The sequence below is a fragment of the Lissotriton helveticus genome, chromosome 1_2, assembly GCF_964261635.1.
Source record: "Lissotriton helveticus chromosome 1_2, aLisHel1.1, whole genome shotgun sequence".
Taxonomy (NCBI): Eukaryota; Metazoa; Chordata; class Amphibia; order Caudata; family Salamandridae; genus Lissotriton; species Lissotriton helveticus.
Window position 1 is genome coordinate 362,520,315 of NC_136058.1, and position 144,179 is coordinate 362,664,493.

Consider the following 144,179-nt stretch of genomic DNA (forward strand, 5'->3'; position numbering starts at 1 on the left):
CTTAGGAAAGTGAGAAAAATGTAACCAGGCACCATACGCCCTCCACGACTTAAATTAAGCAGATAAATGTTGCATAATTGCCACCATCACCCATGTGAACTTTATAATCTAGACATTTTGAGAAAAAATTGGACCATGCAGTCTATGCATCCCCGTCAATAAAACAAGCCTGAACTATGCAAAAAGCAACGGGCACCTTATTTTCAAAAACCAATATTGGACGTGCAAAGTATACTTTTCAATAATTAACAGTGTATAGGCCTGCATACCAATCTCCACCTACATTGTGAGCCTCCTTTAGATTACGGTGCAAAGTCTAAAAATGTAGTGCAAGTGGTTGTTGACACTATATCTCACATACATACACGTATCACTGCCGCTAAACCCTGGCTGACCACCACAAGTCTGTGCACACAGATACACAACTCATCAGACAGCACACCTCACATACATCCACACAAGTGTGTCATCCGACCTGTAAGGGTGTTCGGAGCTGTCCACCATCAACTTTCAGAGACACAACAGAGCATATCAGATCACCTCACATACACCCAGCACAGCTGTTTCACCCTGTCTGTGTACAACACGTTTCTGCATAAACACAACAGACCAGTTTTGGGTAGAACAACTCACACATATTTAACACAGCACCATGCTGGGCACCGCGTTCTTCACACAGAACTGGCCACTGAAATACACCCCCGAGAAACACACCAGTGGGCAAGAGGCAGCTCGCCCGCCTAAGATGTTCACTCAACCACCAAACATGGCATATTACCCCTGGTGATACATAGGGGCAGATTTATGTTAACTGGCGCATCCCCAGGGATCCGCCAGTTAATGTGCGCCACAGTGCGCCACTGCTCCGCCACCCATGGTCCGCCGCATTTACAATGCGGCGCACCATGGTGCAAGACAGTGAAGATGCGTGACGCATCTCTCGGCGTACGGGCGGCGCATTGCAGGAGTCATGTCGCAAGTGCGACATGACTCCTTCAATGCACAGGGGCCACCTCTTCAATGCATGGTGCGTCACCCTTACGCCTGCTTCAAGCAGGCGTAAGGAATTGACGTAGAAAGTGACTGAGTGAAATCTCATAGATTTCACTCAGCCACTTTTAGGAGGCGTTCCTGCGCAGGAACACCCCCCCCCCTGCGCAGGAACGCCTCCTTATGGCGCAGGGCTTTCCAACGTGACGCATCTCCTAGATGCGTCACGTTGTAAATAGGGCGCATTGTTTGCACCGCCGTTGCGTCACATTAAGTGACGCAATTGCGGCGCAAGGAGGCGCAAGGGCCACATAAATCTGCCCCTGAGTTCATAACACCACACTCAATGCTACTCGTGTTATCGACTTCGGGAAGATGAGAGGCTGAGCAGTGACTGTCGAGACTTGCACTTGTGACCTGGAGGTTACATGCATGGGGTCCAGCCCACTGGCTTCTCATAGAAAGATTGGGTCCAAGCCTGCCCCCAGCCCTCTCCCGTCTACTCTCAGGTCCCACCTTCAGGGCATTCCCGAGTTTATCTATGCAGTGCCTGGGTCCTCAGTGAAGAGCATATGTCCAAAACCCCCCTCGTCAGACTGGTGTGGGGGCCGGGCCTGGGTCCCAGGGTAGGGCACATGGGGGCTTCTGTGCTCCAGCGCTCCCCGTCATGGGTCGATTCACTTCCCTGCGCTGCTTCAAAGAGAGTTTCTGCCACTAATGAGGGAGCGGGGAGTCTTATCAGGGGACTCTCGGTGCTGTATGGCCCTTTAGCAATGCACACCGCCTAACAAAGCTGTGCTGGCCAAGAGTTGAGGTCGATATAAACCCAATTAGGCTTGGGTTGAGATCAAACCTTTCCAAACTTTTAGTAAATAGAGCATGGGGCGACTGTCTGCAGGCCCCAGAATTTTAAGAAATCTCTCAATACTCTGACGTGACTGACTCCTCACCAATCCAAGCAGGCAGTCTTGGCCGGCAAGACGGGGGGGGGATAGGGGAGCAGCGAGACGAGCTTTGGGACAGTATTTTATTGCAATAATAAAACAGCCGTGGCTCGCGGGGGGAACGGAGGGATGTCGCGCGGGGGGATGTTGCGCCGGGGGATGTAGCACGGGGAGGGGTGAATTAAAAATCTAAAACAAAACTTACCTCAGTCACCGCCGGTCCAGGTCTGCGCCACCTCTCTGCTCCCCTTGGCACCTACACGTCACGAATGGCAATGGTCGTGACTTGCAGCCATTCTCAGCCAATCCTGTTGCTGCTGCAGTCCCGCGATTGGCTTGGGGCACAGGTTACTCTTCGCCCCCAGCACGCCCATTAGAAGACCGAAGGGCTCCTAATGGGAATGCACAAAAAACTGCAAACACAAGTGCGCATGAGTGGGCATGGGTACAAAATTCACCCTCCGTCCCTACTCATGCGCACTTGTGTTGCTGCCTGTTGCAATCATGTCAGTCAACATGACGCCAGACCGCCCAGCCCCTTCAGACTCTGAAGGGGGTGGGCGGTCTGACGTCATGCTGAATGACATGATAATGATTGTCAGTCAGTTCTCCCTCTGCGGCGTCTCTGAACTTAAGTAAACTGATTCAGTTTACTTAACTTCAGACACGCCAAGGCTGAGGGAGCTGCGGGCGGGGGGGCTATGCCCCCTCACCCCAATGGACGCACCGCGCCTGGAAGGGACAGGCCCTGATGTTCTCAGTCCTCGCCATCCTTGGGTCCAGGAGACAGGAACAGCAGCAGGTGGTGATGAAGAGTGTCAGTCAGCAGTGTCTGGAAGCAGTGGAAATATGTGGCTTTTTCCCACACATATATAGCCCACCCTGGGATAGTTTCAGTGTTACAAAGCTGTTGCAATTGGTGCTCCGGGCCTGCTTTTTTGAAATGCGACCAATGACCGGCCCGCGATAGTGGAACATGCCTACCGTGATTTTCAATATTGCATTGGTCTACCGCGATTGCTGTTCTCATTGGCTGGAAGGGCATGGGCATTGACGGTGACACACCACAGTGCTAGTGTAACATTTAGCCCACTAATAACAACACATGCCATGTCAGTGCACAGGATTACATGCATGGGCATGTACTCCCTCACATGTCACTTATGATATAGTTGTGCATGTACACAGATCTGTGGTGTGTAGTACTCACAAATATGCAAACATTTTAATGTGTGAGATGGCTAAGCAACCCACAGTAATAAAGGTCTGACCACATAATATGCCTATTTCACTGTGTAGATTGCTCAACTCATGTTAATACTTGCTCTTTATCCATACATTGTGCACATTGTGTTGTTAAAATGTGCCCTGTCCGACTTACGCAAGGAGATGTGGCAGGTACAGCAGCTACGTAGAAGCTAGCAGTGGTGCTGTCTCATACATGTGCTGTGTCGACTACTCTCAGGGCTGGTGACACAAGATGTTGAAATGTACCTTTTGGCATTCACATAGTCTGAATCTGTTTTGGGGGTACTCACTAACTGTGTGAATACTGGACAAGTGTATGACTAGTTTAGACCTACATGTAAGTTGTGCTGTAAGCTGAAGTTTGATGCCAGTCATTGTTGGCGATGTGTCAGTCAAAACTTAAGATGCTGGACACATCTCATAGGCGAATTGAATTGACATGTGTCCCTTTTCATCTCACCCAGGAGGCGACCAAATGTGGATCGTCTGGATCGACCTACCCTTACAGACCTGTGTGCTCTATTGGAGACCCAACGGAGGCCTCGCTTAACCTATCCGACTGCTTTCACACCAACGTGTAAGTTGATGGCGGCCCTACATTTCTTTGCTACTGGTTCATTCCAGTACACAGTATCCAGTGCAGGTGGGTTGTCGCAATCTATGTTCAGCTTGGTGCTACGTGATGTCCTGTCCGCTATGAAGACCTACAAGGACAGATAGGCGGCTGTGAAGGGTAATTTTTATGACCTTGGCCATATCCCTAATGTTGTTGGTACCATTGACTGCACACGTTGGCCTGGTTCACCTGAGCACATCTACAGGAATAGGAAGCATTTCCAGTCCATCAATGTGCAAGTGTTATGCCAGGCGGATATGATAATCGCATATGTCTGTGCCAAATACCTGGGATCAACCCACGACTCCTATATCCTTCGTAACAGCATTGTACCACAGCTGATGGCAAATCTGCATCCAGAGCGTGTGTGGATTGTGGGTTAGTACGCTGAGTCAAGTAATGTGCTGTATGTGTGACATGCTGTCCTCTGCCACAGTCATTGTACAAAATTGCTCTGTATATCTCACACCTAGGTGACTCTATGAATCCCAACCGGCCTTGGTTGCTGAGCCCAGTGCGGAATCCCACGACCCCGGGTGAATTCTGCTACAATGATACCCATGGGAGGTCATGTTGTGTGGTGGAGCGTACTTTTGGTCTACTTAAGTCATGATTTCGCTGCCTGGACACGACCTGAGGTGCACTGATGTACTCTTCCCAAAAGGTGTGTCAGATCGTAGTTGCATGCTGCATGCTCCACAACCTGGCCTTGCACAAAGAGATCCTCCTGATCCTGGATGATGATGAGGAGCCGAGGCCCTCACCTGCAAACCCACACATGTCCAGTGACGAGGATAGTGGAGAGGAGAAATGTGTCGACCTGCGTCAACAGCTCATCAACCACTACTTCCCTTGAAGGTGAGTAAAAACGTACAACGGTGCCATTGTCTGCTGATTCTGTTGTTGGTGAAAAGGCCTAGGGGAGCCTTGTGACTGCTGCCTGTTGTTGGCTCTGTGCTGGCTGCTTATGTTTCTGGGACAGGGTAGTTATGCAGAGCTACAGGATGTCTATGTCGGTACTGTTGCTCATTGTAATGTGTGCAGATTTGAGTACCTTGATGACAAGTGTTGTATAATGGCTGTGATGCCATCACCTGACTAGTGAATATTGTTCTCTTGTGTTTTCCTAGGTCCTCTCAGCCTCTCAATGCCTCCCAACAATCCCTGCTCCTGGTACATTGTAATCAGAGTCAACATTGTACATTCCGTGATAAACATGGAGCTGACACATAAACATGGGTGTGTAAGGAGTGCTTATTTACAATGAGTATATTTGACAGGGAAGTGAATATTTACAAAAAGGTGAAAAGGGAATCAATGAGTCATCAGTGGTGGTAGATGAGGCAATCGAGTAGTCCAACATACGGTGGGGAGCGACATTTTCGTTCCAAGCCCAGTCGCACAGCCACAATAGCGTGTTTGCAAATCTACTCCAGTTTTATCATTGCTTTTGCTTCATGTACTCAATGCTTTGATCCAGTATGTGTGTGTGCTTGACCATCTTGAATCCCCATGCAAAGTATCATACAATTACATCAGCTTCTAATGTTCAAGATGTGCCCATCAGGACCTCATTCAAGAACACAATCGAAATGCATGATTCGTCCATTGCAGTAATCTTTATTTGAACCCAATGCATTTTGGGTTTCACAGAGCACTTCATCAGGGGTAACTGCAATTTACAATTAAAAAAGTCACCATTACTGCACTGTCCTTCTTAGGTGTGTAAGGAGTGTTTTTTACAATGGGTATATGTGACAGGGAAGTGAATATTTACAAAAAGGTGAAAAGGAAATCAATGAGTTGTCAGTGATGGTAGATGAGACAATCGAGTAGTCACCACATTGATGTGGTGACACAGTCCATCAGACGCCTGCCATCAACATGGCAGTGTGGATAAGGGCAGTCAACAAAGTCAATGGCAAGGTGTAGAGGTGTGCCATCATGGCTGGCTCCTTGACTGGCATTTGGCTGGTGTTTGTTTTGCCGTGTGATCCTCTATTGGTTTTCCTTGGACGGCCCTTTGAGCATTTGGCAGAGGGGGGCCTCTGCTGCGGGCTTAGTGGTATCTGAAGATTCACCCCTCTCTGTAGCCACAGGGAAGTTGAAGGGACTGTCATCCTGCGGGCCTCTAGAAGTAGGTTGATGTTGTTTGGGCCACAGGCCTGTCTCTCAGAACACCCACAAGCTGGCTGGCCCAAGAAGTCCATCATTTGTCCCATACATGTGTCTATGGACCTCAGCAGCAGGTGGAGCTCATGTGATTCTTCCAGGGTCTGGCCACTGTGTCCCTGGGCTTGTTCATATGCCCCAAGGACTCTGGCGATGTTGGCCACGGCTTCAGTCCCAGTGTCCTGTTGAATTTTCAGACCTGTGGCATCACCACTCTACGTACCCCTGTACTCTCCCTGATTGTGGGGTGGTGTGGGCATCCTCTGAGGGAGAGACAGTGTTGCAGGCAGCACTGCTGGTGGTGGTGGAGGCCGCACAGGTCGTTAGAGCAGGGATCAGTATAGTTGTTGTTGCTGAGGTGTTGGCAGTGGGGACAGTGGGGTCCTGGGACCTGTTGCACCCTGGCATGCCTGATGGGCCAGCTTTTGGGTCCGCATTAAAGGAATCTAGGGAGTATGCATCAGAGTCCATGTTCGGGGGAGAATGGCTCTGCAGGTTGGTGTTGTCATCAGCAGTTGTCAGTTCTTGGTCACCTGTGGAACAGATGGGAAATGGTAATTAAAGTGCTCCCCACATGCTTGGTGTTAGATGTTTAGATGTTACATGTTATACACCACACAGTTTACATAGACATAACTTTGTATGGCTGCACGGTTCTGAGCAGCATGATGTGGAGGTACATACATTACTTGTCCATGGTGTGATATGTCAATAGATACCATGCACCACGTACAGATTATGTGATTATAAGGACATGTCATCAGCTAACGACTAGCAGCACAACAATTTTACGTGAATCATCTTTGTTGTTTACTCTGCATGGAAGACATAGCATCTGAACATGATCTAGGGATGTATGACATTACAACGCATGCTTTTACCACGCATGCCTTTACAACGCGGTTTTTACAACGCAAACCTTTACAACGCATAGCGCTTTGGGGTGCTGGATAGTGAATAGTTTAATTTACTATTCGAACTCCAGTCCCCGTGGACACTAGGGAAGGTGTTGGATAGTAAATTAAACTTATTCCCTATCCTAGAGCGCCCCCCCCAGCGCAATGCGTTGTAATGGTTTGCGTTGTAAAAGTTGTGTCGTAAAGGCACTGCGTGGTAAAAGTTGTGTTGTAAAGGATGTTTCCCATAATCTAGCCATTCTAATCTCATGCATACCTTTGTCATATCATGTGCGTTGCTTTCTTTTTACTACTGACCGTACCTGTTTTGTTTTCATATGGGCCTTGATTCTCTGCCCCCATGGTATCTCACAGATAGCATTCCGTGCTGTGCATGATTGTGCCCTGAATTTCTTAAACATGTGATTTGATGAGTCACACTTTGGTTTCTGTGACAGTTACATTCGCTTAGCTGTCTGCTCACTGGAAGTGGCAGATCAGATCAAAATCTTTATTCGGCAAAAAATTAGCCATAAAAGAACAAAATAAGACATTATTTTACAGAGAAGAATAAGCATAATAAAATTTTAGCCAACATAATCAGTGCAAAGGGATTGACTTTCCAACAGTATTACGAAGCCGGACTGCTGTGGAGATATACTTATAAATCATAAAACAAGTAAATTCATCATTTAAAAGAAGTAGATGACATAATCAATGTTAACTCTTTTTTTCCTCTGTGTGCGGCAGTGGACGGTCTCTGTGCACTGCAACCAGGGCTACGTGCGCCAGGAACCAGACAACGTGCGTTTGCAGTGCCAAATGTCACTCCAAACGTTTACTTAAAAAAGTTCGATGGTGCATTTTCACACATACAGCGCCATGTTAAGGGTCTTAAGCTTTGTTTCTTTCTTTTTTGAAACCATGACTGGTTTTAAGGTTTATGTATGGTCATGTGCATTGTAATGTTTTCTCATCAACTGTGGATGAGATATTAGGCAAGAATAGCTGACTGTATGCACTTATGGTTATAATTTACACATAGTGTACTATTTGTGTGTGTGAGTTCCATGGTATGCAAACCTCACACAGCCGCATGATAAGCAGATGCATGCTTTAATTCAATTATGCATATGCAATTTTAGGCACTGCCATCACATGTGTAGTAATGGAGAGCATTCTTGCACTGTGCAGATTAGCATGGCTATATTCGTCCCAGACAGGAAGTTGTTTTGGGACTCCAAGCCCATTGTGCTGCATGTCATGATTTATGCATACAACACTTTATCCAAAAAACTGTGCATGTTTATGATAATGTAGGGATGCAAATAGCATCTCATCTTTTCTGCCAAGGGCAGTATCATTCATGCCCATGGAAAGGCTTCTCAGCTCGACACGCTGACGTGGATCATCATGGCGTCACGGCTCAAGCCCTCTGAGTGCCTACATTATCCACCACCAGCCATGTGCAACCAACCTAGCAGGCAACTGGCCCAGCAGTGCTGGCACACATTTCACAGTCAGTGCACAAGCCTCTGCCTTGTTCCAGTCACTCCCTCCGTGATAAATGCCTCCAGGACCACTATCCCCATATTTGTTTTTATTTGTTTTTATTTGAAAGGTTTTATGTAGCGCTAGCTAGACCCGGAGGTATCAGAGCGCTTTACAGGGTTATCAGGTCAGTCGCAGGTTACATTGTTACAAAGGTTATACATTTAAAGGACAGAATTGCTCTATTTCACCTCGTTTTCAAAGAAGTCCATTATAGCCGTCTAACAGCAGGTAGTGAAGTCACCTCACATACCAATAAGGTTTCACTTCAGTGCACTCCAATCCCCACAATCCCTAGGGTGTTCCCCTGGCGCCAGCATTGCTGTCAGGGAAACACCTGGAGTAAACCAAGCTTTTAACAGAGCCAGGAGAGGGCATGCAGGAATTATTTTATTTATTTATAAAGTTTTATATAGCACAAACTTGATCCCGAAGGATATCAGAGCGCTTTACAGTTTGAGGGAAATGAAGGTAACAGATCAGTACATTAGTCAAATAGGGACTATGCATAGGCATTGAATCAAATAGCGCACACATAAGGTGAACATTCTACTGGGCATACCAGAGAACACTCTAGTTTCTGCTGAGAATAGGGACCACAACTGCAGCTCCGGGAGAACCAAAAACCAGACCAGGGGTATCATTTGCTTAGACTGGCATTGGTCCTGATTCGTTACCCGTGTTAACCATGTATTCTTAAAGAAACTGTGCATTCTAATTTCTGTTCTCTGTGTACTCCCTCTCCTCCATATTCCGCAGGTTATGGGTTATTGAATTTAATAATTTGAATGGAGGTCAAAACTTGAGGGAGTAAAATGAGTCAACAGATGTATGAACTGTGGTGTGCATGTTAGTGTCTTCTGTTCAATTGATGGCAACTTGTTATTACCCAACCTTGTGGCGGGTATGCAAGTATCCCATCTGTTTCTGTGCATGTGTGACAGTGTGCCAGGTGTTTTCAATAATACCCTGCAGTGCAGTGCAAGCCTCTTTTATGGCACCAGCTACTAGTCTCTGACTGCAGTCCCTCTCTCATCAATGACACTCGCTGTAACCCCTGCCCCTCACTGCTGCCTTTAAACATTTGCTCCTTAATGCAGCCTCTTATGCCCTGCTGTCCCTTTAGCCCCGCTGAAGTCTCTCAGATCTGACTCTCGTGCATGCTTCCGAAATACTCATTTCAGGCGTTTTGAAAGAGCAGAATACTGGTCACATTTTGCACTCTGGGTACAGTGGGAGACTTTTGGGTGCGTGCTAAAATGAAAGTAAACTCGTACACGTTAGGGAATCCGTCGCCAGAGCAGACCGTCACATGTGCTGCGAATTAAAACCTGACATAAATACGAACATATGCAAGGGCACCTACATGGCAAGCAGTGTTGCTGTCTCCTTTATCTTTAAAGAAGGGCACGGATTTATTTCACCAACCACTCGCAGACTTGCTGTATTGGTTTGGTAGTAAAGTGAGGCTTCGGGGAGATTATGTGCTTGTTTTTAAATATCCATGTTAATTGCAACCCCTTCACGAGCTGCGCTTAACATGAATTCTTAAATAAAACCACTCAATCTGCGCGCAGCCTCACTTTACTACCAAACCAATACAGCAAGTCTGCGAACAAGGCAGATTAGCCTACAAAACACACGCTGTGTTTTGAAACTTGCTGTATTGTTCTGATAGTAAAGCGAGGCTGCGGGGGAGATTGAGTGCTTTTGTTTAAATATCCATGTTAATCGCAGCTCGTGAAGGGGCTGCAATTAACATGGATACCTAAATAAAGGCAGACAGTCTCCCCCACAGCCTTGCGCTACTAAGCAAACATTGCAGCAAACATTGAGTGCGTTTCAGGGCAATAGATAAAGTACACGCAAGTGGCCACATCAAAAAACTTAACGTCCGCAATTTGGAAATTACCGTTTTTCATGCCGCGCGCCTTTTAAAAGCGGCGGAGTGAATACTTTCACGGGATGTGCCCTCTGTGCGCGCGCCACACATGGCACTGCGCGCTCGGGGGTAGTGAAGTGCGCGGCCGCGCGGCTTACTGGGAACAGTGGACATAATGCAGGTTGATACTTTCTAATATGTAAAAATCTTAATAGAGGTTTTAAAAAGGTACGTCTCGGTTTAAGATAAAGTTTACAAAAAAACATAAAGTGCAGAGTGCTCTGTACTGAAATTGAGTTACATGGATACAGATCAATTTTGGCGGTACAGTATACATTACTTCGATACAAAACCAACAGATGAGCAATGCCCATCCTGAACCTAATCAAGTAAAACATCTTGGCATGATTAAAGTAGAAGAAAAAATAAGATTCTATTTGTGGGGAGCTAACTAATAACGAGTGCTCTGCAACCCTTTTTTAACCATCTCCTTGCTATCTTTTACATTGCTCAGATATAATAAAAAATAATTTTTACGTTTATCTTTTGGGTTTGCAGATATATTTCCCTGTCTATTAAAATAATCCTGCAATCCCAGCTTCTTTAATTGATCTTGCAAGTAAGAGAGCCAGGGGATTTTTTTTGCGCAATCCAATTTCAGACAATCCAAGATTATATCACGGTTCAGGGCTGGTTCCTCTTTGACCCAGATGCTGCACCAAAGAATCAGAGGTGCTAATTGCGTGCGATGTGACAACGGTAGTACGCCCAGTTCCTTATGACAGATGATGGCAGGGGTACTTTTAGGTAGCGTCAAAACACGTTTTCGCACCAAATTCTTAACTCTCTGAAGGCCCTGAGTGTTGGTGTAGCCCCATACTCCAGCACCATATGAATTAGCGGAGCAAGTACGTGCTTTGTATATATCTGATTGCTTTTACGGAACGAGAGCCTAATTTTTTTGTAAACCTAAAAATGGTCTCCACATTTTTATTGAATCCCCAGATTTTTGCATGCACTAAGTGGGACCAGGTATTTTTTTCATTAAAAAGAATACCTAAATACTCATTGTCAGTGAATTTGGACATTTTCTTCTGTGCAATGGTGTGTGATGTGCAAATGTGTTAAAGGTGTAGGTGTGAGGATGGTGGTGGTGATATAAGTGGTGTGTGTGTTTGTGTGTTGTTGTGCTGGTAAGATGTGTGGCGGTTTTCCTCTCCTTTGTGCTGTAGGGTTGGTCCCTTCAGGGGTGGAGTATTACAAAGGATTCTGGTCAGGGAAGGGGATGGTTTTATACTCAGCTATGTGGGTGTGTCAAAATGGAGTATTGCTGTCAGGTGCATTGTGTGGGTTGTCCAGGGATTTGTATTTGTTTATTTACCATGGGGATGTGTCATTGGGGTGTGGTAGGTGTTTTTGGGGCTGAATTAGATTGATGTGTACACTTGGTGGCCTTGTTGTGGTTTTTTTTGTCGACCGCCGTAATTGTCCCTGAGCAGCTGCGGCGGTGGGTATGCAACAGCCTTACCACCGACTGTCCCATTCATCACTATTTGCGATCGCGGTGGTCAGAAACAGCGAATCGTTCCCCTGTCACCTCAATGGTATCCTAACTGTACAGGCGTTCAATCCGCTGGCCTTGCGGCGGGTTTGTATTTTCCTGCCGCAAATCTGACTGCGCGGATGGATTTTTACCTGATTCGCCCGCTACCAGCGGTCTTTTGTGGCTTCTTTCTGCCACGGTTGAATTTTTCTGGCAGTTGATCCTAATCGGATCGCAGGATTTGCTGCGGTACGTGCGGACGGTTAATTTCAGCTACCACAGTGGTAGAGATGGTTTTTCCGACCGCCATCATAATCGACCCCTAAGTCACAGGTTAAGGCCAACCATGATGGAGCTCAGGTCAGATACACTTCAGACTTAGAAAAAAATCTGAAGATTTTGTGGAGGAGGTAGAGTCCTCATTGGGCCCAGGCAGCAGTCTGTAGCCAAGAAGAGGCCGTAGACGACAGGCAGCCACTGGGCAAAGTGGCAGTGAAGCCGTTAAAGGTGCAAGGGAACAGCAAAGAGTGGGAAAAGCTAGATTTACTGGTCAAACAGGTTGTTGCAGTTGATGGCATGGGCGTAAAATCCGTTCCGTTTGCGGAATTTGTGGATTTTCTGCAATTTCGCGGTCCGCGAATCTCGCGAAATTGCAAAAAAATCCGCGAAATCGCGAGCGGGACGGATTTTCAAAAACTGAAGTAGATGAAGCACTTACAGGGTTACAGTAGGTGCCCAAGTTGAAGCTAATTTCTTTGTAACCATTTACAAAATGGTTACAAAGAAATTAACTTCAACTTGGGCACCTGCTGTAACCCTGTAAGTGCTTCCTGAGCGGCGCCTCCAGAGTAGTTGCCTACTTGCAACTATTCTCTGACCCTGCTCTGACCCTCGAAGCAGGGTCAGAGAATAGTTACAAGTATGACATAATGCTCCAGGCTGTCACAAAAATTAAACCACAACAGGAAGCACTTATAGATAAGGAAACAGGTGCCGGACTTGAAGCTCAAATTCAGTAACACATTAACCAGCCCCCGATTGAGGCTGGGCAGGTGTTCATTCTCCCCATAATCTACAGTGGTGAACCAGAGGGTGCTGTGATGTACCAGAAGGTGCAGTTGTGAACCAGAGGGTGCTGTAATGAACCAGAGGGTGGCAGTGGTGAACCAGAGGGTGGCAGTGGTGAACCGGAGGGTACTGTGATGAACCAGAGGGTGTCAGTGATGAACCAGAGGGTGTCAGTGATGAACCAGAGGGTGACAGTGATGAATCAGAGGGTGGCAGTGGTGAACCAGAGGGTGGCAGTGATGAACCAGAGGGTATCAGTGGTGAATCAGAGGGTGTCAGTGGTGAACCAGAGGGTGGCAGTGGTGATCCAGAGGGTGCTGTGATGAACGAGAGGGTGGCAGTGATGAACCAGAGGGTGACAGTGATGAACCAGAGGGTGGCAGTGGTGAACCAGAGGGTGTTGTGATGAAACCAAATGGTGGTAGGGGTGACCTGGAGGGTGGCAGTGGTGAAGTAGAGGGTGCTGTAATGAACCAGAGGGTAGCAGTGGTGAACCAGAGGGTGGCAGTGATGAACCAGAGGGTGGCAGTGATGAACCAGAGGATGGCAGGGGTGAACCAGAGGGTGCTGTGATGAACCAGAGGGTGGAAGTGATGAACCAGAGGGTGGCAGTGGTGAACCAGAGGGTGGTAGCGATGAACCAGAGGGTGACAGTGATGATCCAGAGGGTGGCAGTGATGAACCAGAGGGTGGCAGTGGTGAACCAGAGGGTGCTGTGATGACCCAAAGGGTGGCAGTGATGAACCAGAGGGTGGCAGTGGTGAACCAGAGGGAGCTGTGATGAACCAGAGGGGGGCAGTGATGAACCAGAGGGTGGCAGTGGTGAACCCCAGGGGGGGTGGCAGTGGCCACGCCCCCTGGTTTTCCTGAAATGACTATCACCGCGCACGTCACGCTGACGTCATTTCAGTGAAACCGAAACTGAAATGTCCCAAGAGGCTCATTTCAGTTTCAGTTTCTACGTGCTCAGGGGGCTATCTCTGCCCCCTGAGCCCGTAGAAATTCAGGAGAGGTATCGTTGGAAAGGGGTGAATCTCCCCTTTCCAATGGTACCCCTTCCTAGTGGATCTCTGCTCCAGGAGGGCGATCCCCAAGCAGGGATCCACCCACTAGGGACCAGGGAGGGGGGAGCGGCCCCTTGGGCAAGGGCCTTTGCTCCCCCATCACATTTTTGGCATCATTAGTCTTTCTGCCCCCTCTGGGGGGTAGATGGAGCAGTAGCCCCCAATCTGCCCCCTGGGGGGGTAAAAAGCCCACTAGACACCAGGGATTTTTAATGTGTTATTTATTAGGGCAGGGGCTGCCCAAAACGGGCATGCCGATGCCCCCACCCTCCCGGCCACAAAATTAATCCGCCCCCAATCTAACACCCCCAGGGGGCAGAAAGACCACTAAACGCCAGGGATTTTGTTTTTGCATCATTTGTTAAGGGTGGGGGCTGCTCGAAATGAGCATGCCAATGCCCCCAGCCCGCCACTATTACAGCCTTTATGCCCCCCCTGGGGGGCAGATGGGGGAAGTAGCCTCCAATCTGCCCCACCTGGGGGGGTAGAAAGCCCACTAGACACCAGGGATTTTTTCTGGGATATTTATAAGGGGTGGGGGCTGCCCAAAACGGGCATGCCGATGGCCCCACCCACCGGCCACAAAATTACAGTCTTTCTGCCCCCTTGGGGGACAGATGGGGCAGTAGCCCCCAATCTGCCCCTCCAGGGGGCAGAAAGCCCACTAAACGCCAGGGATTTTGTTTTTGCACAATTTTTTATTTAGTATGGGGTCTGCCCGAAATGGGCATGCCAATGCCCCCACCCCACCACCATTTCAGCCTTTCTGCCCACCCTTCGGGGGCAGATGGGGGCAGTAGCCCCCAATCTCCCCCCTTGGGAGGCAGAAAGCCCAATTGACGCCAGGGATTTTTTTGCGCAATTTTGTTTAGGGTGGGGCTGCCCGAAATGGGCACGCCAATGCCCCCAGCCCCCGCCACCATTACAGCCTTTCTGCCCATTCTGGGAGGCAGATGGGGGCAGTAGCCCCCAATCTGCCCCCCGGGGGGGGGGTTAAAAGCCCACTAGACGCCAGGGTTATTTTGGGGCAAATTTAAATTAGGGTGGCAGCTGCCCAAAATGGGCATGCCCTAGCCCCCATCCCCTCCCCCACAAAAATTACAGCCTTCCTGCCCCCTCTGGGGGCAGATGGGGCAGTAGCTCCCAATCTGCCCACCCGGGGGGGGGCAAAAAGCCCACTAGACAGCAGGGATTTCTTTGGGGACATTTTTATTAGGGTGGGGGCATTGGCATGCCCGTTTTGGCAACCCACACTCTATGTAAAAGGTGCTCAAAAAAATCCCTGGTGTCTACTTGGCTTTCCGCCCCCCCCCTGGGGGCATATGGGGGTATTATCCCCCAATCTGCCCCGCCGGGGGGGCAAAAAGCCCACTTGATGCCAGGTTTTTTCGGGGGGCAAATTTGAATTAGAGTGGGGCAGCCCAAAACGGGCATGCCCATTTTCCCACCCCCTCCCCCGCAAAATTACAGCCTTTCTGCCCCCCCTGGGGGGCAGATGGGAGCATCAGCCCCAATCTGCCCCCGGAGGGCAAAAAGCCCAGTAGACACCAGGGATTTTTTCTGGGATATTTATAAGGGGTGGGGGCTGCCCAAAACGGGCATGACGATGGCTCCACCCAAAGGCCACAAAATTACAGTCTTTCTGCCCCCCTGGGGGACAGATGGGGCAGTAGCCCCCAATCTGCCCCTCCAGGGGGCAGAAAGCCCACTAAACACCAGGGATTTTGTTTTTGCACCATTGGACAACCCCAAGTCTGGCACATGTAAAACACAGACTATTGGGGTAATCGAGCTGGGAAGGAAAGGATAGGGACTGCGGGGAGGGAGATCTGTGGAAGACACAAAAAGCACGATATAAGCACAGTGTCTGACTTCAATAGATTCCTGAAACAGTCTAAGGGTAATGATCACCAAACACTATGTCTCCCACATCTCATTTGTAAAACAAAGAAGGCGGAACCTAACAGGTAGAAGAGAGCAGAGGGCAGTGGCAGGTTCACTTCAAGCAACTAATGTTTTTTAGACAGGAAACAAAAGCACATATATGTTTGGTATACACTTCAGGGATCATAACATACAAGAATAATACATACTTTAGTCTTTCCCTTCATTCACCTACCAACTTGTGCTCGAGGTGAGGCAATAATGCCTAGCCTATGTGGCACCAACCGTCTCTAAAGGCTCTCTCCTATAGTAGGTATGGAAAAATCATAAGAAACTAGAGAACATTTGTGAAGGTTTGCTTCTGAATTTCTGGAGCAATAACTGCTTGCTTAAGTCAGAAAGCTGTCTGCTAGCGTTTGTTATATCCACAATGTCACCAATATAACAATGCAAACAATCGAGGTACAATAGTTTCTGCTCCCCTAGTATCCCTGCTGTATGTAGCCAGAAATATAGTGGAGTATGCAATACCAATAGAGGTTCCTCTGCAAGACACCGGGTTCCACAGGTCTCACCGTACCAGAGGAATACAGGGTTAGAATAACTAAGAAACAAAGACTCCTTTGCACGAGACCGGAAGACGGGTCTCCGCCAACAGAGGAGTGCTATATTTGCTGAAGAACGAAACAAGGACTCCTCTGCAAGAGACAAAAAGACAGGTCTCTGCTAACAGAGGCGTTCGGGAAAAAGGCAAGACAAGGAAACACAGGCTCCTCCACAAGAGATCGGGTAACTGGATCTCGGCCAACAGAGGAGTCTGAGGAAGTAGCAACAAGCGTCTCCTTCCTCCAACCAGAGGCGAACAACCAGAGGTGCTTAACACCCTCTTACCGCCTTTAACGGAGATTCCATGGAGATCTTCGTCCGGCACTTCCAAAATGAATTATCGGCAGGGAGCACTCCTTCAGCGGTCCTTTACTTCCGCGAATGACGTAGCGCGAATCACGTCTAACGTGATTCGCAATGCCTGCAGGGAAATGTAGTTTCTTTTGGTATGACGCTGCCATAAGGTCCGCTCTACCAAATGCAAGGCAGCGGAATCATGACATAGGGTGGGGGCAGTGGCATGCCCGTTTTGGGCAGACTCCACCCTAATTAAAAGTTGCCCAAAAAACTCCATGGCGTCTAGTGAACTTTCAGCCCCCCCGGGGGGCAGATGGGGGCATTAGCCCCCTGTCTGCCCCACCGGGGGTGAAAAAAAGCCCTGTAGATGCCAGTTTTTTGGGGGGGGCAAATTTGAATAAGAGTGAGAGAGCCCAAAACGGGCATGCCCCCACCCCTTCCCCCGCAAAAATTACAGCCTTCCTGCCCCCCTGGGGGGCAGTAGCCCTCAATCTTAAACCCACTAAATGCCAGGGATTTTTTTGGGGCAAATTTTTATTAGGGTGTGGGCATTGGGATGCCTGATTTTGGTGACCCCCACCCTAATTAAAATTTGCTAAAAAAAAACCCTGGTGTCTAGTAGGCTTTTGGCACCCCTGGGGGGGGCTGATGGGGGCATTAGCCCTAATCTGCACCCCTTGGGGGAAAAAAGCCCACTAGTTGCCAGGGATTTCTTTGGGGGCAAATTTGAATTAGGGTGGGGGTTGCCCAAAACAGGAATGCCCATGCCCCCACCCACTTCCCCATAAAAATTGCAGCCTTCCTGTCCCCCCTGGGGAGCAAATGGGGCAGTAGCCCCCAATCTGCCCCCCTGGGGGCAAAAAGCCCATTAGACACCAGGGGTTTTGGGGGAACATTTTTATTAGAGTGGGGGCATTGGCATGCCCGTTTTTGGCAACCCTAATTAATATTTGCCCAAAAAACTCCCTGGTGTCTATTGGACTGTCAGACCCCCATGGGGGACAGATGGGGGCATTAGCCCCCAATGTGCCCTGCCGGGGGGGCAAAAAGCCCACTACATGCCAGGGTTTTTTGGGGACAAATTTGAATTAGAGTGGGGCTGCCCAAAACGTGCATTCCCATGCCCCCAACCCGTCCCCACCAAAAATTACAGCCTTCCTACCCCCCATGGGGGGCAGATGGGGCACTAGCCCACAATCTGCTCCCGGAGGGTCTAAAAGCCCACTAGACACCAGGGAATTTTAATTTTAATTAGGGTGGGGCTGCCCAAAACAATGCCCTCACCTCACCTCCACTCTCAACATTACAGCCTTTCTGCCCCCGTTGGGAGGAAGATGGGGGCAGTAGCTCCCAATCAGCCCCCCCAGGGGGGCAAAAAGCCCACTAGACGCCAACTATTACTCTGGCTTTTTCATGTGTGGGGGTGGGGGCTGCCCAGAATGGGCATACCAATGCCCCCACCCACCAAACAAATAGCCACAGTGTTTCTGACCCCCTTGGGGGCATATCAGGGCAACCCCCACCCCAATATTCCCCCCCAGGGTGTCAGAAAGCAGACTAGGCATGGATTTCTTTTTAGCAATATGCCTACTTGTCGATTTTGGGGTCTAGTGCAGCCGGCACATAGGGAAACCTAGCAAGCCTGTACATTTTTACAGACGAGACACCCAGGGGAATCCAGGATGGGGTAACTTGACTGGCTCTCTCCAGGTTCTTTACCCAGAATCCCTTGCAAACCTAAAAATGTGTCCAAAAAAACACATTTTCCTCACATTTATGTGGTTGAAAGTTCTGGAATCTGCGTGGATCCACACAATTCCACCTAGCCCGCATTCTCCAAAGTCTTCAAAACATATTGAGGTGACATAAAAATTTCCTATCACCAAACAACCTGGTTTTGCAGGGGGGTCCATCTGGGTTTTTGGCCCCATGCTCGGCGGCCATCTAGGGAAACCTACCAAACCGACTAATTTCTGAAAACTAGACACCCGGGGGATTCCAGGGATGTATGGCTTGTGTGGATCCCCAACGTTTCCTTAACCAGAATCCCCTGCAAACCTCAATTTTAGCTGAAAAAAATCACTTTTTTCACACATTTTTGTGAGGGAAAGTTGTGGCATCAATGGGCCAACACAAATTTCCTACCACCCAGTGTTTCCCCGGGTCTCCCGAGAAAAATGGTGTCTCACTCATGTGAGAGGCCCAAGTACCGGCAACAGGTAGGTGCCCAAAACATAATGAGGCAACATCAAAATTGCCTATCACCAAACAACCTGGTTTTGCAAGGGCAGTCACCTGGGTTTTTGGCCCCGTGCTCGGCGGCCATCTAGGGAAACCTACCAAACCCACACATTTCTGAAAACTAAACATCGAGGGCTTCTAGGGAGGTATGGCTTGCGTGGATCCCTCAACATTTCCTTACCCATAATCCCTTGCAAACCTTAATTTTAGTTGAAAAAAATCACTTTTTTTCACACATTTTTGTGTGGGGAAAGTTGTGGCATCACGGGCTGACACAAATTTCATTCCACCCAGCGTTGACCCAGGTCTCCCGATAAAAATGGTGCCTCAATTGTTTGGGAGGCCCAAGTACACGCGACAGGCAAGGACACAAAACTTTTGAGGAAACATCAACATTGCCTATCAAAAATATTTATTGGACCCTTTCCTGTCGTGGTTACTTGGTCATCCCACACAAGTGAGGCACCATTTTTATTGGGAGATGTGGGGGACCACTGGGTGGTAGGAAATTTGTGTGAGCCTGGTGATGCGACACTTTACCACACAAAAATGTCTGAAAAAAGTGATTTTTTTCAGCAAAAATTGAGGTTTGCAGGTTAATCTGGGTAAGGAAACGTTGGGAGATCCGCGCAAGCCATACCTCCCTGAAAGCCCCCGGGTGTCTACTTTTCAGAAATGTGTGAGTTTGGTAGTTTTCCTAGATGACCGCCAAGCTCGGGACAAAAACCCAGGTGACCCCCCTTGCAGAACCAGGTGGTAGTGCGATAGGCAATTTTGATGTCACCTTACTACATTTTGGGCCCATCCCTGTCGCGGGTACTTGGGCCTCCCACATAAGTGAGGCACCATTTTTATCAGGAGACCTTGGTGAACCCTGGGTGGTAAGAAATTTGTATGAGCCCTGTGATGCCACACTTTCCCACACAAAAATGTCTGAAAAAAGGGATTTGTTTCAGCTAAAATTGAGGTTTGCAGGGGATTCTGGGTAAGGAAACGTTGAGGGATCAACACAAGCCATACCTCCCTGGAAGCCCCCGGGTGTCTAGTTCTCAGAAATGTGTAAGCTTGGTAGGTTTCCCTAGGTGCCAGCAGAGGTAGGGTTCACAAACTACAGCTAGGCATTTTTCATTGCGAAATTGAGGTATGACCACGTTGCGTTTTGCACCGTTTCCTGTAGTAGGCACTAGGCCGAACTACATAAGTAAAGTACCATTTTTCTCAGAAGACTTTGGGAAATGCGGGGTGGGTGGAAATTTGTAGATCCACGCAGATTCCAGAACTTTCCACCACAGAAATGTGGGGAAAATGTGTTTTTTGGGCAATTTTGTTAGGTTTGCAAGGAATTCTGGGTAACAGAACCTGGTGGGAAGCAGTCAAGTCACCCCATCCTGGATTCCCCTGGGTGTCTAGCTTTCAAAAATGTATAGGTTTACCAGGTTTCCCTGGGTGCCGGCAGAGCTAGTGTTAAAAAACTACTGCTAGGCCCTTTGCCAAAAAAAGGTCGTTTTTCACTGCGAAATTGAGGTGTGACCACGTTGCGTTTTGCACCGTTTCCCGTCACAGGCAATAGGCAGACCCACACAAGTGAGGTACCATTTTTCTTGTAAGACTTTGTGAAACGCGGGGTGGGTGGAAAATTGTGGATCCACGCAGATTCCAGAACTTTCCACCACAGAAATGTGGGGAAAATGTGTTTTTTTGACAAATCTTTAGCTTTGCAAGGGATTCTGGGTGACAGAACCTGGTGAGAGGCAGTCAAGTCATACCAGCTTGAATTTCCCTGGGTGTCTAGTTTTCAAAAGTGTATGGGTTTGTTAGGTTTCTCTATGTGCCGGCAGAGCTAGGGTTCAAAAACTACTGCTAGGCACTTGGCAAAAAGGGTCATTTTTCGCTGCGAAATTGAGGTGTGACCACATTGTGTTTTGTGCAGATTTCAGTACCATTTTTCTCGTAAGACTCTGGGTAACCCGGTTTGAGTGGAAAACTGTGGATCCATGCAGATTCCAGAACTTTCAACCAAGGAAATGTGGGGAAAATCTGTTTTTTTGTCACTTTTTTAGGCTTGCAAGGGATTCTGGGTAACAGAACCTGGTGGGAGGCAGTCAAATCACCTCATTCTGATTCCCCTGGGAGTCTAGTTTTTAAAAATTGTATAGGTTTGCTAAGTTTCCCTAGGAGCTGGCAGAGCTAGGGTTAAAAAACTACAGCTATGCACTTTGGCAAAACAGCGTAATTTTTCACTGGGAAATTGAGGTGTGACCACGTAGCGTTTTGCACCGTTTACTGTCACAGGCACTGGGCAGACCCACACAAGTGAGGTACCATTTTTCTCGTAAGACTTTGTGCAATACGGGGAGGATGGAGAATTGTGGATCCATGCAGATTCCAGACCTTTCCACCACAGAAATGTGGGGAAAATGTGTTTTGTTGGACAATTTATTAGGTTTGCGAGGGATGCTGGGTAACAGGACCTGGTGGGAGGCAGTCAAGCCACCCCATCTTGAATTTCCTTGGGTGTCTAGTTTTCAAAAATGTATGGGTTTGTTAGGTTTCTTTAGGTGCCGGCAGGGCTAGGGTTCAAAAACTACTACTAGGCACTTTGCCAAAAAAGGGTAATTTTTCACTGCGAAATTGAGGTGTCACCACGTTGTGTTTTGTGCCGTTTTCTGTCGCAGGCACTAGGCCGACCCACACTAGTGAGGTACCATTTTTCTCCTAAGACATTGGGGAACGCAAGTTGAGTGGAAAATTGTGGATCCACGCAGATTCCAGAACTAGCTACCACAGAAATGTGGGGAAAATTTGTTTTTTTTGACAATTGTTTAGCTTTGCAAGGGGTTCTGGGTAACAGAACGTGGTGGGAGGAAGTCAAGTCACCCCATCCTGGATTCCCCTGGGTGTCTAGTTTAAAAAAAATTATAGGTTTGCTAGTTTCCCTGGTGCCAGCAGAGCTAGGGTTAAAAAACTACAGCTAGGCACTTTGCAAAAAAAAGGGTCATTTTTCACTGCGAAATTGCGGTGTGACCACGTTGCGTTTTGCACCGTTTCCTGTCACAGGCACTAGGCAGACCCACACAAGTGAGGTACCATTTTTCTCGTAGGACTTTGTGCAACACGGGGTGGGTAGAGAATTGTAGATCCACGCAGATCCCAGAACTTTCCACAACAGAAATGTGGGGAAAATGTGGGGTTTTTTTGGACAATTTTTTAGGTTTGCAAGGGATTCTGGGTAACAGGACCTGGTGGGATGCAGTCAAGTCACCCCATATTAAATTTCCTTGGGTGTCTAGTTGTAAAAAATGTATGGGTTTAGTTAGGTTTCTCTAGGTGCCGGCAGGGCTAGGGTTAAAAATAAGACTGCTAGGCACTTTGCCAAAAATGGGTCATTTTTCACTGCAAAATTAAGGTATGATCACGTTGTGTTTTGTGCCGTTTCGTGTCGCAGGCACTAGGCTGACCCACACAAGTGAGGTACCATTTTTCTCTGAAGACTTTTGGAAACGCGGGGTGCATTTAAATTTGTGGATCCACGCAGATTCCTGAACTTTCCACCATAGAAATGTGGGGAAATGTGTTTTTTTGACACTTTTTTAGGTTTGCAAGGGATTCTGGGTTACATAACCTGGTGGGAGGCAGTCAAGAGACCCCATTCTGGATTTCCCTGGGTGTCTAGTTTTTATAAATGTATAGGTTTGCTAGGTTTTCCTAGGTGCCGGCAGAGGTAGGGTTAAAAAACTACAGCTAGGCACTTTGCAAAAAAAGGGTCATTTTTCACTGCGAAATTGAGGTGTGACCATGTTGCGTTTTGCACCGTTTCCTGTCACGGGCACTGGGCAGACCCACACAGGGGAGGTACCATTTTTTCGTAAGACTTTGTGCAACGCGGGGTGGGTGGAGCATGGTGGATCCACGCAGATTCCAGAACTTTCCACCACAGAAATGTGGGGAAATTTTGTTTTTTGGACAATTATTGAGGTTTGCAAGGGATTCTGGGTAACAGGACCTGGTGGAAGGCAGTCAAGTCACCCCATCTTAAATTTCCTTGGGTGTCTAGTTTTCAAAAATGTATGGGTTTGTTAAATTTCTATAGTTGCTGGCAGGGCTAGGATTCAAAAACTACTGCTAGGCACTTTGCCAAAAAAGGGTCATTTTTCACTGCGAAATTGAGGTGTGACCACGTTGTGTTTTGTGCCGTTTTCTGTCACAGGCACTAGGCTGACCCACACTAGTGAGGTACCATTTTTCTCGTGAGACTTTGGGGAACGCAGGTTGTGTGGAAAATTGTGGCCCCACGCAGATTCCAGAACTATCCACCACAGAAATGTGGGGAAAATGTGTTTTTGTTGACAATTCTTTAGCTTTGCAAGGGCTTCTGGGTAACAGAACCTGGTGGAAGGCAGTCGAGTCACCCCATCCTGTATTCCCATGGGTGTCTAGTTTTAAAAAATGTATAGGTTTGCTAGTTTCCCTGGTGCCGGCAGGGCTAGGGTTAAAAAAGTACAGCTAGGCACTTTGCAAAAAAAAGGGGTCATTTTTCACTGCGAAATTGAGGTGTGACCACGTTGCCTTTTGTGCCGTTTCCTGTCGCAGGCATTAGGCCGACCCACACAATTGATGTACCATTGTTTCCCGTAAGACTTCTGGGAACGCGGGGTGGGTCGAAATTTGTGGATCCACGCAGATTCCAGGACTTTCCACCACAGAAATCTGGGGAAAATGTAGGTTTTTTGACAATTTTTCAAGTGTGCAAAGGATTCTGGGTAACAGAACCTGGTGGGAGGCAGTCAAGTCACCACATTCTAGATTCCCCTGGGTGTCTAGTTTTTAAAAATGTACAGGTTTGCTAGGTTTCTCTAGGTTCCGGCAGAGCTAGTGTTCAAAAACTACAGCTAGATACTGCGCAAAAAGAGGGTACATTTTCATTGTGAAAATGTGGTGTGTTCACGTTGGGTTTTGAGCCATTTCCTGTCATGGGCGCTATGCCTACCGACACAAATGAGGTACCATTTTTATCGGGAGACGTAGGGTAATTCAGATTTGTAAGGCAACTGTTATTACCTATTGATTTTTGATGCATTTCTGCCTTCCAAATGAAAGACATTGTGTAAAAAATAAAGTCATTTTTAAAAATGACCAATAATTCTCATGCTAGTATGAGTATTCCCAATTTCGGAAATGTGCAAATATGTACTGTTTCTAAACTCTATAATTTGTTCCCATTTCAGAAATACATAGGTGTCTTTCATAGAGATTTTTCCATGTATACATTTTCCCACAATAATTGCTATAGACCCGGTACATCATAAAAAGCCATTGAAAATTGCTGCTCAGTTTTTGACTCTGGGTACGTCTGGTTCTTGGTGAACCTACAAGTCCTATATATCCCCACAACCAGAAAGGTCCAGCGGATGTAACGGTATAGTTCTTTCAAAGAGCTGTCATAATTACAAGAAGTAACAGGTGAAAACATTGACACAAAAGGCTGTTTTTTTCAACAAATTTTCCATTTTTCCTACATTTACCTGTTAGTTTCTATAAAGAAACCTTCATGGATCTACCCAAATGATCCCTTGATAAATTCAGAATTTTTTCTACTTTTCTAAAATGTATAGCTTTCCAGGATCCATTATTGCTTTCGCACCCATTTCTACTATTAACAGTAAAGAGGTTGAAAGCACAACAAATAGCAAAAATAGGCTATGTCCCAGACAAATGCCAAAACTGTGTAAAAAATGTTGGTTGTCTGACGAAAGTCTGTTTTTGCTGTATTTTAGCTAATATCTGGGACCCCTCCAGGAGAATCCACAAACCCTGGGTACCTTTCAAATCCCCATGATGTTGGAATATGAGGACGCAAATTTGGCATGGATACCTTATGTGGTACCCCAAAGAACCAAAAATAGGCCTAGCAGAGAAGGGGTTAATTTTAATAAAAAATGTAATATTTTTTACTATATATTTATTTAAAGTTATTTTATAGTGTTAATTGTGTGAACTAATGTATTAGTGATAGTTTTTAATTTGCTTGTTAATTGCATTAGATAATTAATTGTTAATTAATTATGTTAATTGTGTAATGTTTTACAATATTGGCGTTGTCGTTTAAAGGGGAATATGGTGAGAGGGAAATTATGTTTTGAGTAGTCAATTATTTGTTAATTAAGGTTAATTATTTTGCTGGAGTGGGAATACTAAATCATTCCCCTCCGCTATCCAACACTTTCCCTACTGTTGCATTTGCTGGAGTGGGAATAGTAAATCATTCCTCTACGTTATCCAACACTTTCCCTACTTTTACACTTGGTGGAGTGGGAATAGTAAACATTCCCACGCGCTACCAAACACTTTCCCTACTGTTGCACTCACTGGAGTGTGGGAATATAAATGTTTACCCCCGCTATCTAACACTTTCCCTACTGATGCACTCGCTGAAGTGGGAATAGTAATTTTTACCCCCCACTTTCCAACACTTTCCCTAGTGTTGCACTTACAGGAGTGGCAATAGTAATTTTTACTCCTCCACTATCCAACATTTTCCCTACTGTTACACTCGTGTGAGTGGGAATATACATTTTTACCCCCCAACCCCGCTATCCAACACTTTTCCTACTGTTGTACCCCCAGGAGTGCGAATAGTAATTTTTACTCCTCCACTATCCAACACTCTCCCTACTGTTACACTTGTTGGAGTGGGAATATACATTTTTTCACTCCACCCCCGCTATCCAACACTTTCCCTACTGTTGCACTCACAGGAGTGGGAATAGTAATTTTTACTCCTCCACTATCCAACACTTTCCCTACTGTTACACTTGTTGGAGTGGGAATATACATTTTTAGCTCCCAGCCCCGCTATCCAACACTTTCCCTACTGTTGCACTCACAGGAATGGGAATAGTAATTGTTACCCACCCGCTATCTAACACTTTCCCTACTGTTACACTCGTTGGAGTGGGAATATACATTTTTACCTCCCCGCTAACCAACACTTTCCCTACCGTTGCACTCACAGGAGAGGGAATAGTAATTTTACCCACCCGTTATCCAACACTTCCCTACTAGCTGAAGTGGGAATAGTCATTTTTACCCCCGCTATCCAACACTTTCCCGGCTGTAGCACTCGTTGGAGTGGGAATATTAATTTCTACCTCCACGCTATATAACAATTTCCCCACTGCTGCACTCACCACAGTGGGAATAGTAATTTCTACCCCTCCGCTATCCAACACTTTCCCTACTGTTGCATTTGCTGGAGTGGGAATAGTAATTTTAACCCCATCTGCTATCCAACACTTTCCCTACTGTTGCACTTACTGGAGTGGGAATAGTAATTTTAACCCCTCTGCTATCCAACAATTTCCCTACTGTTTCACTCATTGGAGTGGGAATAGTAATTTTTACCTACCCGCTAGCCAATACTATCCCTACTATTGCACTCACTGGAGTGGGAATAGTCATTTTTACTCCTCCACTTTTCAACACTTTCCCTACTGTTGCACTCACCAGAGTGGGAATAGTAATTTCTACCCCTCCGCTATCCAACACTTTCCCTACTGTTGCACTTGCTGAAGTGGGAATATACATTTTTACCCTCTCCCCCCGCTATCCAACTCTTTCCCTACTGTTGCACTCACAGGAGTGGGAATAGTAATTTTAACCCCCTTCTCTATCCAACAATTTCCCTACTATTTCACTCGTTAGAGTGGGAATAGTAATTTTTACCTATCCGCTAGCCAATACTTTCCCTACTATTGCACTCACTGGAGTGGGAATAGTAGTTTTTACCCCTACGCTATCCAACACTTTCCCTACTTTTGTACAAAATTAGTATTTTAAATATAATTAATATTTTATATATTTAAATTAAAATATATTGTTTTAATATAATATTTATGTTACAGGTCTATGGGTATATATATATTTAATTGCAATTTTTCACACATTTCTAATCTGTTATAATTAAATAAAAATGTTATTTATTAATTATTTTAAAGTATATATATATATATATATTAAATTGTAAATATGAATGTATATTTTTTAACTTAAAGTTTACATTTATAATTGTATACATTTACAATTTAAAATACATTAGTTTTAAGTTAATAGTATTTTTTCTTTATTTTGCAATACTTTTGTTTCTATTTTTTTTTAATGGTCTCATTTCACCTTAAGCATCTGCAATTTCGCATAGGAGACCCACTTCCAAACTGGGCGCCCTGGGTCCATGCTCTTGCATCCGCTTTTAGGCCGACCAGGCCAGCTTCATTTGTGCGAGGCTTGGTGTAATCATTGGACCGCGCGTACTTAGACTAGCCTCATTTCTGTGCCCCAGGTGGTTAACGGTGTCCAGGTACTCCCTTCCCCTTGGTCCAATCTCGCCATGCTCAATACTGCTCTCAACCAGTTCTCATATTGCGGAGGCTCAGGATCTTTCCAGAGCCTACAGATATCTCTACGGGCTGCTATTATCAAGCAGAGGAGTAAACCAGTCGATTTGTTGGGTAATTGGTTTATAAGGTTGTTCTCAATACCGAAAACAACTACTGACAGATTAAGATTAATCTTAACTGTAAAAACTCCCTCCAAAACCCTCTCCACATTGCCCCAAAAGGTTCTTAGGGATCCACAATCAAAAAACATGTAGATCGTCAGCCTCAACTAAGCCACACCTAGGACATTTCGGAGCTAAGTTTAAAACAAACCTAGCGATTTTTTTAGGGGTTTAGTACAGTCTATTTAGCACAAAGAAATTATTTTTCTTTAGAGAAGCTGATTTTATGTACTTATATAAATTATGGAGGGAGAGAAAGAAAAATCAACAGAAACATCATCCAAAGATGATAAACTCCACACTCTATGGGGAGGAGGAAGATCAATATCCTCTGCATCAACTAACGCCCTGTACCATATCCCTACCTCCTTTTTTGGGGGTTTACATTTTGGAGAGTATTCTCAATCTCCCAGTTTCCACCAAAAAGGTCTTTCTCAGCGGCGAACCAAGAACATATTTCCAAGTACTTAAACCGGGAAAAAGAGTCCCCTATTTTAGCCTCTAACACCTCCCATGGGTAAACTTCGTCCTGTAATATTAAATCGGACCAAATGAAAATCTCCCCCCTCCTAATAGGGATAGCCAGGATATCATTTAGGCAGGCGGGGAGCCCTGGAGAGTCCCAAATAGGGGCAAAATCTGAATATCTTGTTCCCCACTTCAATTTCAAATTTTGCCACACTCTGAGGGCTGACCTCATTACTTTTAACCTTACCTTTTTGGAAAATCTGGGAGCACCAAATTTGTATAAAAACCCAGTACTACCACCCTCAAATTGAACCATGGCATCTCGGATCAACCCCCACTTAGAACCCGGAGGAGTAGAGAGTAGACAACGAATGTTTTTAGACAAAAAAGCAAAATAATATTAAGAAACATCTGGGAGAGCAAGGCCACCTTTGATCAGCCTCCGTTTTAGCTTCTTCCAAGATAGCCTCGAGTTCTTGTTAGCCCATATAAAGCTCCCTATCTTGCTTTGGATGTTTCCCAGTAGCTTCCCAGGGAACTCGAGTGGAATAGCCCCAAACAGATATATCAGCTTTGGGCAGGATAACCATTTTGACCAGGTTTACTCTCCCATAGATGGTAAGGGGAAGATTCTGCCATTTCAGGAAAAGATGATCAATTTCTTTAGACACTTTCTTCAAATTTGTCGTGGGGATATCCTCTATATTATGGGTTATACTAATACCCAAATACCTAAACTCCCCACAGTGCCTCCCACTATAATTCTCAACTCCCCAGTACATAACCTCGGTCTTGGAGGAATTGACCGAGTAGCCAGAGAGCGGACCAAACTCCTCCAGAATGCTTTCAACCCTGGGAAACACCTCTGCTGGGTTGCTGGTATACACCAGCAGGTCATCCGTGTAAAGGGCTAACTTACACTTATACTCAGAGACCTGAAATGGGGTTATCTGCTCGTTGAGTCTCAAAGCTTGAGCCAAGGGTTCAATATATATATATCAAACAACAGGGGCGAAATAGGACACCCCTGTCGTGTGCCCCTTTGTATACTAAAACTTGGTGTCAGTATTCCATTAAGAAGAATAGCAGCAGAGGCTCCTTCATAGCATCTTGTTAATACATTAATGAACGGAAGGCCAAACCCCATTATTTTTAAGGTCTCCCTGAGATATACCCACCTCACACGATCGAACGTCTTGGTGGCATCATAGACAGCTCCCGCCAAGGGTTCCGACCGTGCCACCGCCAGGTCGATGCATCCTATTACTTGCAAAGTTTGATCCTGAATGTATCTTCCCGGCAGGAAACCCTTTTGTTCCTCGTTAATCAATTGAGGAGCTACCCTCCCCAATCTCCCTGAAGATCAAAAATAATAAAGCGGCAGAGACAGACGCGCTCCCAGGGGAGGTATATAAAATCTTGGAAGAAGCTATTGTGCCCAGAATCAGGGAATTGTTTAATTTTATCTTTAGCCCAGCAGGCAGAATTCCCCCCTCGTGGAAGGAAGCAATAATTTTTTTGATTTTGAAACCTGGAAAAGACCCCCTCAGACCTGACTCATATAGACCAATCTCCCTCCTGAATGCAGACTATAAGATCTTCACTAGCAATATTTTTTAAACAATAAAAAAACGATATATTTAATGTCTATATTTAAAACAACTATATTTTTATTTCGATACTTTTGCACTTACCATGTTGTAGATAGGATGTTCTAATTCTGTCCATCGATTTTCTAGACACAATATTCTGGTAGGTCGATATTGATGTTGTCGATATTATGTCAGTGATCCATGCCTATAGCTCATACAGAAGGCCAGCTAGCCCTTGGAGTCTCTCTGGTGGTCCTGGGTTCATGGAGCAGGTCAAGTCTGTTTTCCTCAGGCAGCAGGGCATTCCTATCAGCAGCAGGGTAGCAGGGCAGCACGGCAGTCCTTCCTCTGAATATTCAACAGGTCCAAAAGTGATCTGATTTAGGGGCTGAAACTGCCTCCTTTTAACTACTGTGCTCTGCCCTTCTTGAGTTTGGGTCTTTTGAGTATGCTGTAGGCAAGTACTTTGAAGTGTAAATCAGTGCTGAGTACAAATCCTCCTCTAGTCATCTTGCCAGGATGGCCCATCCTTTCACACCTAAGCCCCTTTTGACCCATGTCTGGGAGGAATACACAACCCATCACTGAAGAGACAGCCACAGTCATGTGACCTTATTTACAGGCAGAAAGGCACCTTAGGTTTGGGCACAGAAATGCCAACTTTCTAAAACTTTCTAAAAGTGGCCAAGAAGTATTTTCCTACCTGTTTCCAATCTGAAGTGATGGTGAATGCGAGCGGTAGCAAGGCAACAGTGAAAAGCAACTTTGAGTTTTTCCCTGTTAGGACATATAAAACTAAAATCTATGGGCCCGATTCACAGAACTAACTTAAGACAAAATCCTAAACTTACTACCATTTTGGTATTCACAGAAGGCACTTACTCATTTCGGTATTCACAGAAGTTAGGAGTCCTAACTTTTGGACTCCTAAATGCCTTCTGTGAATACCGAAAGTCTTAAAGTTAGGATTTTTCTCAATTTAGTAGTAGTAAAGTTAGGACTCCTAACTTTAGGACTCCTAAATGCCTTCTGTGAATACCGAAAGTCTTAAAATCAGGATTTTTCTCAGTTCAGTAGTAGTAAAGATAGGACTCCTAACTTTAGGACTCCTAAATGCCTTCTGTGAATACCGAAAGTCTTAAAGTTAGGATTTTTCTCAGTTTAGTAGTAGTAAAGTTAGGACTCCAAACGTTAGGACTCCTAAATGCCTTTTGTGAATACCGAAAGTCTTAAAATTAGGATCTTTCTCAACATTACTACTACTAAACTGAGAAAAATCCTAATTTTAAGAATTTTGGTATTCACGGAAGGCATTTAGGAGACCTAAAGTTAGGACTCCTAACTTTACTACTACTAAATAGAGAAAATCCTAATTTTAAGACGTTGGGTATTCACAGAAGGCATTTAGGAGTCCTAAAGTTAGGAGTCCTAACTTTACTACTACTAAATTGAGAAAAATCCTAATTTTAAGACTTTCGGTATTCACAGAAGGCATTTAGGAGTCCTAAAGTTAGGACTCCTAACTTCTGTGAATACCGAAATGAGTAAGTGTCTTCTGTGAATACCAAAATGAGTAAGTGCCTTCTGTGAATACGAAAATGGTAGTAAGTTTAGGATTTTGTCTTAAGTTAGTTCTGTGAATCGGGCCCTACATGTCATACTTTTTAAATATCAGCACCCAGGCCTATTTTAGGGGTAACTTTTAAATTAAAAAAAAGCAAATGTAGGCGCACTACAAGCTGTAGCTGTAGTGGCCTAAGACATATTTAAAAGTGCTACTTTAGTGGGTGGGAGGTAGATCAAATGCTATGGGCCATCTAGTAGAATTTAATATACAGACTCTGGTGGCATGTGGTACCAATTACAAGGAACTTACCACTAAATAACTAAATAAAATGTTACAATTAGTTATAGGCCAATTTTTCCATGTTTTAAAAAGAGGTCCTAGGCACTTTAGCACTGGTTAGCGGTGGTAAAGTGCACAGCAACAAATTCAGCAAAAAGGAGGGGTGAAGGCAACATTTTTGGTGGTGACCCCTCTAAGAGGGTCAGATCTAACTAGTGTACTATGGTGACCCTAGTGTTCTCCCACATCTAACACTAAAATCCAGTTTTAGGTAGTATCTGCACCTCCAAAGAACTCAGAGACAGATGTCTGGTAGGAAAAAACTAAGTTAATCAGCAAGCAGGCAGCGGATACACAAGAAGCGATTTATCATCCTGCCTTCGACCTTTGAAATGTACCCCAAATGTTATACGTAAACCCAGAAGACCTGTAAAACAGGCTGTGACACTGTAATGTCAAAGACAGTCCTGCTATGAATGAGGCCTGACTAGCATGGGGAGTAATAGAAGTTCAGCTAACATTTGGCTGTGCCAGGGGAGGCCTCAGTGAAGTGAGTCCCAAGCGTCAGATGCAAAACCCAAGCAGATCTGTCAAATAGGACGTGACATTCAAACAGGAATTGACACTTTAATGTGAAAGAGGTTCCACCCCTGCATATTCTATTAGGTTCATAAGAGTCACCTCTGCCTATTTGCTGCTCATAGGCCAAGTTCACACTTTTCCAAAATATGTATTCCAATTTTGAGTTCACCCTTTAAATTGGCTTCGTGAAGTATTTCAAAAAGACCAAAAATTAAACTTTTAGATGTTTCTTAGGTGGAGATAATATTTATTCAACTTAACATTGTATCCCAATGCTTGCCAATGGAACAGCCCGTCTTGCCACAGTGAAAAACAAGTATAGATATTTTTCACTGCCATACATGTTAAACACTAAATATACATGTCCTACTTTTAAATATCATCCACCATGCCCTTTGGGCATATTAAAGCTACCCTAGTGGTGGATTATAAGTAGTCATATGAAGGTTTAGGCCTGTCAAAAGGAGTATTTTGATATGTTGGAGTGGGAGTTTAAAACTACACACCCAGCCTGCAGTTGCTGGAGAGATGTTTTACTGTGCTATTTTAGTGGGTGGCACAATGATTGCTGTATCCCACTGGTAGCATTTTATTTACAGGCCTTGGGTAAATGTAGTACCATATAAGAGTTACTTACAAATACATTAATTGTGCAAATCAGGTATATACAAATATTAACATGTTTAAAAAGGAGAGGACTAGCATTTTCTCACTGATTAGAAGGCGTAATATGCACAGAGTCCTATGGCCAACGAAAATAGATACAGCAAAAAACATCTGGGGTTCCACCCATGTGAGAAAGTGCCATCTTTCTTGCATGGTTTGCCCCCACTTTTTGCTGAATTGCTGATGTGCTTTGACTGAGTATGCCCTGAGCCACTGCCAATCAGGTGCCAGGGCCTGTGTTCCTTCACTAAAACTGTATTGAAGCTGAAACCCAATTGACATCTCTGGCCACATGTCAGCCCCTGGTAAATTGCACCCTAGGTACCCAGGGCCTTGTGACCAGAGAAGAGCTCCAAGGGTTGCAGCTTTTAGTGTGCCACCCTTGGGGGCCCTGAACCCTGCCTTGGCAGACTGAGTGTCCTGGGGCAGACCTAAACAAAGAGTCGACATGGCACACATCCCTGTGTGCCATGCCCACAAACCCACTCCCCTGGCATCCATCAGTCACCCTTCTAGCTGGGTGCCCTATGCCAGTGTTGTGGGCACAGGTGCATGAGCCCTGTGCCCCTACAATGCCCATGGCCATTCCTGGGCACTGTAAGTGCAGTGATGCCATTAACAGTATATGGTGCTGGGAGGTTGTCATTACGAACTCCACAGCACCATAATGGCTACACTGAAGACTGACAAGTTTGATATCAAACTTCTGAGCACATTAAACCCACACTGATGCCAGTGTGGGATTTAATGTAAAATGCACTACAGAGGGCATTTTAGAGAAGCCTCCTGAAACCTAACCTACAATCCACGTCTGGTCTGAGAGGCTGCCTTGGCTGCCACACAGCAGACATGTTGCTGGACCCTTGGTGGAGAGTCCTCGCTCTCCTGGGCCGCAACAATGCACATCCTGGGCGAGGTGCCAGGCCTCCTCTCCCAGGACGGGCAGGGAGAAGCTTCAAAGGCATACCGCCTTTGTTAGCTTCTACAGACCACTTGCTGTACTCAGCAACTGGCCCCCACCCGTTCTCACCCCCACTCTGGCGGGAAGACTGGTGGGAAAATATACGCTAGGGAAGGGGGTGTGCCAGCCTGTGCCAACTCCACCACTCAGGTGGGAGAGGTGAGGTGAAGCACAACTCCGGGCTCCTGCCATCTTGAAGATGGGGAGCCCTGCCCAATTAGAGATAGTCTCCTGCCCCCCTCCCACAGGAGAGGAGTAGGATAGGGGGTGTGCTCACCCTAGGACAGGGACCTGCCCTTCCCCTACCTGTAACGCCCCTGAATGTAGTATTTGTGGGCACCCTGAACCTTCCTTCCTCAAATCCCGATTTTGAAACAAGAAAGTAGATCAAAAAGAAGAAGACCTGCTGTGCAGCTGCTAACAAGAGGACAACACCAACTGACTGGCCCCAGCCCTATAGGCCTGTTGATCCTTGAACCTGCTCCTGCTAAATCCCAGCATCTCCTGCGGACAGCAACCTCGAGAACCCCGGAGGACCTGCCTGCCTTGACCCTCTTAGAGACTGGGACTCCCACGAGCAGTGGCTCTGCTCAAACAGCAATACCCCTGGTGCCAGCCAGGAACCGCAAATCCAGCCCACTCTACACCCGCCGAGCCCAGCCAGTGCCCAAGTGGACAAAGACCCTGAGGACATCCCCATGGCAATTCTGACCTGGAATCCAGTGCTCAAGGACCCTCCTCGACAAGCCAGACAAGGCCTGCCAACTCAGAACCAGGGACCCCTCCTACCGTGACCAGCAGAGTTTAAGATGTCCCGACGTCCAAAGACACCCCTGCACCCGGGGCCCCCGGCCTCCTGTGCCCAACTTCGGTGTGCATACCTACCCTCCAAGATCCCAACTTACCCCTCGAAGTGTTGGTCGCTCCAGAAGATCCACCGTCCCCGGGTCTGCAGCCTTTGTTCCCTTTTCAAGATCTCCATTGAATAACATTGAGCGCCGACGTCTCAAAAGCACCCTGCACCCAGCTGCCCGAGTGCTCCAGGCAGTGCAACCTGTGTCCTATCCTACTTCCCCATTTGCCCTGAGCAAGTGACCAGGAGCCCAGCTCCCACAGTCGCATGGACTGCTAGCCAGCAGCCACCAACCGAAGGCCCCCTGCCTCTCCTTGGATAACATTGGGCCTAACTACCTCTGCACCCGGCTGCCCCTGTGCCCCTGAGGGTGTACCAACTGTACCTACCTGACCCTGGGAGCCCGCTGAATCTATGCCCAGAACCTTAACTCTGCCAGTTGAGTACTTACCTAAAAGCCGATAACTCACTTGTCTTCCATAGGCTGACCTTGACTGGTTTCACTCAAAAACTCTGAGTTTTGGAACTTTAAAATATTCACCTAAAATCAGCCAAACCATGAATTCCGACCTCCGTGCTGCACCTTCTAGCCCAGCACAAACCCTGAAAAGTAATTTTAACCGTACTTACCAGTAACCTGAATTTTCTTCCATAGGAAACCATTGACTGTTTTTCTGTGAAATTTCTTCTAAGTTTCAATTTTTGCAAACTACAAATATTCTTTAAAAATCGTACCAAATACCAAAATGTAATTACTTACCTGACTTAGGTAGAGGTCCCAGTGCTGAACTTAGGAGTACAGTATTGGATTACAAAAGTAACGTGAACATACTATACCTGCAACTTGAATTTCCTTCCATAGGATAACATTGGTAATTTCAGCTGAAAAAGTTTCTGTCAACTTTTTAAAATACAATTATGTTCTTTAAAAATCACTAGTGTAACCAAAACGCTTTTATTTAACTGTTTACAGCTCCTGTCCCGGGACTGAATCTAGGATCCAGTCCTGTGGTTAGAAAAGTAATCCATAAAGTAATCAATTGTATTTATCTAGAAAAACCCATTGAGCTCAATGTTTAATTGCAACCACTGTAGCTATTGTACTTGCAAAAATCTATTGCCTATTTGCAAAGCAATTACCTAAAGTCAATCATATTGGGAAAAGTATATTTTGATACCTATTGGTTCTAAAATAAAACAACTATATCTTTGGATATAAAACACTTGGCCTAGAGTTCAGTTTGTGAGTGTGCGAGACCATTTGTTGACTGTGTACAACAAATGCTTTACACTGTCCTCTGATACTGCCTTACTGCTTGACCAAGCTACCACTTTAGAGAGTAAGGTTATATCTAACTTTAACCTCTGCCATACCTCTTGAGACTGGGGACTCTGTACACACTGTACCTTACATTGGTCCAGTATATATAGAGCCAATTTCTTACAACCCAAGAACAGGAACATTTTCAATAGCTACGATTCCGAGTTGGGCCTTAATTACACAAGTGTTACGGTCCCCATTGGGATTTCTAGTCCTACAGTACCTCTGCTGTCCCACGTGAATCACTGAAAAAAATTCAGAATTGCTGTGGATTCGAGTACTGTACTCCCAATTCGCTAGTAATTCCTGATTTGTAGTGCATTCTCAGGGTCCAAGGGCCCGATTCACAGAACTAACTTAAGACAAAATCCTAAACTTACTACCATTTTCGTATTCACAGAAGGCACTTACTTATTTTGGTATTCACAGAAGACACTTACTCATTTCGGTATTCACAGAAGTTATGACTCCTCACTTTAGGACTCCTAAAAGCATTCTTTGAATACCGAAAGTCTTAAAATTAGGATTTTTCGCAGTTTAGGAGTCCTAAAGTTAGGAGTCCTAACTTTACTACTACTAAATTGAGAAAAATCCTAATTTTAAGACTTTCGGTATTCACAGAAGGCATTTAGGAGTCCTAAAATTAGGAGTCCTAACATTACTACTACTAAATTGAGAAAAATCCTAATTTTAAGACTTTCGGTATTCACAGAAGGCATTTAGGAGTCCTAAAGTTAGGACTCCTAACTTTACTACAACTAAATTGAGAAAAATCCAGATTTTAAGACTTTCGGTATTCACAGAACACATTTAGGAGTCCTAAAGTTAGGACTCCTAACTTCTGTGAATACCGAAATGAGTAAGTGCCTTCTGTGAATACCAAAATGGTAGTAAGTTTGGGATTTTGTCTTAAGTTAGTTCTGTGAATCGGGCCCCAACTTTTTAACACCCAGTAATTTAACCCACCCCAGAGTTAGCAACTCAGCACGGAATCGCCAGCCCCAATTACTGTGTACTCAGACGGTGACTCAAAATATTGTCCCGGAATCGACACCCAGGCAGCTTCTTCTGAAGTCCACAGTCAATAAAAGGGCTTCCTCGAAGCCCAGGTCACATAGGCAGGCATCTTTGAAACCCTTGCCGGCTGCGGTCACTCATGAACCCATTAAACTGGGGTATATTTTCACTTGTGGCCTATAAAAGGAGGTCACTACAAAAACTGTAACTTGTTTAAGGACTCAATGATGCTGGCCTACAAACACAACCCTCTGGCTCCAGCATTGATTACCCCTGTACAGTGCTTTGTTGCTAGCTTACTAGGCTCTGGCTTCGGAAATACCAAAACATACATTTAAACATGCAAAAACTGGGAGCTCTGGCCAGAGAGCAGAGCCAATATGAAGGTTCACCGCCCTCTAAACTCATGCCTGGCCTCTGTTTCTAGGCGGCTCCCAGCACAAGTCGAGAGAACAGCTCATTGGCACACGGATGTTTATTGCAACAGGCACTGACCATACCCGCAGCAGGGGTTAATCAGTACCTGGGCAGGATTTCCCATCAACCAAAAATCTGGAGTCGAAAGAAAGAATCAATGAAGGACCCAGGAAATTGGAATGATGCCATGGAATGTTATCAAGAGTAAATTCTGTGGAAGACGCGCCCTGTCTCCCGGGGGATGCTTAGCTCATGACAGCGGTGTATATAAATCCAGAGACAGAGCAAGAGAGAAGGGGAGATTGAAATATCTTACAGCGAAGCACTGTCCGCCATGGGCTCCTGGGTGATTTTTACCCTATTCCTTACTTGGGGTCGGGTTGTTAATGCTAAAGTAGTTGTCGATTTCAGCGAGTGTGATGGCTTTTTCTATAAAAGCACAGCCCCTGCTGGGATCCCGACTGTAACGCCCGATAAACTGTGCCAACAATGGAGGAAATTCTTCTCAGTCCATAACACGGCATCGACCTGCTTCGCGACGCTTTACGACAGATTCTACCGTATCCCCGTCTGGTCGGCGTACACTCTGATACATGACAGCAAAGGACGTCATCAAACTATACCAGACAAATGGTACATTGAGCCACAGGTATGGCGTTTCTCTACTCATCCGCGCGCTATCTATCGCTGCCTCCGCGCGCTATCTATCGCTGCCTCTGTGGGTCTGAGAACACCACCTAATTCCGTGCTCTGCATAGTCGAGTAGTGTTCCCTTTACAGTTCTGCGGGTCTTCAGTGCTGTAAAGTTATGTCGGATCAGGGTGGCATCTCGGCAGGGGTCTTCCATTCATTAAGGCTGGGACTGTCAGCTCACTGATACTAAACACCTATCAGGATTTCGAGACATCCTCAATGAATATGCATACGGATAATTTACATGGCATGAATTTGACTTGAAGAATGCTTGCATTTGTTTGGGTCTCTCTGATACTCGTTATTTTTGGTGAGTGTGAGAGTCAGTCCTGGAATAAATGGAATGGAAGTTTGTGTGACTGAAGCCAGGGGTCATGGCTAGCCTCTCGAACCTGGCCATCAGCCTTCTCTGGCTTTCTTTCAATCATGACTCCATCCGTGTTGATGTGTGGTTCAGGGCTCTGTTGATGCATAGGTGAAACCTCCAGGCAGAACACCCACGGGCTGGGCTTGCAGTGTTCCCGACTAGTGTTGAATTATTATTATTTTATTATTTAGCAGCTTATAAAGTGCGATGGTTACTCCATTCCAGTCCCAGCAAAATACATACTAATCTGTGGGATTACTACTTCTCTGCACACCAGAGGGATAAGTGAAGAGCGACATCCTTCCACTAGAAATACTATCATCTTGCACCAAGGAGGCATCCTTAGATGACTGGTTTAATGGAAGGAAGCCTTGACCAGCATATGAAGACATTGGTCCATTGAAGAGTAGAGTAAGTTGACTCAATGAGTCTCCAAGTCAGACATACCTGAAGGAACAGTGCGCCGGTCGCACAAATGATTTGCGAGTTAGGAAATACTCGCCTCTTAAAAGTACCCGTCATGACCTGGCTCCATTATACCAAGATGTTGGCTCTCATAATGAAACACCAAGACATTCTTCTTGTGCCTGCTGGTGCCAGATACAGAGGTGCCTTCTGCATGCCCCCACCTACCCCTGTTGTCAGATGAGGCTGTGAGGGACTGCCTTGGATTGTTCTCTCTGTACCTCCTTCTTCATCCAAGATTTTGGGCATGTCAAGTCTGGGGAGCCTGACCCTCCACTGGTAGACACCCTCTCTTGCACTCCAGTGGCTAAGACTTCTATTATTGGGGAAGTGGTGGCAGTGCACAGGCATGGTGTGTGCATAATGGGAATGTGTGCTCGAAACTATTATATCATAGGAATCCCTTTGTCACATATCCATGTCTCAGCCTCACCAAGATTATCGTCAATCCGTACTTTGCTTGGGAGCCCGTTACCTCCATCTCCTCCAGGGGTGGCCATAAAATACCACATCTACGCAGATTCCTCGGGGTTTGCCTAGCTCCTCTGAAATACAGAGTCTCTATGCTCCCTGTGCTGTGAACTGTTGTCCCTTTGCTTCTGCTTTGAACTGTGTTCCTGCTGTCGGTGGCCTCCATGGCTCTTGCTCGGTTTTCAGCCTAGACAACAGTGCAGGAGGTCACCCGCAGCTACCACATATACATGAATGGAGGATGACCAGCGACAGAATTAATATTCTTCCCACTAACCATGGCTTAGTTTTCAGGTAAGAGGAGGGAACACCATCTAGAAGAACTAGAAGCAGCCTGGAGCACTGAAATGACAGCTCTCGGTCTTCCCCCTAGCAGCTCCCATGAGAGTCCACCTTCATTTTTAGGTTTCGCCTGCACAGCACTTCTATTGTTTTTAATATAAACGTAAAAGGGGCTTACATCCCGCCCCTTCTCTTTCCTGGCTTTTCATTGGTTCCTGTACGTGTCACTTACCTGCCCTCCATTTCTATTGGCTGTAGCATATTATCCTGTATTTGCCAATGCTTTTTCCTCCCCTGCTTCTCTTTTCAGTTTCACATAGCCGAAATACTGTTAAAATCCGCTTTGGTGGAAATATTTTTTCATAAAGTTTTTTTTTTTTTTTTTTGCATGTGGCATATTTATAGAGCAATTAACACTGGGAGAGATTAAGTGATTTACCCAGAATCACAGAATGTTTCACCACAGAGACTTGAAACTGGATTCCCAGCTCCTACGTCAGCAGCTCTTGCTGCGCCTCTTAACTTCCGTGTTGCTTTTTATAGAAGGCAGTGTCTGCTGTCTGAAGTAGGTGCTGCCTACTCAACTAAAAATGTAAGTAATACCCCATAGGTTACTGTATCACCCGATGTTCAATCAACATGCAAGGTAGAAAAAGCTTCAATGTAGCATACAATGGAAACCTAGGCAGAACACACTACTTTGACATAAAGCACCACTAGGGCTTTCATTAAATATGGATTTCGGGAAGGTGGTGCCCTTTGTCTTAGCACTCTCGCTCCTTTGTTGAACAGCTTCTGAGATATATGCGTTATTTCCTTGTCTTGTATCCGCTTCTGTGCCTCCGACAACCTGCTGCTCTTGATGGTGGCTGTGTGCTGCTGGCTCCAGTGTGTTTCCTGTCCTGTCTAACTCACTGATGCTCATGGTAATGGGATTGTGGTTTTGGAAGGGATGCTTTCCCAGTGCTCCATGCTGGTACTGCTCCATCTCTCATGCCCTTTCCCCTTCCGCCCCAATCCCCTCTTTTACCCGTTTGGCTCTCTCGTTTGGTCCCCATTACCTCTTCCCTACATACAACCCCCTCTCCCAATCCTCCATTCCCCCGGACATGCAGACCTGCTAAGGAACAAGACAGCTCCCCCCCCACGCCGAGATGTTCACCCCAGATCCATCAGCCTCATCTTTTACCTCTTTTATAATGACGCCACTCACACTCTCATCAACGCATGGGTGTATCACTGGCAGCTGGGATGGAGGGCCTCCCTTCTCATTTCTTTTTCTGGATTCTCTTCTCATTTCTTTTTCTGGATTCCTGCCACAACCCTGGCCCATACACCACCAATTGCCGTCTGCACTATCTGACCCCAGGCGCCATACTTACTTGCCCCAGCACCTACTAACACAGGTGATGCCTTATATCCAGGTGCTTACCCCAACATACCCCCACCAGAAAGACCTAGATTAACAGACCTTGCACATACGGCATATGGGGACCAGACCAACATCAGGGAAACAGATCTCTTTCACTCTTCCCTTTCCGGAGTACCACTACTGAACTTTAGTATTTCTTTGAGGTTTTGTTATTTCCTCTCAGCAGTCCTCTGATACTATCTCTTACCCTATCCCCTGCGACTATCCTCCTACCCCCCCTTCTCCCTCTTAGTACTATATGTCAAATCATCCAGTTTATTACTGTACAGAGTTATCACATCCAGCTGTTGGACTAATGTGCATACAGTGAAAAAGGGTTACAGACTCACAATCACAATAACTATAGGAAAGTTGGATCTGTATTCATGGTTACCCTCACTTTTTGCTTGTTGTCAGTATCTTTTGATCAAGTCTGACTGTGATCCTTCTAATCAGGACCGCAGTCACTGTGTTTTCTCTCTAAATTGACCATGGTAAGTATGTTTGTACATCCACAATTGGCTGTTGGTGTACTCTTGTAAGTTCTTAGTATTTGTTACCAAGGTACCCAGGACATAAGTACACCAGGGGTCTCCCATGGGCTGCAGCATGCATTGTGCCACCCATGGGACTCCACTTAAACTGTGTCTATAGGCCTGCAGTTGCAGCCTGTGTGATTTGGTGCTTGGACCTCTCACAACAGATATAAGCTTCCTTATGTCAGGGGAAGGTAGAACAATAGGTATCTTGTCGCAGGGAGGTGTGACCACCTCCCAGACAGGACATAGTGCATTGGTCAGGGGTGGGGGCACTGGCCAGTGCCACCAGACTGCTTTGAAGAGCACATTTGGTGCCCTCCTTGCATACTCTAGTTTGAGCCAGTTTAGGGTGCCCTTGGCTCCCGCTTTGGCGGGAAACTGGAAAAAGATATGGGAGTATCTTCCCCTCTGTCTAGCCCCTCCTCTGGGAGGGACCCCATAGTTGTTCCAACCCTTTCCTTATGGTACTTAAGGGCTTACCTGTTGGTGGTTCCTTAGATTAGTCGTGGGACAAGATTCAACCCTGAAACCACTTCACCTTTTGACTGGTTAGGCACTTGGACTTTGTTGGAGTTCGACTGGAAAAAGACTGCACCAAGAAAGACTCCTGCTGCTCCTGGTCTCGCTGTTCTTCAAGCCTACCTTGTCATCTGTGTCTGTGCTTCTTCCAGGACCTTCAACAGACCTGTGGCCATCAAGGGCACCTGAAGTATTCTCCCATGAAGTGAAGGATTCACTCCCCTGCATCTGCAGGCACCAAAACAAAGCTGACCGGTCTGCTACTCCTTTAGTCTTACTGACTTCCCGAGGCTCAGCAACACAGGTGGTAGTTCTGCAACTCCCTAGATGCCAGACCTGTCCTCTCTACAATTCTGATGCCAGTATCCCTCGTCAGAACTTCTGGGACTGAACCCCTGTGCACAGAATTGATTTGCCATTGCCATTGCTTGTGGCCTCTGCAATCCAGAGATCTCTGGGCTACAAGAAGCTCCTACCTCCAATATCTCGTCCCTCCAAGATCAGTGTCCTCACTGCATCATTCTCGACTCCTGTGGCTTCGGCCTATGGGTCTTCCTGAGGGGCTTCTACTGCTTCAGTGGGCTCTCCTGCTTGCTCGGGGGCTGCTCTGACTCTCCTGCTGTTGTTAAGTACCTTGGACCTTGCTGGTCCCAACGTTTCTCCTTCTTTATTTTCCATGCCAGTGTGTCTACCATTCGTTGTTGGTGCTCCCATCAACAAACTAGTCAACAACATCCTACGTGGGACAGCTTGTGCACAGGTCCTGGTCTTCCTCAGTGTTGCCTGGTCCTCATAAAAGCAGCGACAAGGTCACTGCCAACTCTTCTGAACCTCCCGATATCGGTGGGCAATATGTCTTTGTGCCCCCTGGTCACGTCCGAGAGGCATAGACTCTGCAGGTTCTTCACTTTCAGAATCCACCCTTGGATTCCACCTGATTCCTTCCTGAACTTCTCCAGAGGCCCTTTCTTTCCAGTTTTCTGCAGTCGTATATGAAGATTTCAGACGTCTCTTCACACCTATGCACCTGGCTTCCCTCATGTAGGTAACCTGGTTTTCCGGGGCATCCACGGGTGGGGTGGCTCTCCAACCTTCCGTCCTCCAAGGAAATTTTTAGGGGTCCTCAGGGAAGGGTCCTTCTTCTGCAAAACTGCAACCATGACTTATCTATTGACTCTGCTTACAGCCTCTGTGGGGTTCCTGGGTACTTACCTTGGGTGGTTCCCTGTGTCCCTAACTCCTCTGGGTATTCTTGTCCAAGTCCTGTCCTCCTTTGCATTTCGCATTCCACCTGCATTTTGTGCATTTTGTGCGCTGAATTTGTGCTGCGCCTAGATAGTTGGGCTTTTAAAATTTCCTCTTACCCTCATTGTAAATTGTGTCCCCCACCGCCGATTGGCGGGCTTGGTTCCTGGGGTGGGTGCCATAGTTGAGAGGGGCAGAGCAGCTTCATTACGCCAGCGCTTGACTGCGCATGTGTGAGCAAGGGGACGCCTACTAAATGCTCCTCCCTTCCGTAGCGGGATCGCGGAGCGGGCGCGTCCTCGCGTGGCCGGAGTCGTGCCAGAGTCCTGCCCGTCTGCGCCCGTCCGCGACAGGACGTGCAGGACGTGGCTGGACTCTGACCCTCCTCCTGGCCGTATTCCTGGCCATCATGCGGTGCTATACCAGAGATAGTCTGGCGGCCATCAACCGGTCCTGGGCGACCTGCACTGCACCTCGGGTAGACCCCTTATGCGGTCCGTTCTCGTGTGGCTGCGGATGTTTTATCCTGTCTGCCCCCCTAAGTAGGAACTGTAGGGAGACCATTCGTGCGGCCACTAGCCTACAACCGTATATCAGCCTATGGAATCCAGGTCGCTCGTTAGACACCATCTAGATATTCGCGATCTGCTAGATGAGGAGTTGCCTGATCTATTCTGTGTCACGGAGACCTGGCTGCAGGATGCAGATACAGCCGTTGTTAATCTGGCCTTCCCACCGGAATACTCGGTATTCACTTTAAACCGAGCTTCTAGAGGCGGAGGAATAGCTCTCGCTGTCAAATCTTGCTATTCTTGTATCTGGCAGGGTCAAAAAATTCCGGGCTGCGAAAGTGCTATGTTTAAGGTAGCGATTACACCTAACTTCACCCTGTCGGGGCTATTGATTTATCGGCCACCGGGGAGTGAAGTGGCATTTAGAGCGGCGCTACCCGACGCCATTAGTGAACTGGCGGCGGGGTGCTCCAATTTCTCCATCATTGGAGATTTAAATCTGCACTTTGACAACTCAGTCAGCCACTCGGTGTCCAGTTTTGTGGCAGATCTTGAGGCGCTCCAGCTGATTCAGCTGGTGGCACAGCCCACCCACTCAGGGGGTCATACCCTTGATCCGTTTTTTACTAATCTTACGGAAGCCTGCATTACCAGCTACACACCTCTAGCATGGACTGATCATTACTTGATACAGATCCAGTGCCCTTCTCCGGCTATTCAACCCAAGCCAGTGGTGTGTTCAATTCCAAGACGACGCTGGAACAAACTTAAGCTGGATGAGTTTTTCCATCTCCGATCGGCTGACCCATTTGCCATCGTGGGGTCGCCGGATCAGGTTTATGACAGGTTTTGTAATTGGGTATCTAGGGCTTTGGACACTCTCATCCCCTTGGTCGGCTGCAAAACTGGGACCGGTAAAGCCAGCCCCTGGTATGACGACTCACTGCGTGCTTTGAAGGTCTCCTGTAGGCGTGCAGAGCGGGCATGGCGTAAAGCCTACAACAGCACGAAGAAAGTTCTCTACCTGTCTACTGTCAAAGTGTATCATCGGGCGGTATGTAGAACTCGTGCCGCATTTTATGCTGCACAATTCAGGACTAGTTCGAACCCGTCTAAGGCTATTTTCAAGGTATTAAAAGACCTCACTGCCAAAAAGGTAACAACGACGTTCCAGAGCTCCGTCGAGCACTGTGAAAAATTGGCAGAGTTCTTCCTGGAAAAGGTGAATGCTATTTATCGGGCCTTTCCTTTGGCCACTCCCTCGGCTAATCCATCTGTTAAGCCTCTACCATCTGAGGGATTGCATTCCTTTCCTGTTTTAACATCTGATAGCCTAGACGCATTGGCCCGTCAAGTGAAGTCTGGGTCCCCAGAGGATCCACTTTGCCCAGATGTGTTCAAAGACCTAGCGGTACATGATATCTCGCCGCTATGCTCTCTGATCAATTCGTCATTAACATCTGGCGAGGTTCCACTGAAGTGGAAGCGAGCCATGATTCGGCCTATCCTCAAGAAACCCAGCCTGGACGGTAGCAAGCCGGAGAGCTATCGGCCGATTTCACTCTTGCTGTGGCCGGCTAAGGTTACGGAGGCACACGTAAACGCTGTCCTCTCGGAACATCTCCGCCGTGCAGATATCCTCGACGCAACGCAGAATGGGTTTAGGGCTGGTCATAGCACGGAGACGGCTCTGCTTTATATGGTGGAGCACCTTCGCTCCGTGCTTGACGCGGGACAAACGGCAGCGCTTGTGCTATTAGATCTGAGCGCTGCCTTTGACACCGTCTCGCACCCGATCCTTCTGCTGCGCCTAGAGGAGGCTGGTGTGACCGGCATCGCCCTCCAGTGGTTCCGGTCGTTTTTAGCCAACCGGGCCTTTAGCGTGACCGTCCCACCTTACCAGTCCAAATTCCATCCGTTGAACCTGGGGGTTCCCCAAGGCTCCTCGCTGAGTCCTACGTTGTTTAATCTGTACGTAAGGCCGCTAGCTGAGGTTGTCAGGCAATGGGGTATGACGATGGTGTCATATGCCGATGCCACCCAGCTAGCGGTTACGATCAGCGGGGATGCCGAAGTCGATGCCCCCAGGTTTGAACAAGGACTGCGGGCGGTCGCCAGCTGGATGACGTCCAACTGTCTCCAGCTGAACGCCAGTAAGACCGAGGTCATGGTTTTTGGCAGACAGCCGGATCTCTGGGGAGAGAGATGGTGGCCGGGGGAGCTGGGTCCTGTTCCCATCCCAGTCGCCGAGCTTAAGAACCTCGGGGTCTGGCTGGACCCGTCCCTTACGTTTGTGTGTCATACCAAACGCACGGCGGCTTGCTGCTTTGGCATCCTGCGCGGGCTCCGTCCAGTGCTTAAGTTCTTCGATGCCCCTACCAGGCAACTCATGATCCAAGCCACAGTCATCTCGAGGCTGGATTATGCGAGTTCCTTACTGGTTGGTCTGAATCAGGCAGAGATTGGGCGCTTACAACGGATTCAGAACGCCGCTGCAAGAGCGGTGGTAGGCCTCCCAAGATTCTGTCCTACCTCTAGCACCCTGCGGTCATTGCATTGGCTGCCGGTGGCCCAGCGGATCCAGTTTAAGGTCCTCTGTGTCGCCTACAAAATTCTGAAGGGGTCCCCAGCAACGATCCTTATGGCCCTTCTCGCCCATTACACCCCAGCCCGACTCTTAAGATCTGCGGACCTAGAACTAGCTGTCGTGCCGCGCTTCAAGCGGAGTCGAGCTGGAGGACGCTCGTTTCGAGTGCGTGCGGCGGTCTTATGGAACTCCCTGCCCCCGGCGATCCGCGCTATGAGGGATTTGCTTTCCTTTCGCCGTGCGGTGAAAACCTTTTTATTCCCTTAGTTTGTTTACACTGTCTGTTTATTGTTTAGTTGTGTTGTGCAGCTGCCTTGTCGGGCGCCAGGACGCTCCTTAGCTGGAGCATCTGTGCGCCAAATAAAAACGCATAACATAACAAACATAACATAACATAACTTTATTAGTATATGGTTTGGTCTCACCCTGGAGACTACTGTATTTTGTGCTACTTACCTAATGCATTTAAAGTGTTCTTGTGTATTGTGTTGATATCTTCGGGTAGGAGATATATCAATGTGTTAGTGAGTGTTGTCTCACACAAGAAAGGGGAGAGGGTCAAACCACAACTCTACCACTCGAACCCCCTGGAGTCTACTCATACACACATAAAGGGGTGGAGAGGAAACGACCACAAGTAAGGATGAAAACAAGCAGTGGCACACTTATATGTTTTGAAAAACTGCCCTCACTCACACACAAAAGTGTGTGACATGCTTCATCATCGGATCTGCTTACAAAGCGCCCTGGCGTAGCCACGCACAGGGCGGAGCATAGGGAGGGGGAAACATAAAACACAAAGACGGAAACAAAATTAGAAGTGAACACAGTGTTCACAATAGAAAAGTTGTTAACCCAAGACTGGGTACAGTGATAGAACAAAGTGCAGTCAAGCTAGTGAAGTTAAAACTGGCTCATGGATACCTACTATACCTTTTTTCTTAGGTACCAAGGTCAGGATTAAAAATTGAATGAAGGATGGTGGTAATAAGGCAGGAAATCAGGATCCTGTAACACCCCTTCTTAAACTGCTAAAGTCAACATGTTTCGACCTAATAGTGCCCCCATTCAACAGGTCACGTCGATCTTCTTCAGGACGTCTATCAGTTCCAGTCTCTTAAAACCCCCTTACCTTAGTCAGGCGCTAAAGAGGTAACAAATTATCAAATCGATCTGGCCCATGTGGAGGGAATTCCGCCAACACGGAATCAACATACTGTGGAGAGATAAACATAATTCTAGAAGCATGATCCAAGAAATATCATACCAATATTAGAACGTTGAATCAGTGTACCCTCCATCCACGTGTAGTTTCCATACATTGAACCATATTCTAGTATCCCCAGAGGCATCTAATTAATTAATCAGTATGCCCCCTAACTATAATGTGGTTCCAGCTATTAAAAAAAGATGTGTTTCCTTAATCTCATTACTACTGCTAGAGTATATTCTGCGTAACTACAGCAGACATACATGGCGTTAGACACGTGCAAAATTCATAGTTTAAAATACATATTCAAATTTACATGTAGAACTGACATACCAGCCCCTTATCATCATCCATCAAAAAACTCACCAAGTTTATTGGGAGATTAAACTTGAAATGGCGTCAGGCGGGATGAGCTCCAAGGAACACAACCTGTGTTCAAAAGTACAAGATGAAAGGTAGGGAAACCAGTGTAAACAAAGGCACATCCTCGAGGAATATGACTGCGCATTAAATCCTTTACCGAGTATCCCATCGGTACAACTCGCATGTCCCTTCTCAATGATAAAAGGACATGCCCTATAATATTAGCCCCATCGTGAGTCATGCACATCGGGCAATCAGCCCCTGTTTTTTATATAGCAAAGCGGAGTTTCTAAGTCAGCCAAACCAGACACACACACTTTCCCAATCCTTTCTTATGATCAAATATGGCCTCTGACACTTCTCATGATCTTTTTATGAGCGTCGAGCGGGTGGATGCGGGGCCCGAGCGTACTCGTTTCAGCCCTGATACAAATGCGTAATTAAAACGAAAAGGAAAGAAACTCCTGCACTCAAACTTTCACACAGACTTCTTACTGCTCTGGTGGAGACTACGGCACTTCTTGTGCCTGTTACCGTGATGCATGAGTAATAAAGGAGTGTGCCCTCGTAACTCGTGGACCTGGGTCGATAGGTAGATACAAAGGTGAAGTGGTCCGAGTGGAATATATGTTTTACAATTATCCTGTATTGGTATATAATATAATCTTACACACCACAGTAGTCTTTAGTTAAATATATTCAGCACAATCAAAGCGTAGTATGCAATATTCAAAGGAATTACGTTTTATTCCATATTCATGCAGTACTTCTGCTTATAACTGCATAACATAATTTATAAATCATCAGCATTTCATTTATGTAATTGTTACATTCATTACACAATAGTTGCTCTCAGTGAGGGTAGGAAAGGGGAGTGAAAGGTAAGTGTGGGACGTGGTAACGGTGGTGTGACAGTGTATCATCACGTGAAAATGATAACGCCTTTACAATTAAGGTATTAGGAATGTTCCCAATGTACATCACACATAGGTTATAAAAAATTGTTCATTTGTTCCTATGGCGTGTAGGGTTCGGCGTAGTCTACGTTTCGACGCCGAATAAAAATGGGTTATTCTTCCCTCATGTTGGGGTCTTCATCAGGACAAGATGGAGAGCATGGTGTGGGGCGGACGGCATGTCTGGCGTCACGTCTTGGGCTGGAATTTGCTCCTATTGGTTTCGAAATTTTAGTCCGGTGTCTTGAGTACATTAAATGGGGTCTTCATGTGGTTAGCTTCAACATGTGCTGCATATCGTTCTGTGTGGAACCTCGTCTCACAGTGGGCTGCAGCGACCGGCACGCCTTGGCTGGACCGTGACGCGGCGAAGATTATCATGGAATGTCTGAGTTTCCTTTTCAAGCCCTGGGCCCAGCCGCGGCTTATCTGAGTGACGTCCCAGGCGTGTCTACGTAACGGCGCACCTGCGTGGCAGCAGTGATTCTAGCAGGAAGCATGGGACATGTAGTCCCGAAAGTTTGCCCGAACTCGGCATATTTTTAAAAAAAACAAAGACTCCGATACTGCAGCCACGAATGTACAACAAATATGTGCGGCAGTATACTGGCCCCCATTATGATCACTCACCAAGAAGCCCAAAATATGATTCAAAACAGCTATTAAAATGTGCATGTATACATAGGTCTATATGGCTTTGCAACAAACGTGACATTAGTATAATCACATTCAAGAAAGTCACACAACCCGTCCAGTACCTCAATAACAGTATCGGCAGCCGCGATTGGGCTATCCTCATGGCAGCAAAACATTAAACAAGTAGCTCCTTCGACCGTTCACATGGTTATTAAAATATGTCTGCTCCCAAATGCCTTTAGCGCTGGGCACCACAGTGCCATTCTATGGTGAAAACCATGGAATATGTAGTCCAAAAGGCCCGTCCTGCTATTCCATATCTGTAATGCATCTAAAATCGGGCTATAGTCTTATCTGAAGACAGAATATGTGTCACACCATGCTGACCCCTATTGTATGTACACAGCAAATCAATGCGAACCAAACTATAGTATCATTGTGTTACTCCTCCCTTGGTGAGTGGACCCAGGTAGCAGGAGTTCTGCACCGGCAAAGCTCTAAAGGTGTAAGTGGCCCTTATTGTTAGCTGACATATACAATGCGTAGTGATGGTACAATAATGTCTGGGTGACCAAATCCCTAACAATATTAGCGCAAGCGCATTATATATGTGCGTATGTGTTCGACCACCAAGTATATCAAGAGGAAGAACACAACAATAGTCTCTAGTTATTTAGGTTGAGCGTGCACATAGAGCACCCCTATGATTCAAGTCATCTACTGAGAGCATGCCAGGGTATGTCATCGTTGAGTCCACTTGTGGAGTGGTGTGTCTCACTGGTTAGAGGCGGCAGACCCGTAAGCAGAGAACGGCCCGGAACCAGGGTTCAATTCCCGACGCGGCAGGGTCGTGGACCAGGGTCAAAACGGACTCGCTAATTCTCGCCTCGGTGCCTACTCTAACCAGGGAACACACTCGCCAACTCTGGGCATTAAGCTTGCCTCATCTCTACAACAGCCCCCAACAGACGCCGGGGATGCCTGGTTTAACCTTGGAGATACCCAGAAAGGGACCATCTCACAGGGAAAACTTGGACGGGTTCCCCAGCGGTCTTCAGCGCCAGGATACTCCATGGAGTCTCAGTGCGCTTTACAAGTACACCCACATTTACATTTACAAGTGACTTTTAAGACGGAAACCCCATTTTTGTTCACGTGGAAAGAGGGCTCTGCTGTCCTCTGTTGCCGGCGTCCCCACGTATGGTTTTTCGATGACCGTCCACCTCAAGTCCTCTGAGGTGTGACCCGCCTCGATAAAGTGTGACGTTAGCCTCGTATTAGATCTGCCACATCTAATCGTGCTCCGATGTTCAGTAATGCGGTCCCCACCTTTCTGCTTGTCATCCTCACATATTGTTTAGCACATGGGCACGGGATCAAATAGATCACACCCTGTGAATTACAATTGGTGTGTCCTCTTTGTTCCCAAGGAGTGGAGAGACCCAGGTCGATATACTTGGTGTTGGTAGTGAGGTGTCACACACTACACGACCGACTACAGGTGGTAGAGCAGTGATAGTGGCCCTTCCCCCCAGTGGGCGAGGTACCCTCGGTCTAGTGTGGATCAGTAAATCCTTGAGGTTCTGGCTGCGTCTGAATGAAAACAATGGTTTTTCCATTACCAAACTACCAGAATTAAGAATCTTCCAATTCTTAAGTACTCTTCGTCTTATTTGTTGGGAGGATGTATTAAATGTCGATAAAAAACACAGGTTTCTTAACTTCTGTTCTTACTATTTTTGTAAATAGAGAATCCTGGGCGACATTAGATGCTCTAAGTGAGTGTTGTGTCATAAATAGAAGTATTTTATATACACACTGTGAGTTTTCTTTTTTATTTACACTATTGATTAAACTGATAAAACAAGCTGCTTAATATTCTTTCAATATAAGCCTGTAGGTTGCTCTACATAGCTACCCCAGTGAGAGCTTTCTATGGTTATCAAAGAACACTAAAATCACCATAAGTGTTGACTGGATCAGTGCAAGGTGCATCACTTTAAGTGTGCAACATTTACTAAGCCAGCTTCCTACAATAACAAATGTACTAAGCAATGGAAAAGAAGACAACAAACAAGGGATCGAATACAAATAAAAAGGTAGATTCAGGTGGAGAAACCTTTAGAGGTCGTTTTTTAAAAGGAATGAGGAATAAGTTACATGGTTGTAACAAACAGAAACAAACAGTGATAGAGGATGTGACTTCAAGGGTGTTTCAGAGAACGTACTTGATTTTGCAAAGAAAGTAGATGAAGACAAGGTAGCAAAATGGAGTTAGGATGCATTTAAGGAGCCAGGGAGGTTTCATCGTCGCAGTGAAATTGAATGGGGAAAAGGATATATAGAATAAGAGAGGTGGCCACTATCCATCAACCTTGTCTGAAAGTGTGATTGTGCCCATCTTGAAGAAAGGGGATATAGGCGGCTTTAGGTGCTATCACCCCATATCATTCCAAGCTTCCTCTCTGAATTTGATGGGCAGAGTGATATTGGCAAAGCTGGAAGCTTGTGCCTACGAGTAGGGGATACTCTCAGATATGCAATTTGGCTTCAGAAGGGAAGTAAGCATGGTGGAACAAGGGATTAACCTACACCCCATTATTTGTAAATATCCTTTGGCAAGAGGCAAGCATTTATATTTATGTTTTACTGATCTATCAAGTGCCTTTGATCTTGTAGACCATGCTACAATCTTTGGCAAGTTTTAATGGATATGGGTGTCCCTAGCAACACTAGCAATCTTTCCAGATTATATGATACCTTAACATCCTCTGTGCGATATGTTAGAAATGGAGAGTGCACTGAAAAGTTTCGAGTCACCCAGGGAATTAGCCAGGTTTGTGTGCTTTCCCCCCTTTAATTTTCCTTGTATATTAATGGAGTCTGTCATTCCCTGCAAGAAGTTAAGGCCGATGCCCCTATAGTAGGCACACACCCAACCCCTAGTTTGCTCTACACACAGGTCCGGACTGGCTGTTGCAGGCAACAGGCAATCCCCCGATGGGCCGCAAGGGTGGGGGGCGGTTTTGGGCCATGTAACAAAATCGGCCAAAAAGCGGCCCTGGCAAAGAGCTCATCTCCCCCTCCCCCCCCCCTTGGCCGAGCAATTTGCCAGGGCCGGTTTTCATTCTCAGTCCTGCCCTGTCTACACGGATTACGCAGTATTAATTTCCAGGACTGCAAATGTGCTCAGGCTTGCAGAATTTTAACATATGATATCTCCCCCCCATTGTGTTTGCTGTCTCCCGCTTCTTACACGGTATGTGGTGCAGAAGGACTACCTTTTTGACAAGGACCTAATTGAAGCAACCCCCCTTTAGTATTCCTATTTCTTTTACTCCCCTTTCTTGATAACATTTTGATAACTTGGGACAAACTTGTGGTTTAATAATTTTTTAACTGTTACTTATTTATGGTTTTTATTATCATGCTTGTATGTATTTTATCTGCACTTTTATGGTCCACGACCGAAATAAAGTTGTCAAATGAATGAATTTCCAGGACTGCAAATGGTCTAAAAAAAGGCTCATCCATCACTTTGTTAATTTATGGAAAATAGAGCCATTAAATTAAATCTAGGATAAACCTTTGTCATGTCCTGCGAGAATGTGAAGAGACCTGGGAAAAGCTTCTATGTACAGGGACATAAACTAACAAAGGTTAAAACCTTTAATTATTCAGGTATTACATTTTCTCAAAAAAGTAACTGGTCTTCTAATTTCGAGGTAGAGTTAACCAAATTATATTTTATTAGAGCCATTTCTGTAGTTTTAAGATATTCCAAAAAGATCGGGAATAAACCAGTGAGAAAAATTGTGAAGTTGTACAGGAGTAAATGTTTATAGGTAGCCCTGTATGGCCCACCACTGTGAGGTGGAGAAAAGTGTATTTTATTACAAGCCCATGAAAATTCCTTTTTACTAACACTCCTGGGTGTGCCCAGCTCAACTTCTACTTCAATATTACATTTAGAATAGGGTATAGAATATATTGAAGAGCCCATTCAATTAGGAATTTAAAAAAAATTGTATTGCCTTGGTCAAAGGAGGGCAATACGTTTTATAGGGAGGTTATAATGGATTGATTAGGTCTAAACCATTCTGAAAAAATCACCAGGCTGAAAAATGTAATGTCTTTATTACATGAACTAGGTTAAAACTTGACTCCCTTGGAGTAAAAAAAAAAAGTCCAAACTATCCTTTTGGATAAAAGGAATACCCAAAGAGAGTATCAAGAATAGTCCAAAACAACAGTTACCAGATATCTCCTGGGATATAGGGTACAGGGGATACAAGACTATTTGATTAGAGTAAAGAATGTGTGTGATAGATTTCTGCTCACCAGATTGCGCCTCGAGACAATTCATTTTTAGTGGTTTTTCCCAAGAACTGATTCATGACCTTAAAACCCACCTAGATGCCCGTGTGATCGTAATGCAATACAATCAGCTCTGCACTATTTTTGCAAAATTTTCAGTCATATCAGAAAGCGTTTACTTCGCCCACTTTTCTTGTCCCAGGGCTTTATTTACTATGAAGTGGCATTTACCTATCTTAAACAATTGCCAAATATCCATATGAGTTTTGCCAATGTTACTCTTATTAAAATGGCTTTGTGCAGAAGAAAATCGCTGATTTTCCTACATCATCTCAGATTTGATGAAAATGAATACATAGTGGGACTATATTTTTTGCTGAGATTCCTCCACATATGTATGATTAATGTAGAACTTGTTAATATTTTAGTATTTTAAATTATTTACATTGTGCCGGCTTTTTACTGTGGGACATTTATTGTAATATGCCTTTTAGAAGAATCTTGGAAGTGTTTCACACGTTTTATAGTTATGTATCTTTTATGAATTTGTTTATAAATTCGAATAAAGATTTACTTGACTTGACTTGAGAGTTGAACACACCAGTCAAGTTGTAGAGAAACCAGAGACAGTTGGAAAAAGTATGTTGGGATTTGTGCAACTGAACTAAATAAATAAAAAAGCTATGAGAGTGCCCAAAAGGCATTTGGGACACAAGCTGGAAATAACATTTAAATAAGAAGTTTGAGCACTTCCTTCAAATTAACATAACATGCATGCAAGGTGGGGTGCAGAGGATGCAAGGAGGAACACTCAGGCTGAAAGGTTGCATCAGAAGGAAGGTTGGGCCCTTTTTGAGTGATCTGACCTCAAGGAATAGTGTGCCTGCCTACTCACGCTGGCCACCGGGACTTCCAACTCCCAAGGCCTGTCACTCTGTCACTGAGGCAAATAAGCAGAGGTTGGAGACAGTAAGGTATTTAAGAGTCAGCATGTCTGAGGTCACTCTGAATCCATCCCAGTGTTAGGTGGTCATACATGAGGAATCAGCATCTCTTTTGTCCTGTCACTAGAGGTGATGACTGTTGTAAGGTGGGTATATTTAGAGGGGTAAACACTACACTAAGGTAAGCCACTTGCAGCCTGTCTGACCCCTGGGCAGTAAGCAACTGATAAGCACTTAGCCATACTGTTGGCGAGCTGCTCACGTTCCTCGTTTAAGGTTGAGGATTTACAATACATCTGTTAAAAATTGAAGAATACCCCATCCACTTAACTCCTATGTCCTGGAAATCATAGAGCGCTCAAGGGGGTGCACCAGCTTGCAGTACCACATGTTGTTCCTAGCTGTCCTGAGGGTGAGTAGTACAAGCATGCACCCACACGAGCTGCTGGTAGGTGTCTCAGGATTGACCTGCACATTCCTGTAGTACATCAGGCTGTCCTGAGAGTGGCCAAGAATGAGCAGCAGAAGCCTGCAGATAAACGTATCATTAACCTATAAAATGTACTACAGCATGTAAGAGTGCATACAACACTGGAAAACATTTTCAGTCACAAGGTACATCTGTCCCAAATTTGAAGAATACATCTGCTCAGGGTTGCGGATATAGTGATGTACATGAGCAGAACACTTGCATACCCACACTCTTTTGCTAACTAACCATCACATTCATATAGAAATATGCAGTAATACATAAAATACTGGACAACATTCTAGTAACTCGAAAAAAAGTCAACGCTATTTAAATTTGTTTGTTTAATTATGCTCCTGATGAGGGCAAAAGGAACACGCATTTGCTAATGTGAAGTTAGAGCTATTGGTGATGTAAATGGTAATGTTTTTTACTTATGTTTTTTTACTTTGCTGTGGAGTGGATGTACGTTGTTAACCACACTTTAGTTCGTGCTGTTATGAGCGCCGATTTTGTCAGGGATCCCACTATTGTTAAAATGCAATTACAGTATAATTACAGTAGATACGGAAACTAAAGCACAAGATGTTTGCTCAGAATAGCACAGTGTGTGCCACTGGAACAAGCGTTAAATATTTTCCTTTACAAACGGTAAAAATCAGGGAAGGGAGCCATATTACAAATTGTTCTTAACTTTGTGACTGTCACAGTAGTATTCAACATTACATTATCCAGTCGGATTATGCAAAGTGAGCTGGATGTCAAATGATGATTCTTGCAAGAGAGTGGGTACCCTGTGAATTCAGCAAACATATCTATACTACTATTATAAAGGAAGAACTTTGAGGCTTTGAGGCGGGTAAACTCGGGAACCACAGCGCCAATCAACACACCCGATACATCGTTGGAATCCTCAGGGTGTGCAGATGGACATAGGCTATATAAATTAAAAAAATACGTCATATTTTAAAAATTTACATTTAAAAAAATGTAGTCCCCTCGAAGTAGCGCCGGCCGCGACCTGCGTGCTGACGTCGTCCAGGAGCACGAGGAACGCGAGGAGGAGCGGCAGACATGGCGGGGGGAGGAGCACTGATGAGCGGCACACGGGCGGTGAGCAGCAGCAGACCGGCGGAGCGGCGAGGAGCACCTAACTGAGGAGTGGCGGCTGAGCGGCGGACATGGCGCGGGGAGGAGCACTGACGAGCGGCACACAGGTGGTGAGCAGCAGCGGACCGGCGGAGCGGCGAGGAGCACTGAACTGAGGAGCGGCGGCTGAGGTAATGCACTGGGGGACAATGTCGGAGCAGGCGGGGGTCGGGGCACGCGGGGGATGGGGAGTTACAACAAAAAGGCTCCGGGGGACAATGTCAGGGCAGGCTGGGGTCGGGACAGGCGGGGGACCCTCTGGCATAATTGTGCTCAAGCTCCCGACTCCCGCCGGCCGCTCCATACTCTATGAACTCCTACTCTTATCCCTGAAACCTCTGCTTATCCTCGCCTCCTTGCAAACAGAGTGCCAGAGCCCCACTTACCCAGAAAGCACCCCAGTGCCTCAAGCGCTGCTGCTGGCCACCACTGCAACACCGGGCCTCTGGCATAATTGTGTGAGGTAAGCCTCCGGAGGACAATGTCAGGGCAGGCGGGGGTCGGGGCAGCCGGGGGACGGGGCGGACAGGGGCCCGGGCTGATGGCCAATGTCGGGGCAGGCGGGGGTCAGGGAAGCCTGATTGCTCCCGGACAAGGTCGGGACAGGCTGCTAGTAATTGAATATTCTGCTTCCAAACTTAGGGTTCTAATTGAGAAATAGACAGCATACACTGTATATATTAGACTCACAACTTGCCTGATTAGACACAAACTGTGTTTAATCAGTCTGTAGAGTCGAATAAAACTTAATTTGAAGGTGGGGCAGAGCTTGCCAGCTCACAAGATGGCCGCGCAGTAATGGAGCTCCCGTAAGCCATAGATAATATCTGACATTGATCCGAGCATCGCGCTGCAATGTTGAATCCTACCAGTGCTGCATTTGCTGGGGCAGCACTGCTGAGCTGACACATCTCTCTGCTATTCCGGAAGACTTTGCGGAGGTGTCATAAGATGAGAAGAGCGAAGGCCCCCATGCCCGGTCTCATGGCCCACTGCCATGCTGAGAGGGACACCTGGAGCAGACTTTCCGGCGGTGACCCCCTTGAACTCCACGAGGGAGCGCCTACGCTGCCGGTGTTCCTGAGGTAGGAGTGCGAGCCAAACTAGCCTGCTCGCCATCTTGCCCGCTGCCAGGGCACGGCCTTCTGTGGCATTGGGAGCTGCTCAGCTGATGCCGTGACACGGAGTAGCTGCGGCCTAGTGCATTCCTAGCTGTGAGTGGAGCCGCCTAACAGGGGAGCGAAGTGATTGTCGCAGCCTGAGTCCGGCCCTGAGGTGAGTTGGCAGCAGCCAGTAAGCGGGGAAGGATGCTGGGAGCTAGAGAAGGTAAGGCCTAGAACCTACTGGCGCGAGGCAGGCGATACCGCATCTATGCCTATTAACACCGGAAAGCAACCTGTTATGCAATTGTACTCATCGTGCCGATGGTCATGTAGCCCCTTTCTACTATACCAACTAGAGTTATCTGAGGTGCACCTCTGGCGATAATTGTATGCCTACCAATGGTGCCCCTTGTGGCATGCGACTGGATTCCTACCCACAGCGGTCCCCTGCATTGAGTAGCGCTTGATGGTTGCTGGCCCGCTGGCAGCATACAACGCCTTGTAGTGGCCTGGTGAGCTGAACGGTTAGATAGAAGGTACTGCACTGCTGTTCTTCCCCATCCTATGAGGTTTTACACATATCAATAAAGCGGGGGGGGGGGGTCGCTGACTCGGCCTCAATTAATACTACTTGAATCTCTGGGGGGTGCCTTATTCGGGATCTGCTGCTGAGAAAGTCTACGATGTGGGCCTACCAATGATGGGCCAGGTGGGCAAGGTCCAATCCAGCTACAATTTGAGCAGCGGAAAACAAGGGCTCTCGAATTGGGTGACTACCAGCCCTCGCCTGAACAGTGCTTTATGCCTGATGACGCACCTGCCGATCTGCTTCAAATCTTGTCTGCTATGTAGTTCAGTCGGAGCACAGTTTATGGCAAAATAGTCCCACTGCCTTATCGTATGGATCTTATGTCCGAGCGCTTGGACAAGCTTGCTGAAAGGCTCAATATGGTAGAGTGGCGCATGACTGAGGTTGAGGAGGCCCATAAGGAAACTGATGTTGCACAAAAACAACTCAATAAGGCCGTTGCCCAGCTGCAAGACAAAGCAGAAGACTTGGAGACCAGGTCTAGAAGAAGCAATATTCGAATTACTGACCTTCCTGAGTCCACTGCCAAAGGCAATATAGAGTTATTCACAGAAAACCTCTTAGTAACCCTCCTGGGCCGGGACATTTTTTCCTCCATGTTTGTATTTGAGCGCGCCCACCACTCTCTGGGTCCTAGGCCTCCCCCGGGGACTTGAAGAATGAGGGTTCCACCATCTCGCTATTCCCTGACTTTACCATCAAGGTCCATCAAGGTCCATCAAGGTCCAAGATGGCAAGGAGGCAGTTCGCTCCATTGAAACGCACAATACGAGATCAAAATCTTGAATACCCATGCTATATCCTGCCAGACTCAGGATCACTATGAATGGTGTCTCAAAGTTATATTTGGACCCTAAATCCTTGCAGTGAGCGCTAAAGGACTAATAAAAAAAAACAGGAGCGTAATGGTGACACTGAACAATTGATGGAAGCGGCAGGGGTTGGCCTGGATGATCAAGACTAGAGGCTGGATCTGACAGCATGCTACTAATAGCCCCAGAATGAACGGGTTAACATTTTTTCTGACAAATGTTATATTATGGAGGGTTGTGTGTTTTCCACAGAGGTTTGAGAGAGTAGAAGTATCCTGGCCTACAGTAGCATTCTGGCCGACTAGATAGATAGTTCCTAATGAGCAGGGTGACCCCCCAGTCACCCAGTGTCAGGGGTACCATTCATGATGTAATGTGTTACGGATAAGTGTTAATTGCTAACACGATTGGGAATGCCATGAATAGCGGCCCCTGAAATGCCACACCGCACTGTATTTTTTAAGTTACTCCCCTTAATGTTTACTAGAAATTAGAGGGGTGCTGATTATCCTTGGAATGCTGTGCTCTATCAATCTAGAGTCTGATATGTGAATATTTGCGGTGAAGGGAGTGAGAAATGTCTCTGGCAATATGACGTAGGTACACTACAAGGACTATAGCTACACCATGCTACAAATGGTACTTGATGGTATTAATTCTCACTCTACTGTTGTGGAGTGAGGGTTGGCGGAAAGCCAACATCCGCCCCTGTGTGTACCCCACTATATGGGGCTATGCCATTTTTGTTTGGTTTCTGGGAGGGCTGGATATTTTGTTCACGACAAGTTGGGGATGGTGTGGCGTGGGTGGGGGAGGGTTTCCACTTTTGTTTATATTTTGAACCACAGTGATTGTGTGTCTATAAGATCTACAATAGAGTCGACAGGCTGTTGTTCTACCTACTTGTGACTGAGACAGACAGAATTTACTTACGCTTTTGGTCTCCTTGAGTATGGCACAAGTAGAAAGTAATAAGGTGAGATACCTTACATGGAGCGTCAGAGGTCTTAATAATTACCGTAAAGTATGGAACGTAATTCCATATCTCAAATGGCATGCTGTAGATATTGCCCTCCTACACACAACCCATCTGTATGTAGATAGTAACACTACTCACACAGAGAAAACTGCAGGGATCCTTTCATGTGGCTGGTTTATCGATGCACGCTAGGGGGGTACTCACATGGGTCAACCCGAAATCAGGATTTGTATAAGAACTGTTTTTGTGGATATGGAGTGACGCTACACCATTTCTAGGTGCAAGGGAAAGGGTCTAGACTTCCTGGGGATTAATGTTTATGGGCCAAATTTCGACAACCCGCAGTTTTACCAGACCCTACTGACATGCCCGCACATACATTTTACTCTACCACTCATTGTAGGGGGCGACTTCAATATGGTCCTAGATCCGAAGTTTCACCGTTCACGGTGTCCAGCTCAACGCAACTCGGCTGATGCTAAAGGTATTGCAGATGCTATAGCGTGCTTTGATTTGGTGGACGTTTGGCACACTCGCTCGCCAGGACAGGGTGGTTTTACTCACTATTCAGCCCCACATGTACCCCACAGGATAATAGATTACCGGCTCTTAGCAAGAACAATATACCCAATGGTCAGAGAGTGCACAATACACCCATGGACCTTATCAGATTATTCACTGATATTACTTGAGATGCTTTGTCCACAAAAAAGGCCAGCCCCATCCAAATGGGGTTTCCCCCCTATTTACTGTTGAATAGCGTTTCCAAACCTGACATACTCGAAGCTATAGAAACACTTTTTTACGAACAATATTGGCTCAGTTTAACGATTTTCCACAGTCTGGGAAACCTTCAAAGTTTACATTAGGGGCGTTGCAATATCCAAGCACTCGGGGGTACTAAGTTCCATCAGAGACTGCTTGGATGAACTAGAAAAGTGTTGATCTGAACTAGAACTGGCCATGTTACGTGGGAAGGGAACCAATAGCACAGAAGAACTAAAAAAACATTACAAGAATATCATGACGCGGCTGACTGCGAGGTCAAACATATGGGTAAATATGCAGTAGCAAGAGTGTATGGGGAGGGGGAACCCCGGGGGTGAATAGCCATTCTCACTTCTATTTGCAATCGTAGCGAAACTCCTGGCCTGTGCGCTCAGGGAGTATCATGCACAAAGGGGAACTATAATTTAATAGTATCATCATACGCAGATATATCTCTCCTATATATCAGACACCCTGAGACTAATTTTCTCCAGTGCGTAGAAAGGTGGTCCGCTTTGGGTAATTCTGCCGAATAAAAATTATTTGACCAAATCCATAACATTCCCATTGACCGAGGTTACTTCTCCCTTCGAACTAGATTTCCCACTGACTTGGTCAAATGACTCAGTGCGCTATGTGGATATCCAATTCATACAGATCCACAGACGGTTTGCAGGGAGAACTATGGCAAGGCAATCGCTAAACTCGATGAATGAGGATGTGGAGCGATGGACACTCCTTCCTCTGTCCCTGCTGGGGGCGCATATCGCTGATGAAAACGGTGGTACTCCACAGGCTTCTGTTTTTTAACATACCAATGGTTCTCCAGGCACCTTTTTTTAAATCCACTAGATCATTGCTGATAAAATCGGCATGGGCGGGAAAGCAACCGCGTGGTCAGTGGAGGGATCTCACTCTTCCCTACGCCCTGGGAGGCTTGGGAGCCCCAGATCTAGAAGTTTATTATAGATTAGCACAAAGTTTGCGGGCCTACCACTGGATACATCAGCAGTTTGATCCCCACACCTGTACATGGAGACGATAGCTGTGGCCCCCTCCTCACTCACCTTACATTTATTTCATGCTCCCAACCGCTCTACTGGTGTATTGGACTCGGTCAATGCCACGGTCCATGCATGGCAAGACCTGGTGAAGAGACAGGCAAGCTCTATACTGTATTCTCCACTAACCCCGATAAAGTGTTGTGACTGGTTCCCTATCAGTAGGGATAGAGAGGTAATTAAGAAATTAAAGACTAATAATGCAACTAAAATTGGAGTCCTATTCCTTGATGGCAATGTACGCAAATGGGTTAAGACTGGGGCTGAAGATCATGATGTCACACCCCTAGTGAGATTTCACTTCCATAGAGTGTGACATGCCTTGCAGGAGCTTCTTGGAGTTGACATGACAGAGCCGCCGGAGGTCACACTCTTCTCACTAATATTATGATCAGAGCCTCCTTGTAGCCTAGTGTCTAGTATCTATGGTACTGTTCAGGGCTACCACAAGAATTATTACACTAAATCGAGGCTAAAGTGGCAATCGGACTTGGATATGGCTATAGATGATGACACCTGGAGCACCTGCTGTGAGGCAATGCAGCGAGTCTCATTGAACGGGCGCCACCGACTAATTCACTTCAACTTTTTACACAGGGTCTATTATACACTTGCTCACCTGCACAGATATGGATTGCGTGAATCAGCGGAGTGTGATAGATGCAGAGCCAGTCCAGCAGACTTCTTGCACGCAGCCTGGCCATGCCCGGATATAGCTAGGTTTTGGAGCCAGATATTCCAAGAATTGAGCAGCATTGTAGAGACACCAATACAACCGGACCCCTTGTTGGCCCTCCTTGGCTACTTGAAACAGTCAAAGAAAGATATCCGGCATTTGATAGAAACGGGGCTGTTGATTGCAAAGTGTAGAATTGCAATGCGCTGGGCGCAAGGTCCGTCTACTACCCTTGCAGAATGGTCAAATAATATGACCTATTGCCACACTCCAAAACATTTTGAGGACTATATCAAAACTACGTTGCAAGGAAGGTATCAGATGTGCCCTAGTAGATCATCGTAACTAATCGAATAATTATGTGACAGAGTAAACTGACTGAGGAAGCAGGGAGCTGGCTAACCACTGAGACACTGATTACTCATAGTAGCATGGGTTTCACAGAATGTATTTTTGTCTTTTATTGCTTTCCCCCCTTTATTTTCTCTCCCTTATCCTGGTATATTTACACCTTGACGAATTTTAGTCGAGGCTTTATGTGGATGTCCTACAGCCATAAGATTGGAGTTGAGAATATGAACACATGAGTGAGGAGCTCTTTCTGAAAACTGCTCAAGTCAATTGCCATGTATAATCGCTAATATATGTATAATATGCGACCATGTCATGTAGTTAGGCTTTGTCTTTACACTGTCTTAAGTTAGCATGAGCTTATTAGACGTTTAAACGCCATTTTACCTCTCTGTTGCCTTTGCACACGGCACATATTGTTATTAATGCTTTGAGCCTAGTAGAATATTTTGCTTCACACGAGAATAATATGTTTTCCTATAGTATCAGCTTTGCTTGGTAAGCTATGTCTGAACAGTGAGTGCAGAGGCCTTCAAGGTTATTTCAACACAGCGGTTGTTGTTCAGTCTGATCAGCGCACGTCTTAGACATAACACATAGGCAGCTGTGGCCAACTCTGGTCTTTTGGCGCATTTAATTATGCACTGCGCAGAGCACGCACACACACTTGATGAATATCCGCATGCAGAGAGTTGGTGTAGAAGATGATGTGATCCCTTTCTACTAAGACCAGGGGTATAGGGCCGCCCCTCTAAAACCCAAAGAGACCTTCTATAATATAATATAATGTACTAGCAAGGGAGGGTAAGACTGAGGTCCTATTTAGACCTTTTCCCTTTAGCAGTAACTATGCTGATAACCTTGTTGTTTATAATATGTTTGCTTGTATTAGCCAAGATGCTGCGCTTGAGAACACTGCAATATAAATAAATATTTCAAACTCGCATGTGTCCTTATTTACTCCTCATTCTGGCCTGGTATGATAGTATAACCAAAGAGTGTTCATGTGTTCCACGTGACCTGAGGTGTTCTAAGTTCATCTTCTGGGTTGTCTAATCATTGGGGGTGTGTAAGAACCAATGAGACACTGATTGCTAGTCTGGTAGGGGATTTTGGATACTAAGGTGAGTTTTGGCACACCCTAATTCACTGAGGTTCCAAGTCTCTAAGCACAGTTCTTTGTAGGAGCAGAATCTCTGTGACATGGCGCCCAATCATTGGTGGTCTTATTACATGACACTTGAGTAGTGCTTCTATCAGTCCTTAACTCCCTTCTCTATTGTTTCCGGAAGGCAGTGGTGTCAGACAAAACCTACCTATAGTTGCATAGGTCTTTTCAAGCTTGAATCATTTCAAATGGTTTTCTTTTGAATTACTACCCAGTTGTGCTACACAGTTTTTGTTGTACATCTTTCTTACTGTGTCACCATGGCTGACGTTGACATACCGCAACATAGTCGTATTGCGGTGCGCAATCAATTGCATACTTATAACGTCCCAGTTGATGGCATGGCAGTTATTATGGTAGTGAGTGCGGAAGTGGCTTACCCTTTCGAAATTTTCTATTCGTGGGTGACCTTCCCTGCTATCAACGCGAATACTGGTGTATTCGACACTTATACTGCTACTGCCGTGCCTCAGGAATATGTTCCATATAGGACACAGGAAGTTCCGACTAATGCTTGGCAGCACCGCGTTTGGTTTAATGGCGCCCTACTCCACTCTTTGTTAAATCCAAGGTTAGGTCTTTTGTCCATTCCAGGCGCTACTTGGCCTGTTTTGGCTGGATTTACATCGCATCCTAGACATGGAGCGGTTTCCGTTGCAGATTTACGGCTGCTACATACAGTCGCAATTAGTGTAATTCGGTCGTTAGTACAGTACATTACCCGCAATATCCCGGGCGGGGCCCCAGGTGTTGCGGCGCTTCCAGACGGACAGGGCGGAATGAAGCTTAGTCCTGTGATGGTAAATGCAGTAATGGGCAAGCGCCCCCAGAATAAGGATGATTTTCCTTTTTGGCTTGCCGAAAAGTTTGACCAACTGGAAGCAGTATTTCCTAACACGACTCCTGTTGAAAAACACAGGATTCTAACAATTAGTATGCCTAAAGACTTGTTCCCAGAAGCTGGTGACTGTGAATCTTGGGGTAAGATTTTTGCGGCAATGACTGTCCTTCCCTCGGTCATTAAGCGTGTTCAAGATGAGCACGGACCAGGGGCAGCGGTTGAATTGGGCATGCGCCTATGCAGCAGTTTTGACGTAGTTTCCGATCTCGTACTTGCTAATGTCAAGGAAGATGCGGTGAGCTTTAAGGTGTCTAATGCTTTGCTGGCGGTTACCGATGCCGATAAACCCCGACAGTTAACAAGAAATATTGTGGCAGCTTATAAAACCGTGGGTCGTAATAGTTTGGGTGTCAAGCCTTTCTCTACGAAAGAGAAAAAACACCCCACGGGCAGAAGTCAGAAACTGACGATCAGCCCAAGGCTAAAAAGCAAAATTGGCCAAAAAATGAAAAACTGGGGGCGTGGCCAAGATGGCGGCGGAGTAGGACATGGTTTCAGTCCCTCCGGCGCCTCATATAACATAGCTTTGTATATCGCCCTGTTAGGGGCCCATCCACGGCAGAATCTGCGGTGCTGTGAGACTGGGTAGCGTCCGGTGCCGTCTGGTGCCTTCACTTTTGAATACGGACCTGATTGAGGACGAGTGGAGCTGTGCGGGCCAGACGAGTGGAGCGCCAGGGGTGCCTTGTGGCCAGCGAAGCGAGCTGCCCCGGAGCAGTGCGATCGGCCGCGCGGAGCTGGAGTATCTGGAGCATCACCTGTGAGGCGTTGAGAGACGGTCTCCGGGTGCCCTGGGCACAGGTGGGGGAGAGCGACCTCCTCCGGCAGCGAAGCGGAGGGTCACTCAGGACCCTATGGTGACAACGGTGGAGGGGATTGGACCGCTGAGGACACGCTGTGGCTCCTAAGCTTCCCGGGCCCCCGGTGGGGGCGTTGACCCAGTCTGAGGCCGTGGCGAGAGGAGAAAGCAGGGGGGCCGCCGAAAGATTGCAGCGACTCGGTCCGTGGGCCAGCGACGCCGCTTGGTCCTGCAGCCGCGTGTGAGCAGTGGAGGCCCGGTCCGTGTCGGGACCAGAGCGGCCAGACGGACTACGCAACTCCCCGGCGGCGGCCTGGGGGATTACGGTAGGCCTGCAAGGCGGTGCTGATGGAGGGGCCCCCCTCTTGCAGTGGGTTGCAGTGCCTGGAGGACGAACCGGGGGTCTTGAGACCGATCAGCCGCCCCATCACGGTCCTGTGGGAGCTTGCACTCCCCCTGGTTGACTGTCTTGGGCCCAGCTTTGCGCCCCCCAGGACCCGTGCTTGCGGAGGATCTGGCCCGCCCTTGGAGAGGGGCCGTCGGCTGGAATAGGTGTGAGGAGTTGGGCCTGTGTATCCAGCGGCCGAGCCCCACATGGGCTGCGTGTGACTGAGGGGACGAAGAAGTCGAGGCGCCAGCAGAAGTTGTCCCGGGGCCTCCTGATGTTCATCGGCGACTTGGCGACCCTGGGTGGCGCTTGGAGGTGAGGAGCAGGAGGGGGGCCCCTGGGGGATTGGAGGTGGACTTTGGTGGGCCCACGAAGCTTGAGTGGACATGAACAGGCAGAGAGGGGCCTAGAATTGGATGTGGCGTCCTACGGACACGCACTGCGCCGAAACCGACAGCGGACACCCCTGGGACACGGCGGCACATAGGGACCGTAGGTGACTCGCCCGGGACCTGGGCCTTAACTCGGCGGGTGGAGTGGGCTGGGGGCCTGTGGAGACGTAGACGATCAGAGCTTAAGTGGTGTGGTCCCCTTCGCTCCCCCAGCTTGCTTGTAGGCCCTCCCGGGCCCAACTATGGCGACGGCCAGGATCAGGAAGGAGAAGACGGTGAAAGATGGATCCCCGTAGGTGGCGGTGCAGTCCGCCGCACCGGCATCTGACAAGTCCCCGCGGAAGGAAGATTCGGAGGCCCCGGCAACTAAGGCTTTCATGATCGAGCTGTTCTCTGCGATCAAGGAAGACATTGTGGAACTGCACTCCCAGCTGGCGTCCGATCTCCGTGAGGTGTAGCGGGACGTCGATGGTGTGGGCGAACGGGTCGCGACCCTGGAAGAGCATGATCTGGGGACAGGGGAGGACATCCACCAACTCCAGCAAGACATGATCCGCCTCACAGAACAGAACTTGGATCTGCAAGCCCACGCTGAGGACTTAGAGAATAGGTCCCGCCGCAATAACATTCGGATTCAGGCGGTGTCCTGGAAGGGTGAGGGGTCAGATCTGCAAGAGTATGTGGGGGTCCCTCTTCCTGCACATTCTTAATGAGGAGGACTTGAAAGTTATCCAAATGGACCGAGTGCATCGTGTTGGTCTCCTGCGGGGACCTAAGGCGCCTCCTCCTGACATATTAGTATGTGTGCACGGCTTCCAACTCAAAGAACGGATCCTAAGAAAAGCCAGGGACCTCGCCCCCCTTCAGTTCCGAGACCATCGTCCTCTGCTCTTTCAGTACCTAGCGGCCTCTACGCTGGTAAAATGGAGAGACTTCGAACCCGTCACCAACTACCTTAGGGAGCAGAATGTTCCCTACTCCTGGGGGCACCCATTCCAGCGCATCTTCAAGTGGAGGGCCAAGCTCATCCAGGTCCGGTCCCTAGAAGCGGCTCGTGACATCTTGGGGCTGGAACGACCTGCCTCCCCTTCTGAGGCCGACGGCTCTCTCAATAGATGACGGCGACGGTCCGCCGAATGGCAGAGAGTGGGTAAACCTGTGCCCATGGCGAAGCCCGAATTGTCAGCGAGTATGATGGAACGTGGGGCTGCAGTGGCCTCTGTGGCCCAGGTAACAGACGCTTCAGCAGGCACTTGAGGTATGGACTCTTTACCAGGCCCTAACAGGGCCAGCAGCTGGCCTTGGAGATGATGGTTCGCAGAAGGTAATGACTAGTTCTTCTATGTCCTGGTTCTGAAAGGAGTCCTGTATCAGGAACTGGACGGATGATTGGTTGGTGCCATGTTCCCCTGCCTTTGGAGCCTATACTACGAACTATCGTATGTTCCTTTCTTTTGAGCTGTTGTGCTGTGGTTTTGGGGGGTCTTGGGGGGGTTGTTTTGGGGGCTCTGCATCAGTTCTTGGGGGCTTAGGGGTAGGTTGGGGTGGTTGGGTGTCTCCGAGATGTTCTCCGCTGGTCCAGTCCCAGAAGCCATGTCTAATGCTTTTATCCCTTTGCAGCGAGTATGGGTAAAGATTTGAAAATTGTTAGCTTGAATGTACGGGGTCTCAACAGCCCGGTTAAGCGCGCAGCCATATTATCACTGTTAGATGGTGCAGACGGGGATGTGTGTCTGTTGCAGGAGACTCACCTCCTCTCCAAGGATACTAGGAGGATGAGAGACAGGCATTTTCCAGTGCAGTTGTGGTCCTCATGCCCAGCGAAAAAAACAGGGGGTGGCTATCCTGGTCAGTGCCAAAGCTCACTGTAAGGTCCTGTCTCAAGTAGTTGAAATCAAGGGGCGCTTTTTGGCGATTAGGATCCAATGGGGGAACAAGCATTTCACGGTGGGCTCCCTGTATGCTCCAAATGTCCACCAGGAACCCTTTTGAAGACGGCGCTTGCGGGGTTGTTAGCTTCCCCAGATGCGTGTGTGTTGGTGGGGGGAGATCTGAATGTAGTAATGGATCCGGTGTTAGATAGATCAGCTGCGCGTTCGCATCAGGCGGGGGCCATCTCCCAGGGGGGGAAGCAATGGTTACAAGAGGGCAGCTGCATGACATTTGGTGCACTCAGCATCCCCTGGTACGAGATTTCACTTATTATTCCGCAGCTCATAAAAGTCATGCACGCTTGGATCACCTCCTCGCCACGACATCTCTCATGCCCCATTTGTCTGCCGCAGAGATTTCCCCGTGCTCTCTGTCCGACCATGCCCTTATCTCTGTACAGATTGCCTGTAATGAGCAGCGACCGCCGTCATCGGTGACTTCGGGATTCCCTCCTCAACTCGGAATTGGTAGTTACCCGCATGAGAGCCACGATTACTCAATACTTCGTGGATAATGACAGGGACGGTATGTCACTGGGGTCTGTGTGGGAGGCCCTCAAATTGGTGGCTCAGGGGGACTTTATTGCGGTGTCTGCATCACTCGCTCGGATCCGTAAGGAGAAGTGCGAAGAGTTAGAGAGGGAGAGAGGGAAGTGGGAGGCCTAGGGACGAGACATAAGCAGACCGGGGCTCCACGCATCTGGAGAGAGTTGGAAACAAAACGACGCATGCTTAAACATCTCGACCTGGACCGTGCAGAGTACGCCCTCCTGCGCTTGTGCCATAGGTTTTACCTTAGTGGGGACAAAGGGGGCCGGATGTTGGCACATAGGCTGAGGGCCCGAATGCAACAGGTGCGGTCGAGCAGACTTTCGATTCCCTTATCAGAGACTCTTTCCGGCGGTTTTACCACACCTTGTATTGCCAGGAACCCTCAGAGCCGGAGCATGTGAAGACGTACCTGGCTTCATGTGGAGTAACGCCCCTCACACAGAGCTCGGCAGCAGCGCTCGACGCTGAAATACGTATTGAGGAAGTCATCTCCGAGATTTCGTGGTTGAAACTGGCCAAATCCCCGGGACCGGGCGGCTTCTCGGCCATTTTTTATAAAATGTTTTGTATGGAGTTAGCGCCCTTTTTAACTAGCCTTTTTAATTCCTTCCTGGAAACGGGAGTGGTGACCCCATCTATGGCGGAGGCCGTGATTACAGTTATCCCCAAGGCAGGGAAGGACCCCATGGAGTGTGGATTGTATCGCCCGATCTCCCTCCTCAATACTGACACGAAGCTTTTCGCTAGCATTCTGGCTGCCCGTCTCAGCCCACTCATGGACGGCATTATAGAACCGGACCAGGTTGGGTTTATACCGACGCGGCAAGGGGGGAGAACACAAAGAGACTTCTGCACCTCATGGACTCTATACACCACTCTTGCACACAGGCCCTCTTCTTATCAATAGACGCGGAGAAGGCCTTCGACTGCGTCGACTGGACGTACTTGTTCGAGGTCTTGAAAGCTTTCGGACTGGGGATAACTTCGTAAAATGGGTGCGCTGCCTCTACATGGAACCGAAGGTGGAGGTCAGGGTGAACGGTTGTAGATCTGCCCCTTTCCCCATCACCCGCGGGACAAGGCAGGGGTGTCCCCTATCGCCGTCCCTCTTCGCGCTCTATATGGAGCCCTTCGCTCAGAGGTTGCGGTCCAATGGAGGCATTGAGGGAAGTCTGTTTGGTGCCGACGAACACAAAATAAGCCTCTACGCCGATGACGTGATCCTCTCGCTTGCGTGTCCTGAGGTACTGGTTTTTTTTAACCAGTGGTGTCAGGGTACACCCTAAGACCTCGAGTACTTTCCTGATTCAGACACAGAAACTCAGAGTCTTCTAGGTGAAGTCAAAGATCGAATTTATTGGCTGCAACCAAGTAACAGGCGTCCTAGAAGTACAACGCGGTGTATATTCTCAGGAGACTGCTCAATCTTACAAAGCCAGCCTTCTCTTTTTATACAAAGTATTAAGCTTTAGGCAAACATTCTTGGCATTACTGTTGACCATTCACATATTTCCACTACAAAGAAAAAGCAGAGTCATGATGACAAGCCCATATTTCAGTTTGTCCATCCCACAACAAATTACCCGGCAAGGCCCAACATTTTCATCAGATATCGGTGTACCCCCCAATAAAAACGGGCACCTCCTCCTCGTAAAGCAAGTTGTAGAGAAAGAAACTGGGACAGGTGTGAGCAAGATTAGGCAGGGTGTGTGTGCGATGAAAAGGTTTATGGTAGGCTGTGCCTTGATGCTATCTCGCTCGGCCACTGGGAAAGGAACTGGCCGGGCAGGTTCGGCCTGGGGCAATGGTTTCAGCTTGCCCAGGTCGCAGAGAAGTCAATTAAGGTGTACGTCTCCTTTGGAATCGAATTTGGCTGTAGTTATAAGCCTATGTGAGGGCAACTCATAAAATGGCTGCCGTACACAAAATGGAAGCCAAGGGTTCAGGACGAAAATGACGATTTCGAGGCGAAATCGTTACTGGAATATGACGAAAATGCTTGTACATAGTGTACTGGCCATTCTCGGTCTTTTGATACCAAAATCGTCACACTGCGGCAAAGTTTATTACACGAGTCCAGAATTTTCAGAACCACAAACCCTCCTTTTGCCCTTACATAGGCAATTTAACCTATCCTCATGCTAACCTGAGTCCAGGTCTATATTCCTAAAGTCATTGAGATGTTGCTGTAACATCATCCTAGTACTTAGCTCGTCCCTTGATACAGGTTTCCTTATACATGATGTAGCACAGAGGCCACATATTGCAGGAACACACTGCACGCACAGACAGAACAGGAAAAGAATGGCTAAGACCATCCCAATGACCATCAGAATTTTCCATCCCCAGGCGGATATCAGTTCCCAGAACCATCCCATCAACGACCAATCTCCTTTATCCACATGAATAGATTCGGAAATCTTATGCAGTTTGGAGATGGCCTGGTACACTGTTGGAGCGTTATCTGGAATGAAAACTCAGCAACTCGATTGGATCAATTTACATACCCCACATCGGTCTGCAAGTATGACGTCTAACGCGACCCTGTTCTGAAGGGTCATAAGACGATCCAACTGAAGCTCAGCAGTCAAGTTACTAAGGGCACCAGCAGTTTCAACCACGGTGGATTCAACCACCCTTGTTAATTGCCTTATGTTCCTGCTGTTAACCATTGGTCCCCAGAACGGCAGAAAACCCTTTACGAAGTCCCCAAATTATTGTCCTGCTGTGTCTTCTTTATTGAAGACACCTCTAACTAGCCTTGTCTTATGGGAATCTGCCACAGCTGTGTAGGTGGGAGGCAACAGGAACGAAACAAAGCATGTGCCCAAAAAGTCAGGGGGCAACCATGTATAGGCTCTATCATGGCAGATGAAATAGGTACCCTTAGCTGCTAAGAACGAAGGGGAAGTCTGAGACGCAAAAACATACGTTTCAGTACAGATACTCTTCCCTAACTGAGCTCTGGGGTTCTTGCCAGTACCTTGCAGACACAGGTGACCCTGATGGGGTACAATCCAAATCGGGGAAGATCTCTTAGCTTGCTGTTTCTCACTCAGAGTGGCCCCATATCCAGTCACGTTCCATCCTATGTATACTAGTGTCTCATCTCTCGGGATAGTCTTGTAAGAAATATCTTCCTTAATCATATCTACTATACTCTTAATTAGAGCACTATTCTTAGGATTGTCTGTTACAGAACGTAGGGGGTAGACTTCATGTACGTAGATGAACATTGTTCTGTATGCCCACACAGAACCATTGTGGCTGAATGGCAGGACCAGATAAGGGATACCTTTATCCGTTGTGTGAGGCATAAGACCACACACCCAACAGTTAGTCGTGTTCATTACTAGTTGGTGTTAGTGCAAAAGCTGAACGAAGGAGTTATTAATAAACTCTAATCTCCTAGCGGATTCATGTTCAGGAAGGGGTTGGAAAGAATGAGAGGAAGCAGTAGAAGGAGGAGGTATAGGCGATGTAGTGGGTGCAAATGTCACTCGAAAAGAGAATAAAACATATCCTATTAAAAATATCATTACACTGAATAACATGAAAATGCACAATATCAAAAAGCTTTTCTTGGTCATCATTTTACATATTCCGCTTTTAAAGTTCATTTCTTTGGCAGGTCTCTCCAGCTCGAAAAACTCCATCCTTTATAATATGCTGCTCGCGATGGTTGGGTGTTCTATGCTATGGAATGCTTCTGTCAGTCCAGGACAACTCCCTTAGACCAACCAGAACTGTCGACCTAACGTCTTCAGCTGCACCCCAAAGACTTTGGGCAACTGCCACCCTACAGCGGAACCCGGATGGTGGTTCCAAAAACAAAAATAAAAAAGTTTCTCAGATGAGAGAGCTGCACTTTCAAAAATAGTACTTAGAAAAGACAATTTTATTAGTTCATAGTTCTCGGCCTCAGATTATATCGTTGTTTACCCGGTATTGTCTGGTCTCGGAACAAGAGTTCAGGCTCTGTAGTGTCCAATCGAATTGACGGTGATCCAGTTGGTTGCAAAATATTGTCACTCTCTTTTTCAGTAAGTGTTCCTTTTATACGTGCATCACTGAAAGGCAGAAAACCAGGCACGGTTTCAGTCTCTGAGTCGGCGACACCCTCCTGGACCCACCAGTCGTACGGCAGAGGCAAAGGCACCCTCTTACAATGTACACCGTGGATCCAGTGCTTCTTTCCTTCTACACGAACAGCTGATCTTGTTGAAAGAAGGACGAGGTGTGGGCCGGTCCACCTGGGCTGGTCGTTCTTTGTTCGCTGAAAATTTTTCACCAGCACCCAGGATCCAGGATCGATGTGATGACCTGGAGCTTCAGAGGCCTGAGGCAGAGTATCGTGAACCTGTTGGTGTAAAACACGCAATTTAGCCGTCAATTCGTACAAATAGTCAAGCAAAACAGGCTGTTCGATTTCACAGAATTTTGTGGGCCTTGGCACTCCCCATATGTTGGCCGGACGGCCAAACACTATTTCATAAGGACTAAGTCCCACTCGCGAATGCCCAGTCATTCTGGTGGATAGGAGTGCTAAGGGCAGAGCGTCAGGCCATTTAAGACCAGAGCTCGCTTGAATTTTGGCCAGTTTTAACTTTAGCGTGCCATTGTAACATTCTACTAATCCAGCTGATTGGGGGTGATTTGCAGCGTGAAACTTCTGATGGATGCCTAGCCCTTTGCATACTTTCTTCATCACTCGACCCACAAATTCACTCCCATTGTCACTCCAAACCATTCTCGGCATTCCAAATCTAGGGAAGAACTCTTTCACAAGGGCTTTAGCTGTGGATAAGGCAGTATTATCTTTTAGCGGATAGGCTTCTATCCATCTTGAAAAAGCACAAACAACAACGAATACGTATTTTAAATTGTTGCACCTTTCCATGTGGATGAAATCTAGCTGCAAAACCTCGAACGGATACGTAGGAGGTGCAAAATGACCAGCTGGAGTTGGGGTTCCCCTACCAGGATTGTATTTCAGACACACCATGCAATCCTTGACCACATTCTCTGCACACTTAGGGATTCCAGTATTTTGCCATACCGGAGCCAACAACTTACAAATCCCTTTCACACTGATGTGAGCCATTCCATGAGCCATCGTAACTACTGCAAGCACATACGCATCGGGTAGCAACCATCTCTGATGCTCTGACAATTCAATCCAGCAACCATTGGCATCCATTTTACTCGTACTTTCTCTCCACACACTCAATTCTTTCTCTGTAGCTTCAGCTTGAATCGACTTCACACTCTCTATTGTGTCTTCACACATTCCAACGTCACCAATCCATCTTGCAGGGCCTGCAACATACATTCAGCTCATTACATTCCTTGCTGTTTCTTTTGCGACTTCATCAGCAAATGCATTTCCTCGACCAACATCATCAGTCACTTTCTTGTGTGTGCTACATTTCACAATCGCAACTTGCAAGGGCAAAGTAAGTGACTCGAGAAGCTCATTCACCAACTGACCATGCTGAATCTTAGCTCCATGCGAAGTCAGGAACCCACGTTCTTTCCACAATCGTCCAAAACTGTGAGCCACACCAAATGCATATTGGCTGTCGGTATATATGGTCACTTTCATTCCTTTCGATAACACACATGCTCGTGTAAGTGCAATCAACTCTGCTGCTTGGGCTGAATTATGTGGGATACGTGCAGCTTCAGCAATCGTATGCAAAGTCGTGACAGCATATGCTGCAGTCGTATCACCATTCGGAAGCTTGAAGCATGAACCATCCACCCATAAGGTACCTTCACACTTTGCAAGAGGAGTATCTTTGAGGTCTATTCTACCTTTCGTTTCTTCTTCTGTTCTAAGAAAATAATCATGCTGTTCTGAAGCATCTAATTCCTCTACAATCGGCAACAACGTAGCTGGGTTAAGTGTGTTGCATCTTTTTATGTGCACATGACTTGCTATCAATGTCAACTCGTAACCTGACAATCGAGCACTAGTTAAGTGCTGTGTCTTGGTCCTGTTTAACAACGTGTCCACTGTATGTGGAACCATCACAATCAAGGTATTATACATCACTAAACCAGCAAACTGCCGAATAGAAACAGCTGCTGCCGCTGTGGCTCTCAAGCATCTCGGCAATGCTTTAGCTACTGGGTCCAAAGTCGACGAAAAATACGCACATGGACGCTGCTTGTCTCCGAATAACTGTGTCAACACTGACAATGCACAACCTTCTTTCTCATGGGCATACAATGTAAAGGGCTTACTGTAGTCGGGAGCACCCAACACAGGAGCCGAACATAATGCATTGTGCAATTCGGAAAAACTTTTCTGACAATCTTCAGACCATGGAAGGGGATTCGGTGTATCTTTACAGGTTAATGCCACCAAAGGTTTGGCCATCAACGAAAAATTCGGTATCCATTGTCTGCAATATGACGTAATGCCCAAGAAAGCACGCACTTCTCTCTGTGTTCTTGGCACACTCAATTGCCGGATTCGGCAAAATTGCGGAGAGACTGGTGAACAGGCGATTGTCACAGTTCCTGGAATCCAACGGCTTGCTGCGGGATTCCCAAACGGGATTCAGACCAGGCCAAGGCACTGACACCGCCCTTCTGGCAGTTGTGGAAGAAACCAGGAGCTTTTTGGATTCAGAAGGATTGGTGGCAGTGATCCTCCTGGACCTCAGTGCGGCTTTTGACACCGTAAACCATCAGGTGTTGCTCCAGCGACTGTCAGAAGTAGGCCTGACTGGAATGGCCCTAAAGTGGCTAGCGTCTTTTTTAAACCAGCGATCCTATCAAGTCTGCGAAGGTAGTGCGCATTCAGCCCCTATCCCTCTTCAATGTGGTGTGCCTCAGGGCTCCTCCCTGAGCCCCACATTGCTCAATGTCTATATGGCACCGTTGGAGGATGTGGTAGCACCACTGGGTATTAAAATCATCAGCTATGCTGATGATACCCAGTTGGTGGTGGCCCTCTGTGAGAAGTTGGCCTGATATATAATGTTCACTATTCTAGTGAGCACTTTGTATCAGTCCAAACAACCCTTATTGATGATTGGTTGTAAGTCAACCTTATAGACCAGCTATCCTAGTAGCATGGATACGAGCAGTCTAAGGCTAAGATTCTAGAGGGCGTGTTAAGCCAGCTGTTTTACCATCACATTACCCCTTGAACACCAAGTGAAAGGACACCATGCAAGTTATTATGAAAATAAACAGATATTTATTTATAACAAGACTACCCTGAACTCTTTATGAGTCAGGGAGCTAAGCACATAACAAAACTCTTAAGAAAATACTTTAAGTCGCACAATTTACACAAATGCCCTAGGGGCACGAAAAACCATATATTACAAAAGTGGAATGCGAATTACTAGCAGGTAAGTAACTATTCTCATAGACTTAGGAATCGCTTGGCCTACAATTCTAAACACTTAGATTAGATGCAGGGGGCCTGTGGATGTCGTGTGCAGAGTGGGAACTCTCACGCGTAAGGCGGGAAAAAAGTCTATGGAGGCTAGCAGTTGCAAAGTTACTGTTCTCGGGCGAGCCCGACTAGTTGGGTCGAAAACAAGGGTGGATCCGAACACTTAGAGTGTTGGACTATGCTGAAGCACCGGAGTACTTGGTTTACCTAGCCCAGGGGCTGCGGCTGCATAGGGTTGAAGTTACGTCGGAAACCCTCGTTGAAGAACCAGGAGCCTGAAGAAAGAAGTTGCTGGCAGGCGGCCAGTGAAGAAAGTTCGTGGGGATCCAAGCCTGGATCAGGGAAGAAGAAGACCTGAAAGCAGAGGGGACCAAGTTCTGAATCACTAGCCAGTGATTTAGGTGGGCACCAGAGTGGCACCGGACGAAGTCACCTCGACCAGGTGAGTGGGCGCTGCTGGGCTCTGCAGTCTCTCGGACCAGGAGGCGTTGTCGGCGACCAGGATGGAGGTGCGAGCTGTCCCACGAAGGTATCTGCTGCTGACGTCGCTGGACCCAGGATTGGGCAACAAGTCTTGGCAAATGCAAGGCCCACGCGGTGGACCTAAAATGGCGTCTTGAGTGGACCAGGAGGGTCCAGGGTGCTCCTCTGTTGGAGGGGAGCAAGGGCTAGTCTGGAGCAACCAGACCAGCAGTGTTTTGTCGTCGTGGAGCGTCGTGAGAGGGCCACTAGCCAACGGGCAAGCGACCTGGACAGCGCGGTGTGCAGCAAAGAGCAGAAGGGCCCCACGCAGATCTCGTGGATGCAGGGGGGCTGAACTTCGGTGCTGGAGCTGCTCAGGGTCGGGGCTTCTCTTACCCCAAAGCACTCAGTCGAGGGTCACTCGGGAGTCGTGCTGGACAAGCATCGGGCAGTCTTTAAAGATGGCCGGTCCCTCGAGGTCTCGTCACACCCACGGATCACAGCTGGGCTGATGATGCAGGTTGAGGTCAGAGGTGCCAGGGAAGCCGGTTCTCGTCGTGCTGGGCAGTCTTGATCCGGAGGAGAGACTTACAGCAGACCGCGATGCTTGGTTGGTGCCTGCTGCTGCAGGGTGACTACTCCTTAGTCACAAGGGAGAAATCTTAGGAAGAGTCTTGAGTTCCTCTCGTAGAAAGTCGGTTCAGGATTCAAAGATTGATCTAATTTGGAAGGGGGCCAGTTCCTACCTTTATCCTGAAAAAGGGGGCTGGCACGCGACTAAGTCCTGCCCTATGGGTGGGACCAGGAGGGGGGTGGTTACACCCCTCTCCTTTGGCGGGCTTTTCCCCAGAGCAGGGGCTGGAGTGCCCCTGGAACTGGTTCAAGCCGGCCTATGCACAGTGAGCACCGGGGTGCCACTTGCAGTCACCTTCCTCTAAAGCCCTGCCTACCTAGGATACACAAAATCCTGTCTGGGACGGTGCTGGCACCGCCCCTGGCAGGAAACCCTTTGTCCTTGCCTCCTGCTCTGGGAGGACTCCCAGCAGCAGGAGGGCAGACTTGTGTCTCGGTGGCAGCATCCATTTTGTGGAGCTAAGGCTATGTCTGACTTTAACCGGGGTTACAGGTTACATACATGTCGTGTCCCTCTAGAAGGGTGGAATGCTAACCCCGTCGCCAGAATTGGCGAGGGGTTAGTATTCCAATTCGTATGACACCTTACTCGACATGTTTTGATAAAGCGATACCAGAGTTGGCATATAACCGCGAGGATTATAATGCACTTAAGAGTATATGATATGCAATATCATGGAAACGGCTAAGGGATGGATCCCGAAAGCCGCAGACAGGCTCAGCTCATGCCTGAGCACTATCTCACATGATTCCAAGCACTCTGCCTTCAGGATTGTCAAGGCCTGCCATAGGAGTGACTGATAGGAGATCTGTGTGTCCATTTAGGTTTAGATATAGGAATACTATATCTAAAGCAAAGGGTGAGTACACCACCTTGCCCCCAGCTGTCAAGCAGCCAGTTGTGTCTGTTTGGTTAGTCAGTCCAGGGGTGGCATAATACATGCTGCAGCCCCTGGGAGACTTCTGGGTGCACCTCAGCCCTGGGTACAGGGACTTAGAGAGGGCCCAGTGCCAATTCAGTACCTGGGTACAATTTGGAATAGAGAGAACAGCTAGGCTGTGGGTCTGATTAGCAGGCCCACAGCCAGGGAAAGTCGTAAACCAGTGAAGCAAAAAGCAAAAATCTGGGTGATCATAGGATTGCAGACCCTACTCTCCTACATGACCCCCCCCAAACTTTGGGACAATAAGCTAACCTTGACCAGGTGAGTCTTCTTGCTCTAAGTGGAAATACCTGGAGAGCCCATCAGCATTGCCATGATCAGTACCAGGTCTATGCTCCACTGTAAAATCCATCCCCTGTAGGGAAATGGACCACCTAAGTAGTTTGGGGTTTTCACCCTTTATCTGATTTAGCCACAAGAGGGGCTTATGGTCCGTCTGAATCTTGAAGTGAGTGCCAAACAAGTATGACCTCAACTACTTCAGGGCCCAAACCACAGCAAAGGCCTCCCTCTCAATAGCTGACCAATTTTTCTCTCTGGGGGTCAGCCTTCTGCTAATAAAAGCAATGGGCTGGTCGTTACCATCAAAATTCAGCTGAGATAGAACAGCTCCCACACCCAACTCAGAAGCATCTGTTTGGACAATGAATGTTTTGGAGTAGTCTGGACTCTTTAGGATAGGTGCTGTGCACATGGCCTGCGTTAGGTCATTGAATGCTTTCTGACAGCTTGCTGTCCACTGAACTTTCTTTGGCATCTTCTTGCTTGTCAGGTCATTAAGTGGTGTCACAATGGACCCATAATTCTTGACAAATTTCCTATAGTAACCAGTCAGGCCCAAGAAAGCTCGAACCTGAGTCTGGGTGGTTGGAGGAGCCCAGTCCTGGATGGCCTGTATCTTGCTCTCCAATGGCTGAACCTGGCCTCCACCTACAAGGTGGCCCAGGTATACAACCTGTGTCTGCCCTATCTGGCACTTGGTGGCCTTGATCGTGAGGCCTGCCTTTTGCAGAGCCTCTAACACTTTCCTCAGGTGGACCAGGTGATCCTCCCAGGTGGAACTAAAGACAGTATATCATCAAGATATGCTGCACAGAAGTCATCCAACCCAGTGAGAACTTGATTCACCAGCCTTTGGAAGGTGGCAGGTGCATTTTTCAAACCAAAGGGCATTACCACAAATTGATAATGCCCACCAGGGGTAGAAAATGCTGTCTTGGGCTTGGCCTCCTCAGCTAACCTGATTTGCCAATACCCAGCTGTCAGATCAAATGTGCTTAAGTAGTTGGCAGAAGCCAATCTATCAATAAGCTCATCTGCTCTTGGGATTGGGTGGGCATCAGTCTTAGTGACTGCATTGAGTCCTCTGTAGTCTACGCAAAACCTCATCTCTTTCTTACCACCCTGGGTGTGAGGTTTTGGCACTAGAACTACTGGGCTAGCCCAAGGGCTATCTGAGGGCTCAATGACTCCCAGCTCCAACATTTTCTGCACCTCTGTCTTGATGCAGTCTCTGACATGATCAGGCTGTCTGTAGATTTTACTCTTGACAGGCAGACTGTCCCCAGTGTCAACTTCATGGGTACACCAATCAGATTGGCTGGGTGTCAGAGAGAACATATGTCTGAAGGATTGCAGAACTTGTCTACAATCCTGTTGCTGATGCTCAGAGAGGCTGCCACAAAAGACAACACCATCTACTGATCCATCATCAGGATTCTGAGTGAGCAGGTCTGGGAGAGGGTCACTCTCTTCCTCCTGTCCCTCATCTGTGGCCATGAGCAAGCCCGTGTCCTTCCTGTCAACATATGCCTTGAGCCTGTTCACATGGAGCACCCTGAGGGGGCTCCTGGGAGTTCCAAGGTCCACCAGGTAGGTGACCTCTCCCTTTTGCTCAATGATTGTGTGGGGCCCAGACCATTTGTCTTTGAGTGCTGCTGGGGCCACTGGCTCCAGCACCCACACCTTCTGTCCAGGCTTGTACACAGTCAGGACAGCCTTTTGGTCATGCCAAGCTTTTTGGAGTTCTTGGCTGGCCTCAAGGTTTTTAGATGCCTTTTCCATATACTCAGCCATCCTGGAGCGGAGACCAAGTACATAGTCCACAATGTTTGTTCCAGGCTTTTTGAGAGGTCTCTCCCATCCTTCCTTTACCAAACAAAGGGGTCCTCTTACAGGATGCCCAAACAGAAGTTCAAAAGGGCTGTAGCCAACCCCCTTCTGTGGGACCTCTCTGTAAGCAAACAAGAGGCAGGGTATCAGGACATCCCATCTTCTCCTAAGAGGTTCAGGTAGTCCATGAATCATCCCTTTTAGGGTCCTGTTGAATCTCTCAACAAGCCCATTGCACTGTGGGTGATAGGGTGTAGTGAACTTGTAGTTGACACCACATTCCTTCCACATTGCAGTCAGATATCCTGACATGAAGTTTGTACCTCTGTCAGAGACAACCTCCTTAGGGAAGCCCACTCTGGAGAACACTCCAATTAGGGCTCTTGCCACAACAGGTGCTGTAGTGGTCCTAAGGGGAATAGCTTCAGGGTACCTGGTGGCATGATCCACTATCACCAGTATAAACTTGTGCCCTGATGCTGTCTGGGGTTCCATTGGACCAACAATGTCAATCCCCACTCTCTCAAAGGGTACCCCCACCACAGGTAGTGGTATGAGGGGGGCCTTTGTTGTGCCACCTGATTTGCCACTGGCTTGGCAGGTTACACAGGAGCGACAAAACTCCTTGGTATCTTCACTCATGTGAGGCCAGTGAAAGTGTGTGACAAGCCTGTCCCATGTCTTTGTCTGGCCTAAGTGACCTGCAAGGGGAATTTCATGGGCCAAGGTTAGAAGGAAACCTCTCTGAGACAAGGGGATGACCAGCCTCCTGGTCGTACCAGGCTTGGGGTCTCTGGACTCAGAGTAGAGGAGTCCATCATCCCAGTATACCTTGTGGGTACCTGTGGCATTCCCAGCAGCCTCAGCAGCAGCCTGCTGTCTGAGGGGTTCAAGTGAGGGGCAGTCCAACTGTGCCTTACCCAGGTCTGCCCTGGAGGGTCCCCCTGAGCCCAGAAACTCAACCTGATCAGGTTCAAGTTCTTTAGGCTCAGTTTCCCTCAGTTCCTTGAGATCAGCCTCCTCAGAGACTTGATCCTCAACATGGGGCAAGGGGGAAGGCAATGCCTTAACCCTACTGCTCCTTCTCTTGGGCGGTGTCTGGTCCATTGTTCCAGGATCCAGCACCTGTTCAGTAGGGCATTTCTTTGCCTGTGACCTAGTCACAGCAAGCACATGTGCTGGCAAGCCTAACATTTCCATGTGAGTCCTCTGCTCCACTTCTGACCATAGGGATGTTTCCAAATCATTGCCCAACAGACATTCTACAGGGAGGTCTGAACTAACCACAACCTTCTTTGGGCCACTTACCCCTCCCCAGGAGAAATCAACAATTTCCATACTATGGTGGGTAGTGACATTGCTGGCATTGGTCACTAGGTACTCTGGACCTAGCATGATCTGTCCAGGGTCCACAAAGTTAGGTATCACCATGGTGACACTGGCACAAGTGTCCCTGTAGGCCTGAGCCATTTTTCCATTTATCAAAGGTGTCTGCCTGTATTTGCCCAAAGTATTGGGACTTGTGGCAGGGGATATATCTGCATCCCCTGTACAGACAAGGACAGCCTGAGTGAGTGTGCCAACTAAGTTGCCAGACCCCTCAGTTCCCAAGGTTAACCCAACTAATGCCTTGGGAGGAGCACTACCACTACTGACTGTACTAGGGGGTGCAGTTGCCTTAGGGGCTGTAGTGGTAGGAGGTTGCCCTCCTCTTTTGGTGCACTCACTAAACCAGTGAGATTTACTTTTACAGTACTGGCACCACCTTTTTGACTGGCCTTCTGGAGTCTTCTTTTTCTGCTGTGAAGCCTGACCCCCACCCTCTTTGGTTTGTTGGGGACCTGTCGAAGACTTCTGGTCATTTTGTTCATTCTTAGTATTACCCTTCTGGTCTGCTTTCTTCTGACCACCCTGGTTCTGGTTCTGGTTCTGCTTGATCCTTGTTCTGACCCATTTGTCTGCCTTCTTTCCCAATTCTTGGGGAGAGGTCAGATCTGAATCAACAAGGTGCTGGTGCAACAACTGGTTCTGACAGTTATTTAAAATCTGTTCTCTCATCATAAGATTATACAATCCTGTGTAATCAGTAACCTTGCTACCCAGCAACCAGCCCTCCAAAGCCTTAGTGGCACAATCCACAAAGTCAGACCAGTCCTGAGACTGAGTTTTCTGGGTGTCTCTGAACAGCAACCTGTACTGCTCAGTTGTTAAGCCAAACCCATCAACCAGTGTATTTTTCAGGACCTGGTAATTGTTAGCATCCTCCACTCTTGTAGTGAGGAGCTTATCTCTACCTTTGCCATCAAAGGAGAGCCACAGTATAGCTGCCCACTGACTTTGGGGAATGCACTGCACAGTGCAGGCCCTCTCCAAAGCAGCCATCCATTTCTGGATGTCATCCCCTTGTTTAAAGGGGGGCACTATCTTTGTCAGGTGTTTAGTATCTAAACCCTTCTCTTTTTCTCTTGGGAGATTGCTGCCACCAGTGGGAGCTAACCCACTCATCTGCTGCTCTCTAGCAAAGGCAAGCTTTTCTTTGGCCAGGGCAAGTTCTTCCCTTTCAATCCTCAGAGTAGCCTGTCTCATCCTAGCTTCATGCTCCATTCTCTGAGGGGAAGTCAATCTCCTCTGGGGAGAGTTCCTCCTCCTCTGAGAAGAGGCATTAGAGTGCAGAGATCTATTGGAGTCCCTAGAAAGAGATCTATCTCTCCTAACTCCAAGGTTAGGCCTACTTAGGGTCAGTACTGGGGGTCCCCCAGATCCTAGCCCAAGTAAGTCTAAGTTGGCCCTAGTTAGCCTTCTGACTACCTCAAGACCTTTGTCTGCCTCATCCTCAGAGAGTTCCTCAAGATCCTCCTCCTCAACTGCTTTGTCAGTGTCAAGGAGGTCTGGATCCCCAGTGGTACCCTCTAAGGCTGGCATATTCCCATCTAGCTGAGAAATCTTTCTTGCATCATAGGTCTCTAAGAGACCTATCAGAAAGGGAATGGTGGGGTTAGACCCCTGTTTCAGTTTCCTGGAGGTACACACTTGTCTCATCTCCTGGAAACTGAGAGCTGCATATCTTGAAGTGACCTGTGGAGGGTCAATGCTTACCAGGGGAGTCTCAGTGGACTCTCCATGGTTAGACATGCTTTTCTAGTGAGGTGTAAGTGGTGCACTTACCTACACTATTTGTTTGCCTACTGATCCCTTGCTAGAGTTGTAGTTTAGGGTGTGCTAGGCCCTAGGAGCTACAACAGCTGGTTCAGTAGAACTCAGAGTATTCTAAGCTAAGTTATATGTACCTTTAGTACTTATGTGATCTTTCAAATGATATTCTTAGGATATGTGTGGTAAAACAACAGCAAGCTCAAATCCCAACCGCTGCTCACCAATGTGAGAAGTTGGCCTGATATATAATGTTCACTATTCTAGTGAGCACTTTGTATCAGTCCAAACAACCCTTATTGATGATTGGTTGTAAGTCAACCTTATAGACCAGCTATCCTAGTAGCATGGATACGAGCAGTCTAAGGCTAAGACTCTAGAGGGCGTGTTAAGCCAGCTGTTTTACCATCACATTACCCCTTGAACACCAAGTGAAAGGACACCACACAAGTTGTTATGAAAATAAACAGATATTTATTTATACCAAGACTACCCTGAACTCTTTATGAGTCAGGGAGCTAAGCACATAACAAAACTCTTAAGAAAATACTTTAAGTCGCACAATTTACACAAATGCCCTAGGGGCACGAAAAACCATATATTACAAAAGTGGAATGCGAATTACTAGCAGGTAAGTAACTATTCTCATAGACTTAGGAATCGCTTGGCCTACAATTCTAAACACTTAGATTAGATGCAGGGGGCCTGTGGACGTCGTGTGCAGAGTGGGAACTCTCACGCGTAAGGCGGGAAAAAAGTCTATGGAGGCTAGCAGTTGCAAAGTTACTGTTCTCGGGCGAGCCCGACTAGGTGGGTCGAAAACAAGGGTGGATCCGAACACTTAGAGTGTTGGACTATGCTGAAGCACCGGAGTACTTGGTTTACCTAGCCCAGGGGCTGCGGCTGCATAGGGTTGAAGTTACGTCGGAAACCCTCGTTGAAGAACCAGGAGCCTGAAGAAAGAAGTTGCTGGCAGGCGGCCAGTGAAGAAAGTTCGTGAGGATCCAAGCCTGGATCAGGGAAGAAGAAGACCTGAAAGCAGAGGGGACCAAGTTCTGAATCACTAGCCAGTGATTTAGGTGGGCACCAGAGTGGCACCGGACGAAGTCACCTCGACCAGGTGAGTGGGCGCTGCTGGGCTCTGCAGTCTCTCGGACCAGGAGGCGTTGTCGGCGACCAGGATGGAGGTGCGAGCTGTCCCACGAAGGTATCTGCTGCTGACGTCGCTGGACCCAGGATTGGGCAACAAGTCTTGGCAAATGCAAGGCCCACGCGGTGGACCTAAAATGGCGTCTTGAGTGGACCAGGAGGGTCCAGGGTGCTCCTCTGTTGGAGGGGAGCAAGGGCTAGTCTGGAGCAACCAGACCAGCAGTGTTTTGTCATCGTGGAGCGTCGTGAGAGGGCCACTAGCCAACGGGCAAGCGACCTGGACAACGCGGTGAGCAGCAAAGAGCAGAAGGGCCCCACGCAGATCTCGTGGATGCAGGGGGGCTGAACTTCGGTGCTGGAGCTGCTCAGGGTCGGGGCTTCTCTTACCCCAAAGCACTCAGTCGAGGATCACTCGGGATTCATGCTGGACAAGCGTCGGGCAGTCTTTAAAGATGGCCGGTCCCTCGAGGTCTCGTCACACCCACGGATCACAGCTGGGCTGATGATGCAGGTTGAGGTCAGAGGTGCCAGGGAAGCCGGTTCTCGTCGTGCTGGGCAGTCTTGATCCGGAGGAGAGACTTACAGCAGACCGCGATGCTTGGTTGGTGCCTGCTGCTGCAGGGTGACTACTCCTTAGTCATAAGGGAGAAATCTTAGGAAGAGTCTTGAGTTCCTCTCGTACAAAGTCGGTTCAGGATTCAAAGATTGATCTAATTTGGAAGGGGGCCAGTTCCTACCTTTATCCTGAAAAAGGGGGCTGGCACGCGACTAAGTCCTGCCCTATGGGTGGGACCAGGAGGGGGGTGGTTACACCCCTCTCCTTTGGCGGGCTTTTCCCCAGAGCAGGGGCTGGAGTGCCCCTGGAACTGGTTCAAGCCGGCCTATGCACAGTGAGCACCGGGGTGCCACTTGCAGTCACCTTCCTCTAAAGCCCTGCCTACCTAGGATACACAAAATCCTATCTGGGACGGTGCTGGCACCGCCCCTGGCAGGAAACCCTTTGTCCTTGACTCCTGCTCTGGGAGGACTCCCAGCAGCAGGAGGGCAGACTTGTGTCTCGGTGGCAGCATCCATTTTGTGGAGCTAAGGCTATGTCTGACTTTAACCGGGGTTACAGGTTACATACATGTCGTGTCCCTCTAGAAGGGTGGAATGCTAACCCCGTCACCAGAATTGGCGAGGGGTTAGTATTCCAATTCGTATGACACCTTACTCGACATGTTTTGATAAAGCGATACCAGAGTTGGCATATAACCGCGAGGATTATAATGCACTTAAGAGTATATGGTATGCGATATCATGGAAACGGCTAAGGGATGGATCCCGAAAGCCGCAGACAGGCTCAGCTCATGCCAGAGCACTATCTCACACGATTCCAAGCACTCTGCCTTCAGGATTGTCAAGGCCTGCCATAGGAGTGACTGATAGGAGATCTGTGTGTCCATTTAGGTTTAGATATAGGAATACTATATCTAAAGCAAAGGGTGAGTACACCACCTTTCCCCCAGCTGTCAAGCAGCCAGTTGTGTCTGTTTGGTTAGTCAGTCCAGGGGTGGCATAATACATGCTGCAGCCCCTGGGAGACTTCTGGGTGCACCTCAGCCCTGGGTACAGGGACTTAGAGAGGGCCCAGTGCCAATTCAGTACCTGGGTACAATTTGGAATAGAGAGAACAGCTAGGCTGTGGGTCTGATTAGCAGGCCCACAGCCAGGGAAAGTCGTAAACCAGTGAAGCAAAAAGCAAAAATCTGGGTGATCATAGGATTGCAGACCCTACTCTCCTACACCCTCTCCCAACTGATGAATCAACCGGACCTGCTGCACTCCTGCCTGTCCAAGGTGTACACATGGATGGGCAATTCAGCATTAAAACTGAATGGCTCTAAAACAGAGATGATGCTGCTGGGACATGCGGGCTTTCTTTGCCGCCAGGCAGCTGGCCGAGTTGTCTTGGCGATCCTCCAAGCCCCACAAAGGAGATTAAAAGTCTTGGTGTGTGGTTGGAACAAGATTTGTCCTTTAAGACCCACGCAAAAAAAACTGCCGGAGTTTGCTTTGGTCTACTCCGGTCAGCCCGGAAGATTTTACCGCTTATTCCGCTGGTGTCTAGGAAACTTTTGATTCAGGGGCTGATTGTCTCGAGGTTGGACTACAGCAATGCGATCTTTTTGGGCGCTCCGGAAGTGACGCTCAACAAACTTCAACAAGTGCAGAACGCAGCAGCTAGGCTGTTGATGAATATCCCAAGGACACAGTCAGCAAAACCGACATTAAAAGCGCTGCATTGGCTCCCGGTACGGGAGAGGATAACATTTAAATCTCTCTGCACGGTTCATACAATTTTGCAAGGGAAATGACCTCCCATCCTGGGTAATATAGTGCTCCCTTATAAGGCCACCAGAGCCCTGCGCTCAGACCACTCATTTTTAGGTCTCGTCCTTTTCCATTGCGAAGCAATGGTAAAGGGGGAGAATTCATGTGCTCCATCGGATAGTCAAACCACCACTTTTGTCCGTGGCGTTTTCTTCGAGTGCACGTACAGGCACGCGCATTTGGCCCATACACTTTCATGGCCATCTGTTCCTGTTCCTAATGGCCCTCCCCCAGCACAGAGCGCGCATCGCGGCCGCACAGCACATCAAAGGGCTTCGCCCAGCGTGTGCTGGGCGGCTTCTCCTCCCCTAATTATGTGGCCGGCCGTACTTGTGTTTCCTGGCCGCTTCCCGGCCGCTCTTGTATTTAATTAGCAGCTTCTTTTGTAAAGCGTCTACACTCCCACCCGTTCATCTCCCTCCTTCCCCTGTGGCCGGCCGGTGGCTGCTGGACACTGCGCTTCATGTTTGTTAGGGTATACTTTACAGATTACTTTACTTTACAGATGCCTCGCACACCACATCACCACATCAAATGCTTCTTCTCCCCCTCACTCACTCCTCATCCCCATATGCTCGCTCCTTCCCTCCCACTCTTTGAAATTGCTTTGCCGCCCCATGCCGTGCCTCTCACGCGCACAACACGCCATGCCCGCTTTCACTTTCTCCTCCCCCCCCCCCCCCCCGCTCTCCACAGCAATGCTAAGAGCTTGTTTTCATTGGGGCTCTTTTCTTAAAGTGCGAACAAAGAGACATTGTCGTGACAGTCCATACCGGTAGCTGCAGTGCGGCAAAAAGCATGTTTGCTTTCCTTTTAATATGAATGTTTTTATTGTTTGGGTCACTCGGTTCTCCCTCGTTCCCACTCCTAAAATCCCATGGCGAAATCTGTTGTCTGATCAACATTTGTATTTCTACAGTACTCGGTGACTAGTTGGACTCACACGTTTTGCGTGTAGAGGAGTCTGTTGTAAGTAATCTATGCATCAACTTTTAACACGTGTTCACAGAAGTTGCACTGTTTGTCAAGTGACTTAACAGCACTGCTGCCTTTTACACCAATATTTTTCATTCGTGAGATGGTAGCTTTGCTTCATTTGTTGAACATACTAGTGAATAACTTCATTGTGCGATTGCCTCTTCATTGATTCACTTAGGTCAAGGCCATGCTGTTTATGGGCACACAGGCGCACTGTCCTTTCCAGCATAACATCACGTTTGAAAACATTTCCTCTTAGCAGACGGAATGCTGCATCTGTTAAACCGTAGGAGTACCGCCTATTACTTTTTACGTCACTGATGGTTACCAGAAGACCCATAGGAGGTGAACATGTCTCTTCCTGTAGGCACTGTTTAGTGTTCCTTAATAATTAGCTTCCCGGCCGCTCTTGTATTTAATTAGCAGCTTCTTTTGTAAAGCGTCTACACTCCCACCCGTTCATCTCCCTCCTTCCCCTGTGGCCGGCCGGTGGCTGCTGGACACTGCGCTTCATGTTTGTTAGGGTATACTTTACAGATTACTTTACTTTACAGATGCCTCGCACACCACATCACCACATCAAATGCTTCTTCTCCCCCTCACTCACTCCTCATCCCCATATGCTCGCTCCTTCCCTCCCACTCTTTGAAATTGCTTTGCCGCCCCATGCCGTGCCTCTCACGCGCACAACACGCCATGCCCGCTTTCATTTTCTCCTCCCCCCCCCGCTCTCCACAGCAATGCTAAGAGCTTGTTTTCATTGGGGCTCTTTTCTTAAAGTGCGAACAAAGAGACATTGTCATGACAGTCCATACCGGTAGCTGCAGTGCGGCAAAAAGCATGTTTGCTTTCCTTTTAATATGAATGTTTTTATTGTTTGGGTCACTCGGTTCTCCCTCGTTCCCACTCCTAAAATCCCATGGCGAAATCTGTTGTCTGATCAACATTTGTATTTCTACAGTACTCGGTGACTAGTTGGACTCACACGTTTTGCGTGTAGAGGAGTCTGTTGTAAGTAATCTATGCATCAACTTTTAACACGTGTTCACAGAAGTTGCACTGTTTGTCAAGTGACTTAACAGCACTGCTGCCTTTTACACCAATATTTTTCATTCGTGAGATGGTAGCTTTGCTTCATTTGTTGAACATACTAGTGAATAACTTTATTGTGCGATTGCCTCTTCATTGATTCACTTAGGTCAAGGCCATGCTGTTTATGGGCACACAGGCGCACTGTCCTTTCCAGCATAACATCACGTTTGAAAACATTTCCTCTTAGCAGACGGAATGCTGCATCTGTTAAACCGTAGGAGTACCGCCTATTACTTTTTACGTCACTGATGGTTACCAGAAGACCCATAGGAGGTGAACATGTCTCTTCCTGTAGGCACTGTTTAGTGTTCCTTAATAATTACTGGATATTTCCTGTTTTATTGATGAACATTCACAAATATTTCTATCCGAGAAGGCTGCAAAAAAATGCGAGAGGACTGCATCATTTGAGTTGACACCACTTTGGGTGGTGAAGATATTTGTAGATTGTGGATGGAGATGCATACAGCGAATGATATAACAAGCATTGGAAATGCAATAGGTCTCGCAATTACGCGAGTCTGAACTATTAGCATTGTAAATGATAATGCCCTTTATTTTTGCGTTCTGGTTTTTAGAACATAAATAAAAGGCTTTGTCATTTACAAGGCCTATAGCTTAAATTTGCGTTAAAACGAGACCTATTGCATTGCAAATGCTTGTTGTTACAAGTGGCCAGAGTGTAAAGATCCTGGATGGGCGGTAGAAGATTCTCGGTGAACGCAGCCAAGTTATGGAATGCGTTGCCTTTGAATCTACGAACAGAAATTTGTATTACTCTGTTCCGAAAGCTACTCAAAACCCATCTGTTCCCCGCTTAATGCTGCTCTCTTAGCTCCTCACCCCTGAGTCATGAACTAGCGCTGGGATGCCCAAGGGTAACCGCGCGCTATACAAGATTCCAAATAATAATAATTTCGCTATTGCCTGAATTCTTTCTGGGGTCAGTTTCCTTCCCTCCTTCGATAAGAGATGACCTAAGTAGGTCACTTCTTGTCGACAATATTGCAATTTTGAGAGAGACACTTTGTGATGCAAATCACACAAATGACGCAACAAAGACAACATGGCTTCTTTACAGATTTTCTCAGTATCTGCAGCAACAAGCAAATCAGGGTAGCGCCATCAGGTAAAACAATTGTATCAAGCTGTGTTTTTAAAGCTTGACTGTATATTGATGGACTTTCACAGTAGCCCTGGGGAGCGCGTTTAAAGCGGAAGCTTCGACCTCCTAAACTGAAGCCAAAAATATCCCTACTCTCCTCAGCAATCGGGATGCTGAAGAAAGCATTCTTCAAGTCAATCACCGAAAACCAGGTGGCAGAAGCTGGAATCATAGTCAATAGGGCAGTGATATCAGGAACAACTGGAAATTGTGACACAACGATCTTATTGACCTCTCTAAGATCAATCACAAATCTGTAAACAGGTGGCTGAGAAGGATCAGTACGCTTCAAAACAGGCAGAACAGGACTATTGCAAACGTTGCCTCTTGTCTCTTCAATCACATCTTTTTCAATTAAATCGTAAATGATCGCTAGCAAAGCTTTTCCACCTTCACTAGAAATTTGTATTGGGGAATTCGTGGCATTTTAACATTGGCTTTCAATGTCACAACATATGGTGGTATTTCCAAGAGACCCACATCATTAGGACCAGTAGCCCAAAGAATATTAGGAAGAAACAACAATTCTGTTGGGAGTTTGTCCTTCGACAAATACATTGGAGAGATCACTTTCTTACCTAGTGTAAGTTGTACTCCTGAAGGAGAACAGTACAAAGTCGCATACAATCTTTTCAACAGATCTAATCCTAACAAGTTTTCACCACAACCTGTTGTCAAAATAAGGGGTGCTTCGAATTCACAAGGACCAACAGAAAGAGACATAGGACTAGTGTAGGAAGGTAAATCCCTGACTATGGTTGCCCCCAACTTTTTGCCTGGTGTTTTGCTGGTTTTCTGACTTAGTTGACCTGGGGCCCTGCTATTCAGGACCCCAGGCCTACTGCTCTCTCTGTAAAATGGATTCCATGTACCTTAGGTACATATCTAAATTGGATACTGAGTCACCTTATCAGTCCCTGTACTGTGTACCTTAGGTACCCAGGGCATAGGTGTACCCAGGGCCTACCAGGGGCTGCAGCATGTATTATGCCACCCCTGGATGGCCATCCAAATCTGACACAACTGGCTGCTTGACAGCTGGGGCAAGGTGGTGTAATCACCCTTTGCTTTAGATATAGTATACCTATATCTAACCCTAAAAATGGACACACAGATCTCCTATCAGTCACTCCTATGGCAGGCCTTAACAATCCTGAAGGCAGAGTGCTTGGAATCGTGTGAGATGGTGCTCTGGCATGAGCTGAGCCTGTCTGCGCCTTTCGGGATCCATCCCTTAGCCGTTTCCATGATATCGCATACCATATACTCTTAAGTGCCTTATAATCCTCGCGGTTATGTGCCAACTCTGGTATCGCTTTATCAAAACATGTCGAGTAAGGTGTCATACGAATTGGAATACTAACCCCTCGCCAATTCTGGCGACGGGGTTAGCATTCCACCCTTCTAGAGGGACACGACATGTATGTAACCCCTAACCCCGGTTAAAGTCAGACAGAGCCTTAGCATCCACAAAATGGATGCTGCCACCGAGACACAAGTCTGCCCTCCTGCTGCTGGGAGTCCTCCCAGAGCAGGAGATAAGGACAAAGGGTTTCCTGCCAGGGGCGGTGCCAGCACCGTCCCAGACAGGGTTTTGTGTATTGTAGGTAGGCAGGGCTTTAGAGGAAGGTGACTGCACGTGACACCCCGGTGCTCACTGTGCATAGGCTGGCTGGAACCAGTTCCAGGGTCACTCCAGACCCTGTGCTGGGGAAAAGCCCGCCAAGGAAGTGGGTGTAACCACCCCCCTCCTAGTCCCACCCATAGGGCAGGACTTAGTCGCGTGCCAGCCCCCTTTTACAGGATAAAGGTAGGAACTGGCCCCCTTCCAAATCAGATCATCTTTGAATCCTGAAACTACTTTCCACGAAAGGAACTCAAGACTTCTTCCTAAGATTTCTCCCTTGTGACTAAGGAGTAGTCACCCTGCATCCGCAGGCACCATCTACAGAAACACTGCGGTCTGCTGCAAGTCCTTCCTCCGGAATCCGACTGCCCAGCTCGACGAGAACCGGCTTCCCTGGCACCTCTGACCTCTACCTGCATCATCAGTCACGCTGAGATTCGTGGGTGTGACGAGACCTCGAGGGACCGGCCATCTTCAAGACTGCACGACTTCTGAACAACAAGCCCGCCGAGTGAATTCCTGGTGAGTGCTTTGGGGTCCGAGAAGCCCTCACCCTGAGCAGCTCCAGCACCGAAGAGCAGCCCCCCAGCATCTCCACGATCTGCGTGGGGCCCTTCTGCTTTTTACTGCTCACCGCGTTGTTTGGCTACTAGCCCGCTGGCTTGTGGCCTTCCTGACGACGCCCGACGACATTTCTGCTGCTGGTCTGGTTGCTCCAGACTGGCCCTTGCTTCCCTCCATCGGAGAAGTACCCTGGACCCTCCTGGTCCACTCAAGACGCCATTTTAGGTCCACCGCGTGGGCCTTGCATTTGCCAAGACTTGTTGCCCAATCCTGGGTCCAGCGACGTCGACAGCAAGAACCTTCGTGGGACAGCTCGCACCTCCATCCTGGTCGCCGACAACGCCTCCTGGTCCGAGAGACTGCAGAGCCCAGCAGCGCCCACTCACCTGACTGCGGTGACTTCGCCCGGTGCCATCCTGGTGCCCACTTAATCACTGGCTAGTGATTCAAGAACTTGGTCCCCTCTGCTTTCAGGTTTTCTTCTTCCTTGATCCAGGCTTGGATCCATCGAACTTTTCTTCACTGGTCGCCTGCCAGCAACTTCTTCCTTCCAGGCTCCTGGTCCGGCAACGAGATCCCCGACGTCTTTTCAGACCTATGCAGCTGCAGCCCCTGGGCTAGGTAACTTCGGCACTTCGGTGTCCCAGCATAGCCTCACTATCCTAGGGTCAGGATCCACTGTCGTTTTCTTCCTACCAGGTCGGGTTCGCCCGTGAACACTAACTTTGCCTTTACTAGCCTCCATAGACTTTGTCCCGCATCCCGCGTGAGAGTGCACACTCTGCACCCGAGTCCCCTGGGTCTCCTAGTAGTAATCTAACGATTCCCTAGTCCAGTCCTAGCGATTCCAAAGCCTATTAGAACTGTTACTTACCTGCTAGTAATTCGCATTCCACTTTTAAAGTATATGGTTTTTCGTGCCCCTCGGGCATTTGTGTATAACGTGCTAACTTAAGTATTTTCGTAAGAGTTTTGTTGTGTGCCTAGCACCCTGTCCTCATAAAGAGTACAGGGTTGTTGTGATTCTAATAAATACACTGTTTATTTTCATAACACTTGTGTGGTGTCCTTTCACTGGGTGTTCAAGGGGTAATGTGATGGTAAAACAGCTGGCTTAACACGCCCTCTAGAGTCTTAGCCTTAGACTGCTCGTATCCATGCTACTAGGATAGCTGGTCTATAAGGTTGACTTACAACCAATCATCAATAAGGGTTGTTTGGACTGATATATAGTGATCACTAGAATAGTGAGCACTGCACATCAGGCCAACTTCTCACATTGGTGAGCAGCGGTTGGGATTTGAGCTTGCTGTTGTTTTGCCACACATGCCCTAAGAATATCTTGTGAAAGATCACATAAGTACTAAAGGTACATATAACTTAGCTTAGAATACTCTGAGTTCTACTGAACCAGCTGTTGTAGCTCCTAGGGGCTAGCACACCCTAAACTACAACTCTAGCAAGGGATCAGTAGGCAAACATATAGTGTAGGTAAGTGCACCACTTACACCTCACTAGAAAAGCATGTCGACTCAGGGGGACTCTACTGAGACTCCCCTGGTCAGTGTTGACCCTCCACAGGTCACTTCAAGATATGCAGCTCTCAGTTTCCAGGAGATGAGACAAATCTGTGTCTCCAGGAAACTGAAGCAGGGGTCTAACCCCACCACTCCCTTTCTGATAGGTCTCTTAGAGACATATGATGCCAGAAAGCTTTCTCAGTTACATGAGAACATGCCAGCCTTAGAGGGAACCTCTGGGGATCCAGATCTCCCCAACACTGATTCAGCAGTTGAGGAGGAGGATCAAGAGGAACTCTCTGGGGATGAGGTAGACAAAGGTCTTGAGGTAGTCAGAAGGCTAACCAGGGCCAACTTAGACTTACTTGGGCTAGGATCTGGGGGACCCCCAGTACTAACCCGAAGTGGGCCTAACCTTGGAGTTAGGAGAGATAGATCTCTTTCTAGGGACTCCATTAGATCTCTGCACTCTAATGCCTCTTCTCAGGGGAGAAGGAACTCTCCCCAGAGGAGATTGACTTCCCCTCAGAGAAGAGAGCATGAAGCAAGGATGAGACAAGCTAAACTGAGGATTGAAAGGGAAGAACTTGCCCTGGCCAAAGAGAAGCTTGCCTTTGCTAGAGAGCAGCAGATGTGTGGGTTAGCTCCCACTGGTGGCAGCAATCTCCCAAGAGATAGAGAGAAGGGTTTAGATACTAAACACCTGACTAAAATAGTGCCCACCTTTAAGCAAGGGGATGACATCCAGAAAGGGATGGCTGCTTTGGAGAGGGCCTGCACTGTGCAGGGCATTCCCCAGAGTCAGTGGGCAGCTATACTGTGGCTCTCCTTTGATGGTAAAGGTAGAGATAAGCTCCTCACTACAAGAGTGGAGGATGCTAACAATTACCAGGTCCTGAAAAATGCACTGGTTGATGGGTTTGGTTTAACCACTGAGCAGTACAGGTTGCTGTTCAGAGACACCCAGAAAACTCAGTCTCAGGACTGGTCAGACTTTGTTGATTGTGCCACTAAGGCTTTGGAAGGCTGGCTACTGGGTAGTAAGGTTACTGATTTCAAGGGATTGTATAATCTAATTATGAGAGAGCAAGTCTTAAATAATTGTCAGAACCAGTTATTACACCAGCACCTGGTAGACTCTGATCTGACCTCTCCACAAGAATTGGGTAAGAGGGCAGACAAATGGGTCAGAACCAGGATTAGGCCCAAGAACCAAGGTGGTGACCAGAAAAAGGAATCAACCAAGCCTCAAGAGAAGGGTGGGAATAAATCTTCAGATCAAACCACACCAGGGCCCCAAAAATCCTCTGAGGGGGGTGGGTCCCAGAATCCTTCCAACAACCAGAAGAAACCTTATTGTTATCCCTGTAAACAGGTGGGTCATTTAAAAACTGACAGCAGTTGCCCAAAGAATAACAATAAGGAAAACATACCCCCAAGTAACATTCCCAAACCTCCTGTTACTACTAGTAGTAATCCCCCAGGTGGTGGGAGTGCCCCCAAGAATTTGGGTGCATTTACTTTGGGAGTTCCTGGGGACTCTGGCCTAACCAGGTCCCCTGACTTAGATACTCTTGTCTGTGAGACTGGCATGGGGTTTGCCAACTTCACAACTTGTCCCAACACTTTGGGCAAGTACAGACAGGAGCCCCTCATCAATGGTATAAAAGTTGAGGCCTATAGAGATACAGGGGCTAGCATCACTATGGTGACTGAGAGTCTAGTCCCCTCAAGGCAACTTTTACCTGGTGCCACATACCAGGTGACCAATATTGATGGAGTACAGAGAGATCATCCCATGGCAGTGGTCAATCTCAGCTGGGGAGGTGTCACTGGCCACAAGAGAGTGGCAGTGTCACCAAACTTGCCTGTAGATTGCCTACTGGGGAATGATTTGGAGCTCTCAGCCTGGGCTGAAGTAGAGCAAGAAACCCATTCTAAAATGGTAAACATCCATGGTAAGGTTAGTGGGGCAGTGGTAGCCACAGCCCCAGTCCAAGATGTCCTCCCTGAACAGGGCAGGAGGGTTGTGCCAGTCACAACCCCATCTCAGACAACTTCCTTCCCAGAACAGGTTGTCAAGGCTGTGATGGTCACAGCCCACACCCAAACTGAGCCCCCTCCTGAAAAGGTTGGGAGAGTTGTGATGGCCACAGCTCAAACTCAGACAGGTGACAGTGTTGTGAAGCCTGAAACTATGGATCACTCCACTCAGACAGAGAGTATTGAGGAGGAAGAGAAATCTCCCTCCCACCAGACTTTAGGAAAGGATCAGCCTCCTCAGGGAACTGATCTGACCCCTTGTGAAGAAACTGCCACAGAGGTAGTCAGGCCTAGCCTGACAGAACCCCTGATGTCAGTGGACCCTTCCAAGGTGGGACCCAGTCTGGAGCAGGTAACCTGCCCCTCTCTACCCTGCCTCAGTCAGCCCAGGGCTGTAGAGGTCAGGGAGGCCAGTGTTGGACCCCAAAGGGCCCCCTGTCCAAAAGAATTCCCCAATCAGCAGATTAAGGGCACTGAAGCTAGTAGACCTAGCCAAGTGAAAATAAGACACACTCCTGAGGGATCCCCCTTAAAGTTAGTTAGGGACCTCCCACAGATGGACACTGTTGGGCACAGCCAAACTTGGGACCTGAGGGCCCCAGACCTGACCTGTCCCTCCAGTAAGCCAAACAGAGGGACCCAATCTCCAGCTGTAGGTAGCCAGAGGTTGACCCTGAGAGCCCAAAACAACTCAGTCTTGGAAAGAAAGGCCTCTATGGTGGAAAATGATTGGAGGAAGTTGAGCCCAAAATTAGTGGAGCCTCACTTCAGTACTCCATTTCAGCACCAGCCTTTTTCTTTGACAAAACACACCACAGGTAGAGATTCCCTATGGTGGAGACCCTCAGACACCCTTAGGGTGAGGGATTGCTTAGTGGACCATGACATAGGGGGTAACCATGCCAGTGCTGGTACTTCCTTAAATGGCCACTTAGGCAATATAGGCTTACCTGGACAAGGATAGCCTTATCTCCTTTCGTTTGGGGGGGGGGTTATGTAGGAAGGTAAATCCCTGACTATGGTTGCCCCCAACTTTTTGCCTGGTGTTTTGCTGGTTTTCTGACTTAGTTGACCTGGGGCCCTGCTATTCAGGACCCCAGGCCTACTGCTCTCTCTGTAAAATGGATTCCATGTACCTTAGGTACATATCTAAATTGGATACTGAGTCACCTTATCAGTCCCTGTACTGTGTACCTTAGGTACCCAGGGCATAGGTGTACCCAGGGCCTACCAGGGGCTGCAGCATGTATTATGCCACCCCTGGATAGCCATCCAAATCTGACACAACTGGCTGCTTGACAGCTGGGGCAAGGTGGTGTAATCACCCTTTGCTTTAGATATAGTATACCTATATCTAACCCTAAAAATGGACACACAGATCTCCTATCAGTCACTCCTATGGCAGGCCTTAACAATCCTGAAGGCAGAGTGCTTGGAATCGTGTGAGATGGTGCTCTGGCATGAGCTGAGCCTGTCTGCGCCTTTCGGGATCCATCCCTTAGCCGTTTCCATGATATCGCATACCATATACTCTTAAGTGCCTTATAATCCTCGCGGTTATGTGCCAACTCTGGTATCGCTTTATCAAAACATGTCGAGTAAGGTGTCATACGAATTGGAATACTAACCCCTCGCCAATTCTGGCGACGGGGTTAGCATTCCACCCTTCTAGAGGGACACGACATGTATGTAACCCCTAACCCCGGTTAAAGTCAGACAGAGCCTTAGCATCCACAAAATGGATGCTGCCACCGAGACACAAGTCTGCCCTCCTGCTGCTGGGAGTCCTCCCAGAGCAGGAGATAAGGACAAAGGGTTTCCTGCCAGGGGCGGTGCCAGCACCGTCCCAGACAGGGTTTTGTGTATTGTAGGTAGGCAGGGCTTTAGAGGAAGGTGACTGCACGTGGCACCCCGGTGCTCACTGTGCATAGGCTGGCTGGAACCAGTTCCAGGGTCACTCCAGACCCTGTGCTGGGGAAAAGCCCGCCAAGGAAGTGGGTGTAACCACCCCCCTCCTAGTCCCACCCATAGGGCAGGACTTAGTCGCGTGCCAGCCCCCTTTTACAGGATAAAGGTAGGAACTGGCCCCCTTCCAAATCAGATCATCTTTGAATCCTGAAACTACTTTCCACGAAAGGAACTCAAGACTTCTTCCTAAGATTTCTCCCTTGTGACTAAGGAGTAGTCACCCTGCATCCGCAGGCACCATCTACAGAAACACTGCGGTCTGCTGCAAGTCCTTCCTCCGGAATCCGACTGCCCAGCTCGACGAGAACCGGCTTCCCTGGCACCTCTGACCTCTACCTGCATCAGTCACGCTGAGATTCGTGGGTGTGACGAGACCTCGAGGGACCGGCCATCTTCAAGACTGCACGACTTCTGAACAACAAGCCCGCCGAGTGAATTCCTGGTGAGTGCTTTGGGGTCCGAGAAGCCCCCACCCTGAGCAGCTCCAGCACCGAAGAGCAGCCCCCCAGCATCTCCACGATCTGCGTGGGGCCCTTCTGCTTTTTACTGCTCACCGCGTTGTTTGGCTACTAGCCCGCTGGCTTGTGGCCTTCCTGACGACGCCCGACGACATTTCTGCTGCTGGTCTGGTTGCTCCAGACTGGCCCTTGCTTCCCTCCATCGGAGAAGTACCCTGGACCCTCCTGGTCCACTCAAGACGCCATTTTAGGTCCACCGCGTGGGCCTTGCATTTGCCAAGACTTGTTGCCCAATCCTGGGTCCAGCGACGTCGACAGCAAGAACCTTCGTGGGACAGCTCGCACCTCCATCCTGGTCGCCGACAACGCCTCCTGGTCCGAGAGACTGCAGAGCCCAGCAGCGCCCACTCACCTGACTGCGGTGACTTCGCCCGGTGCCATCCTGGTGCCCACTTAATCACTGGCTAGTGATTCAAGAACTTGGTCCCCTCTGCTTTCAGGTTTTCTTCTTCCTTGATCCAGGCTTGGATCCATCGAACTTTTCTTCACTGGTCGCCTGCCAGCAACTTCTTCCTTCCAGGCTCCTGGTCCGGCAACGAGATCCCCGACGTCTTTTCAGACCTATGCAGCTGCAGCCCCTGGGCTAGGTAACTTCGGCACTTCGGTGTCCCAGCATAGCCTCACTATCCTAGGGTCAGGATCCACTGTCGTTTTCTTCCTACCAGGTCGGGTTCGCCCGTGAACACTAACTTTGCCTTTACTAGCCTCCATAGACTTTGTCCCGCATCCCGCGTGAGAGTGCACACTCTGCACCCGAGTCCCCTGGGTCTCCTAGTAGTAATCTAACGATTCCCTAGTCCAGTCCTAGCGATTCCAAAGCCTATTAGAACTGTTACTTACCTGCTAGTAATTCGCATTCCACTTTTAAAGTATATGGTTTTTCGTGCCCCTCGGGCATTTGTGTATAACGTGCTAACTTAAGTATTTTCGTAAGAGTTTTGTTGTGTGCCTAGCACCCTGTCCTCATAAAGAGTACAGGGTTGTTGTGATTCTAATAAATACACTGTTTATTTTCATAACACTTGTGTGGTGTCCTTTCACTGGGTGTTCAAGGGGTAATGTGATGGTAAAACAGCTGGCTTAACACGCCCTCTAGAGTCTTAGCCTTAGACTGCTCGTATCCATGCTACTAGGATAGCTGGTCTATAAGGTTGACTTACAACCAATCATCAATAAGGGTTGTTTGGACTGATATATAGTGATCACTAGAATAGTGAGCACTGCACATCAGGCCAACTTCTCACAACTAGAAATCGGGTTCCTAACCGGGGCGCCAGAAAAACCTACTGAAACATTCATTTCGCCAGACAAATGTGCGCCAGGGAGTTTGGAATGCATAATAGAACTCTTTGTAGCACCAGTATCCAACAGAAAAGGTTCTGATACACCTGATGTAATCACCTCAACGTAAGGTCCACTCTGATCTACTGGAACTGAAACAACTCCCTCTCTTTGTCTATGGCTGTCCTAGCAATCATTACCTTCCATATGCTCATCTTCTGCATAGTAATCATCAGCATAGTACTGAGCCGTCCTACCAGACGCGTTATTCTGCTGGTCAAAACTATTCATTGAATTTTGAGGCGGAAAGGAACGTGCGTTCTGGGGGACATTTCCACGTCCTCTACCTCTTGGAGCTTGCTGAACACCTCGACCTCGTGCACTGGAAACACCATTTCCACGCTGTAACAGAATAGGACATTTGTACTTAAAATGACCCTCTTCCTTACAATATGAACACTGATTGGGACCTACAGTCATATACACGTTCTGTAGACGCAGGCACCTTTTGATCGAGGACGCGACTCCTGTTTCTGCTGTTGTTGTTTACCCTGTTTTTATTTTTAGAATCAATCAACTATTGAGCAGTATACCAACACATAACACAGCTCGGCTGCCTACATCCACCGGCCGGCAGAGCACGATCCAGCAATATTAAACACAGCCTTTGGGTCTACATCCCAGGGGGCGACCTACGAATATTTAGCCCACCGACGCAGGCACCATATACTCTAGATTGTCTTCCGATGACAGCACTTCAGCAATAACGACAAAGCTGCTTGCAGTATGACCTATTAGCACCGTAACGAGCACCGGCCGACCTCACACCGCAGCATTGGTCTCACCGATGCAGATGGATGTCATTACTGAGCCGCTGCCTGCACCGTGACCTGAGGGCACTGCATGATGCACCACTGCGCTCCTGATTTTAACCTCACAGAGTTCAATCTGCAGCGCGTGTGACTTTCAGGGCCCAATGACTCCTGCATCGACCTCCGGGGTTGACGCCTGCTGACGCCGCCTCTACAGAGTTCATTGCAAGGTCCACGATGCCCTGCATTTGCAAGGTACTGTTTGCGGGTCTTCCCGACACCGTAGCTGGCCCGCGACGCTGGGGTTGGCCTGAACTGTTGGATTTTTTTGCTCACAACACCAGGATAGCCTCGGAAGGAGCTATTGACTTCAAAGAACTGTATTTTAAGTCTATTTTTGCAATATTCATATTTTGATTAATACATGTTGCATTTTTATTGTTTTTGTCTTGTTTTTCACAGATAAATATTGGCTATTTTTCTAAAACACATGTGGCATCCTTTTGCAGTGTTTTCACTGTATTACTGTGAGTCATGTGGAAATGCTTTACACATTGCCTCTGAGATAAGCCTGGCTGCTCATGCCACGCTACCAAGGAGGTGAGCAGTGGTTATCTTAGAAGTGTAATCCCCTTATCCTGACTAGAAGAAATACACCTCCGCCTAGTAGAGACCCCCATTTCTAACAGACAGTCATTTATTTGTCTATACCTCCATGGTAATGCTTTGGCTGAAGGGGCCATAGTAATACCTGGGCTGCAGGAGAGCTGTGCTCAAGAGGAAACCATGCTTGGATCAGGCTCCAGCATCATGGACCTTGTAAGGGGATGTTATTTGTTTGGAAATCAACAAAATATTTGTGAGCCAATTTGATTTTCCCATAAGACAAGCATGATTCATTATTCAGACGTAATTCCATAGGAAAGCATAGAGGTGAGGGTGACCAGTTTAGAGCCAACTACTGTGACAATTTTGTTATTGGAGTAGACAGTTTACATACAAGTATATATTGGGGTGCTCCATTTAGTAAGTTTAATATAGATTGTGGGGTTGGCATAGTTGGCCCATGTTTTGTGAAAAATGTGTTTGGCTCAGACATAGGGCTTGATTAGGATGGCGGTCTGACTAAAGCCCGACAGACATTCAATCAGGGATGGGACTGCCTGACTAGCTGTTGGTGGTCCCGACATACGAATTACAATGCGACCGCCTTGAAGGCGGTCACAATGTGTATTCTTTGTATTGCGGAGGGTACTGCGGGCTGCAGCACACGCCGCAGTACAAAAGAACACATCTGACATATCCCTGCACCATACGTGCCTACCACATGGTGCAGGGATATGTAGGGGGGCACCATAGGTACCCCCAGGTCTCATGTAGGGGGCCAGGGGGAAAGGGGATGTGCTATGGGCCCCCAATGTCCCTTTCCGCCAGACTTTTCATTGCAGGTAAACAGCCATAAACCGGCCAGTGGGAAGGGACATCATAATCCTACGGTGGTGCCTGGCAGGCACGCCACCATTGTAGGGATTGCAGAGCCTCTGACGGTCTGAAGGGCTCCTTGAGCCCGTCAGTTCCGTGGTGGTCGGTCTCTCCGACCGCCAACCAACCACCCTTCATTATAATGCGCAGGCGGTAGAGCAGGGTCTGCTGGTGGTGGCACCGCCACAGACAGGCTAGCAGTCCCACCGTCATCGTAATGAGGCCCTAAATCTCAATAGACCTCTTAGGGGTATGTGATTTGTATGGAAAAAAACACAACATGCTGATTGTATGATAATATGGCTACGTTTGTTCAAACGAGTTGACTGGATTATTTAAGGTTCTGTAAATGTAATGTTATTTATATAAAATGCTACCTGCTAATAAGATGCTGGCTGTACAAGATGCTAACTTCAGCTTGCGAATAAGAGGCTGGACAAATATGGGGGCATATTTACAACAGACGGCGATAAATATTGCAAAGCGCGCTTAGCGCTTTTATATTTATCGCCGTCTATCGCTGGAATTTATCGCCATGCTTGTGCTATATTTACAACGCATAGCGCAATGGCGATATAAATTCCAGCGATAGCTGGGTAATCGCCGTTTTGCAGGGAACATCGCTGTTTTTCCAGCGATGTTCCCTGCTAAAAAACGGCAATATGCTTGTTCATACGACCATATGCTTGTAACACAAGAATCAGCCCCCCATGTTAGGTATGGGTTAGTCATGATTTTAGCAGCCATTAGTTTTTGGCGAAAACAGTGGTTTTCACCCAAAACTAACGTCTGCTAAAATGCGTGTGCCACCTTGTAAATATTGCAATGTGCACATCAGAGATATTTAAAAGGTTGTACTGCCCAGTGACGCCCACTTTGCATCTCATCAGAGATGCAAAGGGAGGCATTGGAAAAAAGGCTGCTAACATGTGCTAATGCATGTTAGCACCCTCTCGTAAATAGCGCAATATTTTTATCTCCGCTTTTTTGGTTTTAAAAGGCAAAAAAGCGGAGATTTGGCCCTTGTAAATAGCAACAAGAAAAATTCTTTCCGTGAAAGATTAGAATCTAAAGCACACCTTTGGTGATCCAAATCGCTGAATTAAAAATGAAGAAAAAAGCTGTTTGACTTTTCTGTGGGATGATCCCAAATATATTCACTCATAGGCTTGAATCATATTAAGTCATATGATAAGTATTCCATCTGGAAATTCATTCAGGTGAAGGTCTTCAAAAAATATTAATAATCCATTAGCTTGATGCTAACACGTTAGAAATATGTCCCGATGCATTTCGAGGGCGTGGCTCTTCTTCAGGGGGGCGGGTCACACAAGTAAACCAAGGTACCGGGGACGCCGTCAGAGTAAACGCGGCTCGCCCGTACTGTGAAAATCGGAAGTCACACACTTTTATTAATATTTTTTGATGACCGTCACTTGAATACATTTTCAGATGGAATACTGATCATATGACTTAATATGATTCAAGCCTATGATTGAATACATTTGGGACCATCCCACAGAAAAGTCAACAGGCTTTTTTCTTCATTTTTAATTCAGCGATTTGGATCGCCAAAGGTGTGCTTTAGATTCTAACCTTTCACGGAAAGAGGTTTTCTTCTTGCATCACGTTTCGGTGCCTCTATGAACAGGAGGTAATCATCTTAAGCACCCTAACCATTCCAAAATTCAATTACCAATATACATTTGATTACCTGGAGTGCAGCGGTTCACCAGTTTTTTTATACCTTGTAAATATGCCCCAGAATGCTTTACTCTGACATAAAAATCAGGCAGAAAATATTTTCAAGGTTTTTGTAATCCACTGTGAATGTCACGCTGTTTTCACAGTACTCTCTTGAATAAGTGTTTCTATGGCTTTTGTATTCCAGCTCATTCGCAACGACCTTCCTGGGGAAATGCAGGCAGAGGGGGAGATATCTGATGACCTGCGGCTCAGCCTGGACGAGAGTCAGGCCATTAATGACGACTACAAAGATTCTTATTTCGACCGGGGCCACTTGTTCCCCAACTCCTTCCAGGAAACAAACCTCAGAGACTCCACCTTCACTCTCACAAACGCTGTGCCCATGGACCCCTGCTTCAACAGAGTCACGTGGTCCAAACTGGAGAAGGAGCTTAAATCCCAGTTACTGTCAAACTGTGTGAATGTGCAAGGGTTGCCCTACCTAGTGACAGGGTCAGTGCCGAACCAAAACAGGAAAATACCTGTCTTCGATCCAGAGGACACAGAGCCACCTACAGGTCCAAACCAGAACTACAACAGAGTGTCTGTGCCCAGCCACGTGTGGACCGCCGTGTGCTGTGATCACTGGGATGAAAATAAGAAATTCTCCCTGGCTTTTCTCGGCGAGAACAAGGCTGAAGGCGATATCGAAACACTGCGTGTGCAGGACCTGGCAGCCAGGCTGCAAACTCTGTATGCTTCTCCCGACAATATTGCCATTTTTAGTGACCTTTGTGAGGGCACGGATAAGACGTTTAGGGACAAAATCTCATCAGACATTAAGAATCACATTTTAAGTGGGAATATCAAAATAGACCGGGCCTTAGAAAGAAAGAGGGCAGCGGATAATATTGCTCAGAGATCCAGTTCAGCACAAAAACAAGTGAAGACCTCTACCGGCGCTACCTACGCACTGCAGTTGCCAAATTACTCTGTGTGGGCTAAAGTTCGCACCAGCGAGCCGGGGTACGTCTGTGTGCTCTCCACCCTGGGACGGGTCGGCCGCCAGGACACCACCCTTGTCCGCGACGAGCTCAGAAAAATACGTAAAAGGAGCGCAGCCTCTGAAACGGAGGGTCCTATTTGTCTTGTGCAGGAGAGGGCCGCGCTTCCATCACCAGCCTTGGGAGAACAATGCATACATGCCAACAGACCCGATTCAGGCGGGAGACTACCGATTTTAAAAGCCAAAAATGGCTTTATTTTGGCCGTCTCCCGCCTGAAATTGCATTTTCTACAACAGAAGTCAATGGGGAATTTTCATTCTCCCGATTTTTTCTTTTAAATCTCCCACTGCCTGGTCCTTAAATGTTGGCATGTATGACAATGTGTCAATGATGTTTGTAGTAACAAGAACGAACGCTACAACTGGTGCTGGACGGCGGCTAAGGTTAAGAGCTGGGCTTACTGCTGCACGGAGCAATGCGAATTAAACGAGGAGAAGGGAGAATACGAGTGCCAAAGCTCCTCTTATGGTAAAGTGCCCTGCTCCCCTCAGTACTCCAGCGTGACAGCTGCCGGGGGGGCTTGCCGCAGTGACCACCCATGTGGGAGGTATGGATATGATTATTATTGGTGTTATACAGATTATGAGGAGAAGTGGAGCCACTGCTGTTCTCCAAGGCACCCCTGTGAGTCGACAGGACAAAACAACTGCGCCGCCGCTGATTCAGGGGGTAGCCCAGTCTGGTGTCACATGTAGGCCGCAGATGCAGGTCAAAGATAAACCCAACACTTGCACAAATAGGTGATTATATTTGTGAGGTGTTTGAATTCGCCATCACTATATATTTTTGAAAATTTGGGGCTCATTGCATGTGCCGGAAATGTCAGGATCTCCGTTCCTCACGCAGACATATTTTGGACTTCGTTTCATGTTTATGGGATGGCCTGAAGTACGGAAGCCGTGATGTCTAGTAAATATCAGCTTTGGAATTACAACTATCCGTCCTCTGAATGACTCCTACGGTAAAAACTGGTGCACTGATTTCTACACCCATGTTAACCTGTTTTCTCTGCTAAATTCCAACGGATTTTCACAGATAAAATTGCTTCATAAAAAAAAAATATGAAGGCGTGGGTTTGCCCGCGTAGTTTGTAATCCTGATTTGAACTAAATGTCCACTTGAATCGAGATTAGAAGGAAATCGATAACGAGGGCTCTGTCCTTAAAAAAAGTCTGCTGGACGAGGTGTAAATATGTGAAAATCGGTGCAGAAACTCGAGAATCCAGCAGTTATTCCTCATTCCAAGGATCCTATTACGAGTTTACAAACGTGGTTTTACCAGACCCGGAATATCCAATGCCACATGGTGTGGCAATCACAAGGTGTGGTGTTCAGTACCATTACAAGTTTTCCTACCCAGAAGCGGAATCACTGCTGGAATTGGGTGTATGCGCACCCATTTCCTCATCCTTTCCCCTCATTCACAGGACTTTTCTACAGATATAAGGTGCAGGTTTTGCCCCCTTAACTCTTAGGGGCCTTAATACGAGTTTGGCAGGTTTGGGAGCGGGCCCTCCCCACACCGCCAAACCCATGTACCAACCCCCTGCCAGATGAGGAGTTTTCTCCTGTCTGACGGGCCGTTCTTTGGCGTTCCCAGGGCGGTGCCTATGAAATAGGCCACACAATGGGAGGTCAAAGGCAGTAACTGCATGACATAGACTGCTGCAGTTAATTCCATCCAGGTACTGGTGTGCAGGCACACAGGGGGGCACAAGGTGTGCCCCGCGTGTGCATCCACATGGCGTAAGGAACAAGGGGGCCCTGCATGGCCCCCTTTGTTTCCTCATGCCACACTTTTCATGGCAGTCGCACCGCTATGAAAAGAGTGGCATTGAGGAAACTCGTAATATCCTTGGCGGGCTGCAGCGGCCCCATCAAGCATATTGTGGCCTCAATAACGCTGTGCCTCTGCCAGGGATCCCAGATCTCTGGCGGCTGTGGTGGCCCTGGTTCTAATGGGGAGGTCGGAAGACCGCCACTGGCGCGCCCCACGAATCTGGCGGCCCTTAATCACCATTCAAGCAAGAACTCCGGTCTCTGCCCACATTGGGATTGTCAATAATTTTTAATAGACCCCAGAGTGGAAACATTGTAACAGGGTGGTGATCTTGCACTTGCTAATTAACACACCCTATGGTAGTAATGGACGGGTAAGATGAGGCCTAAGAGCATGCATGGCTGAGAGCTGGGTGAATGGGTAGCCATGGACCCACTGGCAGCAGAAGGGTGCTCATGGCTCTCTCTTCTGCTGCTCAGTCTTTCGCCCGCCCATCCATTGAGCCATCTACATGCAGCCACTCACAAATGTGTCCATTTATGAACTCACAAAACCATTAATTCGCACTTCCTTTACCTCATTCTATCATTCACTCAACCACACAACCAGACAAAGCAGATCACCCAGGAGGGACGATGAATCAACATGAGCGTCTGGCCCCACATGCACCCTGAAAGGCCAGGGAAGTCCTCTAACCCACTGGCCTCCGACGATACTCTGTGAATGCCTAAGAGCTGCACTTCCCTCCCCCCAGTGCCTTGAGACCCATCCGGGTGAGTAGCTGTGCTCAACAAATCTTGATTGACTAATTGAAGAAGCCCTTCCTGACAGCAACCCAACTCATGGATTAACCTGGATACAGGAGAGGGGCACAATTCATTCACCCGTCCATTAACTCATTCTTACATTCACCCAAGCACACAACTAGACAAAGCAGCTCGCCCAGGAAAAGCCCTTCCTGACAGCAAACCAACTCTTGGTTCAGCCTGGAGACAGGAGAGGGGCACATGTTAGAATCTATGCCTTAGTTGGGGTAAAAATACTGAGGTAGAAATCAACCCATGAACCAAGAGCATTGTACATGTTCAGAATCATATACTAGCCAACGGGTCATCATTGCTTGTGCAAAATCACTAAGTAGAACCAGGCAAAGCTGTTAATCAGCCTCATGTCATGTATGACCCCTTACTCCTACCTTTTATCTTTTCTTTGCCAAATAGCAATTTTATGTATCGGGCCTTGAAAGCGTGGGATTTAAAAGCCTGCATATAAATGCTCTTGACAAAAAACAGAAAGCATGGTGCCTCATGGCATCAAAAAGAAACATAGCCAGTGAGCAATGATGGCATGATGAAATTGAAGAATAAACACATCAATGGACTGGTGTAACTATAAAAATGAGTCCACCTGAAAAAAAACCTTTTTCTTATTATCTTAAATGTTTGATCTTCTTCATATGAAAGTAAAATAGAATCATTAACATGTGATGCCTATTAGAACAAAACATATTGTATGTGCATAATATAAGAATATGTGTAACAAGCATGTCTTCTTTTTATTTCAATGATGAACAATTCTTACTAGCTGATACAAACTCGAGAATGTATTTTCTAATTGTTGTAACATGAACACATCATCTCTAAAATATACACATTATACAGAGAACACAGAATACCATAACTGAACAGCTCAATTATCTTTCAAAAACCCAGATATAGAGTGCTTTCCTCAATGTATCAAACATTTTTCCTGAATTTTAACATAACAGAAAAGTACATCAATCTTTCAAAAATATTCAAGTTCCAACTACCATATGGCATTGCAATTTTCTTGCATAATATATTTTTAATCTTTTTTGGAATTAGCTAGAGTTATAGGGAAAATGTGATCTCCCCTACAGGCAATATGCCAAATGTGTCTTTGTAGCCACAACCCTCCAGCCCCATCTGATAGCTAGACATATTTACCTATTTTAACCAATGTTAAAGTTTAAGTGAGATAAACAGCTCAAAAAGCCTCTTTTAAATTTATTATTTATAAAGGTTCTGAAGCAGATTGTTCTGGTCATTAAGTGTAGACTCTAAATCCTCCCAAGATGACAAAAAATGAAGAATCGGTCTTTGCCTTGGGTCACAGGACAACGAGCTTCATAACAATTTAGCACTTAGGTGAAACTAAAAAGCATGACAACACTTGGCATTCGGTCGTGGTTGGGCACAGCAATTAGGATTCAGTCAATGGTTGGACAGAGCACTTGAAATTCAGTCAATGGTAGGACGCTTAATTAACCTGTGTTTTAATACAGCACTTGTCATTCAGTCAGTGGTTTGACACATCACTTCACATTCAAACACAGCACTTGAGTTTAAGTCAGAGGTTGGGCACTTGGCATTCAGTCAGTGGTTGGACATAACACTTGAGATTCATTCAGTGGTTGGACACAGCATTTGAGATTCATTCAGTGGTTGGACACAGCATTTGAGATTCATTCAGTGGTTGGACACAGCACTTGACATTCAGTCAGTAGTTGGACACAACACTTGAGATTCAGTCAGTGGTTGGACACAGCATTTGAGATTCATACAGTGATTGGACACATCACTTGACATTCAGTCAGAGATTGGACACAGCACTTGACATTCAGTCAGTGGTGATCCAGCGGCCTATAGAAAATATATCAAAAACAACGCTACCCAACTTCATAACCTATAAACAAATTATTACACTAATTTATGGACCCATTTATAAACATGACATATTTGGGCCTACTGAATCAGGTGGTCAGATTAAACCTATATACACATTATTTACAAACTATATACAAATTTATACATCTGCGGAAAGAATATTATCATTAGAATAAATCCTAACCATTTAAACGACCACCATTGGCGATGGGATCTAGCTAATAGTAACCGGCACTTCTGAATAACCAAGACCAGCTTGTTTGTCAAAAGTAAGATTTTATTTACTAAATTATGGTATTTCAAAATGTAATTTTATTATCGTAAATTTATTAGCATTAGAGTAAGCATGTTTAAAAGCTTCATGAGAAAAATACAATTTAGTAAGAAATTCAAAGTTTAAGTAAGATTTAGCAGTTTAGCATTTCTAAAACCTAAGTCCCTAGCTAAGCTAAATAAATGGAAAATAAAGTAAAGTTCTTTGAGGATTCTTACGTGCTCCACGCAAAGTCCAGCAGCACTTCACCCTCATCGGAAAGTCAGAAAGCAGCAGCCAGCCCATCCCTAAGGGCATGACTTTTTATACCTTTCTATGCTAGCTAAACTAAGCGAAGGAAAGTTTTCACAAATCCTCGAAGTCCCATTGGTTGAGAGTGACAAGTGACATGTCACCCACATTTCAAAAGTTCCATTAGGTCAAGTTTCTTAAAGACCATTGTCTTTTCCGAATGCAACCAGGAGCTTCCTTGGTTTGCAACAATTGTAAATTAATGTTCTCACAGTGTTCATTTCATTTCCGCGGGTGCCAAGTTAGAGCTGACAAAATTGTCCTTTATCACTTGCTTCCGACCTTGGCCACGTCCGACAAAATGGTGACAGCATGTCAGATTTGCTTAGTGAATGCAGCTTTGCCGAACACTTTTTTTCAGAATGGGCTTCAAGCGTCTTGTGCAGAAGTAAAATTCAGTTTTAGCAAACTCGAGTAAACTAGGCCCAAAAGCAGGCAACTTATGCTTTCTAGTAATAAACAAAAACAAGAAAAGTATTAATGTAAGAAATAATGTTGATTCTGTATCCACCCTAGGTTTACTAATTAATTAACCCTCCCGATTAGTCTAATGTTACCTAGCAAATGCAAACAAATAAAGCAGCGTTTATATCTACCAATCTTCATTAATCCATGAAACTTATGTGCACCTAGAATAGTAGAAATGACATCACATAGACAAGTAAAAGCAAAATAAGAACATGCTTCTTTTAAGTTTGCTGCAGTTAGTAATGACAAAAAAACGAAAACAACAAATTATTTTATTATTTTGTACGAACAAAAGATGCAACATTTATGCACGTTTATGAGCACGCATGTTAGTTCCCCCATGTGTAAAGTTTAATCTAGGTTGTATTAACACGATACATCACAAATTATTAATATTATTATTCATGTTATGGAAATGTGACTTTGCGAGTTTAAACAACATTTTGTTTTCTAACTCGCTCCATCAACTCCCTCATCTGGTGATTAACAAATCACCACACCAATACCCAAAATTTTGGTAATTTAAATTTCCGAGAAATTGATTCAAATTCATTTTTATCAGTAATCTTAAAAATCTGTTTCTGCATAATCTTTGGAATTAGCATAACGCTCTCTATGTAACTCCTGTAATTCAATCTCCCTTTCTTCTTCTTTTCTAAGTTTATAGATTCTTTTCTTTTCTTTCAACTGTTTCTTTCTCTTATGCAACAAACAACCTATTTTTGTCAAAATAAATATGAATACTATTATAATCAAAGGTGCCAAAATCTTGCCAAGAATTGAACTACCAATATCATGAAACCAATTTTTAATTGCTTGGAATCTTTTTGAAAGTTTCCCTGTAAAATCATCTTCTTCTAAAGGAATTATCTCTGAATGCATTTGTGTAATGTTTTTAATGTACATCTCTATATTCTTACTTTCATCAGGTATATATGTGCAACAATGTTGTACATGTAAAATGCCACAGACTCCTCCCTCTTTTGCTAGGAGAATGTCTAAAGCAAGGCGATCTTGAATCACCATAGATCTGATTGCAACTACTTCAACATTTACTAATTGAAATCCATCAGCTGTGTCTGTTGACAATCTGTCAACAATTGTGGACAATTTTCTAATTCTCCCTGCATTTAGGGTTATACCAACAAAAGGTATCACTGCTTGAAAAATATCTCCCAGAACTTCTGTAAAAGTTTCTCTTTTGACTCTATTTACATAATTATGAATTTTGAACAATCCTTCTGAATCTCTATCAACATGAAACACTTTAGGAAAAACAATTCCCACATAACAAGTTCCATACCAATGGTCTGGAAGGTTGTAGTAGGCTTTGTCACCACAAACAAAATAAATTCCAGGGAAGATTGGATCTTTTCCACCTTTGAATCCCCAACCTCCCAAAATCTGATAAGTATCTTCACAGTTACTTGCACCTACAAAATAATTATCAAAAAGTGTATTATCTCTTCTAATGCAAAGCTTTCCACTAACTGGTTTATCTATGTGAATTGCAACATTTTCAAGCATTTTGCCATTTAATTTCTCATCCTCTTTTTGCCAGAATTTTGACTTAGTCTGCTTGACTAATTCATTTCTTTTGTAAATTGCTCTTCTCTCTTCAACCATATTCAAAAATTTCTTTCCCTCAGCACTCAATTTGCATGTTAGGTTATTCTTGTAAGCATACTCGTAAGTGAGTTCGTTAGTAACAAGGAAAAATTCTCTCATTTGTTTAACTTTCTTGTGCTTATTTAAAGCACCCTCAATCTTTATATTCGCAAAAATCTCGTCAAAATCTGAATAGTAATATTCTAAGCGTCCAGTTTGATAAAATAAGCTAGTTAACACACTACATGTTACACCATATGTAAGAGGAAGCATATTGTATGTCACTCCCTCAGAAACAGAAGCAGGTAACTTGACGCAGACATAGCAGTCTTTTGCATCCATTACCTTGACATATTCACTCAAAAGCTTAGTAAATGTATTACTTGAAAAATCACTAATAGATTTATCTTGATGAATGTTAGGTTGATGATCAATAACTTTAGCAGATGCACTATGTTTAGTTTGACTAATCAAAGCTTTGCTTGTCATGTTAACTTTGTGTAATTCTCTATTCATCTCTAATGGGATGATCACAGCTAAAACTAACCAGAGCAGAATTAAAATGAGCAGACACACCAGAGTCATCTTACAGCATCTCTTAAAAACAGAACACTTTGAAGTGCTCTCCTTAACATAAGGCATTTTTGGTTAGTTTTAGTTTTGCCTCAAATTTAAAAACAAAATTTATTTTAAAATTTCTAAGAATTAAACTATTTATACCCCCCTTTTAAAATAATTTTATTTTTAAAACCCTAAACAAGTTTTCTTCGACCTTATGTCATACATAAGATTTCTTCAACTAAACAGTTTTTCTTCGACCTTATGTCAGCTAACAAAATTTCTTCAGCCTTTTGCCAAATTAAAATTCCTGTACTTCAATCATTGTCACTAATTTCTTCTATTTCGTTTTCTTCTTCACTACTACCATAAATGTCAATAACGGGTGGAATTACTAAATAAGTCCACTCAGGAGACTTGTATTTCTGGTTTGGTCTCACTATTCTTTTTCCTTTTCTCGACACCACTTCAATTTTCCTTCCAACTCCCACTTCTTTTCCAGGACTCTTTTGACTACTGATTTCTTCAACTTGCTCTTTAGGTTTCTTGATCAACCTGACTCTCAATCTTCCACCAGGCCAGTAGTCTGCTTTTCTCACATATTTCTTCTTTGGTTCAGAAGCATTTGATTCTGACTTCCAAGCCCTTTTCTTTCTGTTTTCACTTGCACCATCCACGTCACTTTCTTCAGTTTCGTAGTCTGAAATTTCAATTGACTCAGGAACTTCTCTATTCGGCAGTTTTACTCCTTCAGGAACACTTCTCTGATTTCCAATACTGGTACTTGGTAATTCGTCTTCTTCTTTTTCTTCAATTACCTCCAACTTCCCAGACTTTGGATTTCTGTTCCTTACTTCAGAGTTTGTTTTCTGCTTTTCGATACTCTCCTGGTCTGAAACTTCTTTTTGTTTCGCTTCTCTTTCTTTTATAGAAACAACTGAATCCTCAGTTATCTTTCCTTTTAACAGATTCTCTTCACCTTCAGAATCTATTTCAATAATTTCTAAGTCTTTTCTTGTTGAATTGTCATTCACAGGTACAGGTTCCAGATGTCGACCTTCTTGTCGATCTTCAGGATCTGGATTTATTTCACCTTCTGCTTCAGAATCAGAATCATCTGTAGTATCACTTTCAACATCAGAACTTTCAGGAGTTGGTACTGGAATAGTATGACTAGGATGAATCCAACGTTTCAATCCTTTGCATTTTACAGCATTAGTAGTGATCAAAATTATTTGCCTAGGCTTCTGCCATCTAGGAACCAGACAATTTCTTCTCCGATGTACTTTCGTTCTGACCCAGTTACCAGGTCTCAGGTCATGTGTCAAAACTTTTTCATCTGATTGTGCTTCAGTTCCCACCTGATTAGATACAGAAGTCACTATATCAGATAACCTTTTACAATAATCCAAAATAGCACTGTCATTTATGCTCAACAGTTTACCTACAGGTACAAAAGCTTGTCTCATAACTCTTCCCATTAAAATTTCATGAGGACTCAAACCTGTCTTTTTATCTGGTGTACTCCTTAATGACATCAAAACAAGTGGAAGAGCATCTGTCCACTTTACACCTGTTTCAAGACACATTTTTCCAATTCTGTTTTTAATTGTTCCATTAATCTGTTCAACTACCCCAGATGCCTCTGGTCTGTATGCACAGCGTATTTTCTGCTCAATGCTCAAAGCTTCACAAATTAACTTCATCAGTTTGTTATCGAAATGGCTTCCTCCATCACTCTCAATAGTGACTGGAAAACCGTACCTTGGGATAATTTCTCTGAGCAGTAGTTTTGCTACTGTAATTGAATCACAATGTCTTGTAGGAAATGCCTCTACCCATCTTGAAAATAAACAAACGATCACAAGGACATATTTTAAGCAATTGTGTAAGGGCATTTCAATGAAATCCATCTGTAACCTGGTAAAAGGACCACCCTCTCGACCAATTATTCCTGTCCCTACCAATGATTTTCTGTTTGGATTCATTTGTTGGCAAGACAAACACCTTTGACAAAAAGATTCTGCAATTGTTCTGAATTTAGTATTGAACCAAGTTTCTCTGAAAAGTCTAATCATAGAATCTCTTCCAAGATGTGCTGGACCATGATATAATCTGGCCATATCTGCAATTAAACAATTTGGTAAGACTATTCTGCCATCTTTGTAAACCCACACTCCATCTTCTTCACGTGGTCTACAATCTGATCTTAACCACAGATCTTTTTCCTCATCATCTGCTTCATTTTGTAATTCTCTAATCTCATTCCATGTTTCTACAACTGTTGTTAGCATTAATGAATTTGAATCAGTTTCTTTACTTCTTTCCCGATTATATGAATAACCTTTTCTTGCACAGAATTTTGCCGTTTCATCTGCAAATGCATTGCCTTTTGAGATATAATCAACTCCTTTAGTGTGCGCTGCACACTTGACAATTGCGATTTCTTTCGGCAATTGTATTGCTTCAATTAATCTCCTTATGAAAATTGCATTTTTAATTGGAGATCCTGCTGATGTCATATAGCCTCTCTGAGACCAGAGTTGTCCATAATCATGTACAACTCCATACCCATACTGACTATCAGTAATGATGGTAACTCTTATATCCTTTGATACTTCACAAGCACGAATTAAAGCAATCAATTCAGCCACTTGTGCTGATCGAACTCCTTCAAGACATGATGCTTCTTCAACGTCTGCAACTGTGCAGACTGAATATGAGGCTTTCAAGACACCTCCCTCTGATCTCAAACATGAGCCATCCACAAAGTAGACAAAATCTGATTTAGATAGAGGTCTATCTTTGATATCATGTCTTGGTTTCGTGCAGAATTCCATAACATCTAAACATTCATGTTTTGTTTCAATGTTATCAACGATCTCAGAATCAGGCAGTAATGTAGAAGGATTCAGATTTAAACATCTTGAAATCGAAACATTATCTGCTCCTAGTATGATTTTCTCATACTTTGTCAATCTGCTGCTTGTCAGATGCTGAGTTTTACCTCTTGTCAGCAATATTTCAACTGAATGAGGCACAAAAACTTTCACAGGAAATCCCATGATGATTCCTTCACTCTGTTCAAGACTAACACTTGTAGCTGCAACTGCTTTCAAGCAACCTGGTAATGCTTTTGCAATGGGATCAAGAACTGCAGAGAAGTATGCAATAGGTTTCTTTAAATTCCCATGTCGCTGAATTAATACAGACAATGCACATCCTTCTCTCTCGCTGCAATATAGTTCAAAATCTTTCTCATAATTCGGCATACCTAAGGCAGGAGCTTGGCATAAGCTCTTTTTCAAATTCTCAAAAGATTCCATCTCAATTTCATTGAGAATAATTGGATCTTTTACATCAGACTTTGTCAGTCTATGTAGTGGTTTTGCAATTACTGAAAATCCACTTATCCATTGTCGGCAGTAACCAACCATTCCCAAGAACATTCTGACTTGTCTCTGTGTTCTTGGAGGTTGCATTGCTTGAATCATTTTAATTCTCTCAATTGTCACTTGCCTTTTTCCCTTTGCAATTCTGTGACCAAGATATTTTACTTCTTGTTTGCAAAACTGTAATTTTCCTGGAGACACTTTATGTCCCTCTTCTGCAAGGCGATTTAACAGTATTATTGTGTCTGTCACACAATTTTCTCTTGTCTTTGCAGCTATCAACAAATCGTCAATATACTGCACTAACGTAGACCTACCTGGTAAATCCAAGTTTTCCAAAGATCTTTTTAACAACTCATTAAAGATTGAAGGACTTTCTGTATAGCCCTGAGGGATTCTTGACCATCCGAGGGTCTTACCTTGGAATCTGAAAGCAAAGATTTCATAACTGTCTGGATGTAAGGGAACAGTAAAGAATGCATTACAAAGATCAATGACAGTGTACCATTCAGCATCATGTGGAATCTGGTACAGAATTACTGCTGGATTTGGAACCACAGGACAACATGGAACAACGATTTGATTAACCTTTCTCAAATCTTGTACGATTCTAAATGCTCCATTTGACTTTTTAACTCCCATAATTGGTGAATTACAAGGACTACTCTCCATTTCTTTTAATACACCTTGTTTGATTAATTTTTCAATTATAGGCGTAATACCTTCAATTGTTTCTGCTTTCATTTTATACTGTGGAATGTTAGGAAATTCTATTCCCTGTTTCAATGTAATTTTTACTGGATCTACGTTTTTCATCAGACCCATCTCGTTCCCAGTAAAATCCCATATATCAGGTTTCACTGTTTCCTTGAGCTCTTCAGGCAAATCTTTCTCTTCAAATGCAGGAAACAATTTTGTTTCTTCTGCTTCCATCATCATCATTGTCATTCTGTATAAACCATCTTCCTCCATTGTTTGTAACTCAACTCCATCAGGAGAACAATATATTCTGCAATTCATTTTACACAGAATATCTCTGCCTAGTAAATTTACTGGACTACTATTACAAACCACAAATCTGTGTTTATCTCTATAATTTCCAATTTCAACTGGAATTGGATCAGTTAAATCAGTTTTAATTTGTTGATTGCTTACTCCAACAACTTGGATGGTATCCCCAGAGAGAGGTAGGTTTTCAATTTCCACTGATCTAACAGTAGAACGGGTAGCACCAGTGTCCACTAGAAAAGTGATGTCTACATCGTTAACTTTCCCGTTTACAAATGGACCGGACTGGTCAACCTCAAGAGTGGCTCCAACAACACACTCTTCCTCCTCTCTCGGGCACCGTCAGCAATAATCATCAGAATCGCTGTCTTGGCTTTCTGTTAACAAAAATTGTTGTGAAGCATTTTGCATTTGCACCCTTTGTTGCTTTTGCTGTTTTTGCGGTCTTATTACCTGTTCATTTCCCTGAAATCCCACATTTGGATTATATTTTTGGACTCCCCCACAATTCGGAAATGGTGGTTGTGGCAATTGATCCTGACAGGTATTCACCTGTTGCTGTTGCTGTCGCTGAATGTTTAACTCGTTTAACCCCTGTTGCATCTGTAGCTGTTGCTGCAGGTCAACACCATTCTGCATCTGTGGATTTAATAAGGGATTCTTTAAGTTTCTAGGAAGTTTAGGACACTCGTCTCTCCAATGTCCAATTTCGCCACAATTAAAACAAGGTAATCTTTGTTTCAACTCCTCAATCTTTGGGCTAAATTTTCTTGGAAAAATATTACCTTTTAGCTTTCCTTGTATCTGGTTCGTATTTCCAGTTTGAACAAAATTTGTGTTCTTATTACCCATGCTGGCAATTTGTTGCTCAGCTACTTTTACCTGAGCCCACATGGCTTTCTCCTTGAGCTTCTTTTGTCTCACCTCTAACTCATCGCTGCAATATTTAGCTTTTCTCAGAATATCATCCACAGAAAGTGATTGCCATCCTACAATGCTATTCCTGATCATGTCTGCAATTTCAGGTTTTAGTCCATAAACGAATCTATAGATAAAATGACTCATGTCCTTTTCATCTAATTTTTCATAGCCACTGTATTGTTTAAAAATTATTTATTTATTTATTTATTTATTTTATATGCTTCTATAGCGCATGAATAAACCCCCGAAGGGGTATCTCCGCGCTTTGCCTTTCAGAGGGAAACAAGGACTGTGCCAAGTCATTAGGAAAAAGTTGCTGGAAGAAGGGAGGGGGTTTAAGTACTGTTAAAGAGATATGTTTTAAGGGATTTGCGGAAGGATAAGTGATTGGTTATTTGTTTTAATGTGAGGGGGAGGGAGTTCCACAGAGCTGGTCCAGCATATGCCAGAGCACGTCCTCCTTGTCGGCATTTCTTTATTTTGGGGACCTGTAATAGTTGCAAATTACTAGAGCGCAGAGAGCGGCTTGGGGCATAGGGTAGAAAGGCTTTGGTAAGGTATTTTGGGCCATTCCCTGACAGACATTTGTGAATTATGCACAGCGTTTTGAACTGGGTACGTTGCCGCACAGGCAGCCAGTGAAGTTCCGCCAGAAGTGGGCAGGAGGGGGTCCTAGATGGCATATTGAGGACTAGCCTCGCTGCCGTGTTTTGGACTACTTGCAGTTTCTTTAACTGGCCTTCATTGGTGGATAAGAGAAGGCCATTGCAGTAGTCCAATCTACTAATAACTAGCGCCTGAACTAGAGTTTTTCTGTGGTTGTCACTGAGGTAGGGGAACACTCTTCGCAGCAGTCCAATGGCCCTAAAGCACGTGCCGGCAACCTGGTTGACGTGGTCTTTAAATGTCAGGGTTTGATCGAATAATACTCCCAGGTTTTTCACAGTCTGTTTTGGGATGGGCACTGGACCTAGTTCTGAAGGCCACCACTCATTAGACCATTCTGATGCTGCCGCCCCAAACAGTAGCACCTCAGTTTTAGCCACATTGCATTGAAGGCAGTTCTCAGTCATCCACCTTGAGACTGCCCTCATGCCATCAGCGAAGGATTTTTTCAGGGCGGGTGTTAGAGTTTTGAAGGGAAATAGAAGTTGGGTGTCGTCGGCGTAGGACACCGGGGTGAACCCAAAGGACCTCACTATGTCAGCCAGGGGGGCCACATACACATTAAACAGTGTGGGGCTTAGGCATGAGCCCTGTGGCACTCCCCTGGTGAGCTCCCTAGAGGTGGATTTATGGGAGCCCATCCTGACTTCCTGAGAGCGGCCGGTGAGAAAACTCTCCATCCAGGACAGAGCTGTTCCTCCCAGCCCCACGTCCCCCAGACGGCCGAGAAGCACTTCGTGAGACACCGTATCGAAGGCAGCGGATAGGTCCAGCAGCACCAGAATCATAGACCCCCCGCCGTCTAGTGACATCCTGATGTTGTTGGTCACTGCTAGTAGGGCTGATTCGGTGCTGTGGTTTGGCCTGAACCCAGATTGTGAAGGGTCCAGGCCTTCCGTTGCCTCGATGAAATTGGATACATGGGTGTTCACGTGCTTCTCTGTCATCTTACCGATGTAGGGAAGGAGGGAGATGGGCCGGAGGTTAACAGTAACCTCTCATAAAAGGAATGAACTGATTCTTTTGTTTCCTGATTTGTCCTTTCTATTTTAACCCAATCAACTTCTTTGGGTGGAATTTTGTTTTTCATCCAAACGATCACTTTTTCGTAAAAATCCATTACAAGAGGATTTGGGGCACCTGTTTCTTTAATTCGTTCAGGTTCTGTTTTTGGCCAACTTATTGATATTTTACATTCTGTCCAAAGATCTGATGGTACGACAATGTCGAAAAATCCATCTAAATCAATCCACAGAACTTTTGACACTTTGATAAATCTATCCACTTGTCTATACCACTCTACCGGTTTCTCCCTCAATTTTGGAAAATCATTTGTGAATAGCAGTATGTCCTGTCTTGACCAAGGGACATGAACATATCCTCCACCTGCAATCTCTCTCATTGGAAATTGTTTTGACAATTTTTCCAATCTTTCATCTTCCTTCTTTTTCGTCCATTTTACTCTCCATTTATTGAGTTCTCCCAGCTTTTTGATGTAAACAATCAAATCTTTTATATGCACTATTCTTCCCATTGAGTTCAAACTCTCAATGTCACTTTCTGAAAAGTCTAGTCTGTAATGTTTTGCAAAATTCTTTTGTTTACTCACATCGATTTCAAGTTCCGCTGCTAGATCTTCTAATTGATCATATTTATTTTTAGTTTTCCACTGAATACTTTTACAAATGAACAATAGTTTGTCATCTCGATAATAATTTAAACTATCTGGACCAATTGTTCCAATTATTAATTCTTCGATATTTGCTTTTAATTTAGCCACATCAAGTTTTGGAGTAGTTACCCTAACTTCAGGACTCCCTACATCTGAAATAGCACCCATTGGTGTTTTTGGAGATAAATCCTCATTAAAGGTTAAATCTGGCATTCTCGATCTCGAAGAGTTTATTTCGGATATGTCTGAGTAAAATTTTTCAGCAGCCTTTTGAATTTCTGCATTTAAAGGAATAGTTAACCCTGTTTTGTTTGATTCTCTTTGGTCAAATACAGGCTGAACAGGACCAATCGTTACTGGAACTGTCACAGCTTCCATGCTTTTTGTCATTCGTTTGATTAATTCTTCTTTATATTTAAAATATTCAGCAGAATCAGCTGTTTCAATATTTCTTGTTTCCCTTGCATAGTCTTTTGGAGCTTCTCTTGCTCTTGGGGTCATTGCAAAATGTCTACCTTCATTTCGAGCATTATCAAATTCTGGTCTTCTTGGAGTTTCAATAATTTCACAATTATTTGGATAAAGTTTTGGAGTTTCATTAATTGGAGGTGCACTCGGTGAAGTTTCAGTAGAAACCACCGGAGTAGACCATGATCTAGGAGGTCTCAAAGGTTGATTCTTTCTAGCTGTAGTGTATATTTCTTCCATAACTGCATCTTCAGATTCGCTTTCTATAGATTTCCCAGCAGGAGTACCCATAACCATTTCCTGAATTAAATACAATCCTTCGCTCATGTTTCCCTGCCTCCACATTCGTAATCTGTCTTCATGAGTTTCTCTTCTCTAAGGTGGAGTTTTAGTAGGTCTTTTAATTCCACTAGCTTCTCTTTGTAACTGATACATCTCATCCTCCCACTCAACTAAAGCTTCAAATTGAGTTAGTCTCGGTTTTGGAATAAGAGCATTCATTTTCTCTCGTAAATTCCTCAAGACTTTTACATTAAATGAACCATCATCAGGCCAAGTTAAAACACCGTCGTTCTTAGTATAGCGTTTCCAGCTATCGAACCATAAAACAGTATGATATCCATATTCACCTTCCATGTACGCTGCAGGTGTTTTATACTTATGAAGTAATTTACCACCTCGCGTTTCGATTTTCTTGTCGGGTGAAAATAAATTTTTAAGTTTCTGAAATAATGTTGGCTTTTTCTCAACATGTTTAAAATGATAACTCATTTTTAAAAGTTAAATTTAATTCGTAAATTCGTTCGTAAAATATTTCCGGGATGTTCCGCAAAGCAACCAATCCGTGCGCGAAACACACCAACAAGCCAATGACAGTTGAGCTACGTCAGTTTCCTGCTCAACGAATAAAAATGGAGTTTTTCTGAAGGACCAATCAGCTTACAGGTCGTCAGAGACTCAAGAGCCAATCAGAGTATAGCTTGTGACGTAGGTCACCCAATCCCAGCGCGGCTCTGTGACGTACACAGCAGCTGCGGTTTCTCGCTTCTCACTCCTAGCGCTTACCCCTCCTTCACAAAATCTTTTCACAGCGCCATTTTAAGGGCACTTTTCAGTGTAAATTAATTCTTTAACAATGACAATAAGGACTCATCTGTTCGTTTCACTATTTAGGATAGTTTACATACATTCAAGTATCCACACTTCGGAATAGTCGGCGCTATTCACACTAAGGATAATTGTCAATCGTCGGTAGAGTAACTCTTACCCCACCCTTCTAACACGTAAAATTATGAACTCGTTTTCCTCTGAACGCACCGCGAAGTGACAGTTCTAAGAGTTCCACTTGAACATAAATTACAAATCAAATTCGCACTTTCACACGGAAAATTCCCTAATTTCAAACACACATGAAATCCGTACAGGACTCTCACCTGTTTATAGAAATCATGCACCGTTAGCAAAATAACAACGTTATCCGTACAGGACTCTAACCTGTTTATAGATATAAAACATGTACCCCTACAGGACTCTAACCTGTTTATAGATAATCATGCACCGACGCTACTCTGCCCTTCATTCAAGTTCGGATATAACTAATACTTTTATCACAGTGAGTTTTATGGAAGGCGCTTTGTCCCTATTCTCATGCTGCTCTAATTTCTTAGAAAACCCTCACTTTACAAGATTCACACCTAGCCCTAACACTGTGCTGCACGGCGACAACACTATGGTACACGGCGATACCACTTGTGATACTCGGCGATATCACTGCAAACAGAACAGATGACTTGCGTGACTAATTTCTCGCCACACAATCTATACCGGTATAGCTTACAGATAGCACGAAAAACAAACTCAACATGTGTTAAAACATCGATCCTATTTCCATACCATAACACTTTAGTAACCCTTAGCAACCAACATATTACCTTGGTTACCCTTAGCAACCATCAATTTCTGCTACCAGAGAATTGATCCAGCGGCCTATAGAAAATATATCAAAAACAACGCTACCCAACTTCATAACCTATAAACAAATTATTACACTAATTTATGGACCCATTTATAAACATGACATATTTGGGCCTACTGAATCAGGTGGTCAGATTAAACCTATATACACATTATTTACAAACTATATACAAATTTATACATCTGCGGAAAGAATATTATCATTCGAATAAATCCTAACCATTTAAACGACCACCATTGGCGATGGGATCTAGCTAATAGTAACCGGCACTTCTGAATAACCAAGACCAGCTTGTTTGTCAAAAGTAAGATTTTATTTACTAAATTATGGTATTTCAAAATGTAATTTTATTATCGTAAATTTATTAGCATTAGAGTAAGCATGTTTAAAAGCTTCATGAGAAAAATACAATTTAGTAAGAAATTCAAAGTTTAAGTAAGATTTAGCAGTTTAGCATTTCTAAAACCTAAGTCCCTAGCTAAGCTAAATAAATGGAAAATAAAGTAAAGTTCTTTGAGGATTCTTACGTGCTCCACGCAAAGTCCAGCAGCACTTCACCCTCATCGGAAAGTCAGAAAGCAGCAGCCAGCCCATCCCTAAGGGCATGACTTTTTATACCTTTCTATGCTAGCTAAACTAAGCGAAGGAAAGTTTTCACAAATCCTCGAAGTCCCATTGGTTGAGAGTGACAAGTGACATGTCACCCACATTTCAAAAGTTCCATTAGGTCAAGTTTCTTAAAGACCATTGTCTTTTCCGAATGCAACCAGGAGCTTCCTTGGTTTGCAACAATTGTAAATTAATGTTCTCACAGTGTTCATTTCATTTCCGCGGGTGCCAAGTTAGAGCTGACAAAATTGTCCTTTATCACTTGCTTCCGACCTTGGCCACGTCCGACAAAATGGTGACAGCATGTCAGATTTGCTTAGTGAATGCAGCTTTGACGAACACTTTTTTTCAGAATGGGCTTCAAGCGTCTTGTGCAGAAGTAAAATTCAGTTTTAGCAAACTCGAGTAAACAAGGCCCAAAAGCAGGCAACTTATGCTTTCTAGTAATAAACAAAAACAAGAAAAGTATTAATGTAAGAAATAATGTTGATTCTGTATCCACCCTAGGTTTACTAATTAATTAACCCTCCCGATTAGTCTAATGTTACCTAGCAAATGCAAACAAATAAAGCAGCGTTTATATCTACCAATCTTCATTAATCCATGAAACTTATGTGCACCTAGAATAGTAGAAATGACATCACATAGACAAGTAAAAGCAAAATAAGCACATGCTTCTTTTAAGTTTGCTGCAGTTAGTAATGACAAAAAAACGAAAACAACAAATTATTTTATTATTTTGTACGAACAAAAGATGCAACATTTATGCACGTTTATGAGCACGCATGTTAGTTCCCCCATGTGTAAAGTTTAATCTAGGTTGTATTAACACGATACATCACAAATTATTAATATTATTATTCATGTTATGGAAATGTGACTTTGCGAGTTTAAACAAAATTTTGTTTTCTAACTCGCTCCATCAGTGGTTGGAAACAGCACTTGAGATTCAGTCAGTGGTTGGAAACAGCACTTGAGATTCAGTCAGTGGTTGGACACAGCACTTGACATTTGGTCAGTGGTTGGATGCTCAATTAACTTAGGACATGCCCCTAGAGAACCAAACTACAACAATCATTCTATAATAACAGCAGAAAGAGAGAACTTATAGTCTTTCTTTGTCTGAAGCCTGGAAGTGTTTCCTTGCCTGAAGGTGGGTACTTTACTTCCTGCTTTGTTGAGGGGTCCTTTCGTCCTCAACAACCTGCATCTCCTACTTACTTTTGATTTAATCCAGCATGACCCTGGCCTCCCTAAAAAATATGTTTGCTGGACTCTGGTCCCTGGTGAGGGTGGATTCAACGTCTATCGAAATATATATCCCCTTGTGGAAAGCTAAATATAACACCCACAAATCTCCAAAACTGAGGTCAGAGACAGTATGGAAATTCTGATGCAATAAGTAAAGGAAAAGGGAGAGTTAATTCAGACAGTAATAAAAAGTATAAAGGGATTTATAAAGTTGATTTTTCCATAAAATAATATCATGGATGATATAGCGAGAAACCATGGATTCATGGTAAAAAAGGTTTGAATATCAGTACAAAATAGTGTAAAATTCAAGATTCCTAAGGGTCAATAAATAGTTATAAAATACAGGGCTCGTAAAATCATAAAAATATTACTAGACCTGCAGTTCTAGGAACTTTAATAATCTAACCGACCTAACTGTAATGTACTTGACCTGTAATCTGGTCTCAAACTGTGTGATCCTACGCCAATATTTTGTCTTATAGAGCCGCCTTTTTCTTTATTATCACATAAGAGAGCACCTTTAAATTTGCAAGTTCACTATTTCTGCTTGAAAATACTCTTTATTTACTAGACTAAATGTTTGCTCCATGTATAACAAGTATCAAGCCCATAAATAGGGTACTCGTGATTCCTGGAGTGCCTCTTAGTTCACTAATAGCATTGTCATCTGAGCAGGAAAAGTAATAATTCCCAGTTCATGTTAAAAAACTCACTTTTCCTAAATATATTACCAAAGCTTGCTGTGGTAGTGAATTTTAATTTACAGATAGCATATTTTCAATTGATATGGCTATAAAACGTTCCCACTACCATCTAGTTTGTAAATAATAGTAAACACTTTTTCGAATTGGGTTACAGCAAAATTATTAAAAACGTGCACATCACCAAGTAAAGTTTTTTAATTTGTTTTGATCCTATAAAAATATTTTGTCACCACAGAATTACAAAAATGGGTCTTCATAACTAGTGAAATATATTTTAAATGTTTGAACAGTTCACTTAGGGGCCAGATGTAGGAAGCCTAATACCGGTTGGTGACGGCCGAAATTACCGAATTTCGCCCGTTACCGACCGGTATTAGGCATTTGAGATGTAGGTAGCTACATTTCAGATTCGGTAATTTACCGAATCGGTAATTTAAGGAATCGGTAAATTACCAAATTCTTAAATACCGATTCGGTAAATTACCGAATCTGAATTGTAGGATGCACTCAAGTGAGTGCTTTTCACCTGTAAGGATTCGTTATTTACCACCAACTACAAGTTTGGTGATAAATAACGAAAACCGTTAAAAATGCAATTTTGTGCTTTTTAGGTTTCGCCTCGCCGAAAGCTGCGCAGCAGACTTTCGCGCAGGCGAAATCTTTAGTTCTAGAGTAGTGTGTGTAGTCCCACCCCTCTGTTCCATTGGCTAGCTCCATAAATGGAGGCTAGCCATTGGAACAGACATCTGTCCGTCATTGCCGGAGCAGATTCGTGGGCGTTCCCGCGATTTTTACTCATCCCACCCCTTTTCCTACGTCATGCGGTGGTGGGCGGTGTTTTTTCTTTTCTTTTTCAAGCCATGTTTTTGTCATTTGGAAGGTGTCTGTTGCACGGATGAGCTGCGCTATTTCTGTTGCCTGTGGTCTTCGTGTTACGTCGTGCTTGGCTCGTGGCTGTCGTCTCCGTCTTCCGTCTTTGCCCGGTATGTATGCTCCGGTTTTCGTGCGTGGCTGTCGTCTTTGTGCCTGTGGTCTCCGTGTTATGTTGTGCGTGGCTGCTTTCAGGAGCTGCTCGGCTCCGCTGGCCTCCCCCCTTCTCTCTGCCCTCCTCCGTCACGCTCTGCCACTCCCCCGGGCCCCAACCCCTCCCCTCCCTCCCTCTCCAGCTGCCATGCTGCCTCTGCTTGTTTAATCCTACTGCAGCGGCGGGAGGAGAAGAAAGCTGTGTCGGTATGTGAGATGCTGGGCGTGGGGACGGTGTGTGCGAGTTGTGGTGCTTGTTTTACTTTTAGTACCCATTTACCAGCCTTCTCTAAAAAGCAATCGAAAAAGTCAACTAGGTGTAGTTTGAGTCCTGCTGCTGTCAGGAGGGTCCTATTTATACCTTATAAACGTATATGTGACGAAAGAAAGAACATCCATTTAGTTCCCCCTTACGCCCGGCCCTTCAAAAGCAGTGTTTGTCTGTTGGATAAAGAGCTCTATTTATTTGTGGGCTGGCCCAGAACCTGTAGTGCAAAGTTTGTGACCGGTATTCATTTGGTAAATGCACGATTTACGACGAGGTGGAACTCTTGTGGGTGGTTCAGACAGGAGAAAGGTTGAGACTCGACGAGACTCCTCAGTGGCGGAAAGAAAGTTCTTAGATATATAGCACAATTTCATTAGGCGGAATGTAAATAAATAAATAACCAATGGCTGCGGTTGTGTCTTTAGGAAGCAAGTTTCTGGCAGAATTGATTGACTTGATGCTACTGAGCTGCGCTTAAAATCACCGCGTCTCTGGGTCAGTATCATACATGAGTTGCCTAGGATCACACATTGCACTTAAATGGCCGTCTGGATTTCGGCTCCGTTCACTTGGTGCCAACGTTGAGAATTTAGCAGCAGTGTGTTTTCCGCCGAGAAGATTGCAGCGCTGCACAAACCAAATAGTTCCTTTCTCACTGGGGCAGGCATTTCTATTGTATTATTATTGCTTTTAAGTAGCGCTTCATGCGCCGAGACGAGGTGTCGAAGCGTATCAGCAGATGGACCCTTTACACGATAAGAACGCTTGCTCGCGGCAAAAGGTAACAGTGAAAAACCCGCTTCCTTCTCCAGATAACTGGTTGTTTGGGGGAATTAGAAGGATGCATTTGTACGTGTGTCCCTTCCACACGGGCTCTCATTTCACAGGGGCCGGGTATTTCCAGTTACGGTCGTTGCTTTTACAACGACGTCTCCCACTAGGTGCTAGTATTGCATTACAGTGACAAGTGAACATGACAAACGGTGTCCCCTTCATGGATCCGCTGGCTCAAATCTTCCTCACACAAGGGGGACGGACTCTGGGGTGAGGGTGGGGGGTTGCAGCGGCTCAAATCTGGAGAGAATCTGTGGCTGATGGGCACGTGAGGTAGGAGTATTGGCTCACAGTGATGCAAAACCTGCCCCCCCCCTCCCTCCCGCAGCAGCATGGCGAGGGAGCCCTAAAAGGGCACTCAAACTGTCTGCTTCGCTGCTTTACAAAGACATTTGGCCTGATGGGGGAACCCCCGAGGGGCGTGCAGCCTGCCAGGCAGGTCAGCGTAGTGTTCCAACTGTGGAGCTCCGCCTTTCAACCGTTTATATTACTCGTATTGAGCCGTGCTGCTTTGGCTGAAACCAGCAGCTCTCACGAGGTACCTACACTAAATACTCTCCCTTTTATGTGTTGTAGTATGGGTATGCCCATTCAGTAGGCTGATCAGAATTTTAAAGGCACAGCTGGTGGAAAACCGGGACTGCCCTGGCAAATCCGGGACGCCTGGTCACCCTACCATTCAGTTTTATGTGGTCAGTTTATTTGAGGTCAGTTTCATATGAGCGCTCCTAGGCAGGGCTTTAAGAATGCCGGGTCCTGCTTTTGCTCAGCACGGCCAGTTCTTAAAAGCGGGTTGTGAGACGGGCACCTTTCGGTACCACCACTGCTCAAAGCCTTTGATGTAACCTCAAAGAGACTCGTTTTATTTTTATTTTACAGTTTCATCGTTTCAGAATTGAAGCATTTCAATATTATATACAACAAAGCCACAGTTGTTGCTTATTTATTTTATGCAACTAACAACCATTGACAAAGCTAATAGTCTCGGCTTGTTGTAGGTATAATGTTTTGTGTGCTATGGAGTACTAGGGACTGCAGAGTGACTGCAGAGGCTAATGGCAATGTAAATGACAATGCCATTTATTTATCAGTTTTCAAAACCAACACATAAATACAAATTTTGTCATTTACAATGCCAATAGCTCTAACTTTTCCAAAGGCGAAACCATTGCATTGTAAATGCCTGTTTAACAATGCCATGTGGCAGACAAACATGCCCTTAGGGCATGTATGTGTGCAACATGTGCACCCATGCACTATTCAGGGGTGCAACAGGGTGTCAATGTGACACCCTGCCACCCTTGTAGGTCTTCCCCCCTTACCTGGAGGCCCATAGGAATGAATGGGGAATACCATTTCGGTAAATACCGAATCGGTATTTACCGAATTTTACCGATTCGGTAAAAAATACCGAATGAATACCTACATACCATTTACCCATTCCAAAATATCGAATCAGTAAAATTTGGTATTTTAGAATCGGTAAACAGTATTTACCTACATCTGGCCCTTAGTTATTTCAGTGTTGTGTTAGAAAAAAGCCTGACACCTTACAGCCTTTCATTTAACATGCTTTGCACAGTTCAATTATCACAGAGTTCACTTTACAAACTCCTCTACCTTAAGTCATGGAAAGGAAAATAAATGTAATAAGATAAGCTGACTTTTGACCTCTGTCTCTGAAAGACAGCAAATGTGACAAAATAACAAAATGTAATGGCATTTTTATTGCTCTTTCCCTTTGTGAGCTATAAAGATGCCTTTAAATCTTGTTATGTTGTCACTTTTGCTCTGCTTTCAGAGACAGAGATAAAAAGTCAGTTTGTCTTCCCTAAAATTCGAGGATTTGAACTGGCCAGAAAGTGTGAGTAGTCCCTAAAAATAGCTGTCCTGAATACAGTGGGCCAGTGGATTTTTCGAGCCCTGAAGTAGATTTTCAAATAGTTCCAGTTCCATGGAGAGGAGCTACTCCTTAATGTAAACCTATGTCAATGATTCTAGAAAATTATTCACACTTTTTTGTGCTTTAAAGTTTTAAAAGAATCTGTTGATTTGTTAACTTTCCTAAAACAACATATATTGGAGTGGCCTCAACTGCTCATAACTCAGGCCGAACAGGCATTTCCAGCCACTTACGAAATGGCACATTTAATAAAGGTTCACATGGTTACTGCACCTAAATAAGCAAAATCAACAAATAAAAGCATTATTTGTGGCACAACATATTTGTTTGAAATGCAATTATAAAATTAATTCCGCCTGAATGCTAGTGGGTTGGAGAAATTGAGCTTTTGAATATGTAAGGTACAAGACATATAGATAAATGTATCTGAATGCCCATCCTTAGGGGAAAATGAAATGATTATGCAACACCATTATAATTAATTTGAACATTATGCATACGTTTTAACCTGCTTCATATGTGATTCGAAACGTATTATTCTTTTTATGTCACAAGGTGGATAAGTCAAAAATAAACATATATTTCATATGTGCGGCATGTAATGAAAAACTTTTTAATTTTATTAATAAAGATTACTTAACTGAAAATAATTGTCTGGCTCAATGTACTAAATTGGAAAGTGACAAAATTAAAGTGCAAGATATACAGAGTATTTAGGTACATGCTTTCCTTTTTATGGATCTGGACAAAATAAACCTTAAGTCCTGAATTTTTTATAATTGCTTTGATCGACTAAGGAAAACAAATTCAATTGAAAAGCTTATAGTTCTCGAATATTGAATAGCATACTTCTAGTGAACCAAATATTCTTCTTCTCTTCTTTCCCTGTTTATTTCCTGTTTCTCATCTTTACTGTCCCCTTTTCTTACTCTCGTTTTGCTTAGTAGTTTGATTTGTGATTTCTGTTCCTTTATTTATACTCTCTTTCATTTACATTTTGTAAGATTTTTCTCCGATATTCTTCCTTTTAATTTGATTCTTTTTTATTGTATTAATTTTTTGCTTACCTCTCTATTTTTACTCTTCATTTGCTAATGTAGTGGGTTTTTAAGTCGTACATGCTCCTATGTTTTTGTTATATTATCTTAATCAGAGTTCTCCACATGTATGATATAGGGATTGCGCTAAGTGCATTTAACTTAAACAGCTGTATAAATTACATCTATATTATACTTCCATATTTCTAATTAAAAAAATTTTGAATCTTAAAATGTTGATACAAGTCAATTAATTCAAATCCATATTTTCGGACTGATATTTTCATATGGTGTTGGTCTTCAAAACAGGTTAAAAGCTGGAGGCAGAACTGAAATGACCATGTCATTATAGAATAAAGAGTCTCCATTGTAGGTCATATCTAGTCGATAAAAAGTATTGGCAAAGCCAAAAGGTCTGACGTTGGCCGCCAGCCTTTTGGCAATACTTGTTTAATTTTTTATGGTTTTAGGGAACGTTATTGCTTGGGACGCTGCCACCAACGCAAAAAACAAACAAAGAGAAAAATTTTTTTTAAATGGCTAAAACTAAAATTGTTTTTCTGGTCTCAAAAAAGTACACAATACCATGGGACTCTCTGGCACTGGAGGGAACTACTTCATGTTTGGATGAGCACCTTGTGAAAGGGCAGCATGCGATAACTCATAGGGAAATCAGTCAATGGCTGAGCTGGGCTGACACACTGCCCCCTGACGCATACTGGAGTGGGTGGAAGAAAAATGTGAATGACACAATCAGAGACCAATGGATGAAGTCTGGCTAAAAGCCCGTATAGGTAACTATGTTATACATGTTTTTAGTAAAATCAAAAGGTCTTATCTAACACAGACATAAAAAAAGCCAATCCATTTGGCATTGGCTGCCATTCTCTTGCATTTAAGAGAGGAAAAAAAAAGAAAAAGGAAATAAGGCAAAAAACTGAGAATAGGGAAAGAAGGCAAGAAAAAGAATGGAAGGCAAAAAGGAAAGAAACAAGACAAGGCAAAAAAGAAGTAAAGAAGGAATTGAAGAGGAGAGGAGGAAAAAAGAGGAGGAAAGAAAGAAGGCAATCGGAGAAGGAAAGTAGGCAAAAAAGAAAGGACTGAATAAAGGGAAGAAAGAAAGGAAGAAAGAAATTAAATAAGGAGACTAAAAAGGAGAAAAACAAAAAAGAAAGAGAGCAGAAAATAAAAAGGAAAAAGGCATTACAGAAAGAAAAGAAAAAATTGGAAAGTAGACAAAAACCAAAGAAAGAATGACAAAAAAAAGGTAAGACAAAAAAGAAAGGAGGGAAAAAGGTATGTTATGTTAGCCAATTTGGAGAGCGCAGCGTATACCCGGCGGTGTCTTGGCGCTAATGTCTGCAGAACACCAGTAAGTCAACTTGAGATGGGAGCCTAGGGAATGAAAAGCCATGTCTTTAATTTTTTCTGAATTGGAGAACGGATGGGGCTGCCTGCTTTTAGGGGTAGCGGAAGAAGGTTCCAAGCTCTTGACGCTCTCACCACAAAACTACTTCCATCCAATTTTATTTTCTTAAATCTAACAAAATGAACTTTAAAAGCCCTTGATAATCTTAAATTTCTAGTTGATGTATACCAGGTTAGTGTTTTAAAAAAAACAAGGGTCCAGAGTCATGAAGTGCTCTGAAAAGTAAGACAAAGTGCTTTAAACTTGATTCCATGTTTGACCTTCAACCGGTGAAGGTCATCCAGTGCATGGGAGGAAGATTGATGTCTAGAAAGTACCACTGTTAAAGATTGAAGGATTTGTTAGCATGAGCTGAAAGCCATTTTGTATGTTGGCAGCCATTTTAGTTAGCCATGTGCTCGCCATGTGCTGTTTCCCTCTTCAGAGCCTTGCACATGCTCAGAAGGGCCTAGCTAGTAGAATGCACCTGCTTCTCTCATACAACTGTCAGGTTATTTTTGCTGCAGTATGGAGAAGTAACTCTCCTCCCACTTTGTTGAGCAAGCAGATCTTGCATGCCCATATTAGGCATTTTGCATGCTTACATGAGCCAGCACTGCCCCCTTGGTCTTATGCTGACTATGTAACCCTAGGCATATACAAAGCCCCAGTTTTTTTTACTCCTTAGACTGCCTCATGCAGTTGCTTAGGGTTCTGTGTGACGTAGTCTCCCTCATCTGAGGTGAATAAATGCATTCTTTTGATATTTCAGCTTCTGTGCCAATTTCTTCTTTGTTGGTTTAAAAGGACTAAGTATCAGTGAGACCCCTGAGAAGGTTTCTATGTTCGTCACCAATAGTGACCTAGCTGCAGAGTTTTGAAGAACTTGCAGTTTGTTCAAATATTGGGATTAAATGCCATTGTAGAGACCGTTGCAGTAATCGATTTTTGATAAAACGAGTGTGGAGATGACTGATTTCCTAACTGCAATGGGGAGGAAATTCATTATCTTCTTTAGAATTCTTAGCACGTTATATTATGACGAGATTACTGTATTGATTGTTTGCCTAAATTTAGGTGGTCATCTAAGATGACTCCTAAGCTCTTTCCTTTGCTAACTAGGATAGGAATGGGACCCAATTCGACCGGCCAGCAAGAAGCTGACCAGAAGTTAGGATTATTCCCAAACAATATCACCTCTGTTTTCCCCGCATTAAGCTTGAGACAATGTTTATCCATCCAAATGTTAATATGTCCCATGCATTGCTGTGAATGCGATGACTCCTCTCATTGGAAGTGTTTCGCATCGAGCATACAAAAAAAAGAAAGACGGATTTAAGTATAGAATGCTGAAAAGAGAGAAATAAGGAAAGAAAAAGGGAAGAGGGCAAAAAGAAGGAAGAAATAGCAGAAAGAAAGAAAAAGGAAAGATGGCATAGTAGAAAGAAAGAAAATAATGAATGAATGAAACAATAAAAAAGTCGAGAAAGAAAGAAGGCACAATAAGACAGAAAGACAGAAACAAAAAAGGAAAGAAGGCAAAACATGAATAAAAGGAAGAAAGAAAGAAAGAAAGAAAAAAGCTAAAAAGGATAGAAAGATTGAAATCCAAGAAAGGAAAAATGCAAAATGAAACACAGAAGGAATGCAGAAATAAAGAAAGAAATTAAAGAAGGCAATACAAAACAAAAAAGGAAAGCAGGCAAAAAAGAAAGGGAAAAGGAAAGAAGGCAACAAAGAATGAAGGGAAGAAAGAAGGCAAAAAAGAAGCAAAGAAGGCTTAAAGGAAACAAAGAAGAAATATGAAACGAAAATAGGGAAGAATGAAGAAAAGCAAAGAAGAAATGGAATAAGGAAAGAAGAAAAGAAAATTGAAAGAATTAAAAAAAGACAGAAAGATGGAAAGAAGGCAAACAGAAGGAAAGAAGTCAAAGAAGAAAAAAGGAACAAAAAAAGGAAAGAAAACGGTAAGAAGGAAATAACAGGGGAATGAAGGTGGGAAAGAAAGAAGGAAAGGAAAAGGGAAATAGGGCAAAAAAGAAAAAAGGGATAAAGGACAGAAAGCAGACAAAAAAAGGCAGAAAGAAGAATCGTAAGATGGAAAGAAGGCAAAAAAGAAAAAAGAAATGTAAGTAAAAAAGAGGCAAGAACCAAAGTAAGACAATGGAAAGAAGGGAGGAAAGAAGTTTCACAGTATAAGATATTGGATACTAAAACCCAAATCACACCCCACTTATATTTAAATAAAAGCGTTACAAGTGTGTAGCAAATAAAAAAATATAAAGTATGATTTTCTTCCAGGGCAAAGTTTAATATAATATTATTGGTGAAATCAAGGCCAGGAAATAACTGCGGTCAGATAAACAAAGGTCACCCCAAAATGAATTTACAACAGTGTTGTCAGGAGACAGAACTAATAAAGCTGGAATGTGTCCTGTGCTCCCTTTAAATGTGTCCTGGTATCACATCAAGCAACAGTAAAGAAATTATAAAGTAAAAATTAAAACACTAGTACTAAAGGGAGCTACCTGTCCCACTAGATAGAGGCCTTCTCCCACCAGCCTAGCAGGGGGTACTGATAGAATGACCTTCCGATTGATATAGTGTGTGCCCGGCTGCAGAATCAAAATGTATCCTTCTGTACCTCATTTTTTTAGCTGCATCTGCCTGGAAAATTCCATTTTGTGTGTGCCTTCATTGGTTCTGAATTGTACATAATGTATCTCTATGCTTGCTACTGCCAGTCTCTCTGGGCAACTGGTGAATAGGGTACCTTGGGAACTACTCAGGACACGGGTTAAATAAGTACTGCACCTATAAACGTTGGTGGTGCCATGTTATACGGTTACCACTAAAAAGGTAGGACTGCATATTAGGATGAAAAAGCTTCAGAATGTAGGGACTGAGTCTATCTACACCATCAGAGAATGTCGGTCCAATTCCTTGCTGGCTTACAGTCCCTTTCCCGAACCCCTAATTTTTCCTGGGTAAAAGGCGATTTTGACAACCTCAGACATGATACTCTGATCCCCAAGGAAATCGTGGAAACAGATCTTACCCTTTCATAGTTTACTCATGCATGCCCAGGGTAAACACAAGATACAAATTTAGATTCTCAATACATTTATTGAGACAGTCATAGTCTTGTATAGAAAGAATGAGATGCGAATATTAGGCAGATAAAAAAAGGAGAGTAACCGGAATTTCTAACAAGGAAAAAATAATAAACAGTCCAATCATTACAATTGCCTTTATATATATTCCTAACTATCACTAACCCTACCCTCAGAGCATAGAGGGTAAACCCTGCGCCAGATCTCGAAGGTTCACCTGAGCCGCCATACCTGGACAACTGGACCAAGGAATAGGCCTGAAGTGGAGTTGGCAATCCCTCTCTGCAGATTGAAAGATCAGCATCAGGAAAGCTGCATGTTGAACACAGGATTGTTTCATAACAGTCATGGTGGGAGTGCTCCTCCCACCCGTAAAGGCCAGGACACACTTTATGTAATGAAACCCTCACTGTATTCGAGGCACAGATCTGATGTAATAATATGTCTTGATGCTAGAAGCTGTCTCCAAATGGGCAAAAGAAGAGGTAGGATATCTTGTTCTATGGTCCTAAACTGGAACAGAGTTACATACTAAACAGCAACAAAGGCTTCCTCAAAAGAAGCAATATGTACAGCGTCTTGTCAGAATAATATCATGCATGCAAATAATATTTCTAAAACAATTTTCAGCCTGAAATGTGTGAAATATAAATCTAAAATGAAGAACCAAAGTGGGCTCAAGAAGGCCTCACAGCAGACGCAGTTCTACAGCTCTGCCAAAACATATTTGCTGTCTCTATAGTTTCCAGTGCCAGATGAACAAAAAGAAACCCCAAAGATGCCAAGGAAAATTTATTGCAGATAAGTACTCGCAATCAGTGAACAGCCGCAAGGACAGCGGAACCAAAATCCCCAGAAAAAACCTCCCCCACCCGCAATTTATAATGGGAGATCAACGTATGTGGGGAGGACCAAGTCGCCGCAGCACAAAGATATTTCAAGGAGGCCCCCTTAAAAGAAGCCCAGGAGGAAGACACACCCCGGGTGTATCAACCCTAAATGACCGAGGGAAGGGAGACATCCGAATGCAGTTAGGCCTAGGAGACAGCGTACCGAACCCAACAAGAAAGGGTAGCCGAGGTAGGCCAATGACCGTGGTGGGCAACCCCAAAGGTGACAAATAAAAAATCCACCTTGCAAAGGGAGGCCGTACACTCAAGGTAGATCACCAGAGCCCTAGTCAAATCCAAGGATTGGAGCCGGATCTCCCATTCCGCAGAGGGGGCAGGAAAAAAGGCAGAAAGGACAATATCCTGAGACAAATGAAAAGGAGAGGACATGTTGGGAAGAAAGGCTGGGTCAGGACGAAGGACCACCTTATCAGGGAAGAAACGCAAGTAGGGAAGATGGCAAACAAAATGCCAAGCTCCCCCAAATGCCTCCTGGAGGTAATGGCCACCAGAAAACAAACCTTCAGGGAGAGAAACTCCAGAGACCCAGAAGGCAGAGGTTCAAACGGGGAAAGCTGCAAGGCATGAAGGACCAAAGGAAGATCCCAGGAGGGAGCAGGAGAAGCAACGACAGACTGTCGAAGAAAGAAAATACTGTGCAGAAGGTGAGAAGCCAAGGACTCAAAGGAGACAAGAGAGTTCCCCTGGATAGCCTTAATGGCGGACCACTGGCTGTAGAGAGTAGAGACCAACAGCCCAAGCAAAAACCCATCCCGGAGAAACTCAAGCACAGAACCCCCCTCACCGGTTTCAGGGGCAAACCCCGCAAAGAACACCAAGCAGAGAAATGTCTCCAGTGACGCTCGTAGATCTTAAGGGTACTACTCTTCCGAGGATTCTGTATAGACAGGGCCACTACAGAGGAACAACCCAAAGACACTAGCCAACGCCTTTCAATTTCCAAATCCCCAACACCAACTGGCTGAGAGCCTGACGATACAGGAGAGGAAAGCGGAGCGGAAAAGGAGACAACGGGAACTTCCAAAGGGGAGCGACAGCCAAATGAAGAAGGAGGGGATACCAATGCTGGTGAGGCCAAAAGGGGACCACCAATAGCACCACCACCTTTTCCGCCCTGATCTTTGCCAAAACCCAGCTGAGAAAGGGAAAGGGAGGAAAGGCATAGAGAAGAACCTGAGGCCAAGGAAAACTCAGGGCATCCACCCCCCATGCCTCCCCGCAAGGAAGAAGGGTGCAAAATCTCAGCAGAAGAGAATCCAGAGGGGAAACAAAGAGATCCAACCAGAGCCTGCCAAACCTCCCCAACAGATCCCGATTGAACAGAGGTGACAGTGACAGAGAAACTGAAGAAGGAAGAAGGTGACTCAGCTGATCCGCAAGCCCACTCTCCCTCCCCAGCAGATAGATAGCCGTCAGACCCAGCAAATTGGCTTCCGCCCATGACCCAATCTGATATGCCAGGAGAGTTAAAAGAGGAGAGAGACTGCCCCCCAAATGATTCAAGTTGGCACGGGCCACCTGATTGTCTATCCGGACCTGAACCCACACGTCCTTCAGATGACAGGCAAAGTGCAGGAGAGCCTTGAACACAGCAGCCAGCTCTTTCCAATTCGAGGACATCCAGCTCTCTGCGGGGACCAAGGACCCTGAGTAGAAAGACCCCCGAGGGTGGCACCCCAACCCCAAGGGCTGGCATCTGTAGTCAGGGTACAGGGAAGGGGAGTTTCCAGGGGCACCCCACTCACCAGGTTGTCCGGAACCAGCCACCACTGGAGCTGGAGAGAAATGGTGGGAGTCACTGGAACAGAGACTTCGTAGTCCTGGGACCCCAGATCCCAGTGAGACAGATAGTGATACTCCAGATGGAAGAGGTATCTGCGAACCCAAGGAACCAAAAAAAGAAAAGCAGACATGTACCCCTGAACCTGCAACCAGTCCCTTGTGGTGGTCGATAAGGCAGATAGGAGGGACTCCAGACGAGGCCGGAGCCGGAGCTGGCGAGCCGGAGGAAGAAACACCATCCCCAACTGGGTATTAAAGAGAGCGCCAATGAACTGGAGTTCTTGAGACGGGGTGAAGTGGGACTTGCTGAGATTTACAAGGAACCCATGGGACTCCAGGCAAAGCCGTACCAACGCCACATCCTCCAGGGCCTTAAGGAGAGACGAGGAAGAAATTAACCAGTCATCAAGGTAGGGAAACAAAAGCACCCCCTGCCCAAGCAACAAACCCACCAAGGGTGACAAGACCTTAGTAAACACCAGAGGGGCAGAGGCCTACCCAAATGGGAGGACACAAAACTGGAAATGCTGACCCAGGGCAAAGAACCGCAAATACCTTTGGAAGAGATGATGCACAGGAATATGGAAATAAGTATCCAAAAGGTCTAAGGACGACTGAAAGGCCCCAGAGGAAACAAGGGAAAGTATCCTTTGCAAACTCACCATCTTAAACCTCTGGTAAGGCACATAGGAGTTCACGTTCTAGAGATCCAGGATAGGGCGGAAATCCCCCGTCGGCATCTTCACCAGGAACATCAGAGAGTAGCAACCATGACCCAACTCGGCCCCGGGAACAGGAACAATGGCACCCTTCTGGAGGAGATCCAGGATCCCCCGCAGCAACCCCAACTACCTCAGAGGATTCTGAGGAGTGGGAACAAAAAAATCCGGTGGACAAGAATAGAAGTCAATAGAATAACCTTTAACCACCAGACGAAGAACCCAGGAATCGATGACGTTGTAAGCCCAAGCGGAAGAGAACAGGCCAAGCCGGCCGCCCACCTTGAGATAGTCAGGACTTGGTAGAGGCATCGGTAAGGGCAGCACCCGCTGGCTGATGCCGGGATTTCACAGAGAAGGGGGTGCCACAACCCCTCCCCCGAAAGAGATGGGAGGAACCCCGCCCGGCTGAGGGAGGATTCCCAAAGGCACGCCTATAACCAAATCCCTGACCCCTCAGAGCAGATCACAGAGGTGTTAGGAGCTTACGATCTTCCACCGACTTCTGCAGGAGATCCTCTAGCCAAGGCCCAAATAACTTAGCACCATCAAAGGGCAAGCGAGAAAGAAGACCTTCCAAGACCTCATCCAGATGTTACAGCGAGCAGAAACAATGGAACCAGAAATTGCAGCAGTAGCAGACAGAGAGTCAAAAGTAATGTCCAACAGTAATCGGACCTGCAGTTCCATAAGGGACAGACAGTAATTAACGTCCTTCCCCTGCTGGAGGGCCTCAGACAAGACTTGAAAATCATAGAGAAGAGACTTGACCACATACGAGGCATAATCCCCCGCCCTGATGGAAAAGTTAGCAGCGGAGTAAGCCCATTTACCAGCACTGTCCACTCGTTTATCCACAGGATCGCTAGGCGAGGTGTCCTCAAATATTATCGAACCACTGGAGGCTAGGCCCACCATGAGAGAGTCCATCTACAACTGAGGGGGAAACTCAGTCCGAAAGTCTTGAAGAGGGTACTTCTTAGCAAGGAACCGCAGGAAACCAGCCCATTTTCTGGACAGAAGCCCCCGGATGGCCTTATGAATGGGAAGGGCGTCAGGCTCATTCCGACGGTACTGGGAGACAAAAAACCTCCTCCTCCAGCTGGAAATACCAAATTGTCCTTCAAGTGCATCAGGACCTCCCTCAATTCGGCGACCTTAATAAAGCGCCCATGCTGCTCCTTATAGGAACCATCAGAGTCAGGGTCAGGCTGAAAAGAACTTCTAGGAGCCTTATTAATCATAGCCTGCAGGACATCAATATCCATGCATCCAGGCTGCACGGAGGAAGCAGGATCAGAATCTGACCCAGAAGACAGGCGTGGACACTTCACAGAGCGTTTCTCCTCCATGACGAAAATCACAACAGCTGTGAAGGAAGAGGATCCTTAAAAAAGGGGGCGAGAGGCACTGTTGCCAAGCAATTGGCCCCACCCCCCGAAGCGGGACTGCCGAAGACAGCCACCCAGAGACCACAAAGGACCCCAGCAATGTTCTTCTAGGACATTGCTGACTATAAGTATACATTATTGATATCACCGAATTCAGTACTGTAGCTATTTCCATATGCATTGGAATTCAAAGCATTTCAAACTAATTTCTGCTTCATTCAAATGACACGCTTGACTCGTGCATGCCACCAGAACAATATTTGCACAGGCAGTTGTAAGGTGAGGTTTGTGATTGTTTTCAGGTATCACACATACTTTCACACTTGTGATGGTGCACCCAGCTCCATAACTGCTTGTATCACAGATTTGTCATCCAGTTCCAAAGAGGAGAAGATTTGACCCTCAACTTTGTAGAATGTATTACCCTACAATCACTAAATGACCCCAATTCTCAAAAGCGAAGTGATGTTTTTCATTGCAGCGCTGTAGACCTCATAGTCTTTGCAGGCATTTTCTAAACACAGTGGTGTGATAAAGCTGTCGGCTGGGGGGAGTACACTGTGGTCCAGTGGATTTCTCTGTGTTCGTCGCATTTTTAGAACACTGCCAACTTTTTCCGGAACATTCCCTTCTTTCTCAAGCCATTCAACCCTAGCAAAAAGAAACACAGGCAAAAAACTATTTAATGAAGCATTTATCTAAAAAATTTATGATATTTGTTTAAGCCATTAGAGTCACTCGAGCGCGTTAGCATGTTTTTGATTAATCATGTTGACCTGTTTCCTCATCGTCTTATTTATTAAGATTTTAATATACAGAATGCAAGTCTTCAGGGAAAAACCATATTAGAAGCTATTATAACCGTTGTAAGATCCAAACATTCTATGGGGCATATTCTCAAGAATTTATCGCTGAGTTATCAGCACTTTATCACAGCCAAAGTCGCGATAAATGTATCGCCCCATTCACAAGTTGGTGCTAACAGCTGATACCACCGGTTTACCTGCAGCCACACAAAACATCGCCACAGATGACACCGGCAACTATCGCTAATGAGATGGAGAGTAGGCGTTCCCGTGCAATAAGCCGCGACAACACCACTCCGCAACATGAATGAGAATGTTCACAATACCAAGTGTGGCGTGGATGTGATGGCCAAACTGCAGTATGCTGACCACACACATATTCATGTCGACATACATCTCTGGTGTATGGAGTGTAGTGGACAGGGTATGCAACCATGTCAACCCAGCCAGTGGGGAAGATCGCGGAAATGTAGCTTGTTATGTCCCCCCATGTAAGCGTGAGCGGAGTGGGCTGGCCCGGTGTATACCAGGCCAGCGTGGGGGTGTGAATAAAAAGCACGTAACTCTGGGCGTGCTTCTCTTCCGGAATGACCAACGTCTCTGCCAGGGCAGCGCCTCTCACCCTGCCACGAGGCCGACACTGTTGCTGTGAGGGGTGTTGCCTGCGATCCTGTGCGCCTGCTGCACCCCGGGCCACTGGTCCCCGAACCCGTCTTGCCCGCTCCTGTGCACCCAGGCCTCACTGCTTATGTGCCGACACTGGCGTTTGTCAAAGAGGGCCCACCATGTGCCGGTGCAAGCTCCAACCAAAAAGGCCTGAGACCTTGGCAGCCTCCTGAGACCGTCACGGCCTCCGCGACACAGGCCCGCAGTACTGATTTCTCGTTGATGTACTCCACTGGCATACCCAGCGGACTAGTAGGTCACACAGTCTTGATTATAAATGTCAGAGTACATTTTCTATGGCAGAGTTTATAACACTGTACTCCCTTCCATTTGGTGCCACCAACCAGCATTCCAACCACACGTGTGTGTGGGCCCTCGCAGACTACTGCCCTCGGGCCACACTGCACTGGAGTAGGTCACACATTTGGAACTGAGTCTTGATTTCTTCATGGCAGAGTTCATATCATTGCACGCAAGGAGAGGTGTAAGAGGAAGACGCGTTTTAGTCAGGAGGAAAAAAGGATTATCGTTATGGAGGTGATCGAACACTACCAACAACTGCCCTGTTGTCACTAACTCTGTGCATCACGAGCCAATGACACGTGGCTGCGGGCAACTGCTGACCGCTGCCTCCGGCCTACACTGTGGTCGAGTAGGTCACACATTTGGGACTGAGTCTTGATTAAGCAATGGCAGAGTTCATATCATTGTACCGGCCTCATCGCAGACTGCATCCCCTCTCTGCCCCAAAGCCACTAAGTCTGTTTCCCGACATTCATCGACACTCTCTGGTTGAACTTTGGTGGCGTCTGAGTCGACGGACTGGGGGTTGTCTTCATCCTCATGTAGCTGATACCGACTTGGAGGCTGTAGCATTCCACTCCTCCATTTGCCGCTTCCGGATGGCTTCTGCCCTCTGTATCATGCCCTGGAGGACACCTTCCACTGTCCCCCGCAACCCTCCGCCACATTCACCTTCGACATCGACGAGGACCCGCTCAGTTTGCGTGGCCCTACCTCAGTGCACCGCAAGTCACCGTCCCGTTGCGGTGTGTCTGTGCCGGCCACAGTGCATCCTGGGCCACTAACTCTGTGCAGCTCAAGTCAGGGTCCCTGTCTGATGAGATATTGGATGGCCTCTGGGACAATGGCCTTGGGGTCATCAAGGCCATGTGTCTTTGGCTCTGCATGCTCCGCTCCCTCTAGCCTCAACTGCGGTCCACCAGGGCTCACACATCAAATCGAGTCCTGACCAGCCCGGAAGTCGCACGCCACCACAGCCAGGACCACCTCCAAACCCCAACTGCCAGAGTTGAAACAGTCATACTGGCAGACAAACGAAGTTACTGTCGTGGATGCCATCATCTACCTGATACCCTGCTCAGCACTCCAGGTGCCACTAACTCAGTGCACCACAACTCATGGATCATTTTTGATTGAGTTGTGTGCTGTGGAGAGCTCACGCAAAAATGTCACCTCAGGCAGTGTGGGAGAAATGGGACGATGATGAGGAAGATGATGCAGGTGTAACACACCCGACTGCAGCTGCATCAAGAATATCCCAAAGGGACACAATCCTAGACAATTTCTTCACATGAGCGCTCTCAGCTCTAGTGCCCCAACCTCAGTGCACTGCAGCTCACGGACACTTCTGTTTGCATATTGGGTGACCTCTGTACTTGCTCTGGCTACCAACATGATGCTCCGCAGTTGTCTCTGTAATGCTGGTGTTTTCTGTTTCAATTTTAATAGTGTTCACTGTTCAAGTTGTTACCAGCACCAACCACTCCAAGTGGGCTGGCTTACACTCACCCCACACACATCCAGCACAGGCATCACTGTACATGTGACCCTGCGAATAAAGAGGCCGGGTGCATTTGCCCGTAGCCAGTTCCACAAATAATCTGCGTGTGTCCGTGTGGTCATAATGTATGCATGTGGGCCCCGGCCCCTACAACATTACATTGTGCTGTGTACAGCGGACGCAACCATGTCACCGCTGGCAGTGGGTAAGACCTTGGACATGTAGCTTTGTCGTTACCCACTCAATACGCAAGAGGAGTGGACTGGGCCGTCGCACGGAGGCCTACCATGGGTGTGTGAATGATAATTGCGGGGCTCTGGGAGTGGTTCAGTACAGCAAATGTACAAATGCATGTGTCTCTGTCACAGTGTGGGTCTCCTTTGTGGGGTGTAAGTGGTCCCTGATGGGACTTAGACATCTACGTATGAGATCTAGTTCGGATTCCATGAGCTCTGACCCCTCCCTCACTGTTCGGCCACCTCCTTTTTAGCATTCTAACACCTGGCATTGGAATGCGATGTGTGCCTCGGTGAAGTGTTGGGAGCCAGCTGTGGTGGCGGGTGCTTCCTGCTGTGTGGTCTGCGCAGGGGCTGGGGTCTCCTCTATGTAGATTGGCTGCCCTGCTCCTGGGGGTGGGTTGCCTAAGAGGTCCATGAGCTGTTGAAGGGTGATGGTGTTGAAGGTGTGGTGGTCCTCTCCAGCATCACTGATGAGGTGTTTGGTCTGCTCTGCTGGAGGTGTTTTTTGTCCGTCTGCAATGTATGACAATGTACATTGTGACTGTTTGGGAGGTGCTGAATATTTGATGAGGGACAGTGGACATTTAGACTACATGACGGATGTGAGGTTGTACACGTACATTTCCATCTCACAGTTTCCTGCTATGTTAGATGTGATTGGCCTGTTTCTGCGCATGAGCGGACCCATGTGTGTCCTCTGTTCTGCAGTGTCAGTGTTGCACTTTGTACCACATTGTCGTCGGATGTGCTGATATTGCTATGTGCATGTGCTGAAGTGTGCCACGGAGATCAGGGACATGATCCTGGGTCATTGTGGTTGTGCAGTATGCTACACATTGTTGTGCATGTGTGCCATTGTGCCCATCTCCCCTTGTCCCCCCAGTCCCTGGTCGTTACTCACCCTGTTGATGTTGTGTCAGGTCCTATTGAGCTTTGTCCGTACACCCAACTCCTTGCACCGTCTCCATACTGATGACTGTGGCCTCCATTTCCTCCAGCTCCTCCTGTGGCGC

The 144,179-nt window shown here is 46.0% G+C and overlaps 1 protein-coding gene across 1 annotated transcript; it reads left to right on the forward strand.

Annotated features, from left to right (window-relative positions):
* The first annotated feature begins 37,589 nt into the window (after nt 1-37,589).
* LOC144805642 (uncharacterized) lies at nt 37,590-108,554 on the forward strand. The gene is made up of 3 exons (XM_078672164.1): nt 37,590-37,928; nt 104,066-105,050; nt 105,243-108,554. Exons 1-3 carry the CDS (start codon nt 37,614-37,616, stop codon nt 105,620-105,622), a joined length of 1,680 nt encoding a protein of 559 aa, XP_078528290.1. The 5' UTR covers nt 37,590-37,613; the 3' UTR covers nt 105,623-108,554.
* Nucleotides 108,555-144,179: the final 35,625 nt, after the last annotated feature.

What these genes read in the sequence shown, in the direction of transcription:
- LOC144805642 (XM_078672164.1), top strand. Translation starts at nt 37,614, where the DNA reads ATGGGCTCCTGGGTGATTTTTACCCTATTCCTTACTTGGGGTCGGGTT. An exon ending in AATGGTACATTGAGCCACAG is followed by an intron (nt 37,929 to 104,065) that starts GTATGGCGTTTC and finishes TTTGTATTCCAG; the next exon opens with CTCATTCGCAACGACCTTCC. An exon ending in TCCATCACCAGCCTTGGGAG is followed by an intron (nt 105,051 to 105,242) that starts AACAATGCATAC and finishes GTTGGCATGTAT; the next exon opens with GACAATGTGTCAATGATGTT.